We start from the raw sequence: 142,425 nt of genomic DNA, 5'->3' as shown, positions 1-142,425 counted from the left end.
ATAAATACAATTACTTTTTCAGATAAGGTCATCTGCTTTGTAGATGCATCAGATGAACATGTTGCAAAGAAATAAAGGCAAATATAGATATTTTGTGTTCACTGATCACTGACAATGTTATTCTTGTTAATGGGCTGGTTATATCTCTTTCCATTTTCCTCTGTATAAATAATTTTTTTAAAGGATAAATTATTACTGAGGAAGTTATTTCCCCCCCTTTCATTATCAATTAGCTTAATGGTGGTGGTTTTTCTTTTGTGGGTTAAATATTTGACTTTTGTTTTGATCAGCTGCTTCAAAACTATTAATGTGCATATGTTAAAAGTTCCCATATACATTTGGCAGCTGGGTTCTAAACATTGCTTTTGTGTATGGGAAATCCCTTTCTTTGAAACATCACCTGGATGAGGTAGCCTCAGGGGCGGACTGTCCATTAGAATCAGTAGGGAAATTGCTGGGGGTGGGGGCCTATAGCTCAACTGGCTGGGGGAATGGAGTCTGGTAGGCAGGGACCAGCACTCCTAGCAGAGGGAAGTGGGAAGCATGAACAAAGAACTACAGTATCCCCCCCTCCTTTTCTGGCACTGCTATTGCTGTAAGGTGCCTGACCTGGGTGGCCCAGGCTAGCCTGATCTCATCAGATCTCTGAATCTAAGCGGGGTTGTCAGTACTTGGATGAGAGACCACCAAGGAATACCAGGGTCGCTACACAGAGGAAGGCAATGGCAAACTACCTCTGTTAGTCTTTTGCCTTGAAAACCCTAGGGGGGTCGCCATAAATCAGCGGTGGCTTGACGGCACTTCCACCACCATTGCTATAAGCCCTCCACAGTGTAGTGCCCAGATATAAGGGCTGGTATAAAACACTATGTACTCATATGCACACACATAGAAGCTTTAGGGAAGTTGGCATCCAAATGCCTTTGAGCCAATAAATCATACTCTGCCTGGTACTGCCTCTCACCTGTAGAGAGAAAGTTGTCTTTGAATTACCTCTAACCTTAGGAATGTAGTGTCTGTTTCCTAGCTCACAAGATCAAGCACTTTCCTAAGTGACGCCTTCAGGCTGCACTAATAGGCTATGCTAATTAACTACTAGTAGATACCTAATGTGTATTGGTTCTTTTGTAATATGAAATGTTTCCTTGTAAGGCAATGTACCTTCCCCCAATCCTAAGGTATAAAGGATCTATCCCATGCTTTGTTCCTTTGTGAGTAACCCTGTGCCTTATCTGTGGTTCTCACCCAGCTCTGTGTTTAGCTAAATAAGGAACTGTTTGCTGTTGAACTTAACCTCCTCCTTGCTGTCTGTTCATTGGACTCTATGAGACAGCCAGGTACTTCAACAGCCAATGGGGCTGGGCAAGAACAAGCCACAGCTGCCACCTGCGGCAGTCACAGCTTGTCTTTGCCTACCCTTCCTGCAATGGCGGACCTACATTTTTGGGACCCTGAAGCTTGAACTGTTATGGGAGGCTCTTCTCAACCAGCAACGAGGTCTGGGTAACCGCTGTTATCTTCTTCATTGGGATTGTTCTATGGCAGATGTATTGGCTCATTCTCTAATAGAAGGTAGAAGGTCATCAGAGCGGGCTCATTAGGATAAAGAGGTGAAAATCTTATTTTTGGTGTTAAAATGTACAAGCGAGACGAGTGCAGCCTGAATTGAGAATTCAGATGTCTTTTTATGGTTCCGATTGGCTCTACCCTAAGGGCTGAGCTATAGAACTATTAAGCCTTACACCAACAAATGATTTGAGGATCCAGCTGCCAAAATGTAGGCTGAGAATAGATTCTCAGCGAGCTGGGGGTTTGGGCGCTGCAAGCCCCCAAGAAAATTTTGAAACTTGACCAGTTACAGGGCCATTTTGAGGCCATATGAAATGGGTATTAGAGCATATTCTAAGGTCAGTATTAAGTACTTCAACCCACTGGCTTATGATTCTATCACTAAAATAGCCTTTTTAAAATAACAAACACTTAAAAAAACTCAATTGATTTTGTTGAAAAATTCACTCATTAAAAAAAAAAGTTGCTTCAGGGCCCTGAAGCTTAAGCTTCATTGCTTTCATAGTAGATCTACCACTGCCCTCCCGCTCTCCCGCTGCTGCCTGCCTCCCTTTACCTGGGCAATACCGCCCCCACTTCTCCATACACTCACCCCAGCCCAGTACCGAAGCTAGGGTTGCCAGGTCCCTCTTTGTCACTGGCGGGAGATTTTTGGGGCAGGGCCTGAGGAGTATCAGTTCTCTCTTGTTCCACTGCAGCACCCTTTTAAGTCCCAAAGCAGACTTACATTGACAAATATTTTTGTCCTGTGAAAAACTGGTGAAAGATATACAGCACAAATCTAAGCAAGCTTACTCAGAAGTAGGTCCCACTGTATTCAGTTGAGGTTATTCCAAAGTAAGTGCATGGATCACAGTGACAAACAGTAGCATTGTTCGTCAGAAACGATGGTAAGTGACAGCAGGGAAGCTATATTAATTTGTTGCAGCAAAAACAACTAAGAGCCTTGAGTCACGGTGGTGGAGTGGTCAAAGTGTTGGATTTGAATCTTGGAGATCCAGGTTCAAATCCCCACCCTGCTGTCGATGCTTGCTGGGTGTCAATTGACAGCCATTTTGAAATAGAGGGTTGGTCTAGAAGCTTGGAGGCTCATGGGGCCAATCTCCACACAGCCATGAAGTAGGGTTGCCAACCTCCAGGTACTCAGCACAGATAACTGTATGAAGCGGACACATAAGTAACGTGTTTAAACATATATTCAACCAAAGTGCAGTGATATACACAAGAAACACATACAACTATGTACACAAATATACAATACTTATTCTAATGCAGTCTTTGTGCAAAAAGGTTTTCTATTATAGCAGTAGTTGTAGAAAAATTCTTTAAAAGGTCCATAAGGTACTCTTTAAAAGGTCCATAAGGTACTCTTAAATCTTCAAAAGAAGGCAATGGCTGGGGGACGGCTGTTTCAAGAAAATTTCTTCAGCCCCAATTCATTCAATCTTACAGTGTTATATATCATGCATTCAAGTTAGCTGGTTCCCGTAGGATGCACAAAGACTGCATTAGAATAAGTATTGTATATTTGTGTACATAGTTGTATGTGTTTCTTGTGTGTATCACTGCACTTTGGTTGAATATATGTTTAAACACGTTACTTATGTGTCCGCTTCATACAGTTATCTCTGTGCTGATTTCCAAACCTTGTGGTAATAGCGCAGGAGTGCTCTTCTTTTTTGTGGTTTGCTAAACCTCCAGGTACTAGCTGGAGATCTGCTACTACAACTGATCTCCAGCCGATAGAGATCAATTCACCCGGAGAAAATGGCCGCTTTGGCCATTGGACTCTATGGCATTGAAGTCCCTCCCCTCCCCAAACCCAGCCCTCCTCAGGCTCCGCTCCAGAAACCTCCCGCTGGTGGCGAAGAGGGACCTGGCAACCCTACCATGAAGTAGACTGGGTGACCTCGAGCCAGCTGCATGCACGTGTACTTTAGGCTTGCCAACCTCCAGGTGGAGGTTGAAATGGAATTATACCGGATTTCCATTGCTACACGTCCGGTCTCCGCTGCCTAATTTATTGCATTTGCACTTTATGTGTATGAACTCTTATGTACTGAGCAATCTACCTACTACTAATTTATTTATTTATTTCTTAACGCCTAGCGTCTCCGTACTGGGTCATTACTAGACCGATTGTAAACTACTACTGAGTTGATTGCTCAATTTGTTTGTGTGAATCAGAATCACAGTTGAATGAATATATATTTTTTAAAAGCAATTGCATTATTGTTACCTATGTGTGTAATTTTGCTGGTGCTTTTATTTTGAATTGCCAAAACTTCCAAGTAGCACTAGTAGCCGTCTTTGACTACAACCTCCAGGTGGTGGCTGGCGATCTCCCGCTCAGTTCACCTGGAGAAAATGGCCGCTTTGGCAATTGGACTCTGGCATTGAAGTCCCTCCCCTCTCCAAACACCCCCCTCCTCAGACTCCACCCCCAGAATCTCCAGGTATTTCCCAACCCCGGAGCTGGCAACCCTTGTGATGCTTCTACCACTGTCTGCATTTCCATGTTGCAGGATGCTCCGCTGATTTGTGCCTCATGAGCAGATACTTAAAAACTTTGCCTTGGGGATGACAGGCCTATCCATACCTCTCAAGGTACCTGTTACTAAAAAGAAAACTTACATTTAGTCACTCGGATGCAATAGTTGTTTACATAGCTATCCTGTCATAGTTTTGCAAGGCTGTCTTCATATGCATGTATTTGAGTTTGCTGCAATATATTTTTCCTGGTCTTTAGAATAGATATGCAAAGGACGGAATATGCCTGCCTTTTGTTGAACATTTCTGAGGAAATTTGCATGCCCCTACCTACAGAGTTCATTCCACTGAACGCCTGGAGGAAAACTGGTCTGGCTGTGAAAGTCGAAGAGGAAGGAAGAAAGAGGAAGCCATGGGGCTACATTCACTTGATACGGGGAACTCTTGTGCTGGTGAGTCTTTACTAAACCACATGTGGTAGCTTGGGGAGACATAGCTACAGCACCCAGTTAATAAGTTGGCAGCCATCCTATTGCTCTGGCTTTAGTCTGGCTGCTGTATTAGCAGGGAAAAATCAAATTTAGATGTTGTTTCTTTCTGGTTCTTAAGTTTCAGAGTGGAGGCAGAGGGTTATATGCCATGGTCAAGGTAAGAGTATGGTATTCTCAGTTAGTGGCAGTCATTGGATTCTGTTTTATGCCACAGGTTTCCTCTTCTACTCTCTGGCTGCCTGGATATCATTAGTACCTTCCTTCTGCTGCTGCTAGAATATCTGTGTTTAACTGCAGTGTAACAGGTGGAACTTCAACGGATGCAGCTTTAACTGGTTGTGTTTCATCTGTGGAATTTCTGCCGACCACAGTTAGACCTGGCCTTTGCTTTTTAGACCCTTGGCCTATCTCTTCCTCCTCATCAGCCTTCTCCTCCCACCCACCCCCGCTGACTACCTTTTCTACCCCTCCCTGTCAGTCTCTATCTCTGGCAGCAATGAATACAGTAGCTTCTCAGTCTTCCACTGTTTTAACAGTGGTTTGATCCACAGCTATCCGCAGGTAAAAGGTTTCTGCAGCACAGAGATAAACATTACCGCTTTCCCATTCCTGCTCACCTTTCTGTTGTTAACAGGACAGCAACAAGGGCTGGCTGGAAAAGGTGGTGATGTTCTTGGCAGCCTCAGCCCTTCTCAAGGTGGTAAGAATTTGAAAACACCTGTATGCAGTGCAGTGCTCATGATTGAAGCCATCTTAGGTGTGCCCAGTGCTCTTTCATGGGAGATGGACTGAAAACTAGTGTAAGCTGCTGCTATGGCTTTAACAGAGGTTTAATACCTAGAAATTAGGAGGTGAAGCTTTTTATGGCATGGCATTAGATGTTGTCACCTCCACATTGTTGCAGAGAAAATAGTATTATAGGATCAGCCACAGGAGCCGTTTCAAATGTTGGCAACTTAACTGGGAATCAGTGTGGTACAACAGTCAGAGTGTCAGCCTAGGACTGGGAAGGCCCAGGTTCAAACCCCCTGTTCAGCCATGAAACTCACTGGGTAACCCTGAGCCAGTCACCCGTTTTCAGCACAAACTGCCTCCCAGGATATTGTGATGAGAACCATGTATCGGAGTGAAGTGCATGTGAATAGTCCCTAGTATTCACATGCACACGGGTATAAGCAGACACGCAAGCACCAAGCACCAAAACCACTATAGTGCCTGAACACACACACACACACACTCATGTAAGCATCTCCCGTTCAGACTCCCCTCTCCCGGGCTGGAGTTCTTCCTCCCTCCTTTCCTGTTCACAAATGAAGGGAACTCTCTTATTCTGAAGGAAAGTACAGTCTGTAACTGACTAGTGAAACGTATCGTTAATGCTAAGACAATGAAGAATGGACTCTCACATGTTTGTAAAGTAACCTTTAACATAATACGTAGTTGCCTAAAGTCTATAAAGCTAACTACTTGCCTCTTGGGGGGGGGGTGTCATCTCCCGCCTGCCATCGGGGTGCAGAGGTGCACACCCGGTTCTATTCTTGATCAATAAAAGAGCTGTTAGTTTCAATCAACCTCCTCTCAATTGTCTTTCATTGGACTCAACTGTCTTTCATTGGACTCTATAGACAATTTTGGGTCACAACAGGAGTTCCTTAGAGGAACGGTAGGATAAAAACGTGACTTGACGTATTTGTCCAGTATGCTCAAGACCCAGGGGCCTCATATTTATGGCCAAATGTACTGCTAATCAAAAGTGCATTGAAAAGTTTACAATAGTGTGGTTTTATTGCGTCTTTAGGATAGCTGTCTTAAGAATGTCTGCAGCAAGGTGAATCCTAACAATCTCCGATAAAACAAAAATGTTGGCCGCTCCCAAAATTGTACGCTAAATTTTCACCAAGCCTTGCAATGGATCCTCGCAAGATTAAAGGCACAGCGGCCCTGCTAGTGGGGGAAGAGGGGAAAAGTTGGCCGGCACTACAGACCTTGAAGTTTTAGGGCGGGCGGTTGGAACCACAGCCTGCCTGAACTTTCCAGCCTTGATTTGGGCCGAGTCTGAGAACCGGGAAGCACAGACGGGCCTGCGCTGTAGTCCTGCAGCTTGCCTTACCCTCCCTGAGACCTGAGCCTCCGCCTCATGGGAATGGGTGGTGATAGGGGCCTGAGTCGGCCTTGTTGCCTGAGCTGAATTTCCTTTGTGGTCTGACCACAGCCGATGGGCCGTGTGCCGAAATGTTTGTGTGTTGTGTGACCTTTTTGCAGTACCGGAGGCTAGGAGCCAGCAGCCAAACACAGCTGCAGAGCAAGACAGAGATAAGGCTCCATGCGGGTGTAAGAAGGAAGCACGCCAGTGCGGGGGCCACTCCCATCTTGGCCATTTTCTCTCTCTCGCACACAAAGCAGCTCGAGAACCCCTTTGCGCAAGAGGCTGCAATAAGCAGAGGCTGAGAGGGCCCCACACAACCCAACCGCCCCCTCTCACAAATGCTGCCCTTTGGCCTCCAGATGGGGTTGGCCTGTTCATTTGGAGGAGGGAAGAAAGTTCCCTGATGCTGAAACACCGAAGACCTGACTCTCGGTAATGGGACTCTCTCTGTCTGCAGGGTGGGGCGCATGGGTGGGAAGTCCACCCTCTTGGGGAAGGGTGTTGGCAGGGCTGTTAGTTCGCCCCCGCTGACCAGGGGGAAAAGAAAGTGTGGCTTCCTCCTGAGCCTGTAATTTCATACTTCTCTGCAAAAAATCATTAGGGTCGAGGCTTTTACCACATGCATTAATATCTGCTAAATGTATGTAGTTCAAGAAGATAGGAAACTGCAGCTGGGGCTGGTGAAAAGTTGGTAACCCTATAAGAGGGGCTAATTTTTTGTAAACCCCCGGGCAGGATTGGAGTGCCTTTAGCTGCTGTCTGATATGCAAATGTTTTAACAAGCAGAACTTTTTCCTGGTATAGAGAATAAAAGAGTTTTTTCTGCACGTCAACCAAAAGGGCACCAGGAATCTTTGCTGGATAAACATTGGTAACTAGGGAAGGATTAAGTAGCCTTTTGGTTTGAGTTGTCACTTTTTTCACTGGCAGGAAAAGTGAGAGAGTAGTTCACCTGTGTACGGAAAAACATTGCCACTGACCAAAAAAATAACAGTGGACTTTTGCTATGTCTTTAAGAGCAGTTTGATCTGCAAAAAACAATAGAGTGAGCTTTTTCAGCATAAAGATGCACAGTTTAAGGATTGGGGAAGGAAAACTTGTATATACATACCGGAAATTGCTGACCTACCAGACAGCTGCATTTCTCTCTCTGTGTCTCTCTGGAAACCTGAGGGCTTTGCCACTTGGTTACAATATAAAAAATCTTATATCTCTGGAAACAGATGGCAGAATATTCACATGTATGCCTTCTGAAGGAGAAACACATGCTTTGTTTGATTTGCATGTTGAACGTATGGTTGCCAACATAAACTAGCTGGCTCTTTAATATCCGTTTGATCTGCAAGCAATTATTGGGTAATGTTATTTAGCTTCATGTCATGAAAAGTTTCAAATGCCCATCTCCACTTATTAAACATCTATTAAAGGGACAGGGCATTTTTTCCTGACCAGTTGGCAACCTTAATTGAACTTAATTTGTCAGAACTTAGTTGAACTTAATTTTTTAGAATTCTCTAGCAGCACATGCTGTTAAAGCTCATGGGAATGAGGTCACTGGGGGCGTGGGGAGAGGTAGTTTGGAATTTCCTGCATCGTGCATGGGGGTTGGACTAGATGACTTTGGTGGTCCCTTCCAACTCTATGATTCTATAATTCTTATGTTGTTTGCATGAACTCGTTTTCTGCTTAGGGTATCTTCTAGATAAGGTTTCAGCTTTTTAAAATTAGCCCTGCTCTTGTACCTTTAATAGCAGCCTAGCATGAGGAAACTGAGCAAGTGAAGAGTTTTGTATGCCAGGGAAAAACTTTACCTGTTTAATTCCTGTTTGTGATGTGGTTGTTAAAAGCATAAGAGTGGGACTAATTTAAAAAGTTGGCAACTCTACTTCTGGGCAGTAGAGTGTTTTTGGGCATTAGTCAATCTGATTCAGTACACTCTGTCCACAAAGCCATGGGGGGCAGTTGATTGTTTTTAGTCCAGCTAGCAAACCATGAGAAAACACCATTAGAAAACAAAATGGTGTTGAAATTATCTTGTGAGAGCATCTTTCTCTGCTGTGATTGTAAAGATTAGAAGTTGACACTAGTGCTCCCATCAGATAGGCCTTTTAAGGATGGCTGTCTGCCTTGTGGCCATCTCTCCCCCCCACACACACTACTTCAGGGTTTTGTTTTGATCATGTGGTGTAGGGTTGCCAAGCTCCAGGTGGTGGAACAAAGGCTCATAAATCAACAATCCATAATAGGAAAATATACACTTAGAATATTTTATTTCTAGACAAATCCAGCATTACGCCATGCTGTTGCCTGAACACAATTAAACACAATCACAAAATAGCAAAATTCCCCTAACTACCTAAGACAGCCTAACAACACAAAACATACAAAGGAAAAGAATTGCAATTCAGCAATGACGCGAGAAAGTCCAAGTCATAGACAAGCAACCGCGTCTGCACCCGTTCTTGACCATGAAGGTTCCAAATGGTGCCCAAAGGTCCAATTCCTCCTAGGGTACAAAAAGGTCCAGGGGAGAGCCCCAAGGCAAAACAATACAACACAAAGAGAACATGTAGCCAGCTGCAGCACGTTTCGCTACGCTTTGTCAGCTCATTCAAAGTTTATCAGCTCCTAATGCATGTCAATTTCACATTTACTACATGCTGTCGGATGCCTCCTGAAGCGAAACATGTGCGTTTATTATTAGACTGTAAAGTGCGCACCCCCTAACCCTAACCCACTTTACAGTCTAGGACTAATAGACGCACATGTTTAGCTTCAGGAGGGCACCATTTGGAACCTTCGTGGTTAAGAATGGGTGCAGACGCAGTTGCTTGTCTATGACTTGGACTTTCTCGCGTCGTTGTTGAATTGCAATTCTTTTCCCTTGTATGTTTTGTGTTGTTAGGTTGTCTTAGGTAGTTAGCGGAATTTTGCTATTGTGTTTAATTGTGTTCAGGCAACAGCATGGAGTAATGCTGAATTTGCCTAGAAATAAAAGATTCTAAGTGTATATTTTCCTGTTATGGATTGTTGATTTATGAGCCTTCGTGCTGCCTCTTCTATAAAGTATTCTTAATACTGGCACAGGTTATATAGTTAAGATTGCTAAGCTCCAGGTGGTAGCTGGAGATCTGCTACTACAACTGATCTCCAGCCGATAGAGATCAGTTCACCTGGAGAAAACGGCCGCTTTGACAATTGGACTCTATGGCATTGAAGTCCCTCCCCTCTCCAAACCCTCCCCTCCTCAGGCTCCGCCCCCAAAATCTTCAGGTATTTCCCAACCCGGAGCTGGCAACCCTAGCGCAGCGACCTCTGACAGTCGGAAAATGCATGCATAATCAAAGCAAAGCCCCGAAGTAGTGTGGTGGTGGGAGACTGTGAGGGAAACAGCAATGCATAAAAGGCTACAGAGATTCAGCAGCATTCTGCAAGAGTCAGCCTTGTGTTTAGGGCTCTTCAGTACTGGGGGGGGGGGATTAAATGGATGAGGAAGTGAATGGAACATTTCTTATGATCTATTGGTGACATAAAGTGAGGAAGAATTACCAACACTTTAGAGGTCAAGAAATAAAATTTTTGAAACTGGAGGTGACAATTCAATGGAATTCAGTCAGAACAAATATGTGAAAACAGCCCCGATGGGTGCCCCTTCCAGTGGAAAATATCTAAATAACATTGCCTTAGAATTCCATGCTGTTCTTCATATATACATTTTATTTACTATCTGCTCTATGATATCCCATCCTTGGAGATACAATGGATGTCTTTCTTAGAGGAAACTAAAACTACCTTTGTGCCTCAATGCTATGGGGCCTTGCCAGCAATGGATAGAGGAATTATGGGGCAGGAGACTACTACCTTCAGCTTTTAGTGGGCAAAGCATTTCCATTCAGGAATGAGGTCTGACTGGTTCGGCTTGCTCCTGACCCAGAAAAATATCAGCAGTAATAATAGCCACACAGCTGTTCTTGGCAGTAGCTTGACATGCTCTGCTGCTTGGTATACCAGTAAGTGTATGGCTATGTTTGCATGCACAAATACTATCTATTTATTTTAATCTGATTGATAGGGTTGCCAGGTCCCTCTTCGCCACCAGTGGGAGGTTTTTTGGGCAGAGCCTGAGGAGGGCGGGGTTTGTGAAGGGGAGGGACCATAGAGTCCAATTGCCAAAGCAGCCGCTTTGTCCAGGGGAACTGATCTATGTCGGCTGGAGATCAGTTGTAACAGCAGGAGATCTCCAGCTACTACCTGGAGGTTGGCAACCGTACTGATTGATAACCTGCCATATCCAAAGGACTTGGAGTAAGTAAAAACCATAAAGCCCCAATTATAATAACAAAATGCACCTTCACCTCATTCTGTTCATGGTCACCAACAGCCTACATGAATTGAAGAAAGAAAAAAAAACACTTTTGCCCTCCTGTTAAAAGCAGCTAGGAGCCCCGTGGTACAGAGTGGTAAGCTGCAGTACTGCAGTCCAAGCTCTGCTCATGACCTGAGTTCGATCCCGAAGGAAGTTGGTTTCAGGTAGCCGGCTCAAGGTTGACTCAGCCTTCCATCCTTCCGAGGTCGGTCAAATGAGTCCCCAGCTTGCTGGGGGTAATGGGAGGATGACTGGGGAAGGCAACGGCAAACCCCGTAAAACAAAGTCTGCCTCGTAAATGTCAGGATGTGACGTCACCCCATGGGTCAGGAATGACCCGGTGCTTGCACAGGGGACCTTTACCCTTAAACGCAGCTGTGTCTTGGGCCTTAGTAAATCCTCACAGCAGTAAACTCCTGAATTGCTGAGTAATTTTCCTCCTTTTGGCAAGAAGTTAGCCCCGAGCAAGGATTTGCGCTGAGATGCAACAGGGTTGCATAATTCTGAGGTTGCGTAATTCTGAGGTTGCATAACAGTGGCTTCTGGGAAGCTGGCACAGGCAGGATGGAGAGAACCATCCTATCTTCCTTACCCCTCCCCCAAACCTTGTAATCAGAGATTATTCAAACCTCCTTTGAATGTGGAGGTTCCATTTTTTAGCTATTGTTGCTAGTAGAGATGCTATAGGCCTGTCTTCCATGAATTTGTCCTTTAAAGCTCTCTGAACTAGAAGCTGCTGTCGCTTCTTGTGGCAGTGAGTTCCTCAGGTAGGTATGTGTTGCATAGCTTCCATGTATTTGCCTTGATCAGCTCCCAAGTCAATTTAATTAGGTGACCCTGGATTCTAGTAACTGGAGAAAATTATTTTGTTCCTGTTAATTCCCTCTTGTGCACTATTCAGCAATTGCAATATTTATTTATATAACTTAGTTAAAACCTTTATATCGGGGGTCTTCAACAGCTAGCTCTTGAGCTTGCCAGCTGCTAAAGGGTAGCTTATGCACCTCTAGAAGACCCGGGAGCAAAGATCATGAAGGAGCATGCTCTTCTGTGGCTCAAAGACCTGGGAAACAGCGCTTTCTTTGCCCTTTCTGTGCTGAAAGTGGTCAAGGCAATAGTGAGAGGGAATGGGGAGAGTTTCCTCAAGCAGGCAGGAGGAAGGAGTTTAGTCAGCTCCTGCAAGTGCCATGAGGCAAGAGTTGCCAACCTCCAGGTGGTACCTGGAGATCTCCCACTATTACAATTGACCTCCAGACAATCAAGATCAGTTCCCCTGGAGAAAAGGGCTGCTTTGGAGGGTGGACTCTATGGCACTATACCCTGCTGAGGGCCCTCCCTTCCCCAAAACCTGCCCTCCCCAAGCTCCACCCCCAAAATCTCCAGGTATTTCCCTCCCCAGAGTTGGCAACCCTACATGAGGCTCCATTGCTTGAGTGCAAAATCAAAATTGTGGGAGGGGCCGTGTTTCCAGGTCCCTCTTCGCAACCTGTGGGAAGTTTTGGGGGCGGAGCCTGAGGAGGGCAGGTTTGGGGAGGGGAAGGACTTCAATGCCATCCAATGGCCAAAGCGGCCATTTTCTCCAGGTGAACAGATCTCTGTTGGCTGGAGATCAGTTGTAATAGGAGATCTCCAGCTAGTACCTGGAGGTTGGCAACCCTAGGGAAGGGGGGTATGTCAGTGCTCTACAATGTAGAAAGGACAGTTTGTTGGGGGGGGGGGTATTGGTTCCTCCTCTTGGGAGCCAGTGGTTTACTTGGAGCTTTTATTTCATAGGATATTTCTCTGTGCTGCTTAGCTTCATTTCCAGTATAGAGCAAACGTTGGTGATGTGTAAGGAGGGGGAGAAATTTTCATATGTTAACAGGGAACGATATCTGTTTTAGTAGCTCGGGATATTTTTAATTACTCAGAAGTAGCTCTATTCAAATAAAAGGTTTACAACATATTAAAAAGAACAAAGTCGTATCAAATCCAGGACATCTAAAAATATCGCAGCCCAATATTACACACGTTTGCAACTCCTCCTTGCTGCTGCATTTCAGACATACAGGCTTTTTCATTGATTTATGTGTGTGTGTGTGTGTGTGGCATCCAACTCATGGTTTGGTTTCCTGTAAATAGAATAGATAATCCCACAGATTAGATTGCTTCCTCAAACAAAACAGAACGAGAAAAAATAACAGAAAGCTTCATTGCTTCTCTGCTGTGCGGCACATAGCAGGAAGTGGGGAAGAATAAAGAGGGATCCAGTTTTCATAACCCAGCAAGAGGATTGTAGAATTAGACCAAAATCCATCTAGACTAGCATTTATTTTCCAACAGTGGACCGCCAGATGGCTCCTTAAAAACGGCGTTCAAACAGCCCTCCCTATGGGTTACCTGTAGCATCTTATATTCAGAGATGCATTTAGCCATTGATGCTCACTACCATTGCATAACTTGATCCCTTTTATTTAAGCTATCTACAGATGGTGATTATTACTACATCTTGTGGTAGTGAATACCTTAACTGTTATTTTTATTACATTTTTATTTCTCATCCTTCTTCCAAGGAACTTAGGGTTGTGTGCATGAGTATCACAACACCCCCTGTGAGGTAAGTTTGAGTTTCATAAAATGGCTGGACCAAGATTGCCCAGTGAACTTTCATAGCTGAGTGAGGATTTGAACTCAGGTCTTATAGAGCCAAATGTATAATGAGACCCAAGGAATCTAAGAGGATCTCCAGAGCTGCAAACAGCAGCAGCTGGTGGCAATAATGATCAGGGTAGGCTTGTTAGAGTGTGGGGGCTAATTCTTTGTTCCTGACTTAGTTATTCTCGCTTTCCCTAGTGCTACAGCCCTGATCTCCCCACACATATGCAGCCACCCCTGAGATCCCCAGCATCATGTGTGTAGTTTGGCCCTGAGTCTTGCTATCTGAATGATACACTACACTGGCTCAAATAAATTGTGTGATGTATTAGCTAAGTGTATATTGTATAAGGGAACTAATTTCTTTTATCTGTCTTTAAATAATTAACAATCAATGTCTTTGGGGGCCCCTAAAGTTCTGTTATTATGAGACATGGAGGGGGGAAATATATCTGTCAGTGCTATTCCTCTCAGGACTTTTATGCAGGGACGTTTCCCTGTGGTCACCCCCGCTGACTGCTTCGGGGCTTCCTTTTGATTATGCATGCCTTAGCTGCCTGTCAGAGGTTGCCTCGCTCTCCCAGCATGCTTTGCCCATGTTTTCCAGTTGCTGTTTTGGCCAGAATCTGGAAAATGCAGGCGAGCAAAGCAACCTCTGACAGGCGGATAATTCCTGCGTTGTGCAGGGGGCTTGGACTAGATGACCCTGGTGGTCCCTTCCAGCTCTATGCTTCTATGATAAGGCACGCATAATCAAAAGAAAGCAGTCAGCGGTGGTGACTACGGGTAAACGTCCCTGCATAAAAGGCCTCATTCTCTACCATCGTTCTGTTTAGTGATTCCCCCCCCCCCCGAATAGAAAAGCTCCAAACTCTAGCATTTCACAGCTCATTGGGCTACACTAACCATCAGGTTACAGTGCCTTGAAAAGGGTCTTGTAATAAGAACATGCAAAGGCTAAATAAAATGTGATGATATAATTGCTATTGTTATAGAGTATTCAAATACATGTAATAAAACGATTAATAAATTGGTATTGGTGAAACATTAAAAGTGGCAATAAAATTACAAATGCCAATTGGTAGGTGATACTTGGATGAATCCTTTATTTGCATATCTGGACTCCATTAAGCCCTGCAGAATACAACAGGTTTTGCGACTGTACAGATGTATGCCTTAACTTTCAACATGCCTTAACTTTCAACATGCCTTAACTTTCACCCTACCTGCCTGCTCTATAAATTGGGCTCATTTTATGGGGCCCAGGGAAGTTCTCACTTAGCAGTGCCTTCAAGCGTCTGTTGTGGCTGTGCTAATAAAATTACATTAAAATGAACTGGGAGTGTAAAAAGAAAGAAAAAATTACACCTTTGCTGTTAACTCCAATGTGAAATCTTCATCCAAATTGTGAAGACACTTGACTGTGCCTCCAGGTGGCGCTGCTGGCAAATAAGTGGTATTCATGGTGTAGGCCTGATTGTAAGAACTTCTATTTTTGGAATAAATAAAATGCAACCTTTCCAAAAGGACTTTACTCTTTAAAATATATACAAGTGTGGCAGTGATGATGGTCTGATCCTTAGTCAATTCTTGAGTATATTTTAAAAGGCGGGGAGGGAAACCACAATTTATATAGGTGGCCTGTGTACTGGACATGATTCATATGTCTTTTTGTAGTAGATGTCTCCTGTACCCTATTACAAAGGAGCTCTGGACTCAGCTAGACATGACAGCATCCCTGTGTCTGCCACAGGGATGCTGCTGTCATTTTAAGGCTGAGATTCTTAAAAAACAACAACTCTGTAGTAGCCACGGTTGCCCCCAAGTGGGGCTGGAGATCTCCCAGAATCTCAACTGATCTCGAGACTACACAGATTAGTTCTCCTGGAGAAAAAGGCATCTTCGAAAGGTGGACTCTAGGGTATTATAACCTGTTGAGGTACCTCTCCTCCACAAACCCAGCCTTCCCCGGGCTCCACCTCCAAAATCTCCTGGAAATTCCCATGCCAGAGCTGGGAATGAGTTGATCTCACCTGGAGATCAGTTGTAAACCCAGGAGGTTGGCAACCATAGTGGAGGCCCAGGCTGGGTGTGTGGAGGAGGCTGGGATTGGTGGAGACAGGAGTCCTGCTGGCAGTGAAGATGAGGGAATTGCTTGCTGGGCAATGAGGGAGCAGCCGGGGCAGAGATTGGAGCGTCTCTATTCCCTGGCAAGCACCGTCTCTCACTTCCACTGCCGCTTGGGGTGCTGTCGCCACGCCCACACCCTTTTCAAGCCTCCTCGCCCGGGGGTAGAGTACCTGGGCCTCCACCCAGCCAGGGTGCTGTCAGGTTGGCTTCCAGGATCAGGCCCCCACAGCATTTTTGAAAGAATCCCAGCTTTAAAATGGTGGCAGTATCCCCATGGCAAGACACAGGGACACAGTCATGTCTGGTCGAGCACTCCGTTGACATGCTACAGTGAATGTAGTACATTGGTTTGTAAGAAAGTGCCAACATGCACTTACTTTGCAGCCAAAACTAGGGATTAGTACCTGCATAAATATGTAGTTTGTATCACGCATTTAATTGCATGTGTGTACACAGATTGAATGTGCGTACACTGTAACTTGTGAACAGGGCTATGGTGTGACCAGACAGGTGCAGCTGCAAATGCCACAAATTACACTCTGCTAACTGGAACAGGCCATACAGCAATTGACTTCCCCTTGCTTTGTAGGAAAGTGAGTAAGTTTCGTGGCAGCCCTGCTCTGTAAGGTCTTTAGATAATGTAATCCAGCCCTGATACCCACAGAGACTATATCACTTCTTCCAAAACTGTGTGGTGCACAGCATTAAGCCACAAGCATGCCACAAGTACTTAATTAAGGGCAGTTGATGCATTTTATACCCATGATGGTAATCAGCTAATGCTCTACTTCTGGGTACTTTGCAAGAATCTTTTAGCATAATGATAAACTCCAGCCCTGGTGCTTAGAGCAGGGGTGGGGAACGTCAGGCCCAGGGGCCGTTTAAGGCCCGCAAAATCATTTGGCCTGGCCCTTCGTGGGTCCTGGCAGATCTCTAGCTCAGAAGGATCTAGGACTGGTTATCCGCCCCTTCCTGTGGACAGGAATAGCCTCTATTCAAGGCGGATGTGAGTTTGTTTTGCCAAGAAAAGGAACCTTTCCCCCCCTTCCAGAAGTCGTTAGCTATGGAGCTGCTAGGACCACCCATTAAACTGTATTAACCTTTTCCCACCTGGGCTGTGGAGAAACGTATTACCTCCGTACTACAAGAGAGTGCCACCGGTTGGATGCCTGCTTGCTTGCCTGTGCCCGGGGTGTGTGTGTGTGTGTGTCATCTGGGGCAGCTGCCTGCTTGGGGCTTGGTTGGCTAATTTTAAAGTTGATAATTTTGTACTGCCCGCGAAAGATGTTATAAATATCCAAATGGCCTTTGGCGGAAAAAAGGTTCCCCACCCCTGGCTTAGAGGCTGCACCAGTGAGATTGAGGTAGATTGACTTGCTCAAAACCACCCAGTGAGCTTCACAACTCTGCAGGTGTTTTCTGCCTAATGTTCCAATCTCTACACCATACTGCGTTTTGCACTATTTTAATACTTCTTTGGTGTTTCCCCCCCACCCTTCTGCAGAGAAGACAGGACTGATAGGTGTGCAGGAGGAAGTCGAGATGGATGGCCAGAAGCCCGGCAGTGGGGCTGCTGCACTGAAATGCCCCCAGAAGCTCTCTCACCTTTCTTCCCCAATGCGGGCGATCATCCGCCTACGGAGGACAGCCCAAATGTTGAAAAAAGGCCTCTCACCAACAGAAAGGAGGACCCTTCAGGGAGATCCCCAATCAAAGTTCCTTCAGCGGCAGATCTCCTTGGGTAAAGCCAAGCTGGGTAGCACATCTGCTTCTGTTTTGAGCCAAGCGAGCTTTGAGAAGGCACAATATTTTACTTTTGACACATCTGTGCAGCCACCCCTAACAAGATCCATGAAACAGAAGAAGCGGAGTAAGAACCCCCGGGTGTTGTACCCAGGCAGCAGCAGGAGGTACCTGCCAACGGAGCAAAAGAGCAAAGCAAAGCGTTGCCTCCTCTTGCTTGTCGGCATCGTTTGCTTCCAAATATTGAATGCGATTGAGAACTTGGACGATAACCTCCTGAAGTATGACTTGGATGGGCTGGAGAAAACGATGCACCGGGAAGTCTTTGGGCAGCCTCTGGCCATCGAGAGTATTATAGCCTTGCTGAAAGACTACCTGTCAACCCACATACACAACAAGCCCTTGGTGATTTCCTTCCATGGGCCCAGTGGGGTTGGAAAGAGCCACGTTGGCTGGTTGCTAGCCAAACACTTCCGGTCAATCATAGGCCACAATTTTGTGCTCCATTACTTTACGATGCACCACTGCCCAGACCACGCTTCGTCTTTGGCCTGCCAGCTGGATCTATCCAAGAAGATCGGTGACATGGTAACCCAAGCTGAAATAGAAGAGAAGATCCCCTTCTTTATTCTGGATGAGGTGGAATTTATGTCTCTGCCCCTGTTGGAGACCCTCAGCAGATTCTTCCAGACAAACCAAACCAATGAGTTCCTGAATGCCGTGTATATCCTAATAAGCAAGGAGGGGGGTAAAGAGGTCACAAATTTCCTTCTGCAGAACGTTTCCAGCAATCTCTCACTGCCACAAAGCAAGGTGGAAGAGCTGCTGACCTCCCTCCGTCCTGTACTCAGTCATGTCCATCCTCTCTGGGGCTTCGTGGAGATAGTTCCATTTGTGTTGCTTGAGAAGAACCATGTCCAGAACTGCTTCTATGAGGAAATGATGAGCGAAGGCATTTACCCCGACACAAACCACATAGAGAGTTTAGCCAGTCAGCTCAGCTATTATGTAGAAGGAGGGCGGCAGTATGCCGTGATGGGCTGCAAACAGGTAGTGGCTGCAGTCAACCTGCTGTAAGAGCTGATAGAAATCCCAGGCCAGAGGGTGTCTCTGATCCTGGGGGGATGTCCTGATCATTCTGATGGTTGGGTTTGTTCCCAGGTGGAAAAAGGGTGAGAAATTGTTCAGTAAAAAAGGTCAGTAGAAACTTATGCCAGTCAGCTGCTCATCAGAGATCCTTTGCTTCCACGAGTTAGTCCCTGCCCATAGATAGTTCCAGTCCATTTGGTCCCTCTCTTCTTCATCAAGCTAGAACTACAAAATAGTGTCTGCCTCCTGAGCCACCATGGTGTAGTGGTTAAGAGTGGTGGTTAGGAGTGGTGGACTATAATCTGGAGAACCGGGTTTGATTCCCCACTCCTCCACATGAGCTGCGGACGCTAATCTGGTGAACCAGGTTGGTTTCCCCACTCCTCCACATGAAGCCAGTTGGGTGACCTTGGGCTAGTCACAGCTCTCAGAGCTCTCTCAGCCCCACCTACCTCACAGGGTGTCTGTTGTGGGGAGAAGGGAAGGTGATTGTAAACCGGTTTGCTTCTTCCTTAAGTGGTAGAGATAGACAGCATATAAAAAACCAACTCTTCTCCTCCTCCTCCTTCTCCTCTGCCTTCTCTTTCTCCTCCTTCTCTTCTTCCTCCTTCTTCCTAGAAACAACGTAATTTCTTTTGTGTCCCAATATGGATTTCTCCTTCATTTTACCACGTTTACCAAACACTTAATCTTTTGGCAGAGATTAGTCACAGATGACCTATGGCGACCCTGTAGGGTTTTCAAGGTAAGAGGCTCAGAGGTGATTTGCCATTGCCTGCCTCCACGTCACGCCCCTGGTATTCATTGGAGGTCTCCCATCCAAATACTTGCCAGGGTCCAGGCTGAGTGTGTGTGACTGGCCCAAAGTCACCCAGCAAGGTTCCATTGCAGAGGGGGGATTTGAACCTGGGTTTCACCATGCTGGCTGTCCTCCCTGGTCTAGCTGGGTTATAAGTGCTTCCAGGTGAGGCATGTTTATTTTATTTTATTATGACATGCATCTGGAGACATATTGCAAAGTTTTGTGTTGTGTATATAGGGTTGAATAAGGATGTAGGTTATTTCTTAGAAATCTATGAGAGGGGAAAAGATAAAAGTGAATAAAAAATGAAGATGAATACCACATTTATCTGCAACTTTTTTCTCTGCCATTTTTCTTTCCATCTTTCCTTTTGTTAGCAAGAGAACACGGGTGTTGTGCTCTTAGACTGGTGGATGGGTGGGTAGGGTGTACATTGTACTGTCTGCTTGTCCAGTGGGGAAAACATCTTAAATAAAGCTTGCTCTGGTTTTGCCTGGGTGGTTTCTTATCCCTGCATATCCTCTGGTCTCTTTTCCTGGTTTACTGTCTCTCCCCACCCCCCAATCACCCTATGCTTCTGAATGCTGTTTCCTATTCCTTCATATGTTTCCCTAAATATGCATAGTAAAACTGGGAAAGAAAGAGGGAACTGTTGATAAGAAAAGCTCTGTAAGAGCTTGGGAATAGGCAGGTGGTATACAATATCAGAATCAAAAACATTTTGAAAAGAGTGACTCTTAAGAGTATCTGATTAACATGAAGTTACCAGTATGCACTCCCCGTTTCTCCAAACACTGAGAAACTCCATAGAGTGGCGCTGCCAGGACTGGTACCCTTTGGTGGAGACAACATTGGACATTTATGGAATCTGCTGAGAGAGAGATCGAGATCCTGCATAGCTAATGGTACTTTGCTTTCAGTTAACTCGCATCTCGCCAAGGACAAACAATCCCACTTCTCTCACCAGTGCTGCGTGGTTCCCACTTCTCTGAGTACTGAAATGTCCCACTGAGAGTACAGCTAGGTTTTGTTACCTTTGGATGGGAGAACACTAGAGTTTTATGGAGTCTTTGTGATATTTACCATATATAAGCATAGCACAGGTGGAGGAAAAGATGCGCTGCTATAGGGCGCCAGATTTACTACCCCTTATCAGATCACCAAGACCCTCACTCCAGTGTGCTTCAATTTCAGCCAAACTGCAGCTCTTCTGCTGTTTCTCTCTTTGTGTATTCCAAATTCCAACTGTTATGAGGAAATATCTGCAGGCATTTGTCATAGGCGCAGGCTCATCACTTTAGGCTGTGCCCTGAGGCTGTGCCCTTAGTGACAGATCTATTCAAAGGCACAATCCACACAATTTTTTTAAGGGACCAGTCAAATAACACCGATAAAGGCAGCAATTCCTTGGCACTTTCAATAAATCACAATGGTTTTCAACAAGGTATATAAAGTTTCAGAGGATAGCTGTGCTGGTCTACAGTAGAGCAGCTAGATTTGAGTCCAGTAGCACCTTAGAGTCCAGCAAGATTTTCAGGGTATAACCTTTTGAGATTCAAAGGGAGCTTTGACTCTTGAAAGCTTATACCCTGAAAATCTTGTTCATCTCTAAGGTACTACTGGACTCAGTGGTATATAAAGGATGCTCACGTACTTTCCAGTTCCAAAATATGACAGTTAAAACCCATATTCTTAAGAACATTATGTCAAACTTTTTAAAAGAAACATAAATGTTGAAAAGAGGTCTATTGGAGCATTTTTATTTTTAAAAATCCTGATCAATTCTGATTGCTTTCTCCTATTTATGCCACTCCTCACTCAAGGATGCAGTTCTACAAACGCTTACCTTGAGTAAACCCTCCTTGAACACAATGGGACTTACTTCAGAGTAAACATGAATAGGCTTGCACTGCAAATGACTTGCAGGCTTATCAATGTTGTACATACTGTTTGTTCACCTTGTGTTTAGCTGGCATTGATCTTTGGAGGGAGAAGGTTGTGTTCCTTTGTATGCAGTTCTTGTAGATTGATTTCTCAAGCTTTAGGTACTTTAGCTGCCCATTAAATACTTTTGCCTCAGGTTCGGTGTAAAGCTTTCTGTTGAATAAACCGCTCCTGGCGCTTTCGGGCAGGTATGGCAAATTTTCTCTCTTTTTGATTAGTGTATCCAGGTTCTTGTATCACATATTTACCTGACCCTTCCTTCAGGGAGCTCAGGGCAATATACATAGATCTGCCTTCATTCTTTCTTCACTACATTCCTGTGTGGTAGGTCAGGCTGAGAAAAGGTGAATAGACCAAGGTCACCCAGTGAGAGCCAAAGTAGACTTTATATTTTTTAAAGAGTCAAGTCCAGGCTCCCCAGACTTGGCTCTCTTTCCCCACAACCATACATAGCTGCTGGCAATGTCTCTTTAAAGGAGACCCAGGCCATTTATGCAAGGGAGGTTTTGCCTTGGATTTGCCGCTCTCTAGAAGCACATTTTCCCCTTGAGTTTTGAGAATTCAGATGGGGAAAATGTGCTTCTAGAGCAGCAAATCCAAGGCAAAACCTCCCATGCATAAATGGCCCCAGCTGGTGTATTATACTCCCCCTTTATTCTCTCCTGTACACCATGTTACAGTGAACTCACATACATCATGCATTTCTGTTTGCAAGAAAGAGTCAATACATGTTCTCTTTACAAATTAAACTGTGGACCAGTACCTGAACAAACATGGGGTTTAAATCACATGTTCAGCTGTACATGCATTGACTCTAGCATGAGATTTATTCAATGCACATTTTAAAAATTTCATTGATAGCTCACCTTTTTTTGCTGAAACTCAAGGTGAATTACAAAATATAGGAAACTATTCAGTTACACAGCATATCTCTTTTTCAAAAGTTCTCTGCACTTCTTTCCAGTTGTGCTGGAGTCAAATAACGGAAATACATCTATCAACACACACACACAATCTTAAATGTTATATGTTACTATAAATATTCTATTAAAATTAAGAACTTAAGAAAAGCCCTGCTGGATCAGACCAAGGCCCATCAAGTCCAGCAGTCTGTTCACACAGTGGCCAACCAGGTGCCTCCAGGAAGCCACCAAACAATACGACTACAGCAGCACCATCCTGCCTGTGTTCCAAAGCACCTAATATAATGGGCATGCTCCTCTGATCCTGGAGAAAATAGGTATGCACCGTGACTAGTAGCCATTTTGACTGGTAGCCATGGATAGCCCTATCCATGAACATGTCCACTCCCCTATTAAAGCCTTCCATGTTGGCAGCCATCCCCACATCCTGGGGCAGGGAGTTCCACAGTTTAACTATGCCTTGTGTGAAGAGGTTAGCATTTTTAGAGGTTAGTAAACAGCACCCAACTGAAAAATTGAAGAAACTATGTGTATACTTATTTTAGTACATCTTTGCTTTGTATTACTGGTGGTTTGTTCAAATAACATTTTTAAAGATATAAATTGAAATGTTTTTGGAATATTTTTCAAAATTCTTTAAAATACTGATAACACCATGTCAATCTATTCCCCAAATTGCATTGATACTGCAGAATCTTCAAATACTGCAACAGAACGCAGTTGAAAACAGGATATGATCTTGCAACATATAGTTGAGAAAAAATATAGTCGAGAAAGAATAAAGCAATATATTTAATGCAATATTTAAAGAAAAATCAGGCGTACACTACATAGATTGTACATGTGTTTGCTGTAACTAGGGTTGCCAGCTCTGGGTTGGAAAATACCTGGAGATTTTGGGGTGAAGCCTGAGGAGGATGGGGTTTGGAGAGGGGAGGGACTTCAATGGAGTCCACCTTCCAATGCGGCCATTTTCTCCAGGGCAACTGATCTCTGTTGCCTGGAAATAAATTATAATCCCAGGAGAACTCTAGCTACCACCTGGAGGTTGGCAACCCTAACAGTAACTCATGAGCAGGACTGACCCTCCTGATGAAAATGAGAGAGCCCAGCATGACTCCTTCACGCTCCATCAGTGCCAACAGAGCTAAAGGAAACTTGAAAGAGTCCCAGTCCACAACTCCTTACAGTGTGCCTCCCACAAAAAATGGGAGATTGCCCCCAGAAGCCCCTGCACCATCTCCCAGGGAGAGGGGGAGCAGTTGGTGAAGTCTGTAGCATCCTGCTCCATAGCAACAAGTCAGGACAGGGCAATGTGCCTGGGCAGCTGGCCAGCGAAACTGAGCAATGACACCAGCCCTGGGGCTCTGCCCTTTGACTACTCAAAGCCCATCTCTCCCTCCATGCCTGTACCAAGTAGTTTTACAACCACATGTTCAGCTTGGCTCTTGCACCCAGGGAATAAAGGGTGTTTCTTTCAGGTGGAAGCAGCCTGCAACTTTGCCTGCCTGTGACAATTTACTTTTTTTAACCACCCTCTTTTACTTACACCACCTTATGCAATAATTCTGGAACTGGGGCAGGTGAGTTGACGCAGCAGGTGTGTTGACTCATATGTATTTTATTTTTGAAGCTGCACGGCATCTTCTGCACAGCTGGCGGGGGCATATTAATAATAACTTTGCTCTAAAAATAGAAAATCACAATCAAGAGTTTAAAATAAAACCCACACGGGCCTGGCATTTGTCTGGTCAAGCACAAGAGCATTTCCTGCAGGAGGGCATCCATCTTTTGAAATTAACTACAATCATTATCAAACAAATGAGTCATAAGGGGCACGAGAAGAAGGAGCTGATTCACCCGTCTGTTTTGCAAAGTACTTTTGGCTAGGACATGCTGTCGGTTTGCCTAGCCATGAGTTTCCCAAAGAAAAGATTGGTTGCAGGCGGAAGTGCGACAGGGACCACATGAGAGCCAGCGGTAGAACCAGGTCCCTCTTTGCCACTGGCGGGAGATTTTTGGGGCAGAGCCTGGGGAGGGGAGGGACTTCAATGCCATAGAGTTCAATTGCCAAAGCGGCCATTGTCTCCAGGTGAACTGATCTCTATCGGCTGGAGATCAGTTGTAATAGCAGGACATCTCCAGTTAGTACCTGGAGGTTGGCAACCCTAGCCAGCAGTTTAAATTGCCTGGTTATCAGGACTGCTGATGAGTAGCTCAGACTAAGATCCAGGCCAGTGTTAGGAGCTATATAGGACCAGGCTGAACCCTACTGGCCCCTTGTGTCACCTGATACTTGCCAGGTTGGTAGCTGCATTACCCCTCTTTGGCCATTTGGCCTCCCAGGGAGGGCTGGCAGCTCTCTGCAACAAATTTTTACAGGGCAAAAGGGCAAGATGCCTGTAGGAGCCCCTCCTTCAAGACCCTGACATTTTACACTGGAGTGTATTTGTGCTTCAACCTCACAACCCTCTTCTTTCACCAAGGGGAGAGGGAAGAATTCCGTACACCACCCCGAGCTCCTTAAAGGGTGAGATAAAACATGTATAGACAGAAGGGTTCAAGAAAAACCCTTGCAATTTGCAGGCAGTAAGAAGTCTGTGCCCTGATCTACATGGCCCCGGCTGCCTGATCTCATCAGATCTTGGAAGCAAAGCAGGGTCAGCCCTAGTTAGTACTTGATAGGAGACTACCCAGGAAGTACGGGGTCACCACGTGAAGGCAGACAATGGCAGTCCACCTCTTGCCTTGAAAACCCAACAGAGTTGCAATAAGTCAGCTGTGTCTTGGTGGCACTTTCTACCACCACCAGGAAGTATTTAGATTGGCCAGACCTGGTATAAGTGTCCTTCTGCCTTTCTCTGGAGCAGGACCTTCTTGGTGCTGCATTCCAGCTTCCATCCCCAACTGCAGAGGCCCTGGATCTCGCCCCAACAAATTACGTAGAACTCTCCCGCCTGATGGCTGAGATGGAGTGAACCAGCATTCCTTGACCTCCCATCAGCTCTGCCACTAGGTAAGCTGATTCTCGTTTGGCTGTCCCAACAGTCAAGTACTTCCCAGTACAGTCATAACTGTGGCGGAAGGTCTGGTATCAGGGGTACCAAACCAGGCTTCCCCCATGCCATGATTCTACTTCAGAGGAACACTGAACGGCCTTATATTAGGCAAGACAGTTAGTCTGTGTAGCCTTCAACTGACTCATGGAGATCTAGTCTTCAAGTCTTGCCTACATGCTACGCCCCCCCCCTTGCTCCAGGTCCTCCCTGAGTCTCCATGATCCATGTGAGCTAGCAAGTTCCCTGCTGGGAACACAATTGCCAGGTGTGCTTCTCCCAATATTGGATCGGGACAGCAGCACACAAGGAGACAGGGCTTCAGCCTTCCTCCTCATGTGGTTTTCCCCACCTGGAATGGCTCCAGTGGTGCTGTTTTGGGCACCACAATTTAAGTTTTGGGCACCACAGTTTAAGAAAGATGTAGACAAGCTGGAATGTGTCCAGAGGAGGGCAACAAAGATGGTGAGGGGTCTGGAGACCAAGTCCTATGAGGAAAGGTTGACGGAGCTGGCTATGTTTGGCCTGTAGAGGAGAAGACTGAGAGGCAATATGATAACCATCTTCAAGTACTTGAAGGGCTGTCATATAGAGGATGGCGCTAAGTTGTTTTCTGTTGCCCCAGGTCAGACCAGAACCAACTGGTTGAAATTAAATCAAAAGAGTTTCCGTCTAGACATTAGGAATTTTTTCCTAACAGTTACAACAGTTCCTAATGGAACAGGCTTCCTCGGGAGGTGGTGAGCGTTCCTTCCCTGGAGGTTTTTAAGCAGAGGCTAGATGGCCATCTGTCAGCAATGCTGATTCTATGACCTTAGGCAGATCATGAGAGGGAGGGCATCTTGGCCATCTTTGGGCATGGAGCAGGGGTCGCTGTGTGTGTGTGTGTGTGGGGGGGTAAGGTAGTTGTGAATTTTCTGCATTGTGCAGGGGGTTGGACTAGATGATCCTGGTGATCCCTTCCAACTCTATGATTCTATGTTTGGCCCACGGGCATGCCATGAGTCCTGAGGGGGTAACCAAAGATTTCCCCAACAGAGCAGTTAGCACTCCCCGAGGCCTGCTTCTGGTCCAGAAAACAGCACAGCAGAAAGGCATAAACACTTTCTCCCCATTCACTACAGTTGTGATCTGAATTGGACTCTGCACACCTGGCAATTGAGTTCCCAGCAAGGAACTCACAAGCACATGCAGATCACGCAGACCCAGGGAGGAACCAGGGAGAAAAGCACCACCAAGCTCACCACTTCGGCCATCTCAGTGCTCCCAACGCTCATGCCTTGGGTTCATCTGCAGCACATGGGGCAAGGTGGGCACCTGAGGAGGAGGTAAAGCCTGGTGTGCATGCCAACAGGTATGTATGGCATTACTAAGCAGCTGAGAGAAGAGTGTGCTCCTCCCATTGCAAGGGGATGTGAGTAAGGTCAGGCACTCTGCTGGGGAATTACCCAACCTTCCCCCCTTTGGTAATGAAAGGCTCGCTGGCATCAGAAGAAAGGGGGAAGAAAGGAGGGGAGCTGAATGGCTCCAAGGTGTTCTGTTAAAATTAAGTATCACCTTAGCAATCTCACTGGAGCTTCTAACAGGAGTGCGGTGTGCCTTGAATTGCCCTGGGCTTCAACAGATTGTGAAGGCAGAAGAAATGCCCTTCCTTCTCTCTCCCGCAAGCCTCACAACATGTTAACATACACCGTTGGTAACAGCAACATGTGGATCCCTCACATCTGCTTGCCTGCACCCTTGCCTTGGCCCGGGAACTGAAAGATAGTTGTTTTCCTGATCTGTTTCACAATTGCAAATCCTCAAACAACTTAAGGTTCAAAACACCCTGGCAATATTTAAATAAAGCAAAAAAACAAAAACAAAAAACAAACCCAAACCTTTTAAAATATCATTAATATTTATTGCTTTAAGGAAGAAACCAGCATCTTGACTTGTGATTGGAAAGTAATAGAGAGGTAATGCAGATGCCAGAACACAGGAAATCAATTAGAGGTGCCACCTCTTTCTGTGGCAGGACTCCTCCGCTCCTAACGCAATGTAGCTCAAACGTCTGATAGCAAGAAGACGCTTTTCCCTGAATAAATATTAACGGGGTTCTTCTTTCTTACATCCCAATGGACAGCCTGCTCCAGGGCAGATAAGTCTGCTGCATCTGTGCATCAGCAGTGATTGGATTGTTCAATCCCGCCTGATCCAGAGGCATGGGAGAATTACTTATCCACCCCCAGTTCAAGCTGATACTGGAGCAGTAACTCATGCAGAGAGGTAACGGGCAGTCTTTTCTGTGGGTGGTGTTGTGTATGTATATAGTTAGGGGATATGCAGGGGAACGTTGGAGCTTGAGTCGCGGGCGAAGGCTCCAAAGCCCTGCTCACGCGATTAGCCAAAGCCAGCGCGTGCCATTGGCCCTAAGCTGGCACGCGCCATTGGTACCCCGGGGTTGTTTCCCCCCTATCACGGATCAGGGGGGGAGTGGCCGCGGGCGGCCAGAGGAGCATTTAAGCAGGGCCGTTTCTACTGAGTTCTCCAGTTCTGTTCTGTACTACAATAAACGCGTTGTGTTGGAACTCCGTCTCGACCTCATGTGTCCTCCCCACGTGGACTTAACGGGTGGGTCCTTTGGGATTGTGGGAGCTTTTAATTAGTTGACTTGTGGCATGCAATAAGCTCCAAAGAACAGAGGAACTGTGGTTGATCACGTCTTTTGCCTGCAAAACGTCCCGCGTTCCATGCCCGGTGACTCCAGTTAAAGGACGGCAGATGCTGGGAACATTCTTTCTCTGCCCGACGCACCAGTCAGGACACTACAAACAAATGAGCTGGATGAACTGATCATCCGACAGTTCATCAGTTGACAATTATATATGGTTGTGGGCTCCTCTGAGAGTGGGATACTCTTATTCTGGTTGCTTCAACTTCGGGATGGGAAAAACTGCTTCTGCTTGGGGAGACAGCAGCAAGCAGGATGAAGGCATATGGGGGACGGTGTCAGCACACCCTGTCACCACACCCAATCCTAAGACCCTGACATAGCCAACCCGTATCTAAGCCTGTTTGTGGAAGCAGCCCATATGGAGGCAGCTTAGGGTTGCCAACCTCCAGATGGTACCTGGAGATCTCCCTCTTTTACAGTTGCTCTTCAGAGGACCGAGATAGATTCCACTGGAGAAAATGGCTGCTTTGGAGGCTGGTTCTATGACATTATACCCTGCTGAAGCCCCTCTCCTCCCCAAATCCCAACCTTCCCAGGCTGCACCCCAAAATCTCCAGGTTTGTCCCAACCCAGAGATGGCAACCCAAAGCCAGCTGCCAGTCAGCCCTGTAAGCTGTTCCAGGCACAGTGAGATTCTGCCCATCAGACACAGACTCTGGGGATGGGTTTCCCTTTCCTGACTGGCTGTGCCGGATGTCAATCATTTTGGCCAGCAACTCAGTACTCCCTTGCTGCACCCAGTGGGTTTATTAACACCCCTGCCCCCGTTCATCCCAGCAACCCTTGCCCTCTGTCCATCTTCCTCACCCCCACTCCATAACAGACTCCCAGTGATCTGGGATTGTGTGCCACCCGAGGACCTTTCCCATCCCCCTTGCAGGAGCATACCTGCACAAGCACTGGAAGGACCCCTTCAGCCCCCTCCCAGTCTCCCATGCTGAAGTCAGAAGCAGGGAGTGGGTGCCAGAACTGCTTGAACTCTCATGACTCTCATAACTTGCTGGTCTCCAAGTAAAGACAGAGACTGAGCACAGTTCCTTAGTGCCTCTCAGCCCTGTTTTATGGGCAGGCTAAGATAAACGAAGCTGTCGATAATGCTAGCCAAGCCTGGGGCTGTGGTGGATTTCCCTCATATATTGATAGGTTACTTGGGGGAAAATTGCAGAGTGGTAAGCTGCAGTACTGCAGTCCAAGCTCTTCTCATGACCTGAGTTCAATCCCGACGGAAGTCGGTGTCAGGCAGCTGGCTCAAGGTTGACTCAGCCTTCCATCCTTCCGAGGTCGGTAAAATGAGTACCCAGCTTGCTGGGGGTAAAGGGAAGATGACTGGGGAAGGGACTGGCAAACCACCCCGTAAACAGAGTCTGCCTAGTAAATGTCGGGATGTGACGTCACCCCATGGGTCAGGAATGACCCAGTGCTTGCACAGGGGACTACCTTTACCGTAACACAATTGCAAGCTGATTAAGATCTCTGTTTGGATGTCTTCCTAATTGATAGATTAATCCTGCCCAACAATGGTGTTACCCAAGAGTAATTTAAAAAAAGGCTTTACCACATTCTTGGGATATTTGACTTGGGGTGGCAGAGAGTGCACGCTGTCCCTTCTGGTTAATTTTTGCTTCCTGTTCCTGAAATGAAGGGCCTTCCTTGAACTAGATGCCTGAAGCATGTGATAGGTTGCCCTGTAGGGTTGCCAGGTCCCTCTTCTCAACCGGCGGGAGATTTTGGGGGCGGAGCCTGAAGAGGGCGGGGTTTGGGGAGGGGAGGGACTTCAATGCCATAGAGTCCAATAGCCAAAGCGGCCATTTTCTCTAGGTGGACTGATCTCTATCGGCTGATATTTGTCTTCAATAAGAAGATTTTGTACTCACAATTGAGACAACTATGTCAAACAACTTCTGTACATATGTATATATGGAATTTTGTGGGTTTTGTTGTACATTTTGTCTTGTATTGTTTTGAACTATATGTGGTAGCTTATAAAGAATTTTGCACTTTGTTTAAATTGGCTTCGCTCCTGTACTGATTTCCAAATCCTTGATACTTGTACAGTGGTGTCTACTTTGTTCTCTCAGTACCTGGAGGTTGGCAACCCTATGGACATTGATCATAATTCTATGAAGAAATATAACAAATGAACAATCTTCAAAAAAGTTTTCGTTGTTGACATTAATTGGATATTATTTTACATTGGTGCCTTGTTGCACTATGATATAAACTTTGTCTTGTTGCATTATGATGTAATAGTGTAACACAACTATTTGCACAAACTGTTTTATTATGTATTATATGTTATAATACAGGATTTTGCAATTGTGTTACTATTAGCCTACAACTGTGCCTTCTTGACTACAACTTCGAAATTACAGTTGAATTTACTTATATTGAATACTAACTACCTGGCAGTTGGCAACCCTATTGCCCTGGCTTGATTGTAACAGCCATAGTTTGCACTGATCCTGTACTGCAATCCAGTTGACAGCAGTCTAGGTCAACACTCCCACACTGGAGACTTCAAAAGGAAGAGGTTGCCATGCCAACATCACTACAAAGCTGCAAATACTGATGCAGGATTTTGGAGCGAGCTAAGAGACCCACTGTCTTGTCCTATGGAGAGTTCGCTAAGGGTCAAACTAGACATAAGGGTGTCCTTTCAGCAGCCACGAGGACACTGTCATATCAAGGTAATTTTAAAATGCTGCAAAGGCCCGATCCTGTTCAGGCCCACAGCGTGGCATGCTTGTCCCTTTTCATGCGCCTTCTCAAATGCCAAAACAGCCATGAAGGGAGGGGGATGTGGCCGTTTCAGCACTTGATAAGGCAAGGCAGGAGAGGGAATGACCACAACGCTGTGGGCCCCATAAGGATCAGGCTGTTGCAGTGGGGTTTTTTTATGATTTTAAAATGGCAGTGGTGCCCTTGTGGTGACCATGAGGATGCTATCATGTCCAGTTTGGCCTTAAAAAGGTAAAGGTCCCCTGTGCAAGCACTGGGTCATTCCTCTCGGACTCTATGTAGGGTTGGACTCATGTAGGGTTGCCAGGTCCCTCTGCGCCACCGGCGGAAGGTTTTTGGGGCGGAGCCGGAGGAGGGAGGGGTTTGGGGAGGGGAGGGACTTCAGTGCCATAGAGTCCAATGGCCAAAGCGGCCATTTTCTCCAGGTGGACTGATCTCTATCGGCTGGAGATCAGTTGTAATAGCAGGAGATCTCCAGCTAGTACCTGGAGCTTGGCAACCCTAACTCTATGGCATCGAAGTCCTTCTTCTCCCCAAACCCCACCCTCCTCAGGTTCCGCCCCAAAAACCTCCAGCCGGTTTTGAAAAGGACAACCCTAGCCCCCAGCCATCTTCCATCAGTTCCTGGGGGTGGGTGGGGGTGGAATTCCATGCTTCCTCCAAGGCAAACGATAGCCAAACACACAGCAGCAAGCAAAACCACCACTAGCTAAAACCCCAGCAACGTTTTCTTGATTGGAAATAGTCCTTCAAGTATTTTGATTGGTGTGGTGGTCAGAGCTGACCTGGGGGCCTCGCGCATGCAGGGGATCATGCCACTGAGCTGCAGCCCTGCACATCAAGGTCAGCCACTATAACAAAGTGTGGAGCAGGAGATGGGAAAGCCTCTTTCTTCATGTCACGTTGGAGAGTCACTGCGGTCAAAGTAAGCTGTACTGAGCTGGAAGTATTACCCAAGGGTCCAATCTGGTATGGTTCAGCAGCTCCATATATTTCACCTCACGACAATTCTGTGAGGTAGGCTAGAGTGAGAAAGTGAGTTGCCCGAGGCTCCATCATGCCAGCTAGGATTTAAATTCACATCTTTCTCATAAAATTTATTCAGCAATTCATCTACCATTTCTAAATCCTAAAGTAACAGCTGGTGAAGGCAAAATGTTACCCACCCTTTCAGAGGGCATACCAAAACCATTGTTGCACAGTGCCCTAGCTGACAGCGTGGTATAGTGGTTAAGAGTGGTGGACTGTAATCTGGAGAACTGGGTTTGATTCCCCACTCCTCCACATGAGCGGTGGACTCTAATCTGGTGAACTGGGTTTGTTTCCCCTCTCCTACTCATGAAGCCTGCTGGGTGACCTTGGGCTAGTCACAGCTCGCTCTGAACTCTCTCAGCCCCACCTACCTCACGAAGTAGGGAGGGGAAGGGAAGGCGATCGCAAGCTGTTTTGAGAATCAGCTCTTCTTCTTCTTGCTGCTTGGCAAACATAGTTTGTACACAAAGCTTGGGCAAAATTTCAAGGCTGCGGGCTAGTGCTTGGCAAAATGTGACACCCCCCCCCCCGTCTCTTGTATTTCAGACCCCCACCTCAGGTTTGAACATTTTGCTAGAAGCCTCATAGGAAGCCCTTGGCCTCAGTCGCCATCCCCACCCGTGGGTGTGAACAGGTGAATGTTTGGGGGCAGAAGCCGTGCATAGTCACCTGTGAGTCAGAAATGCTCCTCCTGGGCCGGCTCCACTAGGCAAATGAAGTATTTATAGCCCAGGAAAAAGACAATCAGATAAGCATACCTCTGAGAAGCTAAAAAAAAATCACAGTGATGTTATGCCTTAACAAGCCCCAGAGGGAGGCTTTGGATAGGATTTATTCATATCATCCTTTTCCAACCGAGACAAGTTGCTGTTGGATTTCCACAGTGCTTGGGATTTTTCCCCACAGCAGCAAAGGGATTTCTTGGCTAGTAAAATGATGGCTTTTGATGCGGGCACACCGCACTCCAAAGGACCTCCAACAATTGGGACTTTTGAGAGTCAACCGGCACCACAGATTTTGGCCAAGGCTCCGGGACACCCAGCCCGGAGAGGCAGAAAGTCTAGCAGAGTGCTATACCCTCCGCTGGGGAGAAAACGTACCCTCCCGGAGGAGCGCAACCCTATTAAACGATGGCTTCTCTTTTTTCTTGGTGTGCTTCTTCTGCAAATCCTGATGGAGGAGCCTATCCCAGAGAGGCAGGGCAATGGCGGCAGCCAAAGCGATGCTGAGGACCAACGGTGTGAGGCTTTCACAGATACCCAGAGCCTCGCGACGCTCTCCAATTCCTCGGGAAATGGAACCACTCTGAGAGAGACCACCCCCACTGTCTTCCCAACAGGCCTCAAGAGAGAACTTACTTCACACGGAAGCCACCCATTCAGCAGTCTCCTGCAGTCTCCAAAAGCCAAGTCGGTTCCGGATAACCCATGACGACCAGAGCTGTTTTTGCAGTGATCTGAGGAGGAAGAAGAAAAGGCCCAGCTGCTCAAAAGACTTCCAACCTGAGATCTGCAGATGAAGTTCATCAAGGACCTAAGGGGACTTTTCATATAGGTTTGCTGAGCAGGGGGCAGATTAATTCAGAACTGCAATGGAAGATCTCAGGGGTCTCAGGACAATGTCAGAGACTTTTGTTGCCACATGGCCCTAGGAGGAGGGGACAAAATACACATTAGAGTCTAGGGGTATGGTATGAGGACTTGAGATCTGTGAGCTTATCTTCTTGAATCAAAAGTTGTCTCTTGGCAGGGCCAATCCAGCTCTCTGTCTTGGGGCCCCATAGGCTATGGACATCCCCTGCCTCCAGGAAAGCTCTCTGGTGGCTTAGAGGTTAGTGTGATGAACTGGCCATCTTTACATTTCTGCCATCTTTACATTTTGTCTATAGGTTTATGTTTTGCTTGTTGCTTCACAATGTTCTTTTTTTCAAATCAAGACGCTTCTCCGATTAATTATACGGCCTCGTGAGCAACTTGGGGAAGACACTGGTTTTCCTTTTCCTTTTCTCCCCCCTTTTTTTCCTTTGTCAATTCCTTCCTTCTTTTATGAGAGCCAGTGTGGTGTAGTGGTTAGGAGCGGTGGTATCTGGAGAACTGTGTTTGTTTCCCCACTCCTCCACATGAGCAGTGGACTCTAATCTGGTGAACCAGGTTTGTTTCCCCTCTTCTACACATGAAGCCTGCTGGGTGACCTTGGGCTAGTCACAGCTCTCTCTGAACTCTCTCAGCCCCACAAGGTGTCTGTTGTGGGGAGAGGAAGGGAAGGCAATTGTAAGCCAGTTTGAGACTCCTTAAAGGTAGAGAAAATCGGGGTATAAAAACCAACTCTTCTTCTTCTACAGTGCAAGCCTCCAGGCTTTAACTACACTTTCTTGGTTGTATGGCATGTAATTCTTTAGGTGCTTAATCATTATTATTGAACCCTCTTTTTTAAAAAGAATTTCAAGGGGCCCAACTGTTATGGAAGTGGCTCACATATATAATATTTATGCACTCATTTGAAAGTCAATACTGGCTGTGGTTCCTTTTGTGTATATATTCAGAGAAGTCAACCTAGGTTTGCTATTGCTTGTGTGAAAGGCACTCACAGAATCAGATAAGGTGAAACAAAGGGGCTCAGGGAATCTTGGGTAAAGAAATGGACTGTAAGAAGAAACATCTGACAGGTAAAAAGTGGGTTAAGCTTCATCTCTGTTTTTATATGAAGGGTTACTGCCCAAGTTCTTCCACCACTGCATATTACTCTAGACTATAACATACTGAGAATGGATGCAGTAACCCGTACATTGCACCAAGATGAAGGATATGAAGTACCCTGAACACCTGAAACTGTTAAGAAATGCTACGTAGTATCTGCCATCTGAGGCTAGACAGGTGGCAACCCGAGAAAGGGCCTACTTGGTTTCTTCTGCCAGCAGTGTTCTGTATGGTAAAAGATAATGTACATGAACCAGGTAATTACTGATCCATGGGGTGACGTCACATCCTGACATTTACTAGGCAGATGTTTATGGGGTGGTTTGCCAGTGCCTTCTCCCAGTCGCCTATACTTTACCCCCAGCAAGCACAGTACTCATTTTATCGACCTCAGAAGGATGGAAGGCTAAGTCAATCTTGAGCCGGCTACCTGAAACCGACTTCCATCGTTTATCTGGTTGTTACTGGTATGCATACCTTGTAGTGAAGGCAAACACAGCCCAGAAACAACAAGCAGAAAGAATTCCACAGCAGTGAGCTCTTTAATTTTATAAATTTAATAGAATATATTGGGCACAAATTGGAATGTAAGTAACCCCAATACCCTTATGAAGAATTACAAAATTTGGTAAAGTTTAATTGAGGTTTACTAGTTATTACTTCTTTTCCTTTTCAGACATCCCTACGTACATACCTGGGTTGTTGTTATTTTGCTGTAATACTGGTATACAGTTGTAATATGTATTGGTGTGCATTATAAGTGATGTTATTAGACCACTGATGAACGCCAGGGGGCCGAAACGCATTTGGATTGTGGTTTTAGTTCATCAACCTATATTAGTTGCCATTGTGCTTTCTTTTAATATAATTTATAATGTTTTTAATATAATGTTTTTAAGTGCCTTAAAATAAATATATTTCTATACATAATTGAGTCTTTTTCCACCCAACCTTTGGGTACCCAGATATGTTAGAACATAGTTATTCTACAGTCTCTTATCAACAGTACAAAATGAGGCTCACCAGCATGTGAAAGAATACCATGTGAATAGGGTTGCCAACCTCCAGGTAGTGAGCAACCAAAATAAACACCACTGCACTATTACCAAAGGTAAGGAAGGAAATGCAGGATAGGCTGATAATAATGGACCAACAACACAGTAGTGTAACAAAGTGTATAAAGTGCACAACTTAACATATAACTATCACAGACACAAAACTATATACAAAAAGTTCTTTCATAGTCCATCAAGGTACAAAATAGTTTCCAAGTAGGTAGAAGGGTATTTTTCATGTAGAAGTTGCATAGGAAGACGATCGTTTCTATTTCTTCATCAGTTCCATTTAGTTGAAGTTTCTATATATGCACATACAAGTATCAAAGTTCAATCCGGTCTCTCACAGAGATTAGAAACCTGAACTGTGTAGTAGCAGATCTCCTGCTATTGCAACTGATCTCCAGCTGATAGAGATCAGTTCACCTGGAGAAAATGGCCACTTTGGCAATTGGACTCTATGACATTGAAGTCCCTTCCCTCCCCAAACCCCACCCTCCTCAGGCTCCACCCCAAAAATCTCCCGCCAGTGATGAAGAGGGACCTGGCAACCCTACATGTGAACCATGTGATGCCTTAGTATTCATGCATTTACATGGATGAGTTGTAGGGATAAGATGCTTAAGATATAGAACTATAGAGACTATGTGGTGTGGAGAGAGAAGATACAAGCCTTTTATGCAGGGACGTTTCCCTGCAGTCACCCTCGCCGACTGTTTTGAGGCTTCCTTTTGATTATGCATGCCTTTGCCAACCTTCAGAGGTTGCCTTGCTCTCCCTGCATGTTCTGCCCGCATTTTCCAGATTCTGGCTAAAACAGCATATGGGAAACACGGGCAAAATGAGCAGGGAGAGCAAGGGGACCTCTGATGGTCGGAAAAGGCACGTATAATCAAAAGGAAGCCACGAAGCAGTCGGCGGAGTGAGCGCGGGGAAATGTCCCTGCATAAAAGGCCACAGAGAATTTTTTCCTTTCCTACAATAGTCAATGAAGTTGAGAGACTCAGAACAGACAAAAAAAGTCCTTCTTCACACAATGCACGATTAATTCATAGAACCCATCACTACAAAGTGTAGTGACAGCCACTTGCGTAGATAGCTTTCAAAAAATTCATGGGAGGTACATCCATCAACAGGTATTAGCCATGATGGCTGAATGGAACCTCTATGGTTAGCAGCAGAGAAGAGCCTCTTGTAACTATATATTTGCACGACTGGGCCAAGCAGGGCTAGGGAAAAGCTTTCTACAAACCCAAGGAAACACAAAAAATACAGAAAAATACAATTTTAAAAACATTTACTTTGGAGACACCCCCTTCCCCCAATCATTAAAAGGTGGGGGTCTTTGACACCCCAACATTTGTTGACATAGCAGATGAAAACATCTCACAATGAATGGTGCTACCAGCAGAAGGGGGTCAGTGGTGGACTTGCCAACCTCCAGGTGGAGCTTGGAGATATCCCATAATTACATCTTCGGACTACAGGGATCAATTCCCCTGGAGAAAATGGATGCTGCCGGGTGTGTGTTCCAGCATCCTTTGCAATCTGAAAACATTCTACACCAGATGCAAGCATCTTCTTCGATGTGGCAAGGTTTTGCTGCACTTGAAACCTGCAAGCAGCAACTTGGAAAACATACATACCTCCAATGGGACTGCTCCCTGAACCCTGGGCCAGTTAGAGCTTGAGCAAATGCTTGCCAAGTCTTTATAACGTTAGGACCAGACAGTCCGCCTTTCCAGCTACCTCTGCCTGTGGGAGTGTGGGCAGCAATTTTGGCATGCACAGCCTCGTCCTCCAGGTGTTTCCTCTAAATAGCTCTTTAGCAAGAGCTTCTTTTTTTTTTTTTTTGGTCTCATAATGATCCTAATTTGAGGCCTAGAGACAGTTTTTGTCTACCATAATATTGCACGAAAATACCTCAGGCCTGTTGACTGGATAATGGAATCCCTTTGCTTGCCCATGCATGAGAACACCAAAGGGATTGCACGGAAGGAGAGAGAGAGAGTTGCATGTCACCCTTTTCCTCTTTTAGCTGCCCTGTGCATTCAGGAGCTTAATTTGGCCGAGCCCCAGAAGAAGGGGGGAAATTAGAGGCGTTCACCTTGATTCATACACAGGGTTGCCAGGTTCCTCTTCTCCACCGGCGGGAGGTTTTTGGGGCGGAACCTGAGGAGGGCAGGGTTTGGGGAGGAAAGGGACTTCAATGCCATAGAGCCCAATTGCCAAAGCAGCCATTTTTTCCAGGTGAACTGATCTCTATTGGCTGGAGATCAGTTGTAATAGCAGGTGATCTCCAGCTAGTACCTGGAGGTTGGCAGTTCATACAACATACAACAATTTTGAACTGCTATGAAAACTGACAGGAAAAAAACATGAATTAGCTTGCACCTGTGTCGTTTAGGACCAAATATTGGGTTGCCTAAGAAATCTGTGATTGGAACTGCCAATGTTTTTGTTGTAAATTTCCCAGTCTGAACATCCCCTCAAACAAAGAAACTTCAAGGGGAAATTACAGCTGGAGATTGCTGAAACTGAGTTCATTTACAAGTTCAGAACAATGGATTCCTCCAGGGCCGCATAGGGACATAGGATTCTTACTTCACTACAGATAAACAGATTGTTTATTTACGGCCCTTAGCCAGATAAAACAAGAAACTTGGACTAATATATCCTTACAAACAAAGAATTACAGTCCGAGTCTTATAGCACTTAAAAAGAGAAATAACAGCCAAGATACATCTGCCAATTGGGCTAAGAGACTCTTCTATGGCTACGAATTTTCATTGCTGACTTGCAAAATTTCTCAACCTGTAAAGTGATTGAAGGATTATCCCCTTGTAGGAGCATCTCAGTCTTTTCTCCTGCCCTGTCAGGTCCCATTCTCAATAAGAGGGGCTCAATAAAGTTAGAATGGGGTAATGTGTAAAAATTACAATTCAGGAGGGCATGCTCAATAGTTTCTAAGTCTCCTGATTTACAGGGGCAGAATCTCTCCTCCCAGGGTATCTTCTTAAATTTCCCCTTTAGCATAGCAGAGGGTAAGGCTGCACACCTGTCCAGGGTAAAGGCCCTTCTATAATTATTCATCTCTAAATAGCGGAGATAGGCTGCTGGTGCAAGGATGAATTTAGTATGGAGGGGTGCCATGAATAGAGGCGCCCTTGCTAAATCTACTTGTCGATCAATGTCTTTAATCCTTTGGGTTATAATTAATTTAGCTTTTTCTCACCCTAACTGAAGTAGTGCTAGGGGTGTAAAACCCAAATTATTTAATTTGTCTTCAATGGCTATCAACCATTTTGACCTAAAGGTGTCACATAAGATCATTGAGAGAAGACCCTTAGGGTTGAAATTAATTTTTAGCCAGAGATAAATAGAGGACAAGATAATCCTTGCCTCCACCTTCATCATGCCAGTTTCTAAACAGATCAATCCATTTGGTACACATCTTGGCAATTGCAGGGCAGCTCTAAGGAACTTGGATTGCACTCGCTCAATGGGAGGAAGACAAGAGGGTGGAGAATCAAGGTGTGTTCCATATAGCATTTGTGCTAGGGTTTTCGCCTGATAAAGTTTAAGTGCAGCTGGAATATAATGTGCCCCTTTGGTCTGGAGGAAACTGATTATTGAACGTTCTGATCTTTCCCCCAAATTGACTACATGGGTGTTATGGGCCAACTTGGAACCAGATGCCTGGATTGTCGTTCCAAGATATTTATAATGGGTTACCTGTTCCAGCATGTGGCCATTTATGCTCCACCTCCTATATTTAGGACGACTACCAAAGGCCAATCATGAAAAGCTATGGCTGGTTTTAAAGGAAATGGGTGTGCCACTACATCTGATCGTTTTAATGCGCAACCTGTACTCTGGACAAGAGGCCACAGTTAGAACCGAATATGGAGAAACGGAATGGTTTCCAAATGGCAAAGGAGTCAGACAAGGATGTATTTTATCTCCCTATCTCTTCAATCTATATGCAGAACATATAATTAGGAAAGAAGTGTTACGGATTCTGTGGACTGCCAAAAAAAAAAAAAACAAATCAGTGGGTTATAGATCAAATCAAGCCTGAACTGACCCTAGAAGCTAAAATGACTAAACTGAGGCTATCGTATTTTGGTCACGTCATGAGACGACAAGAGTCACTGGAAAAGACAGTCATGGTAGGAAAAGTTGAGGGCAGCAGGAAAAGAGGAAGACCCAACAAGAGATGGATTGACTCAATAAAGGAAGCCACAGCCTTCAATTTGCAAGGCTGTCAAAGATAGGACATTTTGGAGGATTTTCATTCATAGGGTCGCCATGAGTCGGAAGCGACTTGATGGCACTTAACACACACACACACAGACCAAAGGCCATGACTTTTGTTTTATCATAGTTAATCATCAAGCGTTCCTTCTCACAGAATGTTGCCACTCTCACTAGTGCCCTCCTTGGACCAACTGGGGATCTTGAAAAAATTACCATGTCATCGGCATAGAGCAGTATATGAATATGCCTGTCCGCCAGTTTAGGTGGATGCAAATCCGGTGTGTACAAAGAGCTAACTAGCTTATTTATATAGTAGGTGAATAGCAGGAGAGTATCTCACTACATATTTCTCACTATTAATTTTGTGCCCCCAAGCATTTCCCCTCTGCTGTAATCAAGCTGATTACAATATATATGGTACCTTTGTATCCACCTTTTAAAGCACACCTTAACGCGGTGAGGGGGTTTGAGTGTGTCAGTGAAGCTGGGAGCAATACTGTAAGGGGTCTAGACTCCATCAAGAGGCTAAACTCCTAGCAGCGTCACTCAAAGCGGAATGGTCACAGCTGAGACACCAGAGTAAGATGTGTCCCTCCCCTTCAGGGATCAACGGCCACATCAGCAGGAGAGAATGGACAATTCCAGTGGTGATGGAGGGGAGCTCCTGGGCAGCTGCAGTAGTCATAGGTGACACTGGTGGAGGATCTTTCGTAGACAATGGCAGTGCCACTTCAGCTAACCCTGGTTAGTACTGCACAGAAGAAGGCAATGGTGAACTACTTCTGACCAACCCTTACCTTGAAAACTCTGAGTCGACAATCCAAAATGAAAAAGATATAGTGCTGGAAGATGGTATCTCCAGGTTGGATGGCACTCAATCAGCTACTGGGGAAGAGTGGAAGAGTGGAGAATAAGTATGAGTAGCACTATTCTTAATGATGCAACCGGACTAAAGCTGAAAGGACGTTCAGTTGTTGATGTGAATGGATGCAAAAGGAAAGTCCAAAGTTGTTCAACACATATAATAGGAACATGGAATGAGAGAAGCATGAATCAAAGTAAGCCTGACATTGTAAAATGAGAAATTGAACGTTTAAATGTTTCAGTCCTAGGAGTGAGTGAACTAAAGCGGACTGGATTAGGACATTTTCAACCAGAAAATTATGAAGTGTTTTACTCGGGGAATGACAAAATCGGAAGAAACGGAGTTGCTTTAATAGTGAGGTGAGGTGTAGCACAGGCATTCAGGGGCTGTAATGCAAAGTCTGACTGAATAATATCAATCAGACTTCATGGAAATCCTATCAACATAACCATCATTCAAGTCTATGCCCCAACTTCAGATGCTGATGAGGAAGAACTTGAAAGCTTTTATGCATGTGTCATGGAAGAAATTGATCACACGCCTAAACGAGATGTGCGGTTAATCATAGGTGACTGGAACACAAAAGTAGGAAACAAAGCAGAATCAAATATCATTAGCAGATTTGGGCTAGAAGCAAGAAATGAAGCAGGTGAGTGACTCATAGAATTCTGTGAAGGCAACAATTTGTTCATTGCAAACACATGTTTCAGGCAACCAAATAGAAAATTGTATACATGGACATCACTGGACAGCCAATAGAGAAATCAAACAGATTATTACATAATTGGAAGCAGAAGGAGAAGCTCTATTCTCTCTGCTAAACCAAGACTAGGAGCCACTTGTGGTTCAGACCATGAATTGTTAATATTGAAAATTAGAATAAAGCTGAAGAATAACAGCAAAACATTCATAATGCCAAAATACAATCTAAGCAACATTCTTGATGAGTTGAAAGACCATGTAAAAAACAGATTTGCATTGTAAGTTCAGGTGAATGTGAACCAGAAAAACTATGGGTTGAAACAAGAGATATTATCAAGGAAGAATATGCAAAGAATGTAGACATAAGAAATGAAAAGCCTTGATGGGTGACTGATGAAACTCTTAAAATTACTAAAGATAGATGAGAAGCAACTGAACAGGTCAAAATAAAGAAAAAGTGGGAACAATACACTGAAGAACTATGCAGAAGAGATGAAAGGATGACAGATTTCTTCCAAGAAGAATCTTTTGAAGAAGAACCTACAGTTTTAGAAGTGAAGTGAAAGCTGCACTGAGAACAATTGGGAGAAACAAATCACCAGGAGCAAATGGGATATCAATAGAGCTATTCCAAGCCACAGAAACGGAGCCCATCATGACCTTTTCAAGAATATGCCCACAAGTGTGAAAAACAAAACAAAGGTCCACAGACTTAAAACAGTCAATTTACATTCTAATTCCAAAAAAGGAGACATCAAAGACTACAGCAACATCACAATTGCAATAATTTCTCATGCGAGTAATATGATGCTCAAAAATCTTACAACAAAGACTGTTACCATATATGGAAAGAGAAATGCCTGATGTTCAAGCTGGATTCAGAAAAGGAGGAGGCGTTAGAGATCATATTGCAAATTTACATTGTGTTTCATAGATTACAGCAAAGCTTTTGACTGTGTGGATCATGAACAGCTATGGCTGGTTTTAAAGGAAATGGGTATGCCACAGCATCTGATTGTTTTGATATGCAACCTGTACTCTGGACAAGAGGCTACCATTGGGACAGAATATGGAGAAACAGAATGGATTCCAATTGGCAAAGGCGTCATACAAGGATGTATTTTATCTCCCTGTCTCTTTAATCTATATGCAGAACATATAATAAGAAAAACTGGATTAGATTTAGATGAAGGTGAAGTGAAAATTGGTGGAATTAACATTAACAATTTGAGATATGCCAATGATACCACATTACTGGCAAAGACTTGAAACAACTACTGAGGAAAGTTAAAGCAGAAAGTTAAATCCTTTCCTTTCCTTTCCTTTTATCCCTTAGAAGCTCCTTGATCAATTGATCTTGAGCAGCATATATCTAGTGTTGGAGGGATATAAGGACTGAAACAAATCTTGCCACTGACAATGTAGCCTTGGGGTCCCTGTCGCTTAGTAAAAAAGGCATTATGTCAGTCACAGAGGCATTGGATTTGTATATTAAAAGGGGGCAAATATAGTGCGATCGAAGTTCCTCGTAAAAGCGGCATTCCAAAAGGGCATGGGCTAATGAGTCAATAGAGCCAGAAGAGCAAGGGCAGATCCTGTCTGAGTATGGTATATTCAGACTTCTGCCCTGCATTACCATAGAAGGGTTAGCATTCAATCTAGCCAAGCAAAAAGCTCTACAGAGACGAGGAGTTGTTAGATAATATGTATAGGCAGGCAGACCACGTGGAGGGGGTATTCCGAAGAACTGGGATGAACAGACACGACGAGCACGAAAAGTAGTGCTGTTATAATCGAGCTCTTTAATGCGCTTTTTAATTTTGGCAAAAGCTTCAGTTTTCCCAAGATCTGATAACATATCCTGCGAGAAGCCCAACAATGCCAGTTTCTCATCTAAGATTTTTTGCCATGAGGATTTAAAAGGGTCATGCTTCAGAGAAGCTAGGAACCCCTCAGTGCTAAAGCACAGTTTAAGGTGTAGTTTAAAGGCGGCCAACCATGCCCTAGCTTCAAGTGACATTTGGCCAAACTCGGAACGAAGAGTAACGCCAGCAACACATTGAGGGGCATTTAGAAGTTTTCGTAAGAACTGAAGCAGTGGACTATCTATAGATTCATTGATGACTGTAATCCAGATGGCAACACCAAAGAGGATAATTGGGGTAATTTTCAGGTTAAAAACCTGAATAGCCCCTGGAATATATTTGCCACCTTTGGTGTGAAAAAAATTGACAATAGCACCAACCCCAGGTTTAATTTTGTTGGACACTGCTTTTTGATGGGCATTCCAATTTAGGTTATGGGAAAACAGAATGCCAAGGTAAACAAACTCCTTGACTTGGTCAACCTCAAAGCCATCTAATACCCAGCGAAAAAGAGGCAATTTTCTCCTCTTAGTGAAGATCATAATCTTAGATTTATGATGGTTTATTTTAAGACCTTCCCTAGAGCAGTACTCAGAAAACATTTGCAAAGATCTTTTCAAACCAATTCTTGTGCGGGACAGGAGAACTGCATCGTCAGCATAGAGTAGAATCGGGGTGGGATGACTTGCAAGCTTTGGGGGTGGCAAAACTCTGAGAAATTGGTTGCCATATCATTCAGGTATAGGTTAAACAAGAGAGGAGTAAGGAGGCAACCTTGTCTAACTCCCTTGACCAGTTCAAAGGGCTCGGTTAGTTCTCCTTGGTTGCCACAGCGAACCTGAGCTGTGAGGTCGGTATGAAATTGCTGAATAAGCCATAGTAACCTCCTATCCATAGTAGAATGTGATAGTTTCAACCATAGAAAGTTAAATCAGGACTACAGTTGAACATCATGAAGACAGACTACTGGGGAATTACTCAGCTTTAAGGTTGACAATGAGGAAATTTAAATTGTTCAAGACTTTCTATTCCTTGGCTCCATCATCAACCAAAAGGGAGACTGCAGCCAAGAAATCAGAAGGAGATTGAGACTGGGAAGGGCAGCAATGAAGGAACTCGAAAAAATTCTTAAGTGTAAGGATGTGTCACTGGCAGCCAAGATCAAGTTAATTCATGCCATAATATTCCCTATTACTATGTATGGACAGTGAAGAAAGCTGACAGGAAGAAAGTTCATTCCTTTAGGGGAGAGTTTTACAAATATCATGGACCGCCAAAAAAACAAATCAGTGGGTTCTAGATCAAATCAAGCCTGAACTGTCCCCAGAAGCTAAGATGACTAAATTTCCAGTGACAAGAATCACTGGAAAAGACAATAATGCTTTGAAAAGTCTAAGGCAGCAGTAAAAGAGGAAGACCCACTATGAGATGGATTGACTCTATAAAGGAAGCCACGACCCTCAGTCTATAAAACCTGAGCAAGGCTGTTAACGATCAGACGTTTTGGAGGACATTGATTCATAGGGTCTCCATGAGTCGGAAACAATTTGACGGCAATTCAGACACACACACACTTTTGCATTCTCTAAAAGAATTCTGAACAACACCCCTCCCACCTTCTGACTGGGATACAGATCTGCATTCCTACCCATGTCTGACAAAGGAAGCTTTGGGCGAAAATGCATGGTCGCTTTATCCTTCTTTATTCCCTGTTTCAGCCAGGATTCAGCCAGGATCGAATGCATGCGTTTCGCCGAATGTGTGTTCGATCCTGGCTGAATCCTGGCTGAAACAGGGAATAAAGGAGGCTAAAGCGACCATGCATTTTCGCCCAAATGTCTCTTTTATACCCTGAAGCTCTTGTTGGTCTCTAAGGTTCTACTGGACTGAATTCGAGCTATCCCTTCCATGTTGGGCCAGTCATTCCCTCTTAGCCCTGAAGTCCCCCTGCCATTACAGCCATAGGGATAACAACGGCTTTGAGGCAGACCTGGTGTGGTGTGGTGATTAGAGTGTTGAACATTTATGCCATTAAAGGTTTTTGTATTTGAGTGTTGAATTAAGGTCTGGGAGACTTGGGTTCAAGGCCCAGTTCTGCCAAGACACTCACTTCATGGTGACCTTGGACCAGTAATTTCCTCTTAGCCTAACCCACCTCACAGCATTGTTATGAGAATAAAAGGAGGGAAAAGGGAACCATGTATGCTGTCCTGAACTCCCTGGAAGAAGATTAAAATGGGACACATGGACAGGAGCTCTTCTAGCATGGAGATAAGCCTCTGTGGGGCAGCCAAAGGCACAGCTGCAATTGCTGGTTGAAAAGGTCATTGGCAATCTGAGCAGGAATGTTGCTAAGGCTGCCAATTTACAACTCAGAGATTCTCCCTGTGCCTTTAACTAAATTGCATACAAAGCCACAGTGGCTTCTCCTCTGTCTTTCCCCCTTCTGTCCCCTGCCAGTAACTTGTGCTGCATATCTGGAGTCTGGCTTGATACAGGGAGGAAGCACTGGAGGGTAGCCACAGCCCAACTTCTTGATTCTTCAGTTAATTAACAGTACAGGCTGACTCTTCAAAGCGTAATCTGGCACTCTTAAATGTTTCATGCTATTTCTGTTCCGGGAGTGAGAATCTTTGAAGTATCCTTTTCTCAACAGAACATATGTGTGCGTGCTGGGGTGGGTGGGTGTTCCTATAAAATCTCCCCCTCCTCCCCATATCTGCTCGTCTAGGTTTACCAACTTTTGCCTCCGCACTCTCTCTGCCCCTTTTTTGAAACCAGCCTGTCACACAGAAACTTAGCAATGAAACTTTTCCTAGCATAGCAATAAGAGCGTAGGAAAGCTTCCACTGTTTAATTTCAGGATACAGTTAAAGGCAAAGGACACAACCCTCTTCCCTTTTAAACATTTGCACTTTTAAGTGGCAATCATAATTTATGTGTGTACAAAATATAGGGGCATGCAAAAAAATTATGCTAGACGATGCTCGATCCAGTGAGCCTTGATGGTTGGTAGCTACTGGTGGCATCACATGGGCTTGGGCTGGAGAGAAACTCCAGGTTGTTGATAAAGGCAGTTGAGCATCCAGGGACAAAAGAAAAAAAAATGACAAGTATTTACAAAAACACTATCTACATACAAAGGGTTATTATAAACATGTGCAGATCTCTCAGTAACTGCAAAAACGTAAAAGCTGGAGCCTGTTTTTCAAGATTCTCCTATGCCGCAAGACGGAGCGCTTGCTTTGTCTTGAAGAAAAAGGCAAGCTTTGTGTTCTGTAAACTTCTTGCGCTCCACCTCTCCGGGTTTGCTTTGGAGTCCGGACCTTAAGCACTGATGGGTGTGGGGTTTCATGTTGTACAAGCTGTTCCCAGAAAGGCCCAGGCTGCTTGGCTCTTCCTCCTGCTTAATCCCATCTGCCTAGGGACGATACCCCACCCTGCACTATTGACTTTCCAGAATCCATCTTGGGAAAGCAGAAAAATCTGAGACTCTCTTGCATCTCCCTTTCCCCAAGCCAACCTCTCCCAACCTCTCCTCTTATTTTCTTTTGGCTGCTTGATTCCTCTTTCCAGGGTAAGAGCCTGCATTATGGTTAGTCGCATTCTCAAAAAATGGCATTGATTTCCCCCCTGAATGTAGCTCAGTATCAGGCCATTTATTCATGGTAATTAGCAGCGCTTTCCAGGCTGAATTGCCCCGCATATTTTTTTGAATTTTACACGCTGAACCGACATTCCGGAAGTGACTGCGAAGTAGGCGCATACCTGCCTTGCATTACTAAAGAGCCCACTTAACGCGATCTTTGGCGTTTGCCTCGAAGAATTCTCCTCAAGGAACCATGCAAAACAACAGTGGCGCGTTAGCTATACACGTGCTAATGACTATGCAAACAGGAACCAGGAACAAAGGAGCAGGCGAGTGGTGGGGGTGGAATTTCTCCTTTTGAGTCGGGAACGTGAATAGGCATTTTTAAAGTTTCATTAAAAAAAAAGAGCTTTGAACGAGCATCAAAATTGACCATGAATAAATGGCCTCAGAGTACCTGCAGAAGGGTCCTAGGGTCAATCCCTGACAAGTATCTCAGAAAGGGCTCCAACTTGGGAGAGGGGCCTGTGGATACACGCACCAATTGCAGCATTAAGTTGCTCCTCTTAAGAATGTATTTTTTTTTAAATCCAGGCTTTACGTTTGTGATGGCTTCCATTTAAACCTTATTGTCACAGCGTGGTGTAATGGTTAAGAGCGGTGGTTTGGAGCGGTGGAGTCTGATCTGGAGAACCAGGTTTGATTCCCCACTCCTCCACGTGAGCAGTTAAGGCTAATCTGGTGAATTGGATTTGTTTCCCTACTCCTACACACGAAGCCAGCTGGGTGACCTTGGGCAAGTTACAGCTCTGTTAGACCTCTCTCAGCCCCACCTACCTCACAGGGTGTCTGTTGTGGGGAGGGAAAGGGAAGGTGAGTGTAAGCCGGTTTGATTCTGCCTTAAGTGGTAGAGAAAGTCGGCATATAAAAACCAACTTCTTCTTCTTCTTCTTCATCGTAGGAAAATGCCCAGTAAAAAGAAAATAACTGGTGGCTGGTACCTCCCCCCTCCCCAAATGGCAGTGCTCCAAACTCTACTGGCCTGACCCACCCAGCTCTGCCCATCCAACATTTGCCTTGACAGAGTTCTTATCTGTGACCAAGAGTAACTCAATGAAGTCGGTATTGATTTAAGTAGTGTTCGTTATAAACAGGTAAATGCTTCTGAACGTTAAACGACTGTTTTTCAGCATAGATGATTCTGATGCTACAGTGGGGGTTACTGCACTTGTATTCGCAGCGATGTATTAAGAGTTTGAAAATGTTATTAAAAATACTGTTCGCACTTTCTGTGTATTCCCACCGATGTATTAAGAGTTTGAAAACATTATAAAAAATACTGTTCGCACTTTGTTTGGCCCCTTTAGTTGTGAAGACGTCTTCCTTTTAAAGCAATGTTTTTTATAACATTTTCAAACTCTTAAAACATCGCTGGGAATACAAAGTGCGGTAACCCCCAGTGTTGAAATATCTAGGTTTGGGAATTTCAATCCCCAGTGTTGAAATACCTAGGTTTGGTATTAAAGATGTTTCAGTTGACTATGAGAAAATGACTATTTTTCTCTCTCCCATTCATTTCTTTTGAAGCCCGACCTCAAAATATGACAGCCCTTCCTACTGTAGAAGGCTGGTTATATCTTCAGTAACAGGTGCTGAGACAGATCTTTCTCTACTAGATTGTATCTGGCAGTCAGAGTGGATAATTCTGTGGTAGATGGACCAATGGTCTAGTACAATATGAGTCTGCATCATACGTCCGTATATAATAATATTGATAGGTGCAGGTTTAAGGGCTGTGGATCAGAGGTACGGCACATGTTCTGTATGGAGAAGGTCCCAGGCATAACTTCAGGGGGTTTGCCTGAGATTCTGGAGAGCCGTTGTATTCAGAACAGCCTTTTGTCAGATTCTGCCACATGGAGGTGTTTACTGTTAATCAAGGCATCAAAAACTGCTTCTTCTCAGATTTTGCCACTTAGGGGCATTTTTTGTTAACTGGAGCAATAAAAAAAGTCTCCCATCAGATATTGCTAAATGAAGGCATTTTTATCAGAGGTATTTTTCTGACACACATCTTACACCTCATCGAAGGATTTACTGCACCTGCTGTGTGGCCTTTTTATTTAATCTGCAGTAGTCTATCCAACCAAGCTCAGTGGTACAGCATCTGCTCGACAAGCAGAAGGTCCCAGGTTCAATCCCCGGCGTCACCAGTTAAAGGGACTAGGCAAGTAGGTGATGTGAAAGACCTCTGCCTGAGACCTTGGAGAGTCGCTGCTGGTCTGAGTAGACAATACTGACTTTGACGGACCAAGGGTCTGATTCAGTATAAGGCAGCTTCATGTGTTCATGTGTTTGTCCTTTTGGTTATAGATACCTGCATACAGGCATTGCAGCAGACTTTGGTTTGTTCACGACAGCTTGTTCTTGTGCTTGCATACCTGAATGTTTCGTGGTTTCAGAAGACATGAATCAAACTCCAGTCTGCTGTAAGGTCCAAGCTGGGCAAAAGGAGTTTTGTTTCCTCCCCACAAACTGGAGTTCTAAACTGAATTAAAATGTGGTTTGGAATCCCCATTTGTGGGGAGGAAACAAACTGCAGATTTATCCCAACACCTGCATTTGGATGTGAGGGAAACTGAGTATGATTGAAGGGTCACAAAACAAGAAGCTATGACTCATGCTCAACGTGCAAAGGAAGGAGGGAGGGGAGCATGACAAAAAACAGCATTTGTGCCTGTTATAAACAGCAGAGATTTGTGCTGCAAAATTTGAAGGTTGCTGATATGTTCGAGGAAAATTGGTATTGTATGATACTGTTAAAGAAGTTGCACTGAAGCTTGGTATTTGGGATTGCTTCTGTTCTACACATACGGCTTAAAATGGCATGTCCCATGAAACCGTGAAAAAAGGAACCATAATGCTTTTCAGTGACTGTCGGTATCTCCTCTATAGGCCTTAACTGTTGGGATGGGAAATTATTTTGCTTGTGTCCTTTAGGGCTGGAAGAGATGAGCAGAAGGAGACAGAAGGGTGTCTGTGTGAGAAGGAAGGAAGACTGGCTGAATATTAGGATGTATTAATTTTTTTACAGTAAGAGTAGTTCATCAGTGGAATCAGCTGTCTAGGGAGGGGGTGAGCTCCCCCCCATTGGCAGTCTTCAACCAGTGGCTGGATGAACACTTCTCAGGAATGCTTTATGTTAATCTTGCATTGAGCAGGAGATTGGACTCGATAGCCTATATGGCCCCTTCCAACTCTATGAGTCTATGATTCTAAGACCAGTTTTAGATTCTTAAAGAGAGAAAGAGGAGTGAGCAGCCACTATTGGGAGTTGGCTGAGCACCTTGGGAAGCTCTTTAGGGATCATCTGAGGTTAAGTTGCAGATGTATTACCTGGTAGTGTGCCCCTGGGCCTCTCTGCACATGCTCCACTGGTACATTTGTAATTAAACAAAGGCCACAAAAAGCCCTAATGGTCTTTTCTTCAAAGGTCTTTTCTTCAAAGGAAACCGACCTGGGTAAGCATTACCCCAGGAACTTCTTACCATTGGGAGAAATGGGGCATGCATAACCCATACATGTTCAACTATTCCAAATGTACCTCAGCAACCGCAAGGTACGAAATGTTCCCAGTGTGGACCTTTGTGCTAAACAAGTTACTGTGAGTTCCTAGTATTTAGCTGCCAGCATTTTTTTCTTTTAAATAGCTTATATATAGCTTACAGTTTAGATCAGGACCACACTGCAGTGGGATAAGAGTTTAAAGGTGCACCACATTCCTGATCTGAAACTGCCCCACAGGGCAAATAGCAGCTCTGCAGGTAGGGTTGCCACGCCTCCAGGTGGGGCCTGGAGATCCCCTGGAATTACAACTAATATCCAGACTATAGAGATCAATTCCCCTGGAGAAAATGGCTGCTTTGGTTGGTGGATTGTATGGTATTGTACCCCACTGAGGTTCCTCTCCCCAAACCATGTCCTCTCCCAACTCCACCTCAAATCTCCAGGAATTCCCAACCCAAAGTTGTCTTGTCTACCTTATCTGCAGGTAGGGTTTCCAGTTCCGGTTTGGGAAATACCTGGAGATTTTGGAGGTGGAGCCTGAGGAGGGCGAGGTTTGGGGAGGGGAGGGACTTCTATGGGATATAATGCCACAGAGTTTACCTTCTAAAGCAGACATTTTCTCCAGGTGAACTGATCTCTGTCGTCTGGAGATCAGTTATAATAGCGGGAGATCTCCAGCCACCACCTGGAGGCTGGCAACCCTATCTGCAGGGCTGTTACAGGTCAGGAAAATGGCACCGGTCAGGAAATGTCCCCTGCCCCAATCCAAATCAGAATCCTGCACAGTGGCTATTTAACTATGAAAAAACCGCTTAGTAGCTCTGTACATAGATCTCTCATCTGTGACTAATCTGGTTCGGTCCTTAGCATTCATGCATACAGACATTGAGCTATTTGTGTAGTAAAAACAAGATGCATTCCTCCCAACTGGTGGGGAGGAACTAAATCCCGAAGCATGACACCCCCCAAGCATCTTCTGAAACAGAAACAGTGATTTGCCAGGGATAGGGACCAGAAAATGGGGACAGTCTGCTCCCAGTTCCTGTTCTCCTTTGTGTCCAGGAGGGGAGAAACAAGGGCTTGGGAGCTTGTGTGCATTGAAAATTGGTTACTCCCATTTCTCACCCTCCCCACGCACCATGTTTATATAAGAACTGGCTCACTAAAGCTTGCTGCTGGCCAGTTTGTACACTCAAAAGGAAAAGGTCAGTTGATGTAATCAGAATGGCTGTTCTTTGGGATGCCTGTCCCAGAGTCACACTCCCAAAGGGTGAAACTTGCAAGCTGAGTGGCGTAAATTGTGAATCCGCAGTAATTCCATTGACAGTGGATAAACTGTCCTGGAATAAATGGCCTGAGGATGGTGATCTGGTGCATTGCAAGGAGGAACACATATTTCACATCTACGTTTACAATTCAGTATAAGCTCAACAGGGCCAATCCCAGCTTTCTGATAGGTGACCTTTTGCACAGGATTTGAGTTGCTGAGAAACTGTGAAGTGCTTCAAGAAGAAGTTAAACACTCCTCTGGTATTTACTCTCAGCCAAAATGAACTGCTGCTCCCTGGTGAATAGGGTTGCCAACCTCCCGGTACTGTATACACTAGTTAGCCTGCTGTATAGTGTGTTGATTACAAATAAATCAGCAGAGTTGCCGAACAAAAACAGGTATGGTAAATATGCTCTATTGTTAGTTACTCACATATAGCATAATAAAGTTATACATCTTATATTACAATTTGTAATTTGAAATTTGTAATCTGTAACAAGATGTATAATTTTATTATGCTATATGTGAGTAACTAATAGAGCATATTTACCATACCTGTTTTTGTTTTGCTGCTGGTTTATTGGTAATCAACCTCCAGGTACTAGCAGGAGATCTCCTGCTATTACAACTGATCTCCAGCCGATAGAGATCAGCTCACCTGGAGAAAATGGCCACCTTGGCAATTGGACTCAATGGCATTGAAGTCCCTCCCTTCCCTCCTAAGGCTCCACCCAAAAAACCTTCTGCAGGTGGCTAAGAAGGACCTGGCAACCCTACTGGTGAATGTTCAAGTCAATGGCAAACTCTGCTGCTGCATAATGTGTAGAATTCCTCATGCTGTAGCAGAACTATGGTTGGCAATCTCCAGGTGGGTCCTGGAGATATTCCCAAATTACAACTGATCTCCAGACTCCAAAAATAATTTCCCCTGGAGAAAATGGTGGCTATGGAACATGGACTGTGTGGCATCACATCCCTGCTGAGCTCCTGTCCTGTACAGTGGTAGGTCTGAGGGCCAGAGGTGTGAGGCATGGTCAGGAGCAGCCCAAGTCGAATGTCGGGTTGTCTCTAGGGGCAGGTTTCAAGCAGCAGTACCCAAAGCGTAATCCAAACGAGGGATCAGGGTCCGGACTGGGTAGGGTTGCAGGCTCCCTGTTGGTAAATAGCTGGAGAATTTAGGGATGGAGCCTGAGGAGGAAGGGGTTTGGAGAGGGGAGGAACAATAGTCAAAACAGCCATTTTTGCCAGAGGAACTTATTTCTATCGCCTGGAGATCAGTTGTAATAGCAAGCGATCTCCAGCAACCACCTGGAGGTTTGCAATCCTAAATCCAGGCTTATAGTCACACAGTTTCAGAGGCAGCCAGAGTTCACCATCAATACAAAGTTGTTCCTATAATGAATCAGCCACAATGGCCTGCTTAAATAGTCCTGAAGTGGATCAGCTGCTCCGCTTTATCCTGACTCATCATTCTCTGCCTGGTGAAGCTTGTTAGCCTCATTACAGTCATCTGGGAGTGTCCTTTGCTGAGCTTGTAGTCTGGAACTTCTTCTCTGATCTTGTAGCTGTGCCCTGAGTCTTTTGCGTCTCTGCTCTAGCACCTCTGAAGGGCTTTTTGGTGGCTCTGCCTAAAGCTGAACTTTTGGCACAGTAAGGGTTGCCAACCTCCAGGTACTAGCTGCAGATCTCCTGCTATTACTGATCTCCAGTCGGTAGAGATCAGTTCACCTGGAGAAAATGGCTGCTTTGGCAATTGGACTCTGTGACATTGAAGTGCCTCCCCTCCCCAAACCCCACCCTCCTCAGGCTCCACCCCCAAAATCTCTAGGTATTTCCCAATCTGGAGCTGGCAACCCTAGGCACAGTTGTCCCCTGCACTTGGTTGCTGTAGACACGGTAGGGTTGCCAACCTCCAGGTACTAGCTGGAGATTTCTTGCTATTACAACTGATCAGTTCACTGGGAGAAAATGGCCTCTTTGGCAATTGGACTCTACTGCATTGAAGTCCCTCCCTTCCCCAAACTCCGCCCTCCTCAGGCTCTGCCTCAAAAACCTCCCACCGGTGGAGAAGAGGGACCTGGCGACCCTAAGACATGGGGAGGCCCCTTCTGCCTGTGGTTGCTCAGCCTGCTGCCGCCGCTCTGTTCCACTGCCTTCCTCTGCTTTGAGGTCCTCTTTTTTCCAAGGAAGCCTCAGCAGGCTAATTCATGATAGCTGCCTCCCTTCCCCAAATTCCTCCCTCCACAGGTTCTGTCCTAGAATCTCCAGGAATTTCCCAATCCAGAGTGGACAACCCCAAGCAGAAGACAAAGCATGTCAACACTAATTCACTAGCCAATCTGACTATGTGTGGGGGGACCAGACTGTACATACAGCAATCACTTGGACCTGGAAGATGGGCTGCTCTGTACATACTGTACATACAGCAATCACTTGGACCTGGAAGATGGACAGCCTCTGAATTGGCCTGCCCCTTAAGAAACATTCAAATGTTACACACTTACAATAGCCAAGTCTCTAACTATGGTAGCTCTTAATACATGTACTGGGGAATGCATGTGATAGACACTCTGCACTTCTATGGACCAATGCCTGTACAAGCCATCCTTGGTTTTGCTGGGCCATATATATAATTCTTGCATCTAGTGAGGTTCAAAATGCCTGTACAAGCCATCCTTGGTTTTGCCGGGCCATATATATAATTCTTGTAGCTAGTGAGGTTCAAAATGCCTGTACAAGCCATCCTTGGTTTTGCCGGGCCATATATATAATTCTTGTAGCTAGTGAGGTTCAAAATGCCTGTACAAGCCATCCTTGGTTTTGCCGGGCCATATATATGATTCTTGCAGCTAGTGAGGTTCAAAATGCCTGTACAAGCCATCCTTGGTTTTGCCGGGCCATATATATGATTCTTGTAGCTAGTGAGGTTCAAAATGCCTGTACAAGCCATCCTTGGTTTTGCCGGGCCATATATATGATTCATGCAGCTAGTGAGGTTCAAAATGCCTGTACAAGCCGTCCTTGGTTTTGCCAGGCCATATATATGATTCTTGCAGCTAGTGAGGTTCAAAATGCCTGTACAAGCCATCCTTGGTTTTGCTGGGCCATATATATGATTCTTGCAGCTAGTGAGGTTCAAAATGCCTGTACAAGCCATCCTTGGTTTTGCTGGGCCATATATATGATTCTTGTAGCTAGTGAGGTTCAAAATGCCTGTACAAGCCATCCTTGGTTTTGCCGGGCCATATATATGATTCTTGTAGCTAGTGAGGTTCAAAATGCCTGTACAAGCCATCCTTGGTTTTGCCGGGCCATATATATAATTCTTGTAGCTAGTGAGGTTCAAAATACCTGTACAAGCCATCCTTGGTTTTGCTGGGCCATATATATAATTCTTGCATCTAGTGAGGTTCAAAATGCCTGTACAAGCCATCCTTGGTTTTGCCGGGCCATATATATAATTCTTGCAGCTAGTGAGGTTCAAAATGCCTGTACAAGCCATCCTTGGTTTTGCCGGGCCATATATATGATTCTTGCAGCTAGTGAGGTTCAAAATGCCTGTACAAGCCATCCTTGGTTTTGCTGGGCCATATATATGATTCTTGTAGCTAGTGAGGTTCAAAATGCCTGTACAAGCCATCCTTGGTTTTGCCGGGCCATATATATGATTCTTGTAGCTAGTGAGGTTCAAAATGCCTGTACAAGCCATCCTTGGTTTTGCCGGGCCATATATATAATTCTTGTAGCTAGTGAGGTTCAAAATGCCTGTACAAGCCATCCTTGGTTTTGCCGGGCCATATATATAATTCTTGCAGCTAGTGAGGTTCAAAATGCCTGTACAAGCCATCCTTGGTTTTGCCGGGCCATATATATGATTCTTGCAGCTAGTGAGGTTCAAAATGCCTGTACAAGCCATCCTTGGTTTTGCCGGGCCATATATATGATTCTTGCAGCTAGTGAGGTTCAAAATGCCTGTACAAGCCATCCTTGGTTTTGCTGGGCCATATATATGATTCTTGCAGCTAGTGAGGTTCAAAATGCCTGTACAAGCCATCCTTGGTTTTGCTGGGCCATATATATGATTCTTGCAGCTAGTGAGGTTCAAAATGCCTGTACAAGCCATCCTTGGTTTTGCCGGGCCATATATATGATTCTTGTAGCTAGTGAGGTTCAAAATGCCTGTACAAGCCATCCTTGGTTTTGCCGGGCCATATATATAATTCTTGTAGCTAGTGAGGTTCAAAATGCCTGTACAAGCCATCCTTGGTTTTGCCGGGCCATATATATAATTCTTGCAGCTAGTGAGGTTCAAAATGCCTGTACAAGCCATCCTTGGTTTTGCCGGGCCATATATATGATTCTTGCAGCTAGTGAGGTTCAAAATGCCTGTACAAGCCATCCTTGGTTTTGCCGGGCCATATATATGATTCTTGCAGCTAGTGAGGTTCAAAATGCCTGTACAAGCCATCCTTGGTTTTGCCGGGCCATATATATAATTCTTGCAGCTAGTGAGGTTCAAAATGCCTGTACAAGCCATCCTTGGTTTTGCCGGGCCATATATATGATTCTTGCAGCTAGTGAGGTTCAAAATGCCTGTACAAGCCATCCTTGGTTTTGCCGGACCATATATATGATTCTTGCAGCTAGTGAGGTTCAAAATGCCTGTACAAGCCATCCTTGGTTTTGCTGGGCCATATATATGATTCTTGCAGCTAGTGAGGTTCAAAATGCCTGTACAAGCCATCCTTGGTTTTGCCGGGCCATATATATAATTCTTGCAGCTAGTGAGGTTCAAAATGCCTGTACAAGCCATCCTTGGTTTTGCCGGGCCATATATATGATTCTTGCAGCTAGTGAGGTTCAAAATGCCTGTACAAGCCATCCTTGGTTTTGCCGGGCCATATATATAATTCTTGCAGCTAGTGAGGTTCAAAATGCCTGTACAAGCCATCCTTGGTTTTGCCGGGCCATATATATGATTCTTGCAGCTAGTGAGGTTCAAAATGCCTGTACAAGCCATCCTTGGTTTTGCTGGGCCATATATATGATTCTTGCAGCTAGTGAGGTTCAAAATGCCTGTACAAGCCATCCTTGGTTTTGCTGGGCCATATATATGATTCTTGCAGCTAGTGAGGTTCAAAATGCCTGTACAAGCCATCCTTGGTTTTGCTGGGCCATATATATGATTCTTGCAGCTAGTGAGGTTCAAAATGCCTGTACAAGCCATCCTTGGTTTTGCCGGGCCATATATATGATTCTTGTAGCTAGTGAGGTTCAAAATGCCTGTACAAGCCATCCTTGGTTTTGCCGGGCCATATATATAATTCTTGTAGCTAGTGAGGTTCAAAATGCCTGTACAAGCCATCCTTGGTTTTGCCGGGCCATATATATAATTCTTGCAGCTAGTGAGGTTCAAAATGCCTGTACAAGCCATCCTTGGTTTTGCCGGGCCATATATATGATTCTTGCAGCTAGTGAGGTTCAAAATGCCTGTACAAGCCATCCTTGGTTTTGCCGGGCCATATATATGATTCTTGCAGCTAGTGAGGTTCAAAATGCCTGTACAAGCCATCCTTGGTTTTGCCGGGCCATATATATAATTCTTGCAGCTAGTGAGGTTCAAAATGCCTGTACAAGCCATCCTTGGTTTTGCCGGGCCATATATATGATTCTTGCAGCTAGTGAGGTTCAAAATGCCTGTACAAGCCATCCTTGGTTTTGCCGGACCATATATATGATTCTTGCAGCTAGTGAGGTTCAAAATGCCTGTACAAGCCATCCTTGGTTTTGCTGGGCCATATATATGATTCTTGCAGCTAGTGAGGTTCAAAATGCCTGTACAAGCCATCCTTGGTTTTGCTGGGCCATATATATGATTCTTGCAGCTAGTGAGGTTCAAAATGCCTGTACAAGCCATCCTTGGTTTTGCTAGGCCATGTATATAATTCTTGCAGCTAGTGAGGTTCAAAAAACTCAATTGGGCTCTGTTTGGAGAGCAAACCGGGCCCGGCTTCCCAGTGTGTGGGAAGAGTGCGGTGGCTGGGGGTGGGTGGGGGACAGGGCCTGGGTTCTGCTCCACGGCCCCTGTTTGCCGAAGCTGCTTTTGTGTTGTGGTTCGCCTCCTTTGCATGCAATGCCTGGCCTCTGTCCAGACAGGCCTGGCCCTAGTGCGAGAGAAGCCGCTCCTTGCCAGGGGGGGTGGGCTGGAGCAAGGGCTGGAGGGGAGGGGACGAAGAAAGGAAGGAGGGGGGAGGCGAAGGAGACAGCGGCTCTGCCTCAAAAAAAAAATCTGCTCTTTTCCATGGCCTCCGTCAGGGGTTGCCATAGGAGCGGTAGTGACAAAAGCAAGGGAGTCTCCAGGGCCTGTGTGGAGGGAAGGAGCAGAGGAGGAGTTTCGGCAAGTTTGATCTGCTGCTGCTGCTGGAAAAGTTGCTTGTGAAGGGAAGGGATGTTGGGAAACTGAGCACAGCTGGATCCATGGCGGTAGAGAGGCTGGGATCGCCATGGTGGAGGTGGCGGAGAGGCTAGGCTGGGCAGGTAGGGCCTTTCTTTCCAGGGCTTCCCTCTTTGCACTTTTCTTGCGGTCCTCATTTTTTTTGGGGTGAGCGCGGGCGCATGTGTAAGCCTGTTTCTTTCTTTCTTTCCTCAAAGACAATGTTGGCAGCTGGCCGGGGCCTCTCCGAACCATAGGGCCTGGCCTAGCTTCTCGCGCCTTCTTGCCACTGCCGTGCAGGAGGGGGCTCAACGGGGTGTCCTGGCGACAGGAAACAGGCGTGGGCAGGAGGGAGGCCAGAAGGGGCTTGCAGGCGCCTCTCCCTCCTTTGTGGCTTAAGGAGAGGACATCAGCTCTGGCTCGGTTCGCCCCTAGCCGGGAAGGGAAGGGGTCCGCCTTTCTCAAGTACAAAAATATTGTCCCGAGTGCGGAGGAAATGCACAGGAATGCACAGTGTCCGCGCAAAGGGGAAATGCGCCTATATTCTTTTCAGCAAACCTCTACAGTGCGGCCGTGATGAAAGCATCCTACGTGAGACATGTGCCAACAGGGCACAACAAATGGGTAATAAATATATAGTACATGTGCGGACAAAAAAACTGATGTGATTCTTGCTTTCTTTAGACAGAATGACTCAGGAAGCTGGCTAGGAAGGGCCTGTTGCAAAACAGACACCATCATACACCCCTAGACAATGGGTACAATTAGGGTTGCCAACCCCTAGATACTGCTGAAATAAATACAAGTAGCTCTATATTAAACAAGATATATTAAAGTGCATAAGGTGACAGTCACCTTATGCACTTTAATATACCTTGTTTATCATAGTCACCTTATGCACTTTAATATATCTTGTTTATCATAGAGCTACTTGTATTTATTTCAGCCGTTCCTGTGCTTACTTCCTAACCTGTGGTAATAGTACAGGGGTGTTAATTTTGGTTGCTTAACCCCCAGGTACTAGCTGGAGATCTCCCGCTGTTACAACTGATCTCCAGCCGATAGAGATCAGGTTCACCTGGAGAAAACGGCCGCTTTGGCATTTGGACTCTACGGCGTTGAAGTCCCTCCCCTCCCCAAACCCCGCCCTCCTCAGGCTCCGCCCCCCAAACCTCCCACCCGTGGCGAAGAGGGACCTGGCAACACAATTATGGGAGGAGAAGGAAGATGTATTTCCTTCCTCCCTCAGGTTTTGGAAGGGGTGACATGAATAACTTTGTTTCCTTGCCTGTCTTTTGGGAAATGCCACCCCGGAATAGATGGTGGGGGTAATGACAGTTTCCGTTCCTTTCTGAATCCTCTTGGGAGCCATGACCTTTTGCATCAGTTTTAGTGCTTGAGGCAGAAAACCAAACTGGGATCTCTCGCAGCAGTAAAAATAAAACCATCAGTTAACGGTTTGACAGTTCCCTACCCTTAATGGCATCCACCTTGAGCCTCAGCAAGAAAGGTGGGCTATAAATGAACTAACTAAATAAATAAACTCCGAAATCTGCAGGCCGCCTAGACCTGCCTTGTGATAGGGCTGACCTTGAGAGATGAGGTCATATGGCTTTGGAGGTAGAGCCTACCCATCTTCCAGCCTAAATGTACACCTAGGATTGCCAACCTCCAGGTAGTACAGATCAGTTCACTTGGAGAAAATGGCCGCTTTGGCAATTGGACTCTATGGCATTGAAGTCCCTCCCCTCCCCAAACCCCACCCTCTTCAGGCTATGCCCCAAAAACCTCCCGCCAGTGGCGAAGAAGGACCTGGCAACCCTATGTATACCCCATATATAATTGAACTATAACGGTTTTCTCACCCTTGGTTTATGTATACGTTGTTAGTAGGGCTGCCAGCTCCGGGTTGGGAAATACATGAGATTTTGGAGGTGGGGCCTGAGGAGTGTGGGGTTTGGAGAGGGAAGGGACTTCAGTGCCATAGAGTCCAATTGTCAAAGTGGCCATTTTCTCCAGGGGAACTGATCTGTATCTCCTGGAGATCAGTTGTAATAGTGGGAGATCTCCAGCCACTGTGTGGAGGTTGGCAACACTAGTTGTTAGTGTGACTTCCTGTCTGAACACTAGATCCCACAAATTTTGCAATCTTTATCCTGTTAAACGATCTTGAACAATCCGGGTAGATGGCCAACTAGATACCTGGGCATGGAAGCTGGGCAATGCACTCTTTACCAAAGTATAGACTTTGTAAGTGTTCCTGAAATTAGCTGCTCTAATACCCAACGTTCGTTGTTTCTAGAGCTTGCATGTTAGCTTCATCATGTTGGACTATCCCAGCAATCAAGTATAGAACATGAATTTAGGGTTGCCAGGTCCCTCTTTGCCACTGGTGGGAAGTTTTTGGGGCAGACCTTGAGGAGGGTGGGGTTTAGAGAGGGGAGGGACTTCAGTGCCATAGAGTCCAATTGCCAAAGCAGCCACTTTCTCCAGGTGAACTGATCTCTATCGGCTGGAGATCAGTTGTAATAGCAGGAGATCTCCAGCTAGTACCTGGAGGTTGGCAACCCTAAGCCTGATGCAAGGACTAAATATTATGCAGCTTGAGGGAAGGAGGGGTTTGGACATTTTATACTTGGGGGAGGACCTAGTGGTTTGGATGTTTCCAATGTCAGATTCAACTGCAGGGAGTTGGATCCCACTGTAGTAGCAGCTTGTTCTTGTTTGGAGGTTCTAGCAGGGGAGCGCAACTATCGTATACCCTTGACCGAAGAACGGTACACTCCGTCTATCTGGGATGGTCGTCCTCTTCCACCAAGCACACAGCTTCGGGAGGGGACGCACATGGAACGGTGAGGGAGGTAGGGAACACCCTCCTAGCCAGCCAGATCGGCCGAATCAACCCTGGTGATCAATGGGTTGACAGATGTCGCAGCCAGATCGCCCTCACATCCATAGTAGTAGCAGCTTGACCCAAGGTTATGTGAGAGAAGGGCACTTTCACACATGCCAAATAATGCACTTTCAATCCACTATCAATGCACTTTAACGATCGTTTGCAAGTGGATTTTGCCACTTCACACAGTAAAATCCATCTGCAAAGTGCATTGAAAGTGGATTGAAAGTGCATTATTCGGCATGTGTGAAAGTGCCCTAAAGAGTGTGATTATACACAAATGTGCAATAATTTTATTTATTACTGTAGTCAAAAAGGGCAAGAGTCCAGTAGCACCTTAAAGACTAACAAAAATATTTTCTGGTAGGGTATGAGCTTTCGTGAGCCACAGCTCACTTCTTCAGATACATATATCTGAAGAAGTGAGCTGTGGCTCACGAAAGCTCATACCCTACCAGAAAATATTTTTGTTAGTCTTTAAGGTGCTACTGGACTCTTGCCCTTTTTGACTACTGCAAACAGACTAACACGGCTACCCACTGTGATTTATTTATTACTGCCATTGTTTTATCCTATTCTATCCTTCCTCCAGGCTTTTGTTATATAAACTATCTGGAGGTTGGCAACCCTACTATCCAGCAGGGATAAAAATGGGAGAGCAGAAAGGACAACGGCCTTTCAGACAGACTGCAAAAATGTGAAAGACAGGAAGAGGGGCAGGAGCTGGTCGGGAGGAGATCTTGTCAGCTAACAAAAGGCTTTGGAGTTGGGAGCAGAAGGCTGACAGATGCTGCAGGGCCTCAGCAATGCATTTCCTCCTTTCTGTGGAGAACTCGTCTTGGAGGAGGATGGCAGGAATCCTGTGCATTTGCCTGGCATCAAAAGGGTCGATTGTGGGTGCTTTCGACCCAAGGTTGAAGCCAGCTGTTTTGGCTCCTTCCTTCCCTCCCATCCCACCGCCTCTTTTTCAGCATAGATGGCTCTCCAGGCCAAGGCAAAGTTTTTGTTCCTCCAATGAGTGTAACAGGACTTTTTTTTAAAAAAAAAGTATGGATGCTGCCAGCTGTTAGCAATTAGCAACTGGATCCGCCCCGCCCCAGCAAGGAGAGTTTAACGCTTTCCTGTCTCTCCATCAGGTCACAGGCCGGGGGCTTTGCCTCTTTTGCTGTCACCCTGTGCTCATGCAGAGGGGAGAGGTTTAGAGGGGAGAGTTGTATATGTAATTGTAATGCAGTAATTGCAGTAAGATGCGTGCATTTGGGAAGGAGAGAGAGAAACTAGCCAGCTACATTTCCCCCAGTATACTCTGATTTTTAAAATGGCTCTAGACTGGAATCAAGTGCATCCATATTGTTTAAAGAGATACTTCGAGGGACTCCTCAGTGCTCACCTGTATATGTTCCAATCATTCCTTTTTACCAAAGACGATCTCTATTTTAGGGGTTATGCTAAAGCGAATGATAGAAAATGATGATAAGAATGCACTGGTTTTCTGCAGCTGATTGTGGAAGCATAAAGCAAAGTCAATGCATTCCTATAGTCATTCAAAAGGAACCAGTGCATTCTATTAGTTATTGTGTGTGTTATGTGCCACCAAGTCGCTTCTGACTTATGGCCACCCTATGAATTAATGACCTCCAGAATGTCTTATTATTAGACCTTTTTCAGGTCTAGCAATTTGCAAACTTGAGGCCTGTGTGGTGCAGTGGTTAAGAGTGGCGAACTCTAATTTGGTGAACTGGGTTTGATTCCCCACTCCTTCACATGAAGCCTGCTGGGTGACCTTGGGCTAGTCACAGCTCCCTCAGAACTCTCTCAGCTCCACCTACCTCACAAGGTGCTTGTTGTGGGGAAAGGAAGGGGTTGTGATTGTAATCTGCTTTGAGACTCCTTAAGTTAGAGAAAAGTGGGGTATAAAAACCAACTCTTCTTCTTCCTGTATTAAGTCAATCTGTCTCATGTTGGGTCTTTTTCTTTTCCTACTCCTTTTAACTTTCCCTAGTATTACTTTATTTCCCAGTGAGTCTTGTCTTCTCATGACGTGACCAAAGTACGATAGCCTCAGTTGAGGGTTTTTTTTAGCTTCTAGAGAGAATTCAGGCTTGATTTGATCTAGAGCCCGCTTATCTGTCTTTTTGGCAGTCCATGGTATCCATAGAACTCTCACCCAACAACATATTTCAGATGAATCAATTATCTTCCTGCCACCTTTCTTCACTGTCCAACTTTTCATCCATGCGTAGTAATGGAGAATGTGATAGTATGAATTATCTTGATCTTGGTCTCCAGCAACCATTCCTTTAATATTGTTAGTCTTTGCTTTTAGTGTCACCTTTTTTTAATGTGTACTTATTGTACAATTGTTGTCTTAGGCTCCTTGTTAAAATATTGTTGGTATGGGTTAACTGCCTCCCCGGCCAAGCTCTTATTTCCCAAGAAAAAATGTACCAGGTGTACTGATTTGTAGATCTTTTAGTGTCTTCTCTAGTTTGCCCCTAAATTTTGTGAGTTTGCTAGAATAATTTCTGGACAGCCTTTTTTTTTAACCTTATGAAACCACACAGACTTACTTAACCTGGAATTCTCTCCAAACCAATGATTTTTATCTCTGCCTCTTTCAGACCTTTGAATGGCACCAACTGACCTCCAGAGAGCACCGCCCAACTGACCCACGGGCTGTGGGGAAACTCTTCCCACATCTCCAAGGATGCTCTGTTTGCTATTCCTACTGCTGGTTGGCTTTTCCTGTTGCTCCAGCTCAGAAGTGAACCCTGGTAGGAGGCTACTAATGCACCATTAAATTGTTGGGTAGATGCTCACTCTGGTTTTATGCCCCAATGCCCAGCGGTTTTTCCTATGTATTTGGTAGTCCTTGTAGCTGCCTGCTGCCCTGTTCTAACTCCTGTGCTGTTTTTTACCAAAGTGTGCATGCTCAAGGAAAAAATGGCTACCTTTTAAAAGCAAATATGGTTGTTTACAAGCAGCGGATATCCTTTTTCACTGGGCATGTGCAGGGCTGTGAAGAAACATAGCACTGGTACACAGAGAGATCTAAGCAGAAGCTTGGGCAGGGGGGCTATTTGGAGAAACCCAACAGGCCTGGTGTAGCCTGCAGACTACCTTTGGAGATACAAGAAGTGCTTGTTATTGGTGAAAAGCCAAGAGTGTTAAGTGCTGGGAAGACGTAACTGTGCTCCATTCCTAGTGAATTTCTTTGTGCTTCATTTCCAGATTCTCTGGGTAACATTTTTATTTTATCATTTATTTGACTTACTCTGTAGTAGTAGTCAGATTTATTGTATAAGACTATAGGCCATTACAATATAAAAGCAATATAACAACTATTTTAAAACCAATATCATTTTTAAAAAATGCACCCGAACAATTCTATCCAGCTTTCCACAATTTATATTCTAATTTTCTTGGCCGCCAGGCCATAAAGTGCCATTCTTGGGGAAATATAGGGATCCAGATCTGATAACAAATAAGTTAATTTATCAGCATCAGATAATGATTGTAATGCAAATAGAATGTTTGCCAAAAACTTATATCAGGGTTCAATGTAAAAAGGGCAGGCCAAAACATAATGGGGGAGATCTTCTACAGACCCACCACATAGGCAAATACGTTGAGCCAGGGTTTGTTTTTGAGAAACTATCTGCAAGAAGTTATGTGGGCATACTTACTCTGGGATGCGATGTAGGGTAAGGGGGTTTCATGACACAAAATCTTGATGAAAAACTCCACATCCAATCACAACTCAAAGTTAATAATGAATATTACCAGCAATTAGTAACCAAAATGAATAGCAGCAGTATGGGCAATTAAAAAAGGGAAAAAATCGCAGGTGATTTATTTAACTTGTTTCTGGGCACTCTCAGGCAAGAGGGTCTCATGACACAGAAATCCTGGGGCGGGGGGAGGGCATACCCAACCGCAATACTAAGTTAAAAACGGTCACTGTTGGCAATTAGAACTGGGCAGCCCCAAGACCCCTGAGGCCTCGATGTTGGAGGCATGCCCACATGGCACCAGCAACAGTAGTTGGCATCCTGTGGCCATTCCACAGAGGGGAAATAAGTGAAAGAAATGCCCCTTGGCAAGGCTCCAATCACATTTCTTTATTCAGCAGAGCAGTTGTTTGGTCCATGGGGCTTAGGGCAAAGACCTGTTTATTTGCAATATACAGTAAGTGTATGTATGTGTTGTACATGAGGGGAGGGGGATAGCAAGTTCAGGAATTGCTGGTCCCAAAGTTAACATCAAACCAGTTCTGAGAACAGGAAAAATGAAAACTGCACCTGGGGAATAGAAAATGGGGTGTGTTGGTTCTCATAAGTGCTTTGTATAATTGGTCGGCTGTCTGTATGCTGATATAAATATTGTGTTGTCCCTCCTTTCTTCAGCAATATGTCGATACCCTTTGGGGATGCACGAAGGGACAATCCGAGATGAGGATATCACAGCTTCCAGCCAGTGGTATGACTCTACAGGACCACAGTATGCACGGTAAGCAGGCGCAGCTGTGGGACTTAGATCTAAAAAGAAGTAGGCCTTCTGTGCATGGGGAATTTGTGTTGGATTTGCCACTCTCTTTATGCACAGTTTTTGCAACTGAATTCTCAAAATACTATGCACAGGTGTTCCCCCCCCCCCAAAGAAATTCCCGGAGTACTTATGCATCAGCAGTGAAAATGTGCAGTGCCGGATCCACCCCCTTTTTTGGTGGTTTTTTTTGGGTGGGGTTGCGCATGTACTCTAGTGATAGATCTAGTAACAGATAGTGAAAAAGGTACCTATGTCTGCACATATGTGAGTCCCTCCCCTGCCTGCACAAATACTGCTTTGTAATTGGCTGTATTCTTTGAAATACGTCACCAGCCCCCACGATCCCCGCGGCAGGGATTCTTTGCTATGACTGAGAACTTGGCAGGGGGCTTAGATAAGACAACTTGAGAAAGTTCTTTCTGTTTTAAGGAAAGTCTTCATTGAGCAAGTAAAAGCTTCTGAATTTGTGAAGGGGTTGTGGACATTTCTGATAGTTCTGGTGATGTTGCTGATTTTCCAGTCATTTTTCTGAAGCCCTGCAAGAAAAAAACAGTGGACCCACTTAGCAAGAAAGTCTGGCTATAATCCTGGTTAGGAACAGGCAATACTGAGCATGATGGACCAGTTTTGTGACTCAGGATAAGGAAGATGCCTGTTAATTATATAGGTCGTTTATCCATGGGAGTTTTACCTGAGGTTCATTGCTGGCTGGACCCACACTTTCCTGTTGGGAATCTATGCACTAGCAGTCTCCAAGCTCAAATCAAGTCCCGCCCCTTTAAATACTGCTTTGTAATTGGCTTACTTTGTAGAGCTTACTGTTTGAGAAAATCCCCCCCCAAACCCAATTGCTGCATTAAAAAGCATTTTAAGAACAAAAAACAAAAAATGGAGTGATCTGAAAGGGGGAGGGGGAGAAATCCAAGCCTCGGTTTTAAAAAGCCTTTCATCTGCTCAGAAAGAGCTCCCAGGAAGCAGGAAGCATTTGAATCCCCGCCTCTTTACACACTGCTTTGTAATTGGCTGTGAGAGAAACCAAGCTTCCTTATCCCGTGCTATGCCTTATGCATGGGGATTTCACTCTGGCTGAGCTCAGGGGAGATGGAAGAATTGGGTTAACAGAGGAACGGGAAGTCCCGGGATCTGTGAGGGCTGGCAGTGAGGTCCTCTCTAATGGATGGAAAACTCATGCATAACTCCAAGGAGCAACCAAGCAGACCGGGGGCAAACGTGAGTGAAAGTATCCATGCATAAACGATCATAGTCTTTATAAAGTTCCACATTCAGAGAGGTTTTGTATTTTCTTCTCTGTTTCCTTCCACATCTGATCTTTGGGGTGTTGGTTTTTTTACCTTTGTTTGCCTCTCTCTCTTTGTATCACTCAGGTTGCTAAGGGAGGAAGGTGATGGGGCCTGGTGTCCGGCTGGCCTCCTGCAACCAGAGGACGTACAGTTTCTCCAGATAGATCTGCATAAACTCTACTTCATCACGCTAGTGGGAACGCAGGGGCGGCACGCACGAGCAACTGGGAAGGAATTTGCCCGTGCTTACCGGATCAACTATAGCCGCAACGGGGAGCGCTGGCTGTCTTGGAAGGACCGTCAGAACAAGCAGGTGGGTGAGAAATAATTGAAACATCTTTGAAGAAGAAAGCATTGCAAACAAGGCCACAAAAGTTACTTGTTTGCATGACAATTTTAGCAGCTTGCCTGCCTGCAGTGTACTAATGTGAGTAGTTTCTGGGATATCAACAGCCTGACAGTAGAAAGGAACAAACTTTTCTAGTCCCCCCCACTACCTTCTGTGCCTACTCATCTGGAGGCGATCATCCAACTTGCTGTAGGCAAAGGCAAGTGGTTATTTTCAAATCTGTGTTACATCTTCTATAATAGGATAGAGGCTAAGCTTAGATTAATCATTTGTGCTTCTGAAGGATTTAATCAGACCCGTTTGTTTGACTGATTATCAGAGATGACAATAAACAGGACAGATTATCGGCATAAGGGGAGGGGCTGTGGCTCAGTGGTAGAGCATCTGCTTGGCATGCAGAAGGCCCCAGGTTCAATCCCCAGCATCTCCAGTTAAAGGGACTAGGCAAGTAGGTGATGCAAAAGACCTCTGCCTGAGACCCTGGAGAGCCGCTGCTGGTCTGAGGAGACAATACTGACTTCGATGGACCGAGGGTCTGATTCAGTATAAGGCAGCTTCATGTGTCCAAGGCTTATCAGTGGTATGCGAGTACCACAGTAAGGTGTAATTTTTTTTAATGTTTCAAAAGACTCTTTGATTTGTGTTGTCAAAATGCTTTCTATGGGTTGTGTTTAATTTTGAACAAGTGAGATGCTGCTGCACGTTGGGTCTACATAGGTGTTCTGTCACCTGATATGGGAAGGAAGCCCTCTTCCTTAATCTCAAAGCAGGCTGAGGGAGAGGTAATGCTCAGAGATAAAGACTGTTTCTTTACAAGAAGGGTACAGCCATCTGATACTTGTTGCCTTTGGAAAATGGCAAAACAGAGGCTAGGAAAAGACTTGACTAGGTGCCCTAAAGTAATTTCTTGACAGGTCTACCTTTGAAATGTTGGTCCTTGCAGAAATTACCGTTGTCCAAAATCTTTGGGATCTGGGATTAGGTAATGACACGCCTGTTGTGGCCATGGGTAAAAGACCTAAGAAGACTTACAGCTTTACTGGTCAACTAGTTTCAAGTCCACTGGCACCTTAAAGACCAACAAAAATTTTGGGGTACAAGCTCTCTTCGTCAGATACTGAACCAGCTGGGCAGGCCGTACGTCTTTATTAACAGTTAACCAAATTTCAACTGGGCAGAATCTAGCAATGTCTTCTGTGTTCTAGGTGATTCAAGGAAACATTGACACTTACGACGTTGTTCTGAAAGATCTGCGCCCACCTGTCATCGCCCGCTACATCCGAGTGATCCCCGTGACCGAGCAGCCCATGACCGTCTGCATGAGAGTGGAGCTCTATGGCTGCGTTTGGTTTGGTAAGAATTCACAGGGCAGCAGAAGATGGGCTCCTTTCCTCTCTGTGGTGCATAGCAGCTTGCTGGAGGAAGGAGCTGCTAGCACCACTACTACAGATGGCCGGGGGTGGGTGGGTGGGTGGTATTGCAGCTAATAGTTCAGCAGAGATCACATAAGGTCCTCAGCCTGAACAATTCATAGCTTGGGTACAGATCCATCTGCTGCCAGGTTACTCAGTCTTCCTGACTTGCTTGAAAGCCTGCTTGCTTCCTACCTTGACTGCACATCTGGGTGGCACCACCTTCATCTAATCCATGTCTCCTAACATGGGCCTGGAGTCCACTGGTAGCACAGAGACAGAAGAGATGGAAAGAAGAATCTGGCCCCATCCTTGGCTGCTTCTTGCCCAGTGGCTCATATGAGCAGAAGGACTGGGATCTTCTTGCTGACACCTAAATCTCCTTTTCCAGATGGCTTGGAGTCCTACACCATGCCGGAGGGAGGCATGATTGCAGCTCCTGGTTACCCCATTGTTTACCTGAATGACTCAACCTACGATGGTTACCAAGAACGCAAGTAAGAGGGGCCTGGGGAGGAGCGGAGAAGAGACATCTCACCTCACTTGTTAGTCTATAATGGTACTTAGAGTGTGCCAATTCCACTCAGATATTTAGATTACACACACAGATATTGCAGACACAATATTTGCAGGATAATAGGGCCAGTTTGGAAGTGCTCTCCCCGTGTCCATGTCCATGCCATTTTCTTACCAGTGTTTAGGTCTGGGGGGGGGGGGGAAGATTCTGCAAAGTGGGTTGGTTAGCACTCTAGATGTTACTCAGACACCTTAACTCTGCCAATCCTCAGAGCAGTTTTGCTGTTCTTTTTTGGTTTTTTTTTTTTTACATAAAAAAGATGTAAGTTAATGCAGCATTTGAAAAAAAATGTTAGAGGTGGGCTGCCCAACTGAAGTATGATATAATTGGTGAAGAATCCACTGTGATCTTTCTTGTGTCTTGTGTGCCTTAACCCTTAAAGGGCTAGAGACTTATTTTCTCTTCATGAAAATTAAACATTCAGGAAAGGGGCCTGGGTAGGCACATAGCACAAAGGGGGGTAGGGGACTTTTTATTATTTTCATTTTCATTTTTACTTTTTATATAATATCAATTGTATAATCTCTTTTTTATTTTAGTGTAATTTTTCTGTTATTGTTTATACTTGTGTTTTTTTTTGTTTATTAAAAAATTTCAATTAAAAAAAAGGAAAGGGGCCTGGAGTAGCATGGGGAAGAAGGTGATGTGCCCCCCCATTAACGTAGAGTCCAATGGAGTAATGAGGGCAGGAGGCTGGTTTTGAGCTTACAGCTTGCTTTATTGGCCAAGGAATCATAACTGGGTGATCCAGGACACAGACAATGAGCTCTGCAATCCTGTCACACAGAAGGAGGGGCAATGCAAGAGGTTTTATAGACATTTGACATTCCAATTACATTCGATGTTAGCTTGTCAATGCAATGTCATTAGTTTCTACAGCGCCTGCGTGAGCTTTGCTACATTAATGAATAGAACTCTATTGTTCCCTTGCAGGGTGAAGCGAAACTTAAAGGAGGAATAGGTGGGAGGAAGGCTGTTCCCTTATGTGAGAGGAAAGATTCCAGCCTTTGGCATGTGTGTGTGTGCCTACTTGCTGAAGGAAAGGGGGGGGGCACTGACAAGCAGCTTCTGTGGGTATGCGTGTAGTTAGGTCGGCACAACAAAGGGAGTCAAATCTTCACCCTCAAACAACAGTTCTGAGGCCTGGTACTCACATTTGGTAATCATGCAGAGAATTATGTGGTCACTGCACCCACTGTCTCTTTGTATGGCATAGTTATTTGAGTGGCATATTGATTTGACATGGATCTCCCATTCTCTTTTTCCTATGTGAATTGTTTGTGGAAGGTGGGAGTGGCTTAGAGTAGTACCCCATCATGCAAATTGCAGTGCGGTGTCTGGGAACAGCGTTCCTGTCAACCACATGGAAGAACCTTATTCGGGCGGCAAAGGAGAGGAATTCCTCCTAGTTTTGGAAGCTGATATCCAGACATTCAGCTAAGGAATAAACTCCTTTAAGCTCCCATGTCTTTCCAGCTGCCTGGGAATTTTATTTCCAGAATATGTTCAAGGACTCCCCTCAGGCACTCTATTTGAAGAAGATTGAGGACTTACCTCTATGGCCCCCTATGGTCTCTGTAGGGGAGATAGACTCCCTAATTACTCAGAGGAGGGAAAGCTCCAGGCGCCAACTTTATTCCACCTGAGCTTCTGAAGAAAAACAAAGGGTGGGCTCCTCTCTTGACCTCCCTCTTCATTACATAGACAGGACTGGGCATATACCAAAGGATTGGGGCAGGGCTATTGTGATACCCTTCTTTAAGAAGGGCAAGAGAGACAACCCGGCCAATTACAGACCCATTAGTCTACTTAGTGAAGTGCCTGGTTGTCTTATAGAGTCCAATGATAGACAACAAGGAGGAGGTTAAGTTAAAAGCAACAGTTCTTTATTTAGCTAAACACAGACCTGGGGTGAAATAACCACAGATAAGATGCAGGGTTACTCACCAGAGAACAAAGGAAAGTCAGTATCATTTATGCATTCGAATGGGGCAGGCCCATGGCTGCTGACAAGCAGATTGATACACAAAAGCACCAATGCACATTAGGTGTCTACTTCACTCTAATTAGCATAGCCTATAGATATTGCCCAAAGGCGTTCACTGAGCGAATGCTTGATCTCCTGAGTTAGGAAGTAGAAAACACATTCCTAAGGATAGAGGTAATTCAGAGACAGCTTTCTCTACTGGTGACTGGCAGTACCAGGCACAGAGAGCATGATTTGTTGGTTCATGGCTCCCGGATGCCAACTTCCCCAAAGCTTCCATGTGTGTGCATATGAGTACATAGTATTTTATACCAGCCCTTATATCTGGGCATTACATTAGTATTATAAGCAAAATGTATGCCAAGCACCTCCACACTAAGCGGTGTCTGGAAACAGCGTTCCTGTCAACAACGCATGAAAAATACAGAGACAGCAATAGAACAACCTGGTGGCACTGTGCCTCATTGGGAACGTGATGGCTGAGCAGATCACTCGCCAGAACACTTGCGCTTCCACTTGGACATAAAACACCCCCCATCCAAGCAAAACACATCAGTGAAAAATAATTTTTAAAAAACTCCTGCAGATGCATGGCTGCGCTCAGAATTGCCCAGTGGGAAAGACGTACACACAGACCAGCCCTGTGAACAGTGCTCCTATTGCCTTGGAAATGTTATCGTGAATACCAGGCCTCCATGTAGGGATGCTTCTTGGCAGTATGTAACTGTTAAAGGTCTCTCCCCAGGATTTTGCATAGTGGTTTGGGGCAGCTGACGGATGGAGTTCTGGGCCTGGATGATTTCACGAAGAGCCACCAGTACCGTGTGTGGCCGGGCTATGACTATGTCGGCTGGAGGAACGACAGTTTCCCAGGCGGCGCTGTGGAGATGGAGTTCCAGTTTGACCGACAGAGGAACTTCACCTCCATGAAGGTAAAGCCTTTGCAGGTCAGCAGCCCTTCGTGGATTAATTAAGGAGCATGTAGGCTGCCTTTCTGCTCCCCGCCCCCCGTAGGCATTTGAGGCAGCTCACAATAGGAAACTAGCAGTGTAATCCTAAACAGAGTTAACACCCATTGAAGCCAATGAGTTTAGAAGGCGATAACTCTGTTTAGGATTGCAACCTGAAGAATACTTTCCTGGGAGTAAGCCTCATTGAATAGACTTGAGTAAACCTGCTCATGATTGCTCTCAAAAACATCTACAGAGCAATTTATGTATATTTGTGTGTATGTGTGTGAATATATATAAAGTTTCTCTAGTTGTAATTTTTCACAGTTGACTTTGTGATTATCACTTTAATCTAGATTATTATTTTGTAGGGGGTGGGTGTGTATAGATATATAAGAATATTTTGGGTCATTCTGATTGGCCCTATTAAAAATGTATGACATGGATTTTCTTTCTAGTTCAGGGTTTTGTGTGACTGTTTACAACTTTTACAACACGCAAATATAGCTGTTTACAACTTTTTTTGAGTGGCATTTCTGATATTCGGAAGAGCAGCACAAAAATTACGAAACTCGTGATTTACACACACAGAAGTATGTTATAAATAAATTCATTGCCAAAGGCTTGAATGAATGGGATGGGCTCCATTCATTGCCTAAAAGATGCCAAGGATAGGGCAAGGCAAACATCCCTCAGGAGGGAGTTGCATAAAGTATAATTGAGGATGGTTCAAACACCTGCTTTGCATATAAAAGTTCCCAGGTTGGATCCCTGGCATCTCCAGATGTCACGGTAGCCCATGTTGGTGAAGACCCTCTCCAAGACCCTGGAGAACTGCTGCCAATCAGAATATGCAACACTGGGTAAGATGGACCATGGTCTGACTCAATTTAAGGCGGCTGTGTTCAGATTTAGGGAGGGGGCTGTTGCTTGAGGCAGAGCAGCTGCTTTGCATGGTGAACATCCCAGTTTAGTCCCTAGAATCACCAGTTGAACGGTCTAAGATAGGAGATGTTGGCAAAGACATGGGGCAAGACCAGACTTTGAAAGTATTCCAGTATCTGATTCAGTTATCCCAGTTTTGATTTCATTTCTCACAAGGGAAAAATGAACCTGTGAATTTTTATTTTCACATCTTGTTCTCTTTCCACATGTGAATATATTGTTTTTGCTGTTAACATTGCAAAGTGCATTAAAATGATTTCTGCACTCATGGCATTTATACAAGTAGTGTAAAAGAAACAGATTCATTAGCCACCACTGTGAAAATTAAGTGAACCAAATACGATGGCAGTATATCAGATGAAAAAGAAACAAGCCCAGTAGGGCTTGATTGGCTCATTCATCGAAAAACCCTTCTCTGCCTGAGACCCTGAGAAGCTGCTGGCAGTCAGAGGGGACAGTGCTGAACTAGATTGAACAATGTCTTTCTTGTTATATGGTAGCTTCATGTATTGCTAGGTGGGGTGCAACTACAGAAAAGCCCCTGGTTAACAATGGCTGGTTTCTCATGCCTGCCTTTTCTGCACATGGAAGAGCACAGAGAACAGCCACTGTATCTTTCTCCCCCTCCTTTCCCCTTTCAGATTCATAGGTGGGGTGCAACTACAGAAAAGGCCCTGGTTAATGATGGCTGATTTCTCATGCCTGCCTTTTCTTCAAGTGGAAGAGCACAGAGAACCGCCACTGTATGTTTCTCCCTCTCCTTTCCCCTTTCAGGTCCACTGCAATAACATGTTTTCCAAGGGGGTGAAGATCTTCCAGAGGGTGGAGTGCTTCTTCAAGCTGCGGTTGATTGCAGAGTGGGAGTCTGAGCCCGTGGGTGTGGACACTGTCCTGGATGATAAAAATCCCAGTGCACGGTTTGTGACTGTCCCCCTCAACCAACGTGTGGGCAAAGCCATCCTCTGCCACTTTTACTTTGCTGACACCTGGATGATGATCAGTGAAATCTCCTTCCAATCAGGTGAGCAGAAGGAAGCAAATTCTCAGAGCAGTGATTCATGCAGGGATGTGATGGGAACCTTCTCCCGTGAGCTGATGGTTTTGCTGTGGCTTTTGCATTGGCAGGGATTGAATTACGTGGTTACACCCAGTGCTGAGAGATGGCAGAAAAAAAATTCCCCAGTAGAAGTTGATTAGGCAAAGGCAGAAGAGAGCTGCAGCAGGCAATCTCTTCTGTACAGGATGGTTAAATGAAAAAGAACCTGTAATTAAATTTAATTTATCAAAGCATGCTAACAGTTCTCTCAAGATACAGTGTAGAAATTATAGCCATAGACCTTCCCATTGGCAGTCCTTTGGAGACAGAGGTATTGCCTTTGGGTGACCCTGTTGTCGCGGTTCGGGCCGTTAAGTGCCTACACTCTTAGAATGTACCATTTACTGAGAAATGGAGTTATCTTATTCAGCAAGACACCACTAGACCGGAATCAACGGTTCCTAGAAACTTGTTATTGCTTCTAGGACATCTTTTGAACACGCCAATAAATTTATAATAATGGACAAGAGTAGAAGTATATATAAAAAACACATTTATTTACATTATACAATATATGCTTTTTGGTTGCAAAGCCTTAAAATATCATATAAGGATAGACATCATTAGTCTTAAACATGTTTATGTAGCAAGTAATCATTCACATTCTCTATGCCTCCATAAAGGAGTATCTTAGTCAGAATATATTCATAAAGTATCCTTAGTGCAATGCACCTTCATTCAGAATATAAGGTTACAGAAATCCTGTCAAAATATGGTTAATTCTTTGGAGAAAGATTTGGTTAGAAACATCCTAACTTAAATCATTAAAAACATCATAACATTTCTGTACAGAAGACACACTATACCTTGCTGTGTCATCTGTGTCACCTGGAGTCCTTTAAAGACTTCTATTAATATTCTTAACTGATCATCATTAAGATCAGGTATTTTGTATGTACATGCTATGCATGCTCTTTCTAGTTTTAGACAGCAATGCTGAATATATAAATACTATGTGTTAGCTTAAAGCTATTTACAGTCTCTTTGACTGTGCCAATCTGTGTATGTGCATTGTGCATATCTCACAGAGTACAGAGAATCTCCTTTCCCTTCTCTGGTCTCTTGCTCTGAGGAGGTTCAGAAGTCCCTCTGTTAAGTAGAGGACGTTCTGACACAATCTCAGAGGTCTAGCTATTAGCCCTGTATTCAGGATGCTTCTTAGCATTGGTAAGCCAAATAGGCTTAGTCTGTAAGAATCCATAAATCTGATGGACTCTCAGTGTTCCAATACATGGAAAGATCACTGCACTTAGATTCCCATTCAAAGAATAGGAATTCTAAGGGTCTCTATCCTCTTCTAGGAATAGAGCAGTCTCACAAGAAGACTGTAAGTAAGATATGTTGAAATATCCAGATCTTGATATTTCAAGATATCTGAGAACTTCTGTCCACGCAAGGATCAGAGTTTCAATGTTTTACATCTCAAGCCTTTTGAGATGGAGAAGTGCTACATCAGACAGCTGCAGTCTGCCAGTCATAGCATTCTAAAATGCAAGCTGGACTGTGGCTGGTATTTATACTATTTCTAGACCCATTAAGAGTGAAGATTGTTCCTTTCTCCTCTTCCTTAGCCCTCGAAAGGGTACTTTTATTTCCCTTTCTTATCCAAAACCAGGAGCTTAGTGGTTTCTTCTCCTGTCTTCTGATATCTTGTTGTCCAAATATGGGCATCCTTTTCTTTCAGTCCTCTGTGCCTAAAGTATAAATACTTATTTCTGAGTTACATGATCACATTACATATTTAATTTCTATACCATCCTCTTCGTTAGGACTATACGCATTAAATGAGACTACTTAGAAATCTGTAGCACAACGTTTAACTATATAACTCATGAAACACAATTATTGTTTACATTTGTCACTTGTAACATCTTTTAGTAACTGACAGCCTTGGGCAGATTACAAAAGGCAAGAAAGCTTGTTACTCTTATCTTTAGAGAACTATAATGTCTTTAGGCTATATTTTAAGCACAATTTCAGCTATTAATGTACTCTTAGTATATTAAGATATCTTGAAAAGGCCATTTAAGATTCTGACATCTGGCAGCTGAGTCAGAAAGGTGACTTTTACACTGCCCCTTCAAGGACAAAGCCAGAGTAACTTTAGTAGTTAGCTTTGATAGAGCTAACCTTGAGAGTAGTCAGTCAGCCCGACACAGAGCTTAGCCTGTCAGCATGACACAGACTTTCATTATACATTACACAAACCTCTGTATGTGTATGATGTGTTTAAGCTCTATATGGAATTAATTCTGCACATGTTCATAAGATACCATGATCATGTCAGAGACTGCTACACTGTCTTGCCCGCCTTGTCCTGGCTCCACTCAGTGCGGAATGTCCAGGCCACGAATGATACATTACTCTTTTGTTTCTCTAGCAGACATGGATGCTGTCAACCCCACTGTGGTCACTGTGGCTTTAAGCACAACAATGGAAGTGTTCTTATCGGAGGAACCCAATGTGACGGAGGGGACTTGGGGTAAGAAGGGGACTCAGTGGCCACAGCCAAAGCAATGTAAGCAAGCTTGCTGACAAAGGAAGGGAGCACCATCCCTATGCCGACAAGCAAAATCAATTGTGGCTTCTCAGTTTAGAAAAAAAAGACAGCGAAGTGGGGGAAATGCATCCCAGAGGGGGTAATTGTGTCAGCTTACTGCATCAAAAACAAAGGCCTTTTATGCAAAGACGTTTCTGTGTGGTCACCCCCCCCCCCAGCTGCTTCGGGCCTTTTTTTAAATTAGGCATGCCTTTTCCACCTATCAGTGGTTGCCTTGCTCTCCCCGCGTTTTGCCTGCATTTTCCAGATTCTGGCTAAGACAGCCAGAATCTGGAAAAGGCAGATCCAAAAAGGCATGCATAATCAAAAGGAAACCCCAAAGCAGTCGGTGGAGGTGATTCCGGTGAAACGTCCCTGCATAAAAGGCCAAAGCCGTCTTGAGGTAACCTCAACAACTAATGGATATGCTGTGGCAGAATACCACAATAATTCTGTAATCCTTTAAGGTGCCACAAAACTCCTGTTGTTGGGTTTTGGGGATGTGAATGAGTCTGGTTTTATGTAAAGCGACATCTGATGGAAGTCCCAAGCACTCCTTCATCCAAAGGAAATGTAACAGTGCAGCTCTAAACAGAGTTACACCCTTCTAAGTCTGTTGAAGTCACCAGCCTTAGAAGGGTGGGACTCTAGGACTGCACTGTAAATCCTGTAACTCTGTTCCTGGAACATCTCGCTGCTTGGCTGCAGGAAATGCATCACGATATCTTTGCTTGTCCATTCAGGGACCACCATATTGTTTGCCACGAGCCCCTGGACCGCACCCAAAACTGAGGAATCGAGCACCTCCAGCTTGGTCGGCTGCCTTGTGGCCATCATCTTGGTTCTCCTCATTATCATCATCGCCATCCTGTGGAGGCAGTACGCCCAGAAGCGGCTGGAGACGGTAATGTGCGTCCCGCAGCGTGCTGGCTCACTTGGGAAACCTCAGGCTCCACCGTCCCAAGCTCTGTTGTCCCTCTTCCAACAAGGAGAGGGATCGGCCCCATTGATGGGTACTTCGGTATTCCTGGGAGCCAGTTCATCAAGTTTAGTACCTGTATGTGTCCTCCAAGGGGGCGCAGGTGTGGGTGGCAGCTTAGATCAGGATAAAGAGGCCAGAGGGAGAAGGTTAAATGTTTCTTGGTCCTGCACCACTTCTGTGACTTGATCTGGGCACCCACCAAAAAGCAGTTTTGGTGAAACTTTAAAAAGAAATAAAAGGGCCGCACCAGTAACAGGCAATAAAATAAGGCCAATGGTGCAAAATAGGTTAAAATATTTTTTTATTACCATGCTGCTTTTTAGATCCTATTTGTTTAGAAAATGTATATGGTTGGCCTTTCCAGTGACCTACGTAGCATGGCTCCCAAAGTAAAAAATGGCAAAATCATAAAAACACAAAATTAATTAAAATGAACACATTGTTAGAAACCCTGCCAGAGTATTAAATCAGAATAAAATATTTGTGTGTGTGTTAAGTGCCGTCAAGTCGCTTCCGACTCATGGCGACCCTATGAATGAAAGTCCTCCAAAATGTCCTATCTTTGACAGCCTTGCTCAGATCTTGCAAATTGAAGGCTGTGGCTTGCTTTATTGAGTCAATCCATCTCTTGTTGGGTCTTCCTCTTTTCCTGCTGCCCTCAACTTTTCCTAGCATGACTGTCTTTTCCAGTGACTCTTGTCGTCTCATGACGTGACCAAAATACAATAGCCACAGTTTAGTCATTTTAGCTTCTAGGGTCAGTTCAGGCTTGATTTGATCTATAACCCATTGATTTGTTTTTCTGGCAGTCCACGGAATCCGTAACACTCTCCTCCAACACCACATTTCAAAGGAATCTATTTTCTTCCTATCAGCTTTCTTCCAGCTTTCACACCCATACATAGTAGTAGGGAATACGATGGCATGAATTAATCTAATCTTGGTGGCCAGTGACACATCCTTACACTTCAAAATCCTTTCTAGCTCCTTCATGGCTGCCCTTCCCAGTCTCAATCTCCTTCTGATTTCTTGGCTGCAGTCTCCCTTTTGGTTGATGGTGGAGCCAAGGAATAGAAAGTCTTGAACAATTTCAATTTCCTCATTGACAACCTTAAAGTTGTGTAATTCTCCTGCAGTCATTACTTTTGTTTTCTTGATGTTCAGCTGTAGTCCTACTTTGGCACTTTCTCTTTTAACTTTCAGCAGTAGTCGTTTCAAATCTTCACTATTTTCTGCCAATAATGTAGTGTCATCAGCATATCTCAAATTATTAATGTTCCTCCCTCCAATTTTCACTCCACCTTCATCTAAATCTAATCCAGCTTTCCTAATTATATGTTCTGCATATAGGTTGAATAAAATATTTAGCCACCTAAAATGATCCTTTTGGAACAGTCCTCAGGCTACAAGCAGATGGTACAGACAATGGAAAAAAAAACCCAAGTCCCTTAGTTAAAGCCTGAGTAAAAAGAAATGCTATGGCCTGGTACCTACATAGGGTTGCCTGGTCCCTCTGTGCCACCGGCGGGAGGTTTTTGGGGCGGAGCCTGAGGAGGGCAGGGGTTGGGGAGGGGAGGGACTTCGATGCCATAGAGTCCAATGGCCAAAGCGGCCATTTTCTCCAGGTGAACTGATCTCTATCAGCTGGAGATCAGTTGTAATAGCAGGAGATCTCCAGCTAGTACCTGGAGGTTGGCAACCCTATACCTACAAGAGAATAGGGCAGGCACCAGGCGAGCCTCAAGGGGGAGGGAATTTCAAAGACCACCACTGAAAAATCCTTGTCCTGTCACAGAACTCTAGTGTAATGTGTGGTTTGTTTCTTTCCAAAAATAAAGCAACTACGTTCAAGAGGAGACTTGAATCCAGGGAGCTCTAAATCCACTACCATCTGGGCCTACAAGCCTTCTAAAAAAACCCTTTCCACTGTCTTACCTCCTCCATGTGCAGCCTATTGTGTTCTACACAGGCCTTCACCAACATTCTTGTTCTCCCCTAGGCTCCTCGGCGAATCCTGGAAGAAGACGCCACTGTCCGACTGTCTTTCTACAGCTCCAGGATTGTCAGCGGTCAGACACAGATCCACCAGACCAACCCCACCTACGAGAGGGTCTTCCCATTGGACCTGGAATATCACCAGCCCACCACCATGCTCCAGAAACTGCCTGAGCTCTCCCAAAGTGCTGAGGACTCAGGTAGGAAGTGGTCAACGATAGGGGAAGTGCAGCTCAGGGAACATGGGCAGACACGGGTGAACTCTATCCCATTCTGGAAGCAGCCTTTGAACTGTAAAATTAACATATAAAGCCCATACCAATATTTCTCCTAGGGTTTAGTCCTTAAAATAACAAGTACATACTCAGACATGGAGTTTTGAGGCTCTTTTACAGCAGAAGGAACGAAGTAAGAAAACACAGGCCATTTATAAAGGGTTAATTTTATAAATTAACTCAAAGCTCTTTTTTTAAATGCAACCTTTAAAATGCCTATTCACTCCCCCACTCGCCTGCTCCTTTGTTCCTTCATTTGCATAGTCATTAGCAATCGCCGTTTGCATAGCTAATGCACGGCTGTGATTTTGCATGGAGCAAACACAAAAGGTCGCATTAAAGAAATGTGAAGCTGGTATGCCCCTCTCAGTCTCTTTGCGGTCACTTCCTGAATGACGGTTCAGTGTGAAAAACTCAAAAAATTATGTGTGGCACTTCAGCCTGGAATGCGCTGCTAATTATCAAGCATAAATGGCCACAGATTTATCCATGGTCGGTCCCAGGTTTTGGGAGGCCCTGGGCAGAGAGTTCGCAGGTCCCTTCTGCCCACCACCAGGCCCTGTTCACACCCTCATGCCCTCCCACCTGCCTGTGTGTGCTTCCCCTGCCTGCTCAAAAGAGCTCCCACCACCCTTTGTTGTGGGACATAGTAACAAGGCTTCTGCACAAAGGTAACGATTACTGGTCATGACATCTTGATGTTGAGTGTTGCACCTGAGGGTTGTCCAAGTCAAGTCTTCCTTTGTCTCTTTCAGCCTGCAGCGGTGATTATGCTGAGCCCGATCTCACCAAATGCACACCTCACCAAGGCTTCCAGAATAATGTCCCACACTACGCCGAGACGGATATTGTCAGCCTGCAGGGTGTGACTGGCAACAACACGTACGCTGTGCCGGCCATCACTGTTGACTCCTTGACCAAGAAGGACATCTCCGTGGCTGAGTTCCCGAGGCAGCAGCTACGGCTGAAGGAGAAGCTGGGGGAAGGGCAGTTTGGGGAGGTAGGTGTCCTCCTTCTCCAAAAACAGAGAGCTGGTGTAAGTCATAAGACAGGCCAATGGGCTGATGGGAGATGGTATCCTGCCATCTGATGGCCAATCCACTGGATGGGTGCTACTTTGCAATTGTATCTTTTTGGTATGAAGACAAGATGTAATATTAAAAGAGAAACCACAATATGATCTTCACCTCTACAGAAGGAATCCAGTTTCCTCCAAGAGCCTAACTACACATTTCACTGTTTCTGGGTCTACCCGGGATCCTGTGAAGCAGACGGGTAGGGAGTTCCGTGTTGAAACTTAATTCTAAGACTCATACAGACTTGATTCGGATCAGGACCACCTGAGGAGAGGGGGCTTGGGCCTTCCCATCTGCACTGTTTTCCCAACCTGAAACAGTCCCAGGAGGTTGCTATTTGCCTTGCTGGGGAAACTTATGTGTAGCTTGTTAGTATGCACATGTAAGCTTCCTAAACAGGGCATATAGTGGCACCTTGGGGTTGGTACAGGTCAGAAAAAGGGTGCAGGGGAGACAGCCAAATAAGGTTTCCAGCAGTTGGAAGGTGATGCTACATTGCCCTGTATTGTTCCTTGTTTCCTGCCCCATGACTAGCAAACCCAGAATAAACCAAGCAAGAGAAGTGAAACCGTGCAAATGTAAGCTGGCTTTGGAATTCAGCTTTCCTTGTTGCAGAATTTGCCTGCTGACAAAGCCCTGCTCCTTAAGGGACCATAAAATGTGTTGAGATGATTTTGAGCTCCTGCTGGGATTTCCTATTCCCAGGCCCTCACAGCTGGGTCTGCCTCTTCAATTATTCTTGGAACATGAGGCCAGGTAGTCTGTGAGTGACTTCATTTTGCTCCCAACCAACCAGTAAATGTGTGGGTTCCCCAGAGAGTGTAAGAAGCCTTCCTCGCTCTGGTTCTGTCTGACCTTTGTCCATGGCCTCTCTTCTGCAGGTCCATCTGTGCGAAGCGGATGGTGTTCTAGAATTCCTGGGTCGGGGCTCTGCAGAGGCCTCCAGCAGGGCAGTCTTAGTAGCTGTAAAGATGCTCAGAGCCAACGTCACCAAGACAGCCAGGTGAGCTCAGGCTGTGACACCAATCCAAAGAAGGTCTGCCATTGGCTGACAAAGTCTTCTGGAGGTCTGAGTGGCATTAACCCATTAAATTATGCTTGCTTGGGACAACCCTGCTTTTAAAATCAGAACAAGAGTGGCCTCCAATATGAGACTTGAGGGGAGACCGATCTCAATTAAGGGTTGTTGTGTTCTTTTCTACCTGAAAAATGTTGCATATAAATCATAGAATCATAGAGTTGGAAGGGACCACCAGGGTCATCTAGTCCAACCCCCTGCACAATGCAGGAAATTCACAACTACCTCCCCCCCACACCCCCAGTGACCCATACTCCATGTCCAGAAGATGGCCAAGATGCTCTTCCTCTCATGATCTGCCTAAGGTCATAGAATCAGCACTGGCCCATGCAAAATCCAGAAAAAGAACTTTTCATGAGGGCCAACCAAAATGACACAATACATCGTGCAAGCTTTCAAGCCCATTCTTCACCATGTTAGATGCTACAGAAATTTTAAAAATGAAGGAAAAATAGATTTCCCAGGTTAAGATCTTAATATCCTGTCTTGCCGATCTTTTAATGTTAGATGCTGACAGGCTCATAGACTCTCGTTTAAGTTCTGCTGGAGTTAGATTACAGCACTTGTATGTTGGGGAAAAGAAACAAACAATGGTGGGTCATCTCATTTGAAAGAGTCCAGCAAGAACCAAGAATCACTCAAAAAATCATGTGAGAAGCACCTGTCTGATCTAACTGCCTGTATCTGGGTTTGGATTATTTTATAGCAGGATTGTGTGAGTCTCGTGAGCCAGCGTGGTGTAGTGGTTAAGAGCGGTGGTTTGGAGCGGTGGACTCTGATCTGGAGAACCGGGTTTGATTCCCCACTCCTCCACGTGAGTGGCGGAGGCTAATCTGGTGAACTGGATTTGTTTCCCCGCTCCTACACACGAAGCCAGCTGGGTGACCTTGGGCTAGTCACAGCTCTGATAGAGCTCTCTCAGCCCCAACTACCTCATAGGGTGTCTGTTGTAGGGAGGGGGAGGGAAGGTGATTGTAAGCCGGTTTGATTCTGCCTTAAGTGGTAGAGATAGTTGGCATATAAAAACCAACTCTTCTTCTTCTTACTTTTCAAAGGAATGATTTTCTAAAGGAAATCAAGATCATGTCCCGGCTAAAGGACCCAAATATCATCCGCCTTCTGGGGGTGTGTGTACGGGACGATCCATTGTGTATGATCACCGAATACATGGAGAATGGGGATCTTCACCAGTTCCTGTTGCAGAGGCAGAGCAGAAGCACCTTTACGCTCTCCAATAACATTCCCTGTGTCAGGTGACCCAAAGGAAAGGGATGGGGTGTGGCCAGAGAAGAGGAAGTGGTTCAGAGAGATGGGCTGCTAGCCATAATCTATGATTTATGAACGGTTCATATCCACAGTTGATTTATGGAACTCACTTTCATAAGATATATCAATGTCCATTAGCACAAAAGGTTTCTGGAAAGGCTTAGATATCATAGAATCATAGAATCATAGTGTTGGAAGGGACCACCAGGGTCATCTACTCCAATCACCTGCACAATGCAGGAAATTTACAACTACCTTCCCCCCACACCCCCAGTGACCCCCCACTACATGCCCAGAAGATGACCAAGATGCTTTCCCTCATCATCTGCTTAAGGTTATAGAATCAGCATTGCATATGTTCTTGGAAGATTGGCCTGTCATTAGGTATTAGTCATAATAGCTAAGAACTGAACCTCCATGTTCAGAGGCATCCTATCCTTTCAGTCTGAGATCTTTTCCCCAGAAAATTCCAGGGGCTGAATCTGGCACCTTCTGCATGCCATCTCTGTGACAAACTCCTTTGCAATGAGCCTTTCCTCATAGTTGTGTCCCTCATGCGAGCTCTACTTCTGTTTTGTTTTGACTTCTTGGGAATTCTCTCATTGGGGCGGAAAATGACACAGTCTTGGATAATTTACAATGCACTCCTATGCAGAAGTATTCCAATCTAAGCCTATTGATATGCAGGACATCACTCAGTTGCATTTGGGGGGCAAAGTTTGAGTTCCACGTGTAAGAAATTACACATTATGGGAATACACAGGTTGGGTCTTGATTCCCCACCCTGTGTACTAGTTATAAGAACATAAGAATATAAGAAAGGCCATGTAGGATCAGACCAAGATCCATCAAGTCCAGCAGTTTGTTCACACAGTGGCCAACCACGTGCCTCTAGGAAGCCCACAAACAACTGCAGCAGCATTGTCCTGCCTGTGTTCCAAAGCTTCTAATATAATAGGCATGCTCCTCTGATCCTGGAGAGACATGAGTTGCTGGTTCTGCTCAGTTCCCACATCTATGGTGCCTGATCCAGATCAGCCTCCTCCCCACATTGGCCCCTAATTTGCAACTTCAAACAGTCTGGGGGCAGGGGGAGCAGGTTGGACTGGATGCCAAAGGGTCTCACGTTTGACTGTCTGCATCTTTTTGCTTTTTTCAGCTGCCTCCACCTACTGCTCATGGCTACCCAAATTGCCTCTGGCATGAAGTATTTGGCTTCCCTCAACTTTGTGCATCGAGACTTGGCTACGCGCAACTGCCTGGTTGGGAACAACTACACCATCAAGATTGCCGATTTTGGCATGAGCAGGAATCTGTACAGCGGTGATTACTACCGGATCCAAGGCAGGGCTGTGCTGCCTATCCGCTGGATGGCTTGGGAGAGTATCCTCCTGGTAAGAGGGTGGGACAGAAAACCTCCTTTTGTTTGTTTAGGGCCAAAGTGACGGTTAGATGCACTAATTTAGAATCAACATTGTGAAAGGCACTGTACAAAACTTTTCAGAATGGTATGGTGGATGGCAAGGAAAGAGGAGTGAGACAGAATCCTGTCTAGATTGAATACTTACATTGGTCTGATACCACTTAAACATGGCTGTATTTTCGTGCCAGAGCACATGTTTTGTGTACTAAAGGTCTCAGTTTCAGTCCCCAGTACTCCCAGCTAGAGAATCTGAGGATCTTTCTGTCCTTGAGGACTTAAAGAGTCAGGGCCAGAATAAATAATACTGAGCCATTTGAGCCAGTAGTCAGAGTCATATAAGCCAACTACATGTGGGAAGGGCTGTGGCTCAGTGGTAGAGCATTTGTTTGGCAAGCAGAAGGTCCCAGGTTTAGTTCCCAGCATCTCAGTTAAAAGGATCACGTGTTGTGAAAGATCTTTGCCTGAGACCCCGGAGAGCTGCTGCCAGTCCAAGAGGAAAAGACTGAAGTTGATGGACCTATAGTCTGATTCAGTATGAGGCAGCTTCATAAATTCATGTGACATGGATTCCCCCAAAGAATTTTGGGAAATGTAGTTTACATGGAGTGTTGAGAATTCCCTTTTATAGGCCCCAAGGCACCCCCCTCCCCTAAGCGACACTTCCCAGGATTTTCTTAGGAAGAAGAAGAAGAGTTGGTTTTATATGCTGACTTTCTCTACCACTTAGGGAAGACTCAAACTGGCTTACAATCCCCGTCCCTTCCCCACAACAGACACCCTGTGAGGTAGTTGAGGCTGAGAGAGCACTAAAGAGATGTGACTAGCCCAAGGTCACCCAGCTGGCTTCATGTGTAGGAGTGGGGAAACCAACCCAGTTCACCAGATTAGCGTCCGCCGCTCGTGGAGGTGTGGGTAATCAAACTCAGTTCTCCAGATTAGAGTCATGACAGTTTAAACTAGTTTATCTCTCTGGTTTAGTTAGTGTTTAGTTAGTTTTGAAGATAGTTTCATTGTGAAGATCAACCAGTGGAAAGTGGGTGCCCAGTGGAGGAGCTGTTTGCTCACTCTCTACTAAGGCAGCACAGGATGACTCCTGGCAGAACACCCAAACTGTGTTGAACCTTTGAATGCCTTTTGACCTCACGGCCTTCCTCTCCCTCCACGCAGGGCAAGTTCACCACAGCCAGTGACGTGTGGGCCTTTGGTGTGACTCTGTGGGAGATGTTCACGCTGTGTAAAGAGCAGCCCTACAGCTGGCTCTCGGATGAGCAGGTCATCGAGAACACAGGGGAGTTTTTCCGAGACCAAGGCCGTCAGGTACGGGAAACAGGCCCAGCAAAGTGGCTCCAGCCAGGATTGCCAGCTCCGGGTTGGGAAATACCTGGAGATTTTTGGGGTGGAGCATGAGAAGGGAAGGGCTTGGGGAGGGACTTCAATGCCATAGAGTCCAATTGCCCAAGCGGACATTTTCTCCATGGGAACTGATCTCTTGCCTGGAAATCAGTTGTAATAGCGGGAGATCTCCAGCCACCACCTGGAGGTTGGCAATCCTAGCTCCAGCCAGAGCTGCAACAAACCAGACCCAGGGAGTTTCATGGCTCGGTGGGGATTTGAATTTGAGTCTCCCAGATCCTTGCCCAACATTTTCACCGCTGCGTTACCCTGGCTGTCTAGCTGAGCCTCCCTCTGCTCCCCCTTGTTTATTAACCCCTCATTCTACTTCTCCTGACAACAGGCTTATCTCTCCCAACCGCCCCTGTGTCCAAATCTTGTCTTCTCCTTGATGATGAAGTGCTGGAGTCGAGATATCAAGGACCGCCCGGCATTTGAGGCCATCCACCTGTTTCTGGTGGAGCAAATGGACGGGAGCATTTGACCGGCGGAAGAGCCCGAGGGACACGGTAGAGACCGTGATAACGTCGGAGCTGCCTCTGCTTGGCCTATCCTTGCCCGAGTCTCAGGGGGGCTCTTTTCCCACAGTCCGTGAGACCGGGTGGATTGCAGACAAACAGCTGAGGTCATTACCTCCTGGGATTCATCTGTAACACAGGGCGAGAGATGCCTTTTCGCAATGTGACGCACCACAGAGGTTGTGCGGATGGTGGCCATGACAGAAAAGAAGAGTCACACTTGTGGAGATTTGTGTCCTTGGTCAGAATCCACTTTGGGTGAGTTCTCCTCAAAGGAGGCCCCCGTGGCAGCTGCTGCCTCCCTCAGCCGTCTGTGGTGGACTCCACAAGGCCAAGAAAGCACCATCTCATGGAATAATTTTGCATTCCATCTGGAAATACTGTGAGAGGGTCTGTACCTCTTTTCTTCTTACTCATCGTTAGGTGTCTGAAAAGCATCCCTATGCAAAACAAAAACACACTTGGGGAAATAAGAAGCCCAGCATCCCAGGAATTTGACGTTCCCCCAAAAGTCATTTTTTGGCATGTCCTCCTTGCTGAGGTAAACCTACCAAGAGTTGCAGGGGGAAAGGATGGGGGGGTTGCCATTTGTAGCAGCACGACCCACCCAAACAGTGTTGCAAGGTGACATCCTCTAGACCTTGGATGTTAGCGATGTGTTGAGTGGGGAATGTGTGAATTTTTCCACACTGGATTTTATCTCTCTCTTTTTAAAAAAATGAATGTTAATGATCATAGGGAGGCCACTGGACCTAAAGACCTTCCGTTAGCCCACAATCAAGGGATTTTTTGGGGGGAGGGTGCGGGATCTTGTAGGGGGGAAATAGTTGACACTGTTACTACTGCCTTGTGCTTGTGAACTTGTAGCCAAAATGGACTGATGTGCAATTCACCCTGTATCCTGGCCGTGCATTAAGAAGACTCCAAAGAGGAAGGAGGAAAAAAATCACACATGGAGTCTCTGGCTATCAACTTCATATTCATTCAACCTGTTTTCTCCTTTGTTTAAAGATCTCCCTTTTTTATTCCCTTGAATTTCTTCCTCTCTCTTTTTCTGTTATATATATATCTGCATGTCAAAAGCTTTTGGAAATATCTCTGGACCAAATCCTGTTTCCGAAGCTGTTTCATAATTATGGAACTGGGTTTTAACTGCACAGTGCTGCACAGCTGGGAGATTCATTTTTTTTTGAAAAAGAAAGCACCCAACAATCTCAGAAAAGGAAATAGATTGAGGAGAGTAGGACTCGAAAGAGGGAGAGAGTGTATGTGTGTGCAGAGTTAGCAAGAGTTCCAGTAGTCTTTTCTGCCCCTCTACTCTTAGCTAGCAGGTGCGGAATGCATAGCATCAGGTACATTGTTCAGGTGAGCTAGGTGGTGTTTTGCATAGGGTACACTAATCTGGTTGCCTGCTGTAGGTGACTGTGAATAGTCATGGTCTCCCCCCCCAGAAGAATCCTGAGAACTGCAGTTCAGTGAGGGTGCTGAGAATTCTCTGTTAGAGATCGCTAGTCATTCCTTCTTCCTTTCAGAAATACAATTCCCAGGGTTCCCTGGAGAAGACGATTATTATGCTTGGGATGTAGGTAGGCCCAGTCATCAAGGTGTGATTTTCCCTTGACTGATCATTATAGGAGCAAAACCTGATGCTGCTCCTGATGCAACTGTTGTGAGTCCTCAAAGGCCATTCAGGTACCAGCATTTGTTGGAAATGCAGGAGGTGCTTGAAACTAGGATGTACCAGGAGCTGTGGTTGTAAGAGAGGGGAATTGCAAGTTAATTCTAAAATGGGATTCTGCCATCTTGCACTTTCTTGAGGGGTGGAGGCCATTGCCAACAGGCCGTCAAGTGAACTGTGCAGCAGCTGGGGAGGGGGGCAGCCACACTAAAATTATTTTTCCCCAGAAGATTATTTAGGACCATACTGTGTATTTGAGAAGCCAGGAATTTTTTTTTTTTTAAAAAACTGGAGTTTGGCACATACTGGACTGTAGCGTTTTTAACTAGTTAAGATGTATATGCAAACGACTGCAGCCTGATAAGTTGATCAGTGGTCTATGACCATCTCCCAAAATCGGGCTACGGCCAGCCAGGTTTGGCTTTGCAAACAATGTGCTTCCCAATGGACAACGAGTTCTCTTTGTTGCACCTGGCTCCCTGGCTCCCATCACAAATATTCATGACCCAGTGCAATTCCATTGCTTGTGCCCTTGCCTTCTTGCACCATGTTGCAATTTGTCTCTCTGTGTTGAACCGTAGACCAAAGACTGGTTAGTTTAATTATTCTGAATGTGAAATTCAGCTGTTTCACTTGCCTGCATTCCATTGCAGCTACTGTCAACCCTTCTGAATCCTGTAGTATGTTTTCCCTCTCACCTCCTTCCAGCTTCTTATGCCCTACCCATCGTCCCTCCAGAGATCTCTGGCCTTCAACCTCCCCCCCAGGTTCCTCCCTCTTTTGTCCCAAGGCCCCATGTGAGGGTTTTGTTGTTCTCATGCCCAAAGCCACTTCCCTAAGAGCAGCTGTCTTGGGTTTCAACATTCCATGTCTAACCCCTTTCCCTGCAGAGTTAGAATGTTAGTGCACATTCCGTGATGTGGTTTATTGCCTAACTCAGGCAAGGATTGATTCTGCAGCACATTCTGTGGGGTGCTGAACAGAATGGCCTCGCAATTGGGAAAGAGCTCTGTGAGGCCATAAGGTGGAGACCGCTTGGGCCAGCTCCCCCTGCAATTCAGGGGAGAGATGTGTAGTGGTTAGAGTATCCAACTGGGAAGACCCAGGTTCAGTTCATCAACTCCTGCTATAAAGCTCACTGGAGTGGCTTAGCTCTCTCTCTCTCTGCCTAGCATACTTCACAGGCTTGTTCTGAAGACAGAACATGGGGTGAGAGAACTATGTATACTCCCTTTTAGAGGAAGGGCAGGATAAAAAATGTGACAGATGTAGAAGGTGCTTTTAAAAACAATTGTCCTCACAACAACCCTTTAAGGTAGGTCTCTCTCAGGGCCTGACTACATAATACATTGTCCGTGTGTTCATCACGAGTCCTGTCCATAAGGTATGTGCTGGAAATTCCATGCTTGGAATGGAATTCCCAGATATTCAGGGGCCTGATTCGTGTTGGTACTGTGACGTGTTGGGAGAGGGGGTTTAAGGCCTTTTCTGTATGGCTGTTTCCCTCGTGGTCACCCTTCTGTCTACTTCAGGTCTTTGTTTTGATTATGAATGCTGTTTCCAACCATCAGAGGTCGCTTCACTCTCTCCCTGCCTTTCCCCATGTTTTGCCTGCGTTTTGAAATTTGAAATAAAACAGGTCCCTGAAAACGCGGGGAAATGCAGGGGGAGAGCGAGGCGACCTCTGAAGGTTGGAAACAGCATGCATAATCAAAATAAAGATCCAAAGTCCTCAGAGGAGTGACCACGAGGGAAAGAGCCATGCATAAAAGTCCTATGTCATCTCTCCCTGTTCATTTCCTGACCAGACAGCTAGGGTTTGCTCCCCTGGGGAAACTTACATGAAGCCTTTGAGCACATGTAAGTTTCCCCACAGGGACAAATAGTAGCTGCCTGAGTCCTTTCTTTTTCCTTGTATCCAGTAAAAGCTCTATGAGACATCTATCTTGACCAGTGAAGCTCCATTTCAGGTTGGGATAATGGTGCAGGTAGGAAGGTTTAAACACCTGGTTCCACATTCCACAGACCCAGTCTGAACTGGCCCTTTTGCACATCTGAGAATTCAGTTCTGAGCACAGAACTCCTAGCACCCATCTCATGGACAGGACCCGTAGTAAACGTAGCCAGGACACAACGGCAATGTATTGTGTAGTTAGGCCATTTTACAGGGAGGATTAACAGTCACCCAGATTCTAGCCACTATATCCTACTGCTTCCTTTCCCCCCATAAAACACATGTTTGGATGTGGTTTTTCCTTCTTGATTGCAGGAGGAATAGGAGAAAAGAGGAACTGTCAGACCACTGAGCCCTGTAGCCCAAAACTGTCTACACTGGCCTGCAGTAGATCTGGGTCTCTCCCAGCTTTGCTACCTGGAGATACCAGTGGTCAATACCAAGCAAGGGCTGTACCACTAAGCTACAACTCCCTTGGTGGGAGAATACAACATAGTCTGGGGACAGGGTTGTCAGGTCCCTCTTCGCCACCAGTGGGAGATTTTTGGGGTGGAGCCTGAGAATGGCGAGGTTTGGAGAGGGGAGGGACTTCAATGCCATAGAGTCCAATTGCCAAAGCAGCCGTTTTCTATCGGTTGGAGATAAGTTGTAATAGCAGATCTCCAGCTAGTACCTGTCGTGGCAACCCTATCTGGGGATATCCTTACTGGCAATCTGAATCTTTAGCCACCTGAGAAACCAGTTTGGTTGCATGCTCTTTTATGCGCCCCTGCTCCTGTGTCTTTTTAACAGCAGCTCAGTCCCCAGACAATAGTAGATGATAACGTTTCTGTGCCACATACAGCATAAAACATCACCAGCAAATTGCTCCAGTTTGTCACTGTTAAAGACACAAGAGCGGCCAAGAGGTCAGCTGGTAACTCTAGAAGCCACTAGCCAAAAGCTTCAGCTATCCAGCAAATTGGCAAGTAGGGCCACACCCAGGTCTTGTTGCGTGTCACCCTGTTATCAGGCTAACGGTTTTGGAACATTTCATAAATGAGCAGCCGTTCTGCACCCCTTGCCTACTATTTGTTCTAGATTTCCTGGAGGAGGGCAACTTTTTCTTTTTTTCTTTTCCACATTACTTGAAGTTTGAAACTGTGGATCCATTTGCCATTTGTCCCAGAGCACATACAATTTCCTCATCCCAGACAAGGCCTTCTTCTTCCGCCTCTTTTTTCTTTTTACTAACCTTGCTTGGTTGTATGCCGTTTCTTTCGGCTGTTGTATGGCTGTGTACATATTGTATTTAGAAATGGCATTCAGATGTGTACATAGTATAATATATTGGAATTTAACCAGCTGTTCCTCCACAATCACACCCTCACTGTGGGGTTGTTGTTGTTTTTTTATATTGACAAATGACCAATAAATTCTGTTGGTTTTCAGTTTTGCATTATTTTTCCTCTCTGCTTCTGCATAGGGTTATCAACTCTGGCTTGAACAATTCCTGGAGATCTTGGGGCAGCGCCTGGTGAGGGAACTTAGCAGGGCAGTGATTCCATAGAGTCCATACTCTGAAGGTGCCATTTCCTCTAGGGGAACTGATCTCTGTAGTCTGGGGGGGCAGTTGTAATTCCAAGAGAACTCCGGCCCCACCTGGAGGTTAGCAACCCTACTTCTGTACCTCGTAAAGAACCAGATCCATGCTGGGGGTTATAGGAAGAGACTGAAAATAAAACAGCCAATATTGTAATGCCCTCGTATAGAGCTTTGGTGTGTCCCCATGTGGTCTACTGTGTACGGTTCTGGTTTGAAAGGATACCGCAGTGATGGAAAAAATGCAGAAAAGGGCAGCCAACATTATTACTGGGTTGCAGCACCTTTCCTGTGAGGAAAAGCTACGAGTCTGGGCCTTTTCTGCTTAGAAAAAGGTGATTAAAGGGGACATGATAGAGGTTTATAAAATTATGCATAGGATACAGAAAGTAGATAGATTTTTGTCCCTTTCTCATATTACTAGAACTCAGGAGTACCCAATGACGTTGATGGGCAGTGCATTCAGGACAGACAAAAGAACATACCTTTTTTAGTCAACAAATAAAGAAATTATGGAATTCACTCTCAGGATATGTAGTGATGGCCACAAGCATGGATGGCTTTAAAAGGGGGTTAAGCAGATTCAAGGAGGAGAGGTCCATTAGTGGCTATTAGCCGTGGTGACTAAAGGGAACCTCCATATACAGAGGCAGCCAAACTCTGGTTACTAGTGCTAGGAGATTATTGTCAGGGGAAGGTCTTGACCCCTGTGCCCTGTTTGTTCGCCTTCTGGCATAACTGGTTTGGCTGCTATGTGAAACACGATGCTAGACTAGATAGATCACTGATCTGATCCAGCAGGGCTCTTCTTATTTCTTTATCCATTCCCTGCAATTTCTGACATGAAAAAAACACACACATGACAAATAGAAGCTGTTTAACTGGCTTTCAAGCAAGTTCATTAAAATTGCTTGATTAAATATGTTTACATATTGCAAAAATCTCAGAGACTGTGTTGCCTTTTGAAGCTCCCATAGGATCTGGGAGAAATAATTCAGCTTTGAATAGATAGTACTTGGAGCAGGATCCTATCTGAAGATCTCTGGGTATAGGGAGGCCCGTATGAGAGCAGGCATTCCGAAGCCGAAAACCATGACTCGTAACTGGAAGCGGGCAATGACTGGTGCGGACTTACAATGGGCAGCAGTGTCTAAACTCTGGTCATTCTGCAGCATCATTTCAACTGGAACACATGAACACATGAAGCTGCCTTATACTGAATCAGACCCTTGGTCCATCGAAGTCAGTATTGTCTCCTCAGACCGGCAGCGGCTCTCCAGGGTCTCAGGTAGAGGTCTTTCACATCATCTACTTGTCTAGTCCCTTTAACTGAAGATGCTGGGGATTGAACCTGGGACCTTCTGCGTGCCAAGCAGATGCTCTACCACTGAGCCACAGCCCCTCCCACACCTGATGCAGATCTGGCAGCATCTACCAATCCCCAGCAGAGGCAGGGACCTCGGCACCCAGTAATTCTATCGCTCCACTGAATTTACATAAAGGCACTGAAAGATGTGTGATGGGGATGGAGAAGAGAAACATGTACAAATACTTCCTATTCATTTCACACATTTTTTCCCCCTCTTCAGACTTTCACCCTGACAAAGGTAACCATTTGGGGTGTTTGTTTTTAGAATCCAGCGCCTAACTATAGAGGATCATTCAGAGGTGTGCCTTGCCACATATCAACGGGGAAGTATCCATTAACCTTCATTTACCCAAGCGTAAGGCTATTTATCATCTGAGATGTGTGCAAAGAGGACGTGCCATCCAGAGCTACATTCAGGGGCTGGTGAGGTGCACATGAACACAAGAAGCTGCCTTCTACTGAATCAGACCCTCGGTCCATCAAAGTCAGTACTGTCTACTCAGACCAACAGCGGCTCTCCATGGTCTCAGGCAGGGGTCTTTCATATCCCCTACTTGCCTAGTCCCTTTAACTGGAGATGCCGGGGATTGAACCTGGGACCTTCTGCATGCCAAGCAGATGCTCTACCACTGAGCCACATCCCCTCCCACACCTGATGCAGATCTGGCAGCATCTACCAATCCCCAGCAGAGGCTGGCTAAAAGAAGACCATACAAAAAGGGTCATACAAAGATGCAGCAGGCAGATTCCTCTGTGGTTGTGTGTGCTTTATGCCTCGTTGGAGCCTTATCTTCTCTTGCAGAATACTAACATGCTCTGTTACAGAGCGGAGAATCACTGATGGGGGCACACAAGGGAAAGAATATTTCTCATTTTAAAACAGAGGTGGTTTTCCCTGAGTGCAAAACTCCAAAAATGTTCAGAACTGCAGAATTTGGTACATGCCAGAAGCCTGATCACACCATGAGGAAAATTGTCCCTGGAGCTGATAAGTACAGAGCCAATTGAAGCGATCACAGGGGACAGAAAGCCCTCTGAGCCCCACACAAACAGACAGAGCTTTGTCCTGGGAGCCCAGGTAACTCCGCCTCGAGTGGCATTTCCTTGTGCTCAAATTGAGTAATAAAGGCCCGCCTGATTTGGACTGAAAATCTTGAACTTCCTGGTTTGCACCAGTAAGCAAGAAGCAGCAGAGCAAACTGCTGAACAATTTCAGAGTAAGATCATGGCCTACCGAGACCTGGTAAGAGATTGGCACAAAGGCATCCTGGCTCTGGAGGAGGGTGACTGGGCGTCAGCCTTGCAGATCTTCCGAAGCATCGAAACGCCTTCCTCAAAAACTGAGTTCAACATTGGCTGCATCCATCTCTTAAGAGGAGACCTGGAAGAAGCGCTGGAGGTAAGTCACATCCATTTTACACATTTATAGGCAACAGACCTGGGTTTCCCATAGAGTAGGTAGAGCATTATAAAATAATGCATGGTGTGGTGTGGCTGGAGAGAGCCTTTCTTCCTCCTCTCAAAAGATTAAAATTTGCAGGTCACCTGATAAGTTTGATAGGCAAAAGACTTAGGACAGACAACACTTATTTCTATATTTGAAGGATTTAGAGAGAGATTTATTATTACTGCATTAGCCAGAAAAAAATACAAACCTTGTCAATAAAACCCATTACAAGATAAAATAATCTCTTTGTAAAAAATACAGATAAAATTGTATCAATTAAAATTAACCTTATTAACACTAGTAACCTTTTCCGAGCGGGATTTTAATTGCTGCAGAACAATATTTGGCTACCTGTAAGTATCACTGAGAGTCTCCCTCCCATAAGAGGAATTTCATTTTCTCTTCCTCCGGACTGGATTCCATTGTGTTAATGAGAGGAAGAATTAGCTTCTGATGGATTCCCTTGTAATGTGTGTGTGTTAAGTGCCATCAAGTCGCTTCTGACCCATGGCAACCCTATGAATGAAAGTCCTCCAAAATGTCCTAACTTTGACAGCCTTGCTCAGATCCTGCAAATTGAGGGCTGTGGCTTCCTTTATTGAGTCAGTCCATCTCTTGTTGGGTCTTCCTCTTTTCCTGCTGCCCTCAACTTTTCCTAGCATGACTGTCTTTTCCAGTGACTCTTGTCGTCTCATGATGTGACCAAAATACAATAGTTTAGTCATTTTAGCTTCTAGGGTCAGTTCAGGCTTGATTTGATCTACAACCCACTGATTTGTGTGTGTGTGTTTTTTGGCAGTCCACGGTATCCGTAACACTTTCCTCCAACACCACATTTCAAAGGAATCTATTTCTTCTCTTGTAATAGATACACCTAAATAGAACATGACTTATACTTTCCATTTCACCTGACCTGAAGGATTTATAGAGTTACCTCCCGCTCAAAAAACAAACAAACAAACAAAAAAACATGGAACCCAAGGCAGCTAACAAAAATAAAGCAATCTGCATCATGGATAAAGAACAATAAAAACAGAACCAAGAGCATCAGTCTCTAAATACTTCTCAACACTTTATTAAAAAATTAGAGAATTCAAGGAATGTGATACATATATTGGCATAAGATAGAAAGTACCATCAAGTCACAGCTGACTTATGGCGACTCTGTAGGGTGTTCAAGGCAAGAGACAAACAGAGGTGGTTTGCCAGTGCCTTCCTCTGCACAGCAACGCTGGTATTCCTTGGTGGTCTCCTATCCAAATACTTGCCCGGGTCAACCCTACTTGCCCGGGTCAATCCCAGGCTAGCCTGATCTCACCTGATCTCAAAAGCTGAGATCAGGTGAGATCAGGCTAGCCTGGGGCTATCCAGGTCAGATATATATTGATATAATGCTAAATATTGGTTTAATTTTTTTTAGAGCCCCAATGACAGGGAGCGGCTACCACGGGGGAAATGACTGCTGTGTGGCTGGGACCAGGAAAATCCCAACTTTCCCACCCACACGGCAGCCATCCAGGCTATGCTGTCATCTTTCCCAAAATTTCAGAGCAAAGCGAGTAGATCAGAGAAAAGCTGGGGAAACCCCAGCAGGTGCAAGAATGTGGGAAAGCAGAGAAAAAACCCATTTGCAGTACATACCGTAATTAGAATGGAATATGAAATAGAATAATTGGAATGAAAATGCAGAGAATTAGCTGGCACTTTAAAAGGGGGTTAGACGAATTCCTGAATGGAAAGTCCATTGATGACCAGTGTGGTGTAGTGGTTAAGAGCGGTGGATTGGAGCGGTGGAGTCTGATCTGGAGAACTGGGTTCGATTCCCCACTCCTCCACTTGAGCGGAGGAGACTAATCTGGTGAACTGGGTTTGTTTCCCCACTCCTACACACAAGGCCAGCTGGGTGACCTTGGGCAAGTCACAGCTCTGTTAGACCTCTCTCACTCCCACCCACCTCACAGGGTGTCTGTTGTGGGGAAGGGAAGGTGATTGTAAGCCAGTTTGAGTATCCCTTAAGTGGTAGAAAAAGTCGGCATATAAAAAGTAACTCTTCTTCTTCTTCTAGTCAGGATAGCTAAAAGGAACCATATTCAGAGGTGGTATACCTCTAAATACCAGTTCCTGGTGACGGCAACAAAACAGGGCAGCTTGGCTTTCCATGCCTTGCTGGTATACCGTACAGGGTATCTGGTTTATTGCTTTGCAAAACTGGATACTGGACTAGATGGATCCTTGGTCTGATCCAGTCAGATTTGCTTATCTTAACTCCAGGAAATCCTTGCTCTTTAAGAAGCACACCTGTACAGCACACGTGCTTTGAATCACATTTGTCACATTTACTTTGCCATCCCACACAGAGATAAATCCTTCTATGTTCATTGAAACTGTTAGCCTTTTTATGAGTATAGGAAAACAAAAATCTTAAGTGTGCATCGAAGATACAGTGTGTGAAGAGGCAATGAAAAGCAATACAGTTTTAACACGAGAGGCACAGAGTGGAGAATGATATCTCACTTTCCAGAGAAGCAAGAAATATCTGGGAGGAGCAGGTGCTAAGCAAAGTTATGAGTCTCAGGAGAAATGAGTCAGCACCATCCCCAAATTGTGGAATTTGCCAGCGTTAGGCAGACCCAGATCCTCCCCCTCCTTTATCATGAATGGTTATTTAAAGAGCATGCTTCTGAACATGTCCAAAGAGAACCTATACCGCTCGTCTAGAATTAAGCAAGCCAAGTTTCCAGGTCCAAAAGAAAGGCCCCTGTCACCTCCTGGCAGGTCTGAGCTGTGCCGCATTTCTTTTTACGGTAAAGAGCAGTGGCACGTGTCCAGTTCACACAGACCAGCAAATGAGATGGAAGAGCCCTAAAGTGGTAGAACGGGTTGCATAAGTTGTACTTGTGGATTCCAGCTTTGAATGAAAACTCCCTGCAAACAGAACATTTTTAACACAGCACAGCCTCCAAAATGCGATCCTCTACCTGCAGGAGGAAGTGGTGCCGTCCATGCCATCACCTTGTTCCCACCTTATTCTCTGACATGTGTGAACCAGGCTGCCTCCTTGGTGCCTCTTTCTTGGGTGGGTTCTGTGCAAGTGGAAAGCAGGAAGCAGTTGCTTCAGCAGGCAGATTCCAGAAGAGATACCATTTTTCTGCCTCCACATTCCATTCTCAATGAGCCAGCGCGGTGTAGTGGTTAAGAGCAGTGGACTCTAATCTGGAGAACCGGGTTTGATTTCCCACTCCTCCACATGAGCGGTGGAGGCTAATCTGGTGAACTGGGTTGGTTTCCCCACTCCTACACACGAAGCCAGCTGGGTGACCTTGGGCTAGTCACCGTTCTCTTCAAGCTCTCTCAGCCTCACCTCATAAGGTGTCTGTTGTGAGGAGAGGAAGGGAAGGAGATTGTAAGACGGTTAGATTCTCCTTAAAAGGTAGAGAAAATTGGCATATAAAACCTAACTCCTCCTCCTCCTCCTCCTCTTCTTCTTCTTCTTCTTCTTCTTCTTTTCCTCCTCCTCCTCCTCCTCCTCCTCCTCCTGTCTAGCTCAAATGAGCATCATTTTGGGCTTCAAGTATAAAACTATGTCACTGAAAAGGAACTAGAAGCTCTAAATACTGGACCAAGATGTGAAGGCCAGTTCACTCATAGTCTTGATGATACCCCTGGGCAATGCACAAAAAAAAGAAGAAGAAAAAAAGGCTGGATTCTTTCTTGTTTAGCTAGAATTGGAGTAGGCCACCTTTGTGACTTGAGTGCCAGCCTTCCCACAATACCTACCTGTGAAGACATTGGCATGCCAGCAATCAGAAGGGGAAGCCTGCAGATTGTATTTGGCTGGACACGCTAGCAGGTATCCAGTCACACAATTCCTCAGATAAAACAGTATTTTTGTTTTTGAAGAAACCTCTGTGTGTGTGCACGCGCGCCGTCAAGTCACAGCTGACATCTGGTGACCCCATAGGATTTTCAAGGCGAGAGACATTCAGAGGTGGTTTTGCCATTGCCTGCCTCCATGTAGGCTGGATTTTGAGAGAACTGTGACTGGCCCAAGGTCACCAAGCGGGCTTCAATGTGGAGGAGTGGCTCTGCAGATTAGGCCTAAAACGCATGGTCACTTAGCCCAGTTCCAGCCCCGTTCCAGCCCCGTTCCCTCCCAGTTTCACCCAGGATCGAATCCTGGCTGGAACAGGGAAGAAAGGAGGCTAAAGCGAACGTGCGTTTTCGCCCAAAGAAAGTCTTTTTAAAATTTCTTAATGGAAGTAATTAATGCTACTTTGTTCTACTAATCCTTTTATTATTGTTGTCCTTTTTACCCTTTTTTCTTATTTCTTTCTGTTTTCTTTTTTGTTATAGTAAGGGATAGATAAATAATGGAAATAAATATTAGGATTAGAAATTCTATGCAAAAGAATATACAAATATATTTTGAGATGGAGGAGGGTGTAGGGGAAGTTAACCTATGATAGAAAACATTTGCCAAGATTGTTACATTCAATCTATTCTGATGTTTGTTTATTTGTATTTGCTGAACTATGTGTTTAATAGTTTAGAAAAATAAAAAAATTGCATACAAAAAGAAAGAAAGTCTTTTTTAAAACGAGGCTTGGATTCCCCCCCCCCTTCTTTCAGGTAGCTCCGTTTTTTAAATGCTTTTAAAAATGCTTTTAAAATTTTAAATGCTTAAAAAAAAATTACGGTAAATGCTTTTAAAATTTTAAATGCTTTTTTTAAAAAAGTGCTTTTAAAATTTAAAAAAATGCTTTTAAAATTACAAGGGGGGGAGGGGGAAGCCTCCATCAGTCAATTCGAAAGGACCAATCACCAGGAGCTGGGGGGGGCTTACTCAGCAGGAACCCACATTTTCTGTTTACATGGATCCATTTGCACACAGTTTAGTCCCTGCTCATTCCAGGTAATGCGGGTTCATTTGATCCTGGGTGGAACGGGGCTGGAACTGGGCTGGAACTGGGCTAAGTGACCATGCATAGAGTCTGCCACAGTCTTAACCATTTCCCCCTCCCATTGAAGAACCTTGCTGTGCTATTCCTGAGGGTGCAACTGACTCCCAAGAACAAAATGTCAGGGAGCTCAGGTGGAGGATGGATGCTACAAAGTCCAAGGATAGTTGGATATGTAGCACTGGGGGTGAGCGAAGCCACAGAGATTCTTCCAGTGCAGGCCGCACCCTGGGCCCTAGGACAGCAGACCAGCCCTGCATGCCAAGCAAAATGGTCCAAGCTTTGTTCTAGAGTAGGGTTGCCAACCTCCAGGTAGTAAGTGGAGATCTCCTGCTATTACAACTGATCTCCAGCCGATAGAGATCAGTTCACCTGGAGAAAATGGCCACTTTGGCGATTGGACTCTATGGCGTTGAACTTGAAGCCCCTCCCCTCCCCAAACCCCACCCTCCTCAGGCTCTGTCCCCCAAAACCTCCTGCTGGTGGTGAAGAGGGACCTGGCAATCCTATTCTAAATTAAAAAAAAAAAATGCTGGCGTTCAGCCTTGCAGAAAGACACTTTCCCTGTGATCAGAGGCACTGTTCTTCGTAATAATTTGATATGTCTCAGGGCTGAACTTTGGCTCACATTTTCTTTCGGAAATACAACTGCGGGCATAACCCAGCAGACTGTTCAGCTGTACAAGCCTCATTGAACTAGCTGTGAGCCGCTGCTGTCCCCTTGCACCAGGGTTTTGTGCATTTATTAAAAACATTTATATGCTGCTTTCCCACCCAAATAGGGTCACCAAGGATTGCCAACTCCAGTTTGGAAAACTCCTGGAGATTTGGGGCTGGAGATTGGGAAGGGTGGAGTTTGGGGAGGGACCTCAGCAGGGTAAAATGCCACCGAGTCCACCCTCCAAAGTAGCCTTTTTTCCCCAGGGGGACTGATCTCTATAGCCTGGAGTTCCATTGTAATTCCAAGAGATCTCCAGGCCCCAGCTGGAGGTTGGCCACCCATAGCTTCCCACTGGATTGTGCATTAGTTTATGCAAAGCTTATCTGGAATTCCCCAGAAATGCATTATAAACAGCATTGGCTCATATTTTAAGCCTGAACCGTTTTCTGTCTCACATGCTTCATTCCCAGCATTCCTGAGCCCTGACAGTGGCTGACAGTCAAGTTTTGGATCTTTACCAACACTGAACAAGCCATATTCGTGGTGGGTGTCAATTGTTACCCATCTCTGCTCCTGTGCCTTTGGCAGCCCGACATGTTGTCATGAAGCCAGTGAAGATCTCCCCTCATGTTATCTCCATGTCAGGAAAAAGGGGGATAAATTAATCCTTCCCTGCTGCAGTTACATTCACAGGAGCAGCCACAATCTTAAAAGGTTGGCGACTTCAGTACTAATTGGGAATGTTATTTGTGTCCCCCATCTCCACTCCAGGCATTTGACCAAGCAGTTTCCAAGGACAAGTGTTTAGCTGTGGGCTTCTACCAACGAGGCTACGTCCGCCTGCGGCTGGAGAGGTGAGTGCTGCTGTATGGTCACAGGGATGAGAATCAGCTAATTAAAGGTCACCACACAATCATGTCCATCAGGCAAGCCCAAAGTCTTATCTCCTTGAAGATCAGGCAGGGAAACGGAGACTCTGAAGAACAATCCCAGGATAGGGGCTGGTGCTAATCGTGAGTTCAGGAGAAGCCCACGTAGAGAGTATAACTCTGAACACATGTTTTGCTGTTGAAGACCCCCAGTTCAATTCTTGGGATCTCCAGCTAAAGGATCTGGTGATACAGATATGGGAGAAGATCCCCTGGACCGCCATTGCTGGTCAGAGCAGACAGCACTGAGCTAAACAGACCAGATTTCTGCTTCAGTGTAAGGGCACCGAAAGCAATCAGCGGGCAATACATTCAGGATGAAAGTACTTCTTCAGACAGCACATAGTTAACTTATAGAATTCACTGCCACAAGATGGCTTGAAAGGGGGACTCGACAAGTTAACACAGCCGTGATGACTAAATGGAACCTCAATATACAGAGGCAGATGAATACCTTTAAATGGGGGCAACAAAGGGAAGTGCTGTGGCCTTCACAACCTCCTTGTGGACTTCCTGGCTAAGTGAGTAGCTGGGGCACCGTTATCCATTTATTAGAACCTGTATCTTCCATTCAAAGTTTGAACCTGTAACTACTATGCCACACGAATTCTCTGTTCTGATCTTACATTAGCACAAAAGCTCAAAGCAAGACTTTCTTCTTGTTTTTCCCGAGGCAGGTACGAAGAAGCCCTGAACGACTGCCGGCTGGCTCTGGACCACCTCCGAAAAAACTCCTTTATTGATTACAAGCAGCTGGGTCTGAAGTTTGTGTTGTGTGCCTGGGAGGTAGGTGATGGCAGAATACTGAGTAGCAAGTAGGGTTGCCAGCCTCCAGATGGTGGCTGGAGATTTCCCTCTATTACAACTGATCTCCAGGCGACAGAGATCAGTTTCCCTGGAGAAAATGTCTGCTTTGGTAGTTGGACTCTATGGCATTGAAGTCCCTCCCCTCCCCAAACCCCGCCCTCCTCAGGCTCCACTCCCAAAATCTCCAGGTATTTCCCAACCCAGAGCTGGCAACTCTAGGTAGGAAAATAACTAACAGGTCTCGACTATGGAGAGCTCTCCAGTGGGTCCCCAGCCCTTCCTTCCCTCAGTGACATGTGGAATATTGCAAGAAATTTGGCAGCAGTGGAGAGGTTGAAAAACAATGCCAGCTTGGGGAGGGGGTGTTCAGCATGATCAAGCGCCTTCCAAGGGGTGCAGAGCGTAGCTCAGATAATGAGATGTGGGCGTGGGTCTGGGAGATGCCCCCATCTGAATCTCATGAATGCCACAAACACTTTAGGTAACATAAGCAAGCCTCTCTCTGAGCTTCACTTCCCATCTTCAATAAAGATGGGGGGGGGTAATAAAAATATTTTAAAAATAGCTTAAATTGGTACAAACAGCAAAAAAAGTAAATAATAGGGCTAATTGGCATTTATGCGGAGATTTAGAGATGAAAAACACGGCATAGCTATAATCTCAGTTATCCTTACAAGAACCCTGCAAAGTATGATTATCTTCTTATTGCAGATTGGGGGGTGAGCTTAGGGCGCTTTAGCTTGTCCAGGGTCACCTAACGAATCCATAGCAGAGGTGAGATTTGAACCAGTAACCTCCTAGTTGGCCCTGACCTGGATGGCCCAGGCAAGCCTGATCTCGTCAGATCTCAGAAGCTAAGCAGGGTCAGCATTGGTTAGTATTTGGATGGGAGACCACCAAGGAATACCAGGGTTGCTGTGCAGAGGAAGGCACTGGCAAACCACCTCTGTTAGTCTCTTGCCATGAAAACTCCAAAAAGGGGTCGCCATAAGTCAGCTGCGGCTTGACGGCACTTTACACACACACAAACTCCTAGTTTATAGCACAGACTCTTAGCCATGTTTAAATGAAAATTAAATTTGCTTACTTCAATAAAATTAGTTTTTGTTTTTTTTAAGTGAAGAGTGGCTAAATACTTGTCTATCATCCCAGCACCTTTGCATACATTGGCTAGAACAATGGCAGCAGACTCATGCAAATTTGGGTGTGACGCTGCTTGACAGTTTTCCCTTATAGCTTCTTAAGGGATAGAAATGAACATTATTTTTTAAATTACAGCTAAAAATTCAGAGAAAGGGCATGGAGCTTATGGCTGTAACCTGTGTATCCCAAAGGAAGAGCCACCTAGGATCACTCTAAATGAAGAGGGTTAGTTTGTTTTAAAAAGGGAAATTCTGAGATACTTCTTAGTCATGGTAGCTCCGTTGGTCCCACACAATGAGAAACCCAGAGCAAGTGGGTCAAAACTGCTGCCTGTCTTGCTGTCCTCTAAGGAGCTGAGATATGTCTCCTTCCCACTTCTGCCAAACCATTGACCGATGGGGGGTTGTTGATCCGTTCCTTGCACTGCTAATGCTGCCTTTAACTTATGCCAGAAAACAAGCTCGTGGAATCCTTCTTATTAAAGGGAATGCAAAATAATAATAATAATAAACGAGAGAAACCCAGAGCATGTATGTCAAAACTGCTTGCTGCCCGTCTTGCTGTCCTCCAAGGAGCTCAGATATGTGGTCCTCCCTACTTCTACATTATTCTTGCAATAACCTTATAAAAGTAGGTTGAGAGTGAAGTATTAATTAATTAATTAATTGTCCTTACCTTTCTTTCCAAGGAGGGCCCAAAGCAGTTTACATGTTTTTCTCTCCTTCATTTTATCCTCACAACCCTGTGAGATAGTTTAGGTTAAGAATGTGTGATGGCCCAAAGGTCAACCAGCAAGCTTCAACAGCTGCCCAGTGACTGTAATGGGCAGTGCAAGGATTTGAACCCAGTTTGGGGACTAATCAAACACCCTTATCTGGATCAGCTAAAGGTTTGTAATGCTGAATTTCAGCCACATCTGTTGGGACAGTAAGTTTTCCTACATGGGATACCAAAGGTAATACTATAGTCTGAGCGTTCATCCTCTGTTTCCTCCTGAGGAGGAATTTGGTGTGGCCTAAGAGATGTTCCAGCATCCAGCTGAGATGTTCTTTCCTGTGTGATCTGCAGGTGCTGTATAATACTGCTGCGGTCTACTGCCGGCTCGGGAAGTGGCAGGATGCTCAATGCACCCTGGAAGAGGCCTTCGAGTGGATCCCCAAGGGTCAGACCTTATGCCTCAGTGCTGCTCTGGAGCAAGTGCAGGTGGGAGGTTCTTCCCCTAAAACTAGAACCGCCATTTTGCCTAAGCAGTATGACCACTAGAAAGAGTGAGGGTGTTTTTTAATGCCCTGTTAGGAAGCCAGAGCCTAAACAGCCCAATCCATTTAAAGCTGTAGAATTGTATGGCATATCAATGTTCTTACTAAAGCTTAGTAAAATTGTATAAAATTAATTTTAAATATGCCAATGAGGTTGTGAATTTTTTTTTGGAACCTTTCTAAACAATTGGGCAGAAACCTGCCTGTATACTTTTCCTTGCCTCTATAAATAAAAGATCAAGTTCAAGTTAATTCATGCCATTGTATTCCCTTTTACTATGTATGGGTGTGAAAGCTGGACATTGAAGAAAGCTGATAGGAAGAAAGTAGATTCTTTTGAAATGTGGTGTTGGAGGAGAGTGTTATGGATACTGTGGACTGCCAAAAAAACAAATCAGTGGGTTATAGATCAGATCAAGCCTGAACTGACCCTAGAAGTTAAAATGACTAAACTGAGGCTATTGTATTTTGGTCACATGAGAAGACAGGAGTCACTGGAGAAGACAATCATGATAGGAAAAGTTGAGGGCAGCAGGAAAAGAAGATGACCCAACAAGGGATGGATGGACTCAATAAAGGAAGCCACAGCCCTCAGTTTGCAAGATCTGAGCAAGGCTGTCAGATAGGACATTTTGGAGGACATTGATTCATAGGGTCGCCATGAGTTGGAAGCGACTTGATGGCACTTAACACACATAAATAAAAGGGTCTGGAGACTTGTTAAAAAAGACAGCCGAACATTTAAGGAAGGGTCCTGGAATACCCTGTGAGGTCTTCAAAGGTTCCTCTGTGACTGAGGACTTGTGAACACTACATTGGTTGACCGCTGCAGAGGATTCCCCCTCCCCATTTTCTTCTGTGATTTTGGTTATAAAAAATTGTGTAAAATATCCATTTCATTTTGTCTGTTTCACACACTTTCTATAACTGTTATTGGCTTCCGCCTTGGTGTTTAGTGTTATGTCTGCTTATATGTTTTTATTGAATTATTGGATATTTAATATATTCTAAATCTTTTAATGTTTTTTAAAAATCAATAAAATAGGCATCTGAAGAAATGAGATCTGACTCATGAAAGCTTATGCTGGAATAACTTTAGCCTTTTATGCAGGGACATTTCTCCACGGTTTCCCCCCGGCTGCTTCTGGGCTTCCTTTTGATTATGCATGCCTTTTCCGCCCATCAGAGGTCACTTCGCTCTCCCTGCGCATTTTGCCCGTGTTTTCCAGCTTCTGTTTTAGCCAGAATCTGGAAAATGTGGACAAAACGCGCTGGGAGATGAAGGCGATTTTTGACAAGCTGAAAAGGCATGCATAATCAAAAGGAAGCCCCGAAGCAGTCAGCGGGGGTGACCGCAGGGAAACGTTCCTGCATAAAAGGCCTTTGTTGCTCTTAAAAGTGCCATATTATTTCTGTTTTATTTTGGGAAATAAAATGAGGGCAGCGGCAGCACCATTATTTTGACTGTACCAAATAGCACCTGTTACAGTGATGCTTCCGTACAGATAAGAAGGTTAAAACACCAGTTTATGGACTGTACGATGGGTCTGTTTGTTTCAGTTTATGAAGGGAAAGAGAGTCTTGTTCTGAAGTGTCTGCCTTGCTCTGTCCTAGGAGCGCCTCTTCCTGGAGCCCAGGAGCATCCCTGAGGGGGAGTTCTTCCGACCTCGGAAGGAGGATGTGGAGGAACTAGAAGCAAAAGATTTCCTGGGATGTCCCAAGGTAGCATCCCCAGGCCTTTCCATTGAAGAAGTGGTATTCTGATGTTCTGAGCCTAGTACTCATTGAGGTGATATAGCCTTGAGTCCGGGCTGTACTGTTTCAGATTGGGACGGAAAGTTAACTCCTCCTCACCCATTCTCTGCATGAAAAAATCTAGATATTGGGGAGAATGACCCTCATTGACTTCTAACTCACTACTTGTTTTCTATCTGCGGGGCATTTAGTTATGCATGTGAACCTTCCAAAAGGGATGGGGAAGAGGCAGCCTGAGTGGTAGGGTGATAAACCAAAGTATAGCACGAGGCTCAAAAATATTAGAAATAGAAATGATGACAATACTTATTTCAGTGTGATAACAATCACTTCAATATATTGTGCATGTAAACTTCATAAATGTATTAAATGTTCTTAGCATGGCATTTCCAAGTAACAACAATTCAATAAATTTCATAAATACAATAAATATTCCTATATATAATTAATGGCAGTACGAATTACCAGCATCTGTTGTTAATTGTGTGCAAAAATGCTCTAATATAAAACCACAGACTGTACCAAACAGCAGCTAGTATTAATGGTAGAATTCAGTTGTGAACATCCCTGAATAGATTGAAACAGGCAAAATCACTAATAAGACTTTTCAAAAAGCATAAAGTAAATGATACCAATTGAAACCCCTCCACATGCACAATTGTATAAGCATATAAAGCAAAGGGGCCAGCTACGCTGTGAACTGAACTCTCATTACAAAGACAATAATGCAGCTGTATTAAACGCATGCACTTGGGTGTGCCGCTTGAAGTGTGTGTAAGGCGTAAGCTTATGGCTGTAACCTGTGTATCCCAAAGGAAGAGCCACCTAGGATCACTCTAAATGAAGAGGGTTAATTTGTTTTAAAAAGGAAAATTCTGAGATACTTCTTAGTCATGGTGGCTCCGTTGGTCCCACACAATGAGAAACCCAGAGCAAGTGGGTCAAAACTGCTGCCCGTCTTGCTGTCCTCTAAGGAGCTGAGATATGGCTCCTTCCCACTTCTGCCAAACCATTGACCCATGGGGGTTGTTGATCCGTTCCTTGCACTGCTAGCGCTGTCTTTAACTTATGCCAGAAAACAAGCTCGTGGAATCCTTCTAATTAAAGGGAATGCAAAATAATAATAATAAACAAGAGAAACCCAGAGCATGTGTGTCAAAACTGCTTGCTGCCCGTCTTGCTGTCCTCCAAGGAGCTCAGATATGTGGTCCTCCCTACTTCTACATTATTCTTGCAATAACCTTATAAAGTAGGTTGAGAGTGAAGTATTTATTTATTTATTGTCCTTACCTTTCTTTATTTATTGTCCTTACCCAAGGAGGGCCCAAAGCAGTTTACACGTTTTTCTCCCCTTCATTTTATTCTCACAACAACCCTGTGAGATAGTTTAGGTTAAGAATGTGAGATGGCCTGTACTGTACTGAGGTGGCCAACCTCCAGGTGCTAGCTGGAGATCTCTCGCTATTACAACTGATCTCCAGTCGATAGAGATCAGTTCCCCTGGAGAAAATGGCTGCTTTGGCAATTGGACTCTATGCCATTGAAGTCCCTTCCCTCCCCAAACCCCGCCCTCCTCAGGCTCTGCCCCAAAAACCTCCCGCCAGTGGCGAAGAGGGACCTGGCAACCCTACTGAGTGGGGGTACGGGGGCCTGGCACAGGCTGAAGGCAGCCCTTGGTGGTGAGCTAGGCCAGGAGAAGACCAAAAAGAAGACCTCTGTGGTACAGTGGTTAGAGAAGAACAAGAAGAGTTGGTTTTTATATGCTGACTTTCTCTCCACTTAAGGGAGAATCAAACCGGCTTACAATCACCTTCCCCTCCCCGCAACACACACCCTGTGAGGTAGGTGGGGCTGAGAGAGCTCTAAGAGAGCTGTGACTAGCCCAAGGTCACCCAGCTGACTTCATGTGTAGGAGCAGGGAAACAAATCCAGTTCACCAGATTAGCCTCTGCCGCTCATGCGGAGGAGTGGGGAATCAAACCCGGTTCTCCAGATCTGACTCCATCACTCCAAACCACTGCTCTTAACCACTACACCACGCTGGCTCTCAGTCAGACTGGGGTCTGGGAGACCAGGTTCGAATCCCCAGTCTGCCACAGAAACTTTGCTTGGGTGACTTTGGGCCAGTCATACACTCTCAGAATAACCTACCTCATAGGATTGTTGTGAGACTAAAATGGAAGAATGGAAAATGCTGTAAGCCACTTTGGGCCCCCGTTGGGGAGAAAGGCAGGGTATAAATTAAGTAAAATAAATAAATTGATTTAAAAACTTGACACGGGGATTCCTCTGGAGAGCTTCAGTCGAGATCCAATGTTTAACTCATAAACTCTGGTTTTGTCAACCCCTCTCTCCCCATTACAGGTCATCTCGTCTGCTTTTGAGGAAGATAATGCCAGCAGCTTTCAGGGTCTTCAGTCCCAGGTGAGCAAGGGGAAATGGGGGAGGCATGAGGAATAGCCCCAGGCAGGACTTGTGTGAGACAGACTGGGGCTTCCAATCTCTGCTTCTTGGTAATGTTCCTCTGCTTTTTGAGAGCTGCATTGGGGTCTTCCAACTCCCTATCAACAGCCTTTGCCATTTTTAAAAAAAAATAGTGTTGGAATAGAAATAACTGCTGTTCTTCTGCTTTTACTTTTAACAACTGCCTGGCATGCACAAATCCAACTGGTGCAGCTTTCCCCAGTAGGGTTGTCAACCTCCATGTAGTAGCGGGAGATCTCCTGCTATTACAACTGATCTCCACCCGATAGAGATCAGTTCACCTGGATAAAATGGCCGCTTTGGCAATTGGACTCTATGGCATTGAAGTCCCTCCCCTCCCCAAACCCCACCCTCCTCAGGCTCCGCACCAAACCCCTCCCGCTGGTGGCGAAGAGGGAACTGGCAACCCTATTTACCAGCATGCATTGGGTACATGCTGCTATCAGGGGCAGCCTTTCCCTACAAATACAATGACCGAAGTCAGTTGCACTGGTTGAATTTCTGCCATCCTGGTGACAGAACAAGAAAAGTGCCCACCCCCTCACCATTTCTTTCCATGGGCAGAGATCCGTGTCCCTTTGCAGGGTGGATGCATGTAGGGGCAAGACGTGATGCCTTCCAAACACACGCGTATTTGTGCAGTCGTTTTGCTTGTAGTCCCCACTAGGACACCATTACCTGTGGGCTGAAGGAGGCGCTGGGTAGAGAAACATGTTCTTCTTTTCCATGCTCGTGGTCATAAATGCAGTCTGGTTTTCTCCACAGGGCTGTTACAACCCTGGAATGGATCCTTCCCGGTGAGTGACAAGGCCACACAGGCTGGGTGTTTGGCTCTGTTTATTTTTAGTTTCATTTGAAGAAGACCCATAATGTTCAATTTATATTCTGCGTCATACCTCAGTGGCTTTGCTTGCAAAAGGCCCCAGTTTCCTCCCCAGCATCTCCAGCATCTCCAGTTAAATGTAGTAGGTATTAGGAAAGATCTTTTTCTACTTGGGTTTCTGGAAAACTGCTGCCAGTCAAAGGTGATACTAAGCTAGGAGGACTGATAAGGAAGATGCATCTGCTCATATATTTGTAAAGCACTATCCAAAGAACAGAATAGGACCACTCTGAATGACCACCACAGCCATAAACAGCCCAAAACAAAAGTCATATGATATTTTGTCTTAGGACCTACTAGATACAAAACAGTGTGTGGGTAGGGTTGCCAGGTCCCTCTTCACCACTGGTGGGAGGTTTTTGGGGCAAAGCCTGAGGAGGGCGGGGTTTGGGGAGGGTCGTCAATGCCATAGAGTCCAATGGCCAAAGCGACCAGTTTTCTCCAGGGGAACTGAACTCTGTCGGCTGGAGATCAGTTGTAATAGCAAGAGATCTCCAGCTAGTACCTGGAGGTGGGCAACCCTACATGTGAGTAACAGAGTTCTCCGAATTCTTGATCCAGTTGGATGTTTAAAGTAAGGGGGGAGGACATTTCTCAGGCCATAATCTGAAGGCTTTGTCTTATTTGTTTGTTTGTTTATTTAGAATATTTTTATGCTGCCTCTTCAGAGCCCAAAAACAGAAGCAGACCATTAAAAAAACTGATAAGCTAAAACCCCTAATTAAAACCCTGGGAAAAAAAGATGTGTTTTTACCTAGCGCTTAAAAAAAAGTAAAGCAGGTGCCACGAAAGCCTCAAGGCGAGGCTCCACCACAGAAAATGCCATGTTTCTTGTTGCCCCGTTTCATCTCTGAAGGCAGGGGCACAGAGAGCAGTGTTAACTGACAGGTTGAATAGCATGCGAGGAGATGATCCTCCAGGTAAGCAGGTAAGCATACTGTGTGAAGCACTCAGCAAGAATCAGGGTGCACCTTTGGCCTTCTTAGGGTTGCCAGGTCCCACTTCGCCACCAATTGCCAAAGTGGCCATTTCCCCCAGGTTGGCAACCCTAAGGCCTTTTGGAAAGAGGAAGCAAAGAATGGAGACATCCCACTGAAAACACAAAGCGCCAGCAGTTGATCAAGTCTCTTTCTAACATCAGATCCCCCAGAAGGCTGAGACCAGAAGAAAAACATTGAAGTCCTTGTATTAGCAATACTAGTATCATAGAGTTGGAAGGGGCCACACAGGCCATCTAGTCCAACCCCCTGCTCAATGCAGGATCAACCTAGAGCATCCCTGACAAGTGTTTATCCATCCTCTGCTTAAAGACTGCCAGTGAGGGGGAGCTCAACACCTCCCTAGGAAGCTGATTCCACGGTCGAACAACTCTTACTGTAAAAATGTTCCCCCTAATATCCAGCTGGTACCTTTCCGCCCATAATTTAAAGCTATTATTGCGAGTCCTATCCTTTGTAGATTTAATTTTAGTTGGGGACCAAGGTAAAAGAGTCAGTGAAGGCCAAACTGGATAGTATTACCTTGGGTTGTGGGGAAAACACATAAGCACAATCTTTTCCTATGTTCTTTCCCCTCCAGCTTAGGGTTGCCAGGCGCCTCTTCACAACCAAAGGGAGGATTTTGGGGCAGAGCCTGAGGAGGACAGGGTTTGGGGAGGGGAGGGACTTCAATGCCATAGAGTCTAATTGCCAAAGCGGCCATTTTCTCCAGGGGAACTGATCTCTATCGGCTGGTGATCATTTGTAATAGCAGGAGATCTCCAGCTAGTACCTGGAGGTGGGCAACCCTGCTCCAGCTGAACCCTCGTTTATTGGCTGAATTCAGGTGTTCTCAAGGTAAAAAGAGCTTGCGTCCACCGTGGTGAAGAATTCTGGAGGACTCAAAAGCTTGCTCACTGTTTTCTATCATTCGGGTTGGTCCTAAAAAGGTATTACGTGGACTTTGGTTTTTTTACTTTTGCTCTGAACTAGGGAGGCTAAGCGCAACCTCAGCCACAAACAGCATGTCTCTGGCGACCTCTAGTGTGTATTCATCACAAAGGATTTTTAGCTTCCAAATCATTGCATCTGATGATCTAACATGGGTTTCTCTAACCCCAAAAACGTCTGCTTCAATCTGTTGGTCTCAGGCCTGGTTTATACATTACAGAGAAAGATGTAGCAGAATGGGACTCGAGAGGGAATACACAGATTGAGTCAATACAATCAACAAGATGGGACATTCAATAAACTGCGAAATAGGATTTGGGTTGTAGATCCAACCAGAAGGAAAAAAAAAAAAACTGAAGCAAAGCATTAACTGTTAAGATGACACATTAAATGATGCAAAATTGCACAGTGTCAGCCAACCCACAGTCCCCTATAATTCATCCAAGTAATCTTGTGAATCCTTTTGTAACAGTGCTACCCTATCGCCTGCATAGAAAAGCCCTCTTGAATAATTTAGTTTTGCGTAGTTTGCATGATTCAGTTTTTGTATAGTTTAGTTTGCGGAAAGCCAAGAGAAGTGGGAGCCTTCTTGATCTCCTCAGGCAGGCCGTTCCACAAGTTGGGGGCCACAATGGAGAAGGCACATGTACGGGCAGCGGTTGGCTTTGTCCACTTGCAGGTTGGCACCTGCAGAAGGCCTTGCTCAGATGTTGCCTCATCGGCAGACGTGAATTTGTTTTACCGAGAAAAGGAACCTTTTCCCCCCCTTGCAGAAGAGTCATTAGCTATGGAGCTGCTAGGACCACCCAAGAAACTGTATTAACCCTTTCCCACCCGTATTCCCTCTGTACTACAAGAGGGCTGGGGGCGGAAGTGGCGACAATGGAGGGGTTAAAGGGGCAGGGCCAGAATGCACAGGGTTTTTTTTTGGCAAGTTCTTAGCCAGTGTGTCCCCATTTCATCCCTGAAGGCGGAGGTAGCAGGAGCCGGCTGTAGAATCCGGCCCCGATCATGCGGAGCAGGAGCAACTCTGGCATGTGGCTGGATGGCTATGCCCGGCTGGTGCAGCAGACCATCCTGTGCCACCAGGTGGGCGAGTACGCCACCGGTTGGATGCCTGCTTGCTTGCCCGCACCGGGGGGGGGGGTCATCTGGGGCAGCTGCCTGCTTGGGGCTTGGTCAGCTAATTTTTAAGTTGATAATTCTGTATGGCCCGCGAATGATTTTATAAATATCCAAATGGCCCTTGGCGGAAAAGAGGTTCCCCACCTCTGCTCTAGTCATTGTGCTCTTTGGCTGTATATCCAGCCCAAGAGCCACAGGCCAAGAGCCTCTGGCGAGACCTTGCCTTTAAAAAGCATTGTAGGTTAAATAGGTTTCTAGCACAGCTTCTCCACTGGCATTAGCTTCCAGCTGTGCTGAATCAAGGGCTGAATTAAGATACTGAAACCCTCAACTATATCAAAAATCCCCACAGAATTAGCAAAAAAATTGGTAATTTAGTAATTTTTAGTCTTTTTATATTTAGAGGCCCCTCATTATCTGAGGCCCTAAGATGCAGCTTATTTAAGTTTGTGCATAAATCTAGCTCTAGCTGGACTACACCTGGGTGGGATAGAGAGAAAGAAGACTCCCTATTTGTATCAGAAAAGAGGATCCCCTGTTTTTATGCAGACATAAAATGCAGGCCGGGGGAGCTGCCGTTGCTAGTGGGCAAGGTGGCGATAGGGCTATTGAGCTGAATATTCAAGTTCTAACATTGGGATTCCACTGTGCTGTCCGGGCCCTTGTCCCAAAAGAGCTGTATGTATAATGTCAGACATTCTGCAGGTACAGCTTGCCCCTTTGCTAGGCTAAGCTTCATCTGCTGGATCTGCTTCTCATGCAGAAAGCACAGGAGCCCTGCTGGAAAAAAAGGCGTATCGGCAGTTGTGGGTATGTTTGCATTTTGCTTAACTTTACTGTAAGAAATCGTCTGATGGTTCCTTTTCCTCTGCAGAGAGCAAGAAGCTGGATACTATTACCTGGTGGCCTCTTACTACCCTGAGAGGGGCTGCCCTCTTAAAGCCGGCAGCGTTGTTTACATCTTATCAATGGGCCCAGGGAGTCATGCAGCAGGCATATTTGAGGGGCAGGTGAGTACCTGATACTCCAATGGATAGTGTATGTCAGGGAGTTCTCTAAATGCTGCTCGTGAATGGGGCTGGCCCTCTTCAATAATCTGAGGCAGCAGGATTCTACAGGCTCCAAGTTCACTGGGAAATCCCTAAGAGAGAACGCAATTGCTTTGGAGCAACTGGGTCAGAGAAGTGGGGACAGTGTGTGGGTGTGTGTTCATGTCCACACTTTTCTGACTTCATCCCTTTTTTTCCTTGCTCCGTGTACATGGATAGAGCACCAGTGCCCATTTTTATGTCTTGTTATTAAGGTTCGAGCGGTTTTCTGATTTGAGCTCCTTGGCCACACTGCTCTGTAGAACAGGGGGAAGAGAGGAGGCAACTGGGAAAAGCCCTTGAAGAGGAAATATCATTCCTGGAGAGCCAGCGTGGTGGTGGTTTGGAGCAGTGGTCTGGAGAACTGGGTTTGATTCCCCACTCCTCCACATTAGCGGCAGATGCTAATCTGGTGAACCGGGTTGGTTTCCCCACTTCTGCACATGAAGCCAGCTGGGTGACCTTGGGCTAGTCACAGCTCTTAGAGCTCTCTCAGCCTCACCTCCCTCACATGGTGTCTGTTGCGGGGAGGGGAAGAGGGGGCGATTGTAAGCCGGTTTGAGTATTCCTTAAGTGGTGGAGAAAGTCAGCATATAAAAACCAACTCCTCTTCTTCTTCTTCCCCCTCCCCAAGTGCAACAAGTTGTGGATCAGAAGGGGGTGTCAAAATTAATCTCTAGGCAGCAAAGTCGTTTGATGTGGCCCTGCTTTTGAAACAAGCAAACAGAAGGTCTGGTGACAACCATGGGGATTCTGAGAATCTGAAAGGTTTCTGAAATGTCTATCTTGTAGAAATCCAGAATGCTTTCATTGCACCCACTATGCAGATTCTGAAAGTTTCTGAACATATTTAATACTACTCAACTCTCATTCAGGATCCCTAAAGTATATATTTTAAAAAACCCCAACAACTGTACAGTTCAAACCATCTGAATATTCACAATGCCTGTATTTCTATGATGTTTTCTTCCAGAGTCCTGTGAGACAAAATCACTGACCTAATTGTTCAGTTTAACCGTTGACTGTTTGTTGGCTGCTCATTGTTCTTTGAAGACTACAGATTCCATGGTGCAGTTCATCTCACAGGAATGCATGATGTACAACAGCATTAAGTGTTCGTATTAATGACTATAAATCCTATGTGACAGTACAAAATGCATATTCACGACAACTTACAGCACCTTCAGGAAAAGTGCTTCTCATCCCCATACTTGGACCTTCCCAGAAATGTCCACAGATAAATTGGTTAAGTTTTGCTTGTGTTTTTCCCCTCAGAAAGTGTGCATCCCAATCTCCCACCTGGAGCCCATGTGCCCTGCTGGACATAGCAAAGGGGTAAGGTGGTATTAAATGTTGATGTCTTCATTGAGAACCCCCCTCCCCAGTTTCATCATTCCAGAAGTATCTGTTTTCGCAAGGAACTGGGCACGTTTCAATACTCCCTTCTCTGTATTCTTGTAGGAAATCCACAGTGGGATCCCCCTCCCCCCTGAGAAAGTGCCCCCTAACCGGCCCCCTAAGCTGCAAAGGATGCAGCCACCAGGTCAGCAAGAAGACCAGAATTTGTGGGTGTGGCAATGCTGTGTTTAAATGGAGGTTACTTTTGACTCAAGATTCGCTGGGGGATTTTTCACGGAGCTTTGCAGTGGTTTCACAGCCGGTTTGCGTCGCTGCAAATTTTTGGTTATGCATGGCTGCTCTGGTTTTTTTTGGAGCAATAAAAGCCGTGTTATAACTGGGACAAGTCAAACCACTTTTGCGCCGTTCTTTCCTGTTACTGCGCAGTTTTTAGCTCGGAGCTCCATGAAAAAAAACTGCCTTTGTTCCTTGGTTTGGAACAATTGTCCCTGCCCATGCCGGCTAATTTCTCCTCCCCCAAGAACGGCGATTGGCTGGGGGAGTTTTGCGCTCGGACAAGAATACCGCCCCTTTTGCTGCCTGCCTGCCTGCCTAGAGTCCTGGCACTTCTCTCCCTCTGACCCGGAGGCTGGCGGGCGGGCAGGCTGCACGCCTTCCCCGCCCCTCGCCCGGGATGGGCCTTGGAGCTGGGCCCACACCTCCAAGCCCAAGGGGATGTTGGACGGACGGCTCCAAGGGGAGACCGGCGGGGCCACGCCATGTGTGCCTCGCGTGCTGGGGGTGGTGGTGGTGGCAGCTCGGTCTAGGGCAGCTGGACCCGTGGGGGGGATGTTCAAGGGAAGGGGCTGTTGGCCCCTCTACCCCAGCGGGGAGGGGGGATTTTTGAGAATTCGGATGGGAAAAATGTGCATCCTGAGAGCGGAAAACCCAAGGCAAAACTCCCTCCCATCACTCTTCTGAAGAGGGGCGGCCAGTCTGCTCTGGGTCTCCCTCCTCTCTCTCGATGCACTGGGGCAGGATCAGGGCCAGCGCGCAAGCCAGGGGCCTTCTTTCCTCTCTCCCCCCATGCACACTGGCTGGATAGGGGCCGGCGCGCAAGCCAGGAGCCTTCCCCTCTCTCACGATGCACTGTGGCCGGATCAGGGCTGGCGGTCAAGCCAGAGGCCTTCTTTCCTCTCCCCCCCCCCCGCCATGCACACTGGCTGGATTGGGCCGGAGCGCTAGCCAGGAGCCCTCCTCTCTCTCACGATGCACTGGGGCCAGATCAGGGCTGGCGCGCAAGCCAGGGACCTTCTTTCCTTTCCCCCCCCGCCATGCACACTGGCTGGATCACGGCCGGCGCGCAAGCCAGAAGCCCTGTGACGGCGAGTGAAACAAACATGCATTAAAGACCAGAGACACATCTAGTAGGGGAAACCAGATTGCCCCGAGTGGTTGTCCACACAGCAAGCACCAGGAACTGGGAACTGGATGAGGGCAGTAAAATAGTGCTGTCATTAGTGGGAGGTTTAAAAATAGCCCCTTTCCTGTCCAGATGATGTGCAAACATGCTTGAACTGCTCTGTTTTTGGAGAGATTGTAAAACAGTAGGTTTGGGAATCCTTGGAAAGTGGGTGATTGGAGAACAGCACTGTGTGGGTGCTCCGAGAAACATTGCTCCGGTTTAACAGCCAAGGTGAAGCAAAATAGCCATGTGCACGCAGAATAGGACCCAGAACGCTTGCAGCGCATTCCTGAAAGGAATGCCTGCACCAAGCTTAGGAGGCAAACTAGCGGCGTTTCCTCCTAAAGAGGTTTCGGCAGTGCCCAGCGCCAAAAGTGTGTCCAGCAGTGCCCGGTGCCAAAAACCCATGCAACCCTCATAGAGTTGCACGGGAGCTAAGCTAAGCTGGCGTATCTTTACAAAAATAAAAAGGGGCGTTCCCGAGCCGAAAGTGCTCGGGAGGCCGACTAACATCGGCCACGCCCCTCGGCCGGCGCTGTTACACCCCGGGAACGCCTCCCGGGATGCCGGAACGCCTCCTGGCTCACCGCTGCGGCCTGTGCCGGTGGCCGGAGGCCGGCAAGAAGCAGTAGCAGTCAGGGAGCAGCGCCCAGCCCTGCACGCTGGCGCTGGGGCCACTCACGCTGGCGAGCGCCTTCCAGGCGCCGGCGGTGTGGGCCTCTGCGCCGGCGGAGGCCGTTGTCAGCCTCCTAAGGACTTTGGGCCCATTTTTCAGGAATGGGCAGTTGATTCAAATCCTCACTTGGTCCCTACTCTCACTTAGACCAGTCACTCTCAGCCTAACCTATCTCGCAAGGTTGTTGCAAGAATTAAAGGAAGGGTGGGGGGGACCGTGTGTACTCCCCCGTGGTCCTTGGAGAAAGGGTGGAATAAAACATAGAACAGGGATCAAGATAATGTAACAAAAGACATGAGTTTTTTCTTTGCAGTACCGACAGAGAGGTGTGTGGACATGAACGGCGCTGACCCCAAAGAAGCCCTGCAGGTAAGACCATGATCCCACCCTGGCAGAGACCCTGGTCCCCACATTTACGGCTTTAGCTTTCATAGTTGCCAAGAGCAATCGGCAGGCAGCACTAATGTTCAGAGGGTGAAGGGGACCGGCCACCTCCTGTGCTTCATCCCTTCTTGGTTTGATCCTATGGATCCAATAATATCAGAGTAGTTGTCTCTGGTTGGCGGAGATCACATTCCAAATATTTGAAAAGGACCCAAGGTAGCTTCCAAGCCAAGTACCTGGAAAGAACCCAAAGTAGCTTCCAAGCCGGCAGCCAAAGGGGCAGGGGGACATTCTAAATCCATCTGTGAACTTCTGTATTCTTTGCCTGAGGCTCCTGCTTTTTATTCCACTTTTCCTCCAAAGGAGTTCAGGATGGCCTAGGTGCCCCCTTCTTCTTCTGGACATTCTGACTACCCTGTCTCTTCTCAGGGACTGGAGCGGCTCAGCCATTGGCTGAACCCAAGGTTGGCTCTGAGACCCAAGGTTGGCTCAGCCAATTGTTGTCCACAACCGTCACCAGTCCCAGAACTGTATGGATTAGCCATGTGGGGGTGATAATCCTGAATAACCAGCTAAGCATCTGGAACTGGGGGCGGGGGTGGAGAGGGACACTAGGGCCATTTATGCAGGGTCGATTGTGCTCCATGCTCAATGCTGATTTTTTAAACCCGACCTTTAAAATGACTACTCACGGTCCCAATGCAAGAGGAGAAAGTCACAAAAATTCCATCTCCCCACTCGCCTGCTCCTTCGTTCCTTCATTTGTATAGCCATTAGCAATAGCCGTTTGCATAAGTTAGCAGCAGCTGTGATTCTGTATGCTTCCTTCAGTGAATGCTTCGATACGGGGGCGGAGCAAATACAAAAGGTCGCGTTAAAGGGGCTCTTAAGAAATGCGAAGCAGGTATGTGCCACGGTGAAGTCTGGAATAATGGTTCAGCTTGGAAAAATGAAAAAAAAAATATGCGGGGCATTTCAGCCTGGAATGCACTGCTAATTATCAAGCATAAACGGCCGAAGTTCAGTGCGTGTACATATGAAATCTTGCTTCTTGTCAACCTTCTGGAGATTTAAAAAGAAAAACACCTGTTATATTGTGTTAGGTTTTTTTTTGGTGGTTTAATTGCATAGCAACTGGGATGTCTGTTTTTGCATTTTGAAATTGTCGCATGCTGCCTTGCAAAAAGCCCTCTGTGAAATAGTGTTCAAAGTCATTTGCTTGGAGTAGGCGGAGCTCCTTTCTTGTGTGCAGGCCCCATCGGCCCAGGAGGAAGTCTCTCCCATCAACAGCAGGCCTGTTCAGCTAACGGTCCACGGATCTTACACTGCGGACATGCAGATGAGTAGTGCTCCATCCCTGGCTCACTTGCGTGCCTTGCTGCAGGGAGAGTGCCACCGGCAAGTCGAGAGGATGACACTGAGGTACGTTCTGTGATATAGCTTTTATGCAGGGACGTTTCCCCATGGTCACCCCTGCCGACTGCTTCAGGGCTTCCTTTTGATTATGCGTGCCTTTCTCACCCGTCAGAGATCGCCTCGCTCTCCCCGCATGTTTTGCCCATGTTTTCCAGATGCTGTTTAAGCGAGGGGAGAGTGAGGCAACCTCTGATGGGTGGAAAAGGCATGCATAATCAAAAGGAAGCCCCGAAGCAGTCAGCAGGGGTGACCGCAGGGAAACATCCCTGCATAAAAGGCCATAGTCTAGCTGGCAGCAGGCCATGGACCTAGAGGAGCAGAGGGCCATTGGCGAGGGGAAAGGAAAGGGGAGAGAGATGTTCCAGGCATCGTTCAGGTTGTCAACTGTTTCTTCTGGCGCACCTCCTGCTCCATTCATACCTAGGGTTGCCAACCTCCAGGTTGCTCTAAACGCAATTTGTTGCTGCTCTTGTTTGCTAATTTCTTGTCAGCACGCTAACTTTAGTTTGCCAAACCTCCAGGTGCTAGCAACAACGACAAGCACGTGGGCTCCCCTTTTAGATGAATTCACAAATTTCACAAATTCCACAAAACACAATTGAATGCGTTGTGTTATATGCTATATTCAAATGTAAAATAAATTGTGTTAATATCACACAGAACCATACTAAACAAGCAATTCAATACAAACTTCCAACACAAGTACAAGAAGGCAAAAATCAAAATAATGTCTGCAAAAAGTGGTAACGTGGTGAGCAGTCTCTCAAAGCAGCAATACTCACGAGGCGGCAAAGTAATGTTACTCGCCTAGGATCAGAAACCGTAAAAGGTCCATAACATTTCTTGTACAGAGGCTTTTATGCCTGGCTTCATTAAGGTGGAAAATTCATCCACATAAAAATAATAAAAACATAAAAGGAAGACCAACTAGCTGAAGAAGCTTCGAAACGCCCACCAACCTAGAGGTGGCATCCAGGTTGGACTTCAGGTTGGACTTTGCCATATTATTTTATTCCGGATTGGTGGTGTCATCTGTCCCATGGAGAGCTTTTGGAATCTCTCCTCATCTCTCGGCACCCAGATCTGTTCCTTTCTACCACTCCTTGGAGGCCTGTCTCTCCAGCTTTGAAACACAGCGCTTTCAGTGTTTGTGATCCTTGGGCTTTCCAGACTTCCGGCTTTGCCGCCTCGTGAGTATTGCTGCTTCTTTCCGTAGCGGCTTCCGTGTCCCCTTGACTATCTCGCTTGGATCTTGGCCGTGGGACTTGTCTTGTTTTGTTCTTCGCAGCCTTTACTGACTGTGTTTTGAGAGACTGTTCACCACGTTACCACTTTTTGCAGACATTATTTTGATTTTTGCCTTCTTGTACTTGTGCTGGAAGTTTGTATTGAGTTGTTTGTTTAGTATGGTTCTGTGTGATATTAACACAATTTATTTTACATTTGAATATAGCATATAACACAATGCATTCAATTGTGTTTTGTGGAATTTGTGAATTCATCTAAAAGGGGAGCCCACGTGCTGGTTGTTGTTGCTAACTTAGTTAATTCTGCATAGGTTATTGTGTTATACTAACCTCCAGGTGCTGGCTGAAGATCTCTCCTGCTATTAGAACAGAGATCTGTTCACCTAGAGAAAATGGCTGCTTTCGAAGTTGGACTTGATGGCGTTATGCCCCATTGAAGTCCCTTACCTCCCTAAACCCCGCACTCCTCAGGCCCCACCCCCAAAATCTCCAGGTATTTCCCAATCTGGAGCTGGCAACCCTGTTCATAACTTCAAGATGGATAAAAATTCAGGAGGTTTGACGTCTCCTATCCAGAAGTAAGGTGGAGATGCTCTGACTCAACAGGGCAGGGATCTTCTGCCCCATGGAGCCCTATAAAGGGCTTTCTCTAAACGTTTTTTCTGAATGTGGTACCGTTCTTTTACTGTGCCCCTCTGAGGCAACATCTGTGTTTTTTTTATATTAAAAAAACACCTTTTGGTGACCTTTCCACATTCCTGAAACTAAGCCAACCAGATGCTCTGGAGGGTCCACAAAAAAAGGAACAGATGCCAAAACCTCTCCTTGTTGTTGCCTCAGCAACTGGTATTCAGAGGCGGTGGTGGGAAGTGCAGTCAAGTTGCAGCCCACCTCTGGTGACCCCTTAGGGCAGAGGTTCTCAACAAGGGGGGGAATTCCCCCCTGGGGGGGAATTTTAGGGTTCCAGGTGGGGAATTGGGACCACTATTCAGCAAAGTGCATATTGTTTGGAATGTACCTTTTGAGATAGACTGTTTTGGGAAGGGGGGAATTATATTCTGAACAATGGTGAAAGGGGGGAATGGAGCAAAAAAGGCTGAAAACCACTGCCTTTGGATTTTCAAGGCAAGAGATGATCAGAGGTGGTTTCCCATTGCCTGACTCTGCATAGTGTCCCTGGATTTCCTTGGTGGTCTCCCATCCAAAATGGTAACCAGAGCCAATCCTGCTTAGCTTCCAAAATCCAATGAGATTGGGCTAGCATGGGCCAGAGGTATACTGTACTAAACATGCAGGTGTCAGTGTGGCTAATAGCCCCTGATGGATCTGTCTAATGATAAATTGACCTAATCCTCCTTTAAATCCAAGCTGGTGTCCATCTCTATATTCTGTGTCAGAGAGTTCCACAAGGTAACCTTTTGCATGGCTGTGTCCCTGATCACTTGCAGGTACAGACCTCCAGGCAGCGATGAGTTAATCCCAATTATCAGCGATGAGGAACTGAGGAAAGTATGGCAAGAGGTACAAAGCAGCCACCTGACTCTCTGGTGCCAGGTATGTATTCTCTGTTGCTGGGTTTTCTGGCTGAAAGATTCCCTCTCTGTTCTAGCATGTTCTTTTTGCTATATACATAGGTACAGTCTAGAAGAGGGAATTAAGCGGTAGAGTCTTGGGGGAGGGAAGAATGGACTGTCTTATGTCAGAGTACAGGGGCAAGGATCCCTCTTTTTTTTTTAAAAAAAATGCTCCTTATGTTTATCATCAAGTTTTATTTCGATACAATATCAGCTCTGAATAAAAATCAAAGTTGGGTTTAAAATAACAAAATAAAATAATAAAAGTTGATGATTCTGGGAGGGATTATTTGAAGAGGAGGAGGAAAAATCTTCTATGGGGAAGGGTTTTCAATTAGCCATTTACGAATCCCACTAGACCGGAGGCAAAATTTGGCTACTTGGATGGTTATCTCCCGAGAGGAGTCTGCTAAGAGAAGGGAAACTTTAGCTTCTTCTGATCTCCCAGGAAAGGATGACAATATGTTAAAACTCCCCATAACCCAACTAGCACAGCAGGGAGAGATCTGAACCCTTCTCCCTGCCATGCTCATTTTCTTCTTGCAAGGAGTTTAAAAAACAAACAAACATACGTATCCAAAAATGGGGTTCCTGTGTGTGTGTATAGTGCCGTCAAGTCACAGCCAATTTATGGTGATCCCTTTTGGGGTTTTCATGGCAAGAGACTAACAGAGGTGGTTTGCCAGTGCCTTCCTCTGCACAGCAACCCTGGTATTCCTTGGTGGTCTCCCATCCAAATACTACCAGGGCTGACCCTGCTTAGCTTCTGAGATCTGACAAGATCAGGCTAGCCTGGACCATCCAGGTCAGGGCAGGGTTCCTATACCTGTACTCTAAAGTGGTATAATCCATTCTATCCCCTCCAGTTTCAATCCTGTTAAGATGTTACATATGTAAATTCAGACCTACTTTCGTTTTTTCCAAAGGGCAAAGACAACTGCACAGACAGGCGTGTTCTCTACCAGATGGTGGCACAACACTCTTACTCTGCACAGGGAGTGGAGGACTTGGATTTTAAGGAAGGCGACATACTGGAGATCCTGTCTGAAGGTAATGCATTTTCCTGAGTGGTGGCACAGAGCGGCACCTCCTCCTAACCCAATAAAAATTTCCTCTGGGTAAATACTGGGGCGCACAGCACTTCTGTTTCTTTAAATAAACACAAAGGAGGAGAAAACGTCTGCAGCTGCAGCTTCCTCCATCCTTGTGTGGCAAGGTGGGTCTGCCAAACTTCTCCATGATCATTAAGAGCCCTGGAGACCTTCTGTTCGCCTTTGACACTGTCCGCCACTGGATTTGCATCTCCTGTCCTCAACCTCATGCCCTGCTCTTGTGTTTCCATAGTGAATGAGGAATGGCTAGAAGGGCGCTGCAAAGGAACCGTCGGGATTTTCCCAAAATGCTTTGCTGTGCGAGGGAGCCCTGCTGCTGCTCTCCCTCCGCCCCCCTTCCCAGGCACAGTTGCCTCCCCTCCTGGAGACTGAAGGATTGTTACATCCAATTACTGTTATGTTGAAAATACTTCAGAGGAAATAAATGAAGATATGTACTGTTGCTATAGTAGAAGGCTACAAAGTGGTTTTTGTCTACTCTGACCTCTATATTCAGAAATAAATCTACGTTTTGCACCAAGATAACCTCCGTTCTATGCCAGGAAAAGAGAGATTCTTTAGCTTGAGGAAGTCCAGTACCTCAAGTTACTTTGTTTATGCTGCAGGCCTGCACAGACTAATAGCAGCAAAGGAAACAAGTGCTTGTCCCCTTTGGGCAAGATGCAATTTTTGATAGGGAATTATTTTTGCAAATTGAGTCATTAGGGGGGTCCCAATCATGTTGCATCCTAACTTTTTCCCACAGGAGGGGGAAGGTTATTTGACACAATTATTTACCTGTGGGAAAAGGAGGACTTTACTCCCCTGAAAATGGGACTGGCTGTTCACACAAGGGGAGGAAGCATCTGGATACATGGACCGAAGACACTTATGCAGGGTCAATTTTGATGCTAGCTCATAGCTGTTTTTTTAAATGCAACTTTAAAAATTCCTATTCACAGTCCCTATGCAAAAGGAGAAATTCCACCACCCCCACTTGCCTGCTCCTTTGTTCCTTTTTGCATAGCCATTAGCAACCGCCGTGTGCATAGCTAAAGCGCGGCTGTAATTTTGCATGGTTCCTTGAGGGGATTCTTCGCAGCAGGGGAGGAGCAAACACCAGAGGTCACATTAAAGGGGCTCTTAAGAAATGCGAAGCAGGTATGCGCCGGCTTCTCAGTCACTTCCTGAATGACGGTTCAGAGTGAAAAACTAACAAAAAAATATTTGTCGAGAATTTGTAGTTGCTTTAAACCATAAAAAGGCCCTGCTGGAAGAGCTGAAGGGTCTTGTTTAATCTGGCATACTTTTCCCAGAGGTGGAGAAAAGTGCCATCAAGTTACAGCCAATTTATGGCAACCCCATAAAGGGTTTTAAGTCAAGAAATGAACAGAGGTGGTTTGCCGTTGCCTGCCTCTGTGTAGCCACCCTGGACATCCTTGGTGGTCTCCCACCCAAGTACTAACTGGGGTTGACCCTGCTTAACTTCTGAGATCTGACAAGACTGGGCTAGCCTGTGTCAAACTATAATCCGTTTCCCAGCAGAGGCCCACTAAATGCTTCCAGGACACCCATAAATAGGGCTTTGAAGGCAACTGCCTTCCTTTGCTGTTAACCCTCCAGCATCTGGTATTCATATGTCTACTGCCTCTGGATATGGAGGCTTCACTTAGTCACCATGGCTAATAGCACATAGTGTTTTATCTCTCCTCAACCAAAACCCTTTTAGTCCAAGTTTGCACAAACAGATGACTTTGATATGAAAGGCCTAGTTCCCAGACTTTTTAATTCTGTTATCATGGCTTCACAAGTGCTTCTGCAGGTAGTGTCTGATGGGGTGGGAAAACATTAAAATGAAGTAATTGCAACCAGATCTTTGTAAACTCTAGAGGGGGACCATTGTTTGAACAGCATGGTGGTTTAACGAGCAACCATATGCACGGTTTTATTGTTCAAAGCTGTCCCCATACATTGTCTCATTATCGTTAACAGCAGTCCTTTTAAAGTAGTCCAATATCATGATTCTCCACGTTACACATGGAAGGGGTAGGCAGAGGCTGAGTGTGCGCAGCTTGCCTTAGGTTACCTGGTGAGTCTGTAGTAGAGGCAGGACTTGAAGCGCGGAATACATGTTTCATGCCCATGATGGCTCAGGAAAAGTGGGAAATAATTTGACCTCATCAGTTCCTGCATGTACAAAAAAGTGGTTTGAACAACCAGCTGGCGTCCACTCTGTTAGGCTGGAGTGTTCCTGGGGAGGCTGGCTGGGGTGGAAGGCCTAACCCTCGCCGAGTCAATGTTTCCCACAAAAGAGAACATCTCCGCTATTTTGGCTGTGAATCCGGGTCAGATAAGGTACCCCCCCCCCCGAGACTGACCCCCCAAAATCCTGAAGTGCTGGGTGCAGAATGTCTGAAGGCAGTTCCTGTCACTTTAGAAAATGGACAAGCAGAAAAACGAGGCACAGCGCCAGCATCAGAACAATGAAGAAAATGCTCGCTATCCAAACCCCCTCTTCGTGTCCTCTCAGTGGACGGGGGGATTCCGTGGGGATCATGTTGGTGAGGTTTAGCATATAGCCTAGGGTCCAGCCGATGTCTGAATTGGCAGCCTGTAGGAGGAAAGAACACAGGGCAATCAAAGAGGGAAGCGATGGTACCAGCCCTCAGCACTGGCAATCCTAGGAAGGTGGCACACGAGGTAGCAGCGGGGTTCCTTTCCCCAGGATCTCTGGCTTGTTGGTCCCTTGACCTCTGCCCTCACCTTCATCTGGAAGGCAATACTGCGCCAGGTGTGATTGCTGAAGCCATAACCTTCCATGAGGAGGGTGAGGATGTAATTGGCGTTGGCACAGTAGCTCTTCAGACGAGACTCTTTCTCGTTGGGGTAATTTGACTTCAACTGGAAAAAAGCAAGAGGAAAGGAGAGGAGGGAAAGGCAGTTTGTTAGCGATTCCACTGTTCTGTAAACAAGTGAACCTTTCCTTCTAGGGAAAGCAGTGTAAAAAAACATACAGCAGTTCTGCTTGAATGGGGGGAAAGCTGCACAGGGAAGGTGCCTATTGGCTAGTACCTGTGAGGTTACCCCCACGCTTCCTCTCCCTCCCACCTCCAACCTTAGAACAGTTTGTGTGTGTGTGTGTGTGTGTGTGTAAGAGGAAGGCTTCCCTAATCGTAGTTTGACATTCTAGCTATTATACCAGACTAATTCTCATAAAGATGGCCTGTGGAGAAGGGGGTAGGAGGGTGGACTTGCATGTGGAGCAAGGGTTCTAACATCCCCTCCCTAATCCCCACTTGAAATATGCTCCCCACCCCCTTTACAACTGCCACATACAACTCACAGTTCAAGAAATAAGTCTGAGGATAGGGTTGTCAACTAGCTGGAGACCTCCTGCTGTTACAACTGATCTCCAGCCGATAGAGATCCGTTCACCTGGAGAAAATGGCTGCTTTGGCAATTGGACTCTATGGCATTGAAGCCCCTCCCCTCCCCAAACCCCACCCTCCTCATGCTCCGCCCCCAAAATCTCCTGCCATGGCGAAGAGGGACCTGGCAACCCTACAGGTTGCCCACCATATACCACAGGAATGTACCCACCTCGTCCCAACTTCTGGCACAAAATGTCTGAATAGCAACTTCTACTTCATCCAGTGGCTGCCCCTCGGTCAAGTTCAGGAAGCTGAAGGTGTAGTAATAAGCAGAAAAAGCCTGGTGGACAGACAGCAGGGGGTCAATGAGAGCACCCATGTGGTGTGATAGAAAGGTAGGGGGTAGAAAGTCTAGCAGGTCGGGTTGCCAACCTCCAGGTACTAGCTGGAGACCTCCTGCTATTACCACTGATCTCCAGCCGATAGAGATCAGTTCACCTGGAGCAAATGGCCGCTTGGGCAATAAGGTCCCATCCCTCCCCAAACCCCTCCCTCCTCAGGCTCCACCCCAAAAACCTCCCGCCAGTGGTGAAGAGGGACCTGGCAACCCTACTAGCAGGAAAAGGCTGAGGGTGTAATCCCACGGAAGATGTTTGTGTTACCCTCAAGGACAGAGCCTCTGGAGCAGGCACACACCACAAGCTTTTGCTGGAATGAGCAAAAACACTTTGCAACACAGCTCAGGTCTCACTTAGCCTAATTTGTTGGCTAGCATCTGAAACACATAATGCATGGCTTTCATTCATGCCCAGGAATTAAGATCGCAGGGAGAGGCTCTCCTGCCTGTCCCACCAATCAAAGAAGCTCATTTGGTGGGTGCACAAGTGGGGGGGAGGCTTTTTCAGTGACAGCCCCACAATTATTGAACAACCTCCCCAGGGAGGTGCGCCCCTGGCCCCCTCACTTTCAGTCTTTAGGAGGCAGTTGAAGGTGGTTTTATTTAGCACTGCATTTGGTTAAGTTTAGTAGCAATCCTGAATAATGGTTTTAAATTTTGTTTTATGTTCTTAATGTATTATTTGATGTGTTTGATCTATGTTGGTAAACTGCCTTGAGCTCTGTAAGGAGGAAGAAGAAGAGTTGGTTTTTATATGCTGACTTTCTCTACCACTTAAGGGGAATCAAACCGGCTTACAATCACCTTCCCTTCCCCTCCCCACAACAGACACCTTGTGGTGGGGCTGAGAGAGTGTGACTAGCCCAAGCTCACCCAGCTGGCTTCATGTGTAGGAGCAGGGAAACAAATCCAGCTCACCAGATTAGCCTCCGCCGCTCCTGTGGAGGAGTGGGGAATCAAACCCTGTTCTCCAGATTAGACTCCACCACTCCAAACCACCGCTCTTAATCACTACACCACTCTGGCTGGAAAGGCAGCTAATAAATGTTTTAATTAAATACATACATAAAATAACCACTAGACTCCCTAAGGAGCCTTGCAGAGCCTGAGCTGTGTTGCTTTCCACTACTTTGCAACATAGGCTAACTTTTGCTAAACTCAAGTTTAAGAAATAGGGGAAAGGGGCCGTGGCTCAGTGGCAGAGCCTCTGCTTGGTGTGCAGAAGGTCCCAGGTTCAATCCCCGGTATTAAAATGGCTATTTAAGGACAGGTAGAGGAACCAGTTTAAAAAAATGACAATCCTAATCAGGAAGCAAGTGCTAGAAAAGACCTTACAGAGCTGCTGCCAGTCAGAGTCGACAGTATAGCATGTACATGGACCCACGGTCTGAAAAGCCATAAGAGAGTTTCCTATGCTTATATGTTACGTAGTTAAATCACATAACTGGATACAGGAAGGTCCATGGACTTGAAATCTGCACCCTGATGTTTGTGCAAGGAGCACAACACACACCCCATCCTCATCCCTGTTCCCTGGCATTTCAGGATCAACTACTGCCATATCGTACCAGGAACTTTCCGTTGACTTTTGGCTGGTAGACCCCATTGAATCCACAGGACGTGTTGTGATGGCATGAGAAATTGAAGATCTTCTTGAAGGTTTCCCGGCATCTGTTGGCATTACCCGTGCCATGTAGACTCACATTCCCAGAGACTGCAGGTTTCTGCCCTTCGGCACATGGGCTGCTGTAGAAGGATGACCTTGTGATGTTCTCAAAGTAATCCCGAGGATAGCAGGGGTTGTCAAACTGATCCAAGATAGTTGAGTTCTGGAGACAATAGCCAGAGTGAAACCTTAAACCTGTCATGACAGAGGAAGTCACTACCATTATACCATTATAGCCACTGCACAGTGAGGGCCACAGAAAACTGGCTTAAATTAATGTTGATAGCTTTGGATGGCTCATGGCTACTGGTTACTAGACAGCTACCATGGTATAGTGGCTAGAATGCCAGACTAAGATCTTGAAGACCTGGATGCGAACCTCCACTCTGCCAAGGAAACTTGCTATTGTGAAGATAAAATGGAGGAGGGGAAAACAATGTCATAAGCTGCCTTGGGAACAAATAAATAACGTACACAAATAAATAACGTACACTGCCTTCTTAAACAAGTAGATAGCCGAGAAAATAGAGAGGGTTGTTGGGTTTACTTGCCACTAACGGGCAAAAAGGAGCTTGAGGTGAGGGGGGAAATAGCCCTCCAGTTCACGCTATATGTTTTGGGGAAAGTCCAGCATACAAAGTCTGAGTTTCCAGCCCTGTGGCGCAGAGTGTTAAAGCTGCAGTCCTGCAGTCAAAAGCTCTGCTCATGACCTGAGTTCGATCCCGACGGAAGTCGGTTTCAGGTAGCCGGCTCAAGGTTGACTTAGCCTTCCATCCTTCCGAGGTCAGTCAAATGAGTACCCAGCTTGCTGGGGGTAAAGGGAAGATGACTGGGGAAGGCACTGGCAAACCACCCCGCAAACAAAGTCTGCCTAGAAAACGTCGGGATGTGACGTCTCCCCATGGGTCAAGAATGACCTGGTGCTTGCACAGGGGACCTTTACCTTTTTACTAGTCCTAAATATGCAAAACTCAAAAAGTATGGTGTTTGCTAAATCCTACACCTGCCCAGTATTCATTCATTCAAACCTTTATTGGCATAAAACTTTTAAGTACATCAATCAGTCATTAAAATGCAGTATATAAATGATAAAATATCAATAAATAGTTAAAATCTGTAATTCTTAAAGTGCTGTGTACTTTCAATAGTGCTTAGCTCTGTGGAGGAGCTTGGCGCAGCTCTCCTAGGGAGGTTTCCAGGAATCTTGCTACCATCAGTGTTATACGCTCGTCCCTGTCCCTTAATAGGTAGCGCACTAAGCCCACATCTGTTTATGCTACACTATCCTTGAGTAATGGAAGCAAAAAACCTGCCCAGTATATAAGTGGTTCATGAATGGACAACCAATTGATCAGGTAAAGCAATTTAGGTAACTGGATGTCATTTTCAATCAAATTTGAGCAGGAAGGCTCTTACTGAAAAAGCTGGATTCACCAGTAATGTAATTACTTGATTCTTCTTCACCTGGGGCAGCAATTACATAACAGGTGCTATTCAGGTATTAAATTCTACGGTATTATCCCAATTATTGTATGGAATTGGAGTCTTGATAGAGATGGTGGTTGAATCATTCAATCAACCTCTGTTACAGTTTATTTGCAAGATTTGCTGTGTGCCAAGCTGTGTTTCAGGTATTGCTCTGAGATCTGAACTGGCCTAGAATTCGTAGGAAGTTCATGCAGGGATACTGGCGTTTAAATTAAAGCAAAAAAATATATCCACTGTGAGGAAAGGGACTTTGAATTTTATTGAGAAAGACCCATGGAAGGTGATAGTTAAGAATAGACTCCAATGGTTAGGATTCAATGACAAAGATATGGATGTCGAAAAACAAATAAAGCCCTCAGTACTGCAACATTTTCCTGGCTTGTAATGTCCCCAGGACCCTCTACCGGTATTTGTCCCATTGGGAAAATTTACATGAACTGAGAGTAACAGATAAGTGTCCCCAACAGGGCAAATAGTGCGCTGTTGAGGGTCATTTCAGATAATGAAAACAGATTGGTGGGAGAAACCTAGGACCCACCCACCCCCATCCTCACACGCCATGGTACTTACCTAAATTGGGTCCCCACGTGCCTGGGAAATGAGTTCTGAGCATGGAACTTGCCAAGCACATCCAACCAAAAGTAGCCTTATGGCAGACCCAGGGCAAATGCAAGGATAATTTAATGTACAGTTAGGCTTGCTACAGTTAGCCCGTGGACAGCTGTGGTCGGTCAGAAGAGAAAATGTGGGGAATCAATGGCCTGACTCATCCTAAATCAAGGGTTCCCAGCCCGTGGGTGCCATGGAACCCACCAACACCTTTCCTGGCACCCACCAAGTATTTTTAGAAAGTGGGTGGGGCTTTTGCCTAACAGGGCTTCTGATTGGCCACTAGAGAGCTGGAGAAAGTGGATGGAGATTGGCCACTGGAGAATGTCGGTGGGGTTTTTAGAAGGTGGGTTTTGCCCAATGGGCCTTCTGATTGGTCACTGGAGATCTGATTGGCTGTACAGATCAAAAAGCATCCTGTTAAACAGAGCTTCTGCTTGAAACACTGAAGAGTTACTATTAGATTTATGCATAATCTCACTTCCTTGATATTTTGTGATTGGCTCCGCCTTGTGTGACAGCCATTTTTGTGATGGTGCCCACTACACCATGTCAGAATTCCAAAGGTGCTCGCAGGCTCCAAATGTTTGGGGACCTCTGAACTAGATGGTTCAAGGGTTAAAAAAAAAAAAGGATTAACATAGGTTCATACATGCTCACATGATACTGTTGAAAACAGACTGTGGTAGAGGACATGGCTTGTTTGCAAAAGGTCCCAGGTTCACTCCTTAGCATCTTTAGTACAAGGATCTCCTGTAACATGTGATGGGAAAAACCTTTTTTTTGCCTGGGATCCTTGAAAGCCACTGCGGGTTGTAGTAAATTTTAAAATTATTTGTTTGGCCAAGAAGTATCCCCTTGATTTTTAGTCTGAACCACTGTCCCCACCCTCTATCCCATGGTATTTGCTTGGGCAGTTGATGAATGTCAACGGAAGACTTACAACAATAATTCGGAGAGCGTGCTGGAGTGCTTGGTTCTGCCCGTAGCACAGGTAGCTGTGAGTATAGATGGTGTAATCAAACCCGTAGAGTCGGAACTGAGCTGCTTCATCACTCTCCACGATTGGGTCAGCTGGGACAAAACTTATTTGGGTCGATGCCCCTCCGAGATCCAGCGCCCCCCGGATATTGGCCGATGAGGGATGAATCCAGTCCCGACGTTCAATGGAATACTGAGGAGACACAAGAGGGTAGGGCAAATTGGATCAAAGCGCTTTAATGGAGGAGGAATACAATGTTGAGACCTGCCAATTTTTCTTCTGCTAGGGGAAAAAATGATCTCCCCCAGAATTTATTTATCCTGGTCAATTACGTTTCCTGTTACTGACAATGAAAAGCAAGCCTTTAAAGACGTTGCCAGATTAACACAAACCAATAAACAGTTTAGAGCCAGCGTGGTGTTGTGGTTAAGAGCGGCGGGACTCTACTCTGGAGAATCAGGTTCGATTCCCCACTGCTCCACATGAAGCCTGCTGGGTGACCTTGGGCTAGTCGCAGTTCCCTCAGAACTCTCTCAGCCCACGCAGAGGCAGGCAGTGGCAAGCCACCTCCAAACCTCTCTTGCCTTGAAAACCCTACAGGGTCTTCATAAGACAGCTGCTTGGCAACCACCATCTTGAAAGCATAGACACAGGAAGGTCTGAAAAAGAACTGCTTCAGAGCCAGGATTGGTTGACTGCAAGGTGGGTGAGATCAGAGGCTATATAAATAAATAATGGCAGCTGTGGCTGCTGCTGTTGCTGCAAAAAAGGAGGGAATTTGGCCCAGAGCATCGCTTTTTTCAAGCCCCTCCCAGTGAAACGCTCTCCAACCTTTGGAACACTTCCCATGCCATTTTTGCATGGGAGGTTTTGCCTTGGATTCACCACTCTCTAGATGCACCTTTTTTCCCATCTGAATTCTCAAAACTTTGCATGGTTTTTTGTTTGTTTGTTTTTTGGAGTTTTGAGAATTCGGGTGGGGGGAAAAGGTGCGGTGAACCCAAGGCAAAACGCTCCAATGCATCAATGGCCCCATTCTACCTTTACACAGAATTTTGCGGTTGTCCATACCCTGTCCCCATATTAAGCCTAAACCCTGTTACAGTTTGGAAATGCCAGCCGCACCTTCGTGAAGGAGTCTAGCAGATAGTTGATGGTGATCCAGCCATAAGCACCCTCCTCCTTCCCGGTAAGGATTCTAGCCCCCTGGAAGTTTATGGGATATTCCTGGATAGTCTTGCCAACTTCTGCCAGGATCTGTGCTGCTGCAGACTCATTTTCTCGTCTGTAGGATTTTCAAAAGAAAATATTGTAAAAATGTGGGAATAATTTGGGATATAGGATTATGCATAGCCAGCTCTTTATTTAAAAAAGAAAAATCATTTAAAAAGTCAATAAAAAGAAAGAAAAACAAAAAAACCAAAATTGTGATAGGTATCATGTAAAAAAAAAAAAAAGGAGGATCACCAGATTTCCCTCTGTGTCCTCTGTGGCACTGCCAGGTAGGGACTGCTCCATCCCACCCCACCAAGCATGCTTGCGGTTTGCCATATGATGTATCTGAAGTGCACAAACCTTGGTCCTTCTGAATAAACAGCTGAGGAGATGAGGGAAGAGACAGTCTGGCAGCTAAGGGGAAGACCTGTGTACTATCCGGGCAAATCAGTGTTACCTAAATGGTGTTTGCAGAGAGAACATAAGTGCGGGGGCATTTGTAAGGGAAAGTTGGTGGATAGAAGGAAAGTGTAACATTAAAACATTTCTCTTACGCCTAGCAATTGCATACTGCAGGCAGATGTTGTATGCCTATGGAAGGCTGTGAACTACCCAGACTTTACACATCTAAAGTGATTTGAAAATTTTTCTGTGTGCATAATTTCTACCTGCAATGTACACCAGGTAGTCAGAAGTGAAATACTTCAGCCCTCCTCCTTGCTAAACATCTGTACTACAATCCCTCCTGCCAATTCACTCCTGCATTGCCCACAAGCCACTTTCTCCCAAGCGGGGGTTGTGAGTAAGGGGGCTTATCTGCCCCAGGAAAGTAAAAACTCCATTGTCATCTCTGCCATAATATCCTCACTTGATGCTCAGGGCAGGAAACACACTAATTTATGGTGACAAATGGGGGGATTAAAAGGAGTCCATTTGGGTACCCTTTCAGGAAAGGGGAAAATGGATTACTTTTAATATGCCACGCTGACATCTTAAAAACCAGTATTGCACAACATTACATGATTGGTCAAAGACAGCTTGATGGGAGGAGGGTAATTCATCCCCCCCCCAATACAGAACCCAGAATCCCTCCCACCTGGGACTGAAGGGGTTACATGTTCAGTTCTCTCAGTGGAAGCGAGCCAAGACCAGAGGGACAGGCAGGAACAGACGTAAAGTCTGCACAAATGCTGAGATCCCCTCTTTGTTTTAGCATTGCCGCTGTTTTGCATCCGTTTCTCTGAGAGAAATGCCAAGGTTACTCAGTAACCAGTGTAGCTCAGCCAGTATTCCTTTTATCTTTTATTTACTATTTCTCTGTAATACCTGTTCCGTGTTCTGAAATACGTTCCCAAGCTTTTGTGCTCTTAGTCTGTAGAGGATTTTTTGGGTAGTTATTCAAGATCTTTTTCCTTGGGCGAAAACGCATGGTCGCTTTGCTTCCTTTATTCCCTGTTTCAGCCAGTATTCAGCCAGGATCGAATGCACGTTTGGCGAAACGCACACGTTCGATCCTGGCTGAATCCTGGCTGAAACAGGGAATAAAGGAGGCTAAAGCGACCATGCGTTTTCGCTTGTAAAGATCTTATACTGTGCTTTAACTGTCATCCATGCGCCTGGCCATTCATCCATGCAGAGATGCCAAACACCTAACCGAGCTAGAGGGATTCAGGAAGGCTGGGAGGGGTGAGAATAGTTCTTCCATACACACAGAAACCCCCACTTTCAGTGAGCCAGATCACTGGAGAAGCTGATGGGCTAGAGTTGCCAACTTCCAGGTACGATACCACTCAAGCAACCTCACAGACGATACCACTCAAGCAGCCTGCTAGGCGCAGAGAGGAACGAGACAAACAAAGCTGAGAAAATTTATTGCTTTATGAAGGCTCCGTGCCTGCAACCTAACACAGTAAAGCACATTAAATCTTTGATTGGGACTCCTCCCAGAATACAGCTACCGTGTTTCCCCGAAAATAAGACACACCCATAAAATAAGCCGTAGCAGCATTTCTAAGCATTTGCTTAATATAAGCCATACCCCGAAAATAAGGCACCCCGGGGCTGATGTGGAGAAGACCAGGAGGAACCCAGCTGAGCAGATGCAGTCTCCTGCGGCTGCTTCAAAGGCCTGGCAACCAGCACGCCCCGGGCTGGGGTGGAAAAGACCAGGAGGAGCCCAGCTCAGCAGAGGCGGTGTCCTGCAGCCGCTTCAAAGGCCCTGCAACCAGCGCGCCCGGGCCTCTGAGGGCGGGGAAGACAGGAGGAGCCCAGCTGAGCAGATGCAGTGTCTTATTTTCGGGGAAACACGGTAGGAGAAGAAAATCACAGGCTGATGAAGCTACCTTTGTAGCGAAAACGCTGGAATACGTCCGGAGCCGCATTACCATCGGTTTCTCCGTCGCCTGAAGATACATTGTAATTGACTAGAATATGACTCTATGTCCTACATCAGGGGTGGGGAACCTCAGGCCCGGGGGCCGCATACGGCCCCCGAGGACATTTTTTGTGGCCCTCGGGAGCTCCGGGAACCCTGTCGCGGGAACCCTGCTGCGGAGCTCGGGGGGGGGGAGTGCACGGAGACTGGGGCCCGGTTGCTTGGTGCTCCATGCGCTGCCGGGTGTGTGTGTGTGGGCGGGGGAGGTGGGGTGGCTGGGGCCCGGTTGCGCAGGCCGGCATGCGCGGGTGTGTGTGTGTGTGGGGGGGGGAGGCTTTTCTCTCTTCCTCTTTTTCTGTCACTCTTTCTCCTTTCTCTCCCTCTCTTCCTCTCTCTTTTTCTGTCTCTTTCTTTGTCTCCCTCCGTCCTTTTTTTTCTTTCCCTCCGTCCTTTTCTTTCTTTCTCCTCCTCTCTCCATTTTTTTCTCCCTTTCTCTCTCTTTCTCCCTCCCTCCCCTTTCCTCTTTCTCTGTTTTCCTTCCTCCCTTGCCAATCGACTGTGGGCTGCGCACCGCTGGCTGCCCTCTCACCTGGGAGGGGGGAGTGGGGGCGCCCTCCAGTCCTTCTCTGGGTGGCCTCCCCTGAGGTTGCCAACCTCCAGGTGGTGGCTGGAGACCTGGCAACCCTAGCCTCTCCCCCCCCCACGGGAGATCTACACCTGGTATGGCCCCTGAAAGATGTTATAAATGTGCGAATGGCCCTTGGCAGGAAAAAGGTTCCCCACCCCTGTCCTACGTGAACTTTTTGGCACACATTATCAGCTCCCTGTAGCTGATTCTTCTTTTTTGTTACGTTGTTACTTCCCAGCTTTGTAACCTCGGTTGCTTAGCCTTGTTACATAGCTTTGTTTTGTTGTATATAACCTTCATTGTAATATAGTTACAGCTGCGGCTGTTTTGCTGTTTTCTATCCATTGTCTTTTGTCTCTTTCATTTTTGCCTGCTACTGTTTGATTGTACCATTACTTTTTACAGTAGAGTGAGTTATTTGTTTAACCTCCAGGTACTAGCTGGAGATCTCCTGCTATTACAACTGATCTCCAGCTGATAGAGATCCGTTCCCCTGGAGAAAATGGCCACATTGGCAATTAGACTCTATGGCTTTGAAGTTCCTCCCCTCCCCAAACCCCGCCCTGTTCAGGCTCCGCCCCCAAAATCTCCCGCTGGTTGCGAAGAGGGACCTGGCAACCCTAGATGTGGCTGGAATTAACTAGGTACTGCGTGTACCTCAGTAGCCTCATACCAGCCGTGGCTCCCAAGTAAGTGGGTGCCTCCCGCTGCCTCTCTGCAGGAATCACTTTCATGGCTGCATCAAGGCAATCCCTGAGGGAGTCACCAGCTCGTGGTGGATCCTTGGCAAAACTTGAGATCCCAGATGCTGAAAGACAAAAAGCGGGGTCAAGGGTCACTTTGCGCCTGGATGGTCATGAATAGACAGAGACACACAATAGACTGCTCCTTTCAAATCCCTCCTCACATCTCAGTTTTCTCTTGTGATCTTTGGCACCCCTTATTCCTCAGTACAACCCACAACAAAGGTCTAATTACATCTCACTGTGGTTTCCCAACATCCTTCTTCTCTAGGGTTGCCAACTCCGGGTTGGGAAATACCTGGAGATTTTTGGGGCAGAGCCTGAGGAGGGTGGGGTTTGGGGAGGGGAGGGACTTCAATGCCATAGAGTCCAGTTGTCTAAGCAGCCATTTTCTCCAGGTGAACTGATCTCTATCAGCTGGAGATCAGTTGTAATAGCGGGAGCTCTCCAGCTAGTAACTGGAGGCTGGCAACCCTATTCTTCTCTGGCCTCTTATGCAGGGACGTTTCCCTGCGGTCACCCCTGGCGATTGCTTTGGGGCTACCTTTTGATTATGCATGCCTTTTCCGCCTGTCAGAAGCCACCTCGCTCTCCCCGCACATTTTGTCCATGTTTTCCGGATGCTATTTTAGCCAGAATCTGGAAAATGCAGGCAAAAGGAAGCCCCAAAGCAGTCGGGGGGGGGGGTGACCATGGGGAAACGTCCCTGCATAAAAGGCCTCTGTGGGTTTTGCCGTTATCTGTTGCAATAAAAATTGTAACCTCCCTGCAAGCAAGCACCTGCCTGTTTTTCCCTAGGTAACTCAGTAAGGAGACATGGATGCTAATAAAAAGGGCAGCTCCATCACTCGGAAAGTCAAACTGGATGTGACGAGGAATCCAGCATGGTGTAGTGACCGAGTGTAAGACTAGGACTGCGGAGACCTACCTACCCACCATGAAGCTTACTGGGTGACCTTTCAGCCAGTAGCCCTCATTCAGTGTCTGCCTAGCCTACCTCACAAACTTGTGAGGAAAAACTGGAAGAAGAAAGAACTGTGTATGCCACCCACAGCTCCTGGAGGAAGGGTGAGATAAAAATTTGACTGATAAATACAACCATATATACCTCTCTTCTTGTTCACATCCTAAAGCAGGGTAGGTGTGTCTATGTTAAAATTTATTTATTAATATATTCATCATTTTCCTTTCCCATTACGGCTCAGCATGAGAACGGGGCACTTAGGCAAAGGAACCTTAAACCTGCCCTCTCCAGTAAATCCATGGATGGAGGACCTTAGCAGTCTATCAGTATTGGAATGCATGGTGTATAGACGACAACTGCGTATGGACTTATTTTTAGATATTTGGAAACCATTTATAGTAGCGCCAGGTTGCCTGATCTTGTAAGAATTCAGAAGCTAAGTAGGGTCAGCCCTCATTAGAATTTGGATGGGCTACCTCCAAGGACTACCAGGGCATGAAGTGGAAGCAGGCAATGGCAAACCGTCTCTGGATGTCTCTTGCCTAGAAAACCCTATGGGGTCGCCATAAGTCAGCTGTGACTTGACGGCACACATACGCACATACCTCCACTATAATATTTATTTTCTCTCTCTCTCTCTCTCTCTCTCTCTCTCTCTCTCTCTCTCTCTCTACCTACCTACCTACCTACCTACCTACCTACCTACCTACCTACCTACCTACCTATCTATCTGATTTGTAGCCTGACCTCCCCGACCATAGCCAGGCTAAGAGCGGGTAACATCATTTAACATAATAAGTAATCAATAATAAAATTAACCATAAATTCTAAATTTAAAACAATAAAACCCTGATTAAAACCTCAGAAACTCCAGATGGTGCCTAAATTCACTCATGTTGCCTGAGATAAGCAGCAGGTTGCTCCCTTGGTTAACAAAAAAATAAGATGGAAAGGGGGGGTAGGGGGGCCAGCAAAGGTGATGCCCGTGGCTGCCCTCAACTGTAGGCCTGGAGGAATAGCTGTCTTGCTGGCCCTATATATTTACGTATATATTTCCTTTCTTTTCTTATCTTTATTTAGTCGCTGGATGTTAAGGTTTTCCCCCCACTTGTTATTTTTTTCTGTTTTATTAAAAGAAATAATTAAAAGAAAAAAACCAACCCTGCCCCCTCACACACCTTGCCTCACGCAAGGCAAGCGGCCTCAAGGCAGCTTACAATATCATTCCCCCCTTCTCCATTTTATTCTTACGACAACCCTGTGAGGTAGGTTAGGCTGAGAGAATGACTGGCCCAGGATCACCCAGTGAGCTTCTATGGCAGAGCGGGGACTTGAACCTGGTTGTCCCAAAGCTTAGTCCAACACTCCGACCGCTGCACCCTACTGAACTTGAACCCAAAAATCCTCCTCGGCTGACACAGTGACTTCTGCACCTATATCAAACATTGGGAGCTACACCAGCCAGCGACCGCTCTCTCCCACCACCTCTAGCATATGGAGGAAAACTGACCGTTAACATGACAGGAGAAGGTCTGGCTGACCATGCCGGTGTTGTTCTCTTTATCTGCTGGCCACTGGTAGACAAACAGAGCGGTGTGGGATGAGCCTGCATCAAATACCAGTCCGTACTGGAAGGAAATCATTCAGAACAAAATGAGTCAGGCATGGACGGACGGACAGACTAAAGCCACCGAGTCAAATCAGAGCCCCTTCCGAGTTCACAGGGGATGACTTCAGATGCTGGGAAGTATGGGGGAGCACGCTGGAGGGTAGGAAGCTGAACTGATCGGTGCTTTCTCTCTGCTCTGCATCACACCTCACATATCTCAGTCACCTGTCTTGCTCCCCCACCCCAATCTTCATGCAAGCTGTAACCTCTTTTATTTTTAAAGCACAGCATTCATGCAAACATTCGTTAATTCTTTTCTTTTTCGAAAAAGGGAAATTTATTTTCTTAAGCTACAGAGCTCCTATGGGGAGATGGGCTTGTGGCAGAGCTGGGCAGAGCTGGTTTCAGCGGCAAACTGGAAGAACTGGTTTCCCCTGGCTCAGAGCTGGACAGGGAATTTGCATGTCTGTATACATTGCTGGGGGTGGGGGGAGCAGAATCCTGCATGCAGCATTAATAAGAAAAATCAAGAACTTTTGCATTTCTCTGCATATGGAGCAGAATTTCTTTTGATTCTACTTGCCACATGGAGAGCCATATGGTTATGGGAGGAGGCGGGAAACATGTCTATTATCAGACTGAAGGAGTAGAAACTCACTTTTCCAAACTTGGAAACTATTAAGAATCTTGGGAGGATTTTGTATAACTGGAAACTTTACTGGGATAACCTTCCTTCCATCTTGGAATGGAACAGTCTGCAGACCTGAGACTTTCCTTGGCTGACAATATATATTGGGCAGCCTGCTTGAGGAAGAGGCCTGTTTGAGTTAAAAGCTTGCATCCTATTACTGAAGCATGCTTCTACATACCTCGTCTCAGAATAGTAGGTTACACTCACCTTATTTTGCGGGGGCAGGGTGGCATTATGTATACCCACCAAGCTGAGGATCAGGGCTATGAGGGAGACTATGCCCAAAACCAGGAAGGCTACCGGGATGTAGGAACCATTCCATTTGATACCCATTTCTAAGAGCAAAAAAGGGAGGAAAATATAAAAATTACCTTACACAATCAAGGGCTAAGGGCCCATCAAATTTAGCTTTCTGTTTTCAACAGTGTCCAGCCAGATGCCTCTGGAAACATCACAAACAGGGCAGGATGGATCTAGCCCCCTCTGCAGTTTGCCACCAGCACCTGGTAATCAGAACACTGCTTCTGAACATGGAGGATCTATTGTTAGCTCTAATGCTCTCCACAAATTGTATCCAATTTTGTTTTTAAAAATTGAAGTTAATGGCTATCATTACCACATACTGTGGTAAAGAAATACCCCTTTGAGGTTTGCCATATCTCAAGCCTGTGTCATACAGATGCATTAGGAGGAGTTCCAATGCAGACTGATTTCTGAGGTTAACCCAGTAGACTAGGGTTGCCAACCTCCAGGTACTAGCTGGAGACCTTCTATTACAACTGATCTCCAGCCGATAGAGATCAGTTCACCTGGACAAAATGGCTGCTTTGGCAATTGGACTCTATGGCACTGAAGCCCCTCCCCTCCCCAAACCCCACCCTCCTCAGGCTCCGCCCCAAAAACATCCCACCAGTGGCGAAGAGGGACCAGAGGGACCTGGCAACCCTACAGTAGACAGATGAGGCTGGGTGTGCATATATGTTCTTATGGTTTTAGCTTTCTATTATCTGAATGTTGATAGAATTTTCATAGAATGTCTTGCATGTTATAACCTATTGTGACTTCTGGAATCACATCTTAGTCATATCTAGACTTGCTGAAGCCAAGCAGCTCGAGTGGGTCAGCATCTGACCGGAGGCCACCTGGGAACTCTGTGAATGCTATCTTGATTTCCATGGAATAAAGGGAAGAAAGAAACGATATAACCGAATATCCCGTGTAACCTGTCACTTGGCCTTCAGGCAGACTCAAAAAGTGGGGGGCGGGGGGCGGGGGACAGCGACAGAGGCTGTGGAAGAGAAATTATTTTGCATAACTGGAACTACATGGGAGCTCTTTTAGAACAGGAAAAGTTGCCGTGGAGTTTGGTGAGTGAGATGGAGTGAGTGCCTTACTCTTTCTCGGCCATTGGTCCCCCCCCCTCTCCAAATCAAACAGCTGTTGAACACATATGTGCTGTGGGATCCAGGTAGGGTTGCCAGGTCCCTCTTCACCACCTGCGGAAGGTTTTGGGGGCGGATCCTGAGGGCAGGGCTTGGGAGAAGAGGGACTTCAATGCCATAAAGTCCAATTGCCAATGTGGCCATTTTCTCCAGGTGAACTGATCTCTATCGGCTGGAGATCAGTTGTAATAGCAGGAGATCTCCAGCTACTACCTGGAGGTTGGCAACCTTAGCTGCAAGAGTCATGGTCCTACTGTAGGTTTCCTAGCCTAGTCATTCTGAAATGGCACGCTATGTCAACAATGCAATCTTAAGCAGAGTTACACCCTTCTAAATTGGGCTTCAAAGGGCATAACTGAGCTTAGGATGGCTCTGTACATCTTTAAAAGCGCCTATGTGATCAAAACACGCCCTTGCAGAACAGAATGTTCATTGCATCTCTGCATGAGTCACTGCATGGATAGCCATGCCTCCTTCCCTGTCAACCTCTGCTGGGGACAGGCAACACTGCGACATCTTTACATCAAGGAATGATTGCATTATTCAAGCACTCCTGATGCAGAAATCACCTTCAGAGAAGGCTGTGTCACCGCATGAGTCAATGAAGAGTTATGCCCCGATTATTGACTTATGACAGAAACAAAAGAAGGGCACCTTTCATTTTAACTCAGAACAATACAATCCTTCCAAGGTGTTCGAGTTTCTGGAAATGCTACTACGGCCCTCCCCGTCACTCCACAAGCCACTGACAGCGACTCAACCCCTGCAGTGGTGGGAGTGCCTCTTGGATTTCCAAAGAAGGGTTAACCTCTACCTTTTGGCAGCCGTGCCAGGTTTGCTAGCACGGCTCAGGAGGGAATGAGTCTGAAGCATGTTTGTACGTCACAGTAAGGTAAACATAAAGTAAACTCAGAAGGAAGTGCTAATCTCATCTCAAGGAAATCATTTCACTCTTCTTTTGTGGTGTTCTTTGCATTTTGTGTTTGCTAATGACAGGGAAGTTCAGTCCAATGAGCAGAGATTCAAGCAAGGGATATGTCTCCAAAGAAGCAAAGAAGGAGTCAGACCACACGACACTGCTTCAGAGTCTGTCCATTGGTGCATCCCACTGGCGCACAGTGTTAAGCTGCAGTACTGCAGTCAAAAGCTCTGCTCACGACCTGAGTTCGATCCCGACGAAAGTCGGTTTCAGGTAGCCGGCTCAAGGTTGACTCAGCCTTCCATCCTTC

At 45.8% G+C, this 142,425-nt stretch overlaps 4 protein-coding genes across 6 annotated transcripts; 3 read left to right on the top strand and 1 right to left on the bottom strand.

Moving 5' to 3' along the window:
- Positions 1-4,411: 4,411 nt before the first annotated feature.
- On the top strand, positions 4,412-18,732 carry TOR4A (torsin family 4 member A). Of its 2 annotated transcripts, none has more exons than XM_056860630.1 (2): positions 4,412-4,511; positions 17,331-18,732. In XM_056860630.1, the coding sequence occupies exons 1-2, from the start codon at positions 4,472-4,474 to the stop codon at positions 18,644-18,646; spliced, it is 1,356 nt and encodes a 451-aa protein (XP_056716608.1). In that variant the 5' UTR covers positions 4,412-4,471; the 3' UTR covers positions 18,647-18,732. The 2 variants fall into 2 exon arrangements, with proteins under 2 accessions (XP_056716608.1, XP_056716607.1); XM_056860629.1 differs by lacking the exon at positions 4,412-4,511 and adding an exon at positions 7,023-7,128.
- A 39,321-nt stretch (positions 18,733-58,053) lies between these two features.
- On the top strand, positions 58,054-86,743 carry LOC130486764 (discoidin domain-containing receptor 2-like). Of its 2 annotated transcripts, none has more exons than XM_056860058.1 (17): positions 58,054-58,276; positions 63,690-63,842; positions 65,475-65,577; positions 67,002-67,230; positions 68,472-68,619; positions 69,070-69,175; positions 71,988-72,174; positions 73,912-74,158; positions 76,617-76,715; positions 77,516-77,676; positions 79,754-79,949; positions 80,780-81,024; positions 81,982-82,103; positions 83,234-83,431; positions 84,604-84,838; positions 86,035-86,184; positions 86,603-86,743. In XM_056860058.1, the coding sequence occupies exons 2-17, from the start codon at positions 63,776-63,778 to the stop codon at positions 86,741-86,743; spliced, it is 2,634 nt and encodes an 877-aa protein (XP_056716036.1). In that variant the 5' UTR covers positions 58,054-58,276; positions 63,690-63,775. The 2 variants fall into 2 exon arrangements, with proteins under 2 accessions (XP_056716036.1, XP_056716035.1); XM_056860057.1 differs by having other exon boundaries at positions 76,614-76,715.
- Positions 86,744-94,584: 7,841 nt separating this feature from the next.
- NOXA1 (NADPH oxidase activator 1) lies at positions 94,585-123,410 on the top strand. Its single transcript, XM_056860063.1, has 15 exons — positions 94,585-94,758; positions 101,197-101,279; positions 102,032-102,140; positions 104,373-104,507; positions 106,178-106,285; positions 108,683-108,742; positions 109,568-109,599; positions 113,613-113,748; positions 115,102-115,161; positions 115,288-115,369; positions 117,619-117,674; positions 118,918-119,111; positions 121,801-121,906; positions 122,853-122,976; positions 123,271-123,410. Exons 1-15 carry the CDS (start codon positions 94,585-94,587, stop codon positions 123,408-123,410), a joined length of 1,599 nt encoding a protein of 532 aa, XP_056716041.1.
- Positions 123,411-125,399: 1,989 nt separating this feature from the next.
- ENTPD8 (ectonucleoside triphosphate diphosphohydrolase 8) lies at positions 125,400-140,087 on the bottom strand. Its single transcript, XM_056860064.1, has 9 exons — positions 139,962-140,087; positions 138,965-139,082; positions 136,405-136,555; positions 132,656-132,815; positions 131,492-131,722; positions 128,354-128,614; positions 126,618-126,728; positions 125,781-125,918; positions 125,400-125,628 (listed from the first exon to the last, which is right to left on the bottom strand). Exons 1-9 carry the CDS (start codon positions 140,085-140,087, stop codon positions 125,446-125,448), a joined length of 1,479 nt encoding a protein of 492 aa, XP_056716042.1. The 3' UTR covers positions 125,400-125,445.
- Positions 140,088-142,425: the final 2,338 nt, after the last annotated feature.

Source organism: Euleptes europaea, chromosome 14 (assembly GCF_029931775.1).
Source record: "Euleptes europaea isolate rEulEur1 chromosome 14, rEulEur1.hap1, whole genome shotgun sequence".
NCBI classification, from domain to species: Eukaryota; Metazoa; Chordata; class Lepidosauria; order Squamata; family Sphaerodactylidae; genus Euleptes; species Euleptes europaea.
This window is presented reverse-complemented; position numbering and strand designations above follow the sequence as displayed.

Excerpts from the sequence above, each read along its gene's own strand:
- TOR4A (XM_056860630.1), top strand. The coding sequence starts at position 4,472 with ATGGGGCTACATTCACTTGATACGGGGAACTCTTGTGCTG. Across the intron at positions 4,512-17,330 it reads TACGGGGAACTCTTGTGCTG|AGAAGACAGGACTGATAGGT; the intron begins GTGAGTCTTTAC and ends ACCCTTCTGCAG.
- LOC130486764 (XM_056860057.1), top strand. The coding sequence starts at position 63,776 with ATGCTCTGTTTGCTATTCCTACTGCTGGTTGGCTTTTCCTGTTGCTCC. Across the intron at positions 83,432-84,603 it reads AATAACATTCCCTGTGTCAG|CTGCCTCCACCTACTGCTCA; the intron begins GTGACCCAAAGG and ends TGCTTTTTTCAG. Across the intron at positions 84,839-86,034 it reads CTTGGGAGAGTATCCTCCTG|GGCAAGTTCACCACAGCCAG; the intron begins GTAAGAGGGTGG and ends CCCTCCACGCAG.
- NOXA1 (XM_056860063.1), top strand. The coding sequence starts at position 94,585 with ATGGCCTACCGAGACCTGGTAAGAGATTGGCACAAAGGCATCCTGGCT. Across the intron at positions 106,286-108,682 it reads ATTTCCTGGGATGTCCCAAG|GTCATCTCGTCTGCTTTTGA; the intron begins GTAGCATCCCCA and ends TCCCCATTACAG. Across the intron at positions 115,370-117,618 it reads GCAAAGGATGCAGCCACCAG|TACCGACAGAGAGGTGTGTG; the intron begins GTCAGCAAGAAG and ends TTTTCTTTGCAG.
- ENTPD8 (XM_056860064.1), bottom strand. The coding sequence starts at position 140,087 with ATGGGTATCAAATGGAATGGTTCCTACATCCCGGTAGCCTTCCTGGTT. Across the intron at positions 139,083-139,961 it reads CCCTGCCCCCGCAAAATAAG|TACGGACTGGTATTTGATGC; the intron begins GTGAGTGTAACC and ends ATTTCCTTCCAG. Across the intron at positions 128,615-131,491 it reads ACGCTCTCCGAATTATTGTT|AACTCAACTATCTTGGATCA; the intron begins GTAAGTCTTCCG and ends TATTGTCTCCAG.